The sequence below is a fragment of the Genypterus blacodes genome, unplaced genomic scaffold (genome assembly GCF_046128005.1).
Source record: "Genypterus blacodes isolate CSIRO-AG114 ecotype Tasmania unplaced genomic scaffold, CSIRO-AGI_Gbla_v1 ptg000017l_1, whole genome shotgun sequence".
Taxonomy (NCBI): Eukaryota; Metazoa; Chordata; class Actinopteri; order Ophidiiformes; family Ophidiidae; genus Genypterus; species Genypterus blacodes.
The window spans coordinates 4,921,415-5,043,317 of record NW_027466831.1 but is presented as its reverse complement, the minus strand read 5'-3'; the positions used below and the strand labels follow the sequence as shown (position 1 = coordinate 5,043,317).

Genomic DNA, 121,903 nt, shown 5'->3' with positions numbered 1-121,903 from the left:
ACCAAATTTGGAATATTTCGACCTAAAGCTGTTTGGAAAAGTTGTTCAAAATACCAAAGGATGACCCTGTATACACAACAATCCATCAGCCAAGAGTGAAAGGTTTAGTCACCTGCCAGCACAAATGAGACTCCACTGTTTTTGCTGCTGGAGGCTCTCCCAGCTTTTTAATGGGAGAGAGGCAGGTTATGGTAGTGCCAGTCTGCCAGTGTCAGATTTGGACTCTAACCTAAGCCCTTCTTACTGTTAGGAAACTGTTCTGATGCGGATCAGTATTTATAAATGACATTGCATCGATGGAAGAAAAACAGATTGAGGGAGGAAAATGGCACAAATTACAGAGATCCATCCATCCATCATCTCCTTTTGGATCTACATGCATAACTGTTAAACTAGCTGTACCTAAGCTAGACATTGGTGGTATTTACATGTTTCTGTTTCTATCAGTTAAAGTCCAGTGACTCCTGATCTGTTTCAATCTGCCAGATCTGGATCAAAATCTAAATTGTAGCTGTTGATTGTAAGATTGGTATCTTAATGTTTGAGATATAGGCAAGATAAAGTCCATCAATGGCCCATCTTGCAAAGTAAAAGTAGCCTGGATTCTGATCCGGTCTTGTCTATCCTCAATCATGCTCGTTTTTGAGATTTTGCAGTGAGTTATGAATTGAAGAATGTAGTTTACTGATACAATTAAATGTTTGTAAGGTACTCGTCAGCATGACATGTTCCTTCTTCTTGCATGATTTGCTATCAAAGCTGCAGGCATTGACTTGATTGCCTTAATTCTTCATGAAGGATTATGATCAGGTGTTTATGATGAACTGAGCTGTTGTCTGGGTTGTGGGTTATAGAGACTTCTTTGGACTTTGCCTCATGTCACAGTAGAAAAAAACTATTAGTATTGCCTGTTCTGATGCAACAAAGATTAAGCTTATAGGTGATTTCAAAACTACATTATAAGGGGGTTATATCACACAGGTATAGCAGCTTCATGTGTGTTATAACTGTAATTATTGCCCCTGTGAAACACATACACACACACACACACACACACACACACACACACAGACCTACAATGATGTATTCAAAGAGAATCCTGTATGAAACCCCATGGGTAGTAGTTACAGTGTAGGTGAAAGGATTTGCACATAATGTGAAACATATACAGCAGGTAAGGTTATATTTAACCAGCTTTTTATGCATTATGTCTTATACATCATTCTATGACCCTGGCACATTACAGTGGCAATGTCAGCTGTTCAAAAATGCTCTATTGTGATGCCGTTCTTCTAATGGAATTCACAGTAGGGAACAGAAGTGAGCCTCTCTACGGGCTTTGCCATTTGTTGAGCGATGAATAGAGGAGAGGGCAGGTCAATGACTCTAAGCACAATGTGGAGTTTTAAGAGCTCCATTGACATGAGAGATCTTTTTTTCAGACACAGCACTCCATCTGTGTTTCATCTAAATCAGAGTTATAAATAATTGAAGACTAAAATGAATGTCAGAAACGCCTTCAAGGGGTTTGCACTTAAAAAAAAAAGGAAAAGGGATTGTGCTCCCTTCAGCCACAGTCACTCATATTTGTCATGTGTTGCCTTTATGCTACATGGTCAACATCCAGTGGCAGGAGGTCAATAGAGGGCGCATGTGCAGCAGTAGTGTTCTCAGATGCATCACTTAAATGCATGTTTGTTATTTTCCAACAGACAACATACCATAAGAGTTGTAATTTAAAGTAAGTAGAGTGATGTGCAGTCTAATCACATTGTGTGTTTTGTGGACCAGGTCCCTGTATGTGTATGGAATCATTTCTTTGCCTTGTTCAGCTGCTCAGAGCAGACAAGGAAGCAGAGAAACAGAGAAATGTTTTTGATTGGTATTGGTGCAGATTTTCCCGGCTGGCAGACATCGATCTCATTGTACTTTAATGCATACTGTATAACTGGTCCCTGCTCGAAAATGCTAACATCCTGAGGTATTTGGCTGAAATGTGGAGTGGAGTGTGTGTTATTTGGTTTATTAACCTGAGCAATTATTGGTATGGAGTCAGTGCAGTCAGCACGTAGGCATTAATGAGCAAGACAATGAGCTATGTGGAGCTGTGGTGCCACGCCCCCATTCTATCTCCTCACCTCCACCCGCCCGAGAACATGAGGCATGACTGACAACTGAGGGAGTGATTTCTCCAGAGGTAAATTGTGGTATGTCTTGGGTTCAAGGGTCAAAGTAGGAGTAGCAGCAGAGAAATAATATTTTTCAGGGAACAGATAACTATCAGGATCAGGATGAGGATTTAAAAAAAACTCAAAAAATGTGTTTTCAAACTCTGTCCATTGGAAGATTGGTCCTGAGTGATTAAAGTTAAAAACAAAAAATATTTTGCTGGCGAACACATTCAGCTACAGGAATACTCAAAATATTACATTATTTTAAAATATTGATTTATTATTCCTGTCTATATGTTTTTTAGTATTTTTCATTATTTGTTAACCATTTCCACGGTAAGCCTAAGGCCTGTGTACTGATATTCTGTTACCTTGTAATAGTGAACTTCATATTTATGCTAAGGCAAGACCCATTTTATTGTGTTCCATTGGTACACAGACACTTAAATCCCCCCATTCAGGAGACAAGGCAATGGATGTGATTCATACAATATGTCAGCTAATGAGAACTGTTGGTGTTAGTGAGGCAGCGAGTGCTCTGCTCTATACAGGAATGATTCATTTGGAATGTTGCAGAATTTCCAGTGCCAGCTCACGACTGTGGCTCTTTCAATGAGCTCAGGCTTCCGGGACATCTGAGGGACCGATCTCAACATATCGCACTTGCGCTGCAAATGAATTGGTCTCCAGGTCTCCAGAGCTGTCAGCAATTCACATTGTATGAGAGCTTCATTCATCAACACATTTTTCCCTGTGAGCAGCAACTTCTGAAAAAGAGGAAGGAAATGCAGTAAAACTTTTTTTTTTTTTTTTGCCAAGATCCTTTTTTTGTTATGCTTCAAAACAGCAACCATTGTCCCTATTCCCTAGAAATCATGAGCATCCATCCCACCTACATGGCTGCTGTTCTCTGGCACTCGCCCCCATCGTCATGAAGTTCCTCCAGAGGATTCCTCCAGCACATCAAAACTGCATCCTAGCCTGCTTGGACCCAAACCACGTTTGATTCTTTTGCCAACAAAACTGCAGAGGATGCAGTCTCCACTATCCTCCACTCGGTCCTCATGCACCTTGAAAATAACACCTATGTCAGAATCTCTTTTTTTGACTTCAATGAAACGTCCCCGTGAGCTTAGAATACCACCCTCTGTAACTTGATCCTCACCAACAAACCACAGAGAACACAGGTGCTCCACAGGGCTGTGTGCTCAGGCCCCTGGTGTTTCCTCTGTGCACCCATGACTGCAGCCCCTGATAATTATGTTAAAAAAGCAAAGAGCCAATAAGTGACTTCAGAAAAGAGGAGATACAGAAACAAATGTTTTAAATCAGAAGTGGAAAAAGTGACAAATAAATGTTATTCTATCGTGATGTTTGTGTTTTCGATGAACATTTATAATAATGATTTCAAAATGTATGAGTCTGTCTGTTTTACAAGAAAGATGGCCGAGTTAGTCATCATTCCATAATCTATTATTTCATTTGGCTAAATGTGCAGATGGGATACATTAGATACTGTTCCATGTTTGCCTTTTTATCTATGTGTTTATTCTGAGGCCGTTTCAGCGCTCTGATCCATGGTTGCCTTTGCTGCAGATGAAAGACCTACTGATTGGCCGACTGTGCCAGGCCTGAGCTGGCAACACCCACAGACTGTGAAGCCCGACTCCTGCCAAACACTTGCTCACTAGCAACATGCTTTGTGCGTATGTCAATCAGGTGTGTAGGCGCATGTTACGTACATGATGACATAAATATATTACAGAAGTGATGAATTCATTATTAATGGAGCTTTCAGGGCAGTTCAGGACGTAGGAACTTCTTACTGAATGCATTTCTGTAGGCATGAGTTTTCAACACATACTCCCTTTAATATCACAGTATCAAAATGAGTGGGATAATCCTCACCCAATCCAGTAAGAAAACACAAACAGCAATAGTGAAGCAGCCTCTAGAGATTTTGGTATTTGCAGCTGAATGTTTCAGTCAAGCTGTTTTTTTCTTTCTGACAGCAATTTAAATGCAAAAGGGAACTTTGTCAGCTCAGAGCAGCTTTAACACTCAAAAACCACAAAACTGTATGATACTTCAGCACTGCCTTCCTTGTGACCCTGTTGAGGAGAGTTGCGAGGGTAATGATGATTACACAGCAGTGTCAACTGTCTGGGCCTGGCGCTCGATGATGTGTAATCTAAACTCTCTGGCAACAAAGCAACTTTTTCAGGGGAGGCGATAATTTATTGGAGAGGTGTGGGAAGCTCTGAGTGCACGAGTATCTTTACTGTGTGTATGTGGAGCGGCTGAGAGCTGGCCGGCACAGACTGACGTATTTGGCACAGACAGATGCTGAATGCAGGCTGGGCTGGCACAGATTTGGGAATGTAGGCTACGGGGGAACACATGGCAGGGCAAAGGTAGCAGGGAACCCATGGGAAGCAGGCAGATGGGCCTGTATTAAACATCTCACCGCTCAGGTTCTCCCTGGATGCTACCCAACACTGACAGGTCAGAAAGTAAAGCATCAACCCCTTCAGATTCAGGTGACCACCTGTCTGACCTCACTTCTCCACTCATCTCCAGCCATGTGTTCACACTTCATTCTGATCTTTGTTTTGATGGGGAAAAAAAACAGTTTAGCAGCAACGTGTGGAGAATTTGTAGAGAAAAGACACTTGCTTTTAATCCTTAGAATAAAGCTTGTTCATACATTTTTGCCCAGTGTATTAATTTGCCTACCTGGTGCATGGAGTAAACAAACCACATTGATCAGTCAAACCTTCACTGAATATGCAGCAAAAGCAAGCATATTTGTGAAATTCCAAACTGTCATTTTGATCCAACCTTGAGGTTCAACGACAAAAAAGCTAAAGACAAAGATTGCAGGGTGGAAGAAAGCCGCAGCATTGACAGGTAAGAAAAGGCACATTCAATATCTTCACAAAAGCTACCAATAATGAACCTCTCTAAAAGGTGATAGACATGGTATACTGTAGATAAGTCTGGGTTATGGCACTTATTACAGGTAATGGCCAGATTGGAAGATAACGAGAGAGAGAGTCAAAAGTTCAATTGATAATTAAATCCTGCAAAGATCTTTTGCAGTAAATACCTCCTATCTCTGTGTACTGTGAAATGATACACACAGGGTAATCTAGGAATCGCCAAGGGCATGCATTCAATATCAAACGCAATTTCTGAGCTGCTTGTATTATTTATTGGAGTGCTGTTAAGGGCACTGAACACATTTTCTACATTGTCCAAATGGCGCAGTGAAAATCCTGGCAAACAATGTGTAACTATTACTGTGTACCAGTGCACCGTCTTGACCAGGGGTAAAATGCAAATAGAACGTTATTCTGATAAGATTCTATCTTGTTCATTCACATTTTGCAGCCATTACTGTCAATGAGTGAATAATGTCTTGTCGTGTAGCTCAATAGAAAAAGCGACTTTACAAATTTAGACATCACATCATATTAGAATGGCACTGTTCAGTAATGTAAAATGCACAGAATTTGTCATGTTTGTGTTACAATTGGTTTTATTTTTCTGAACCTCTACTGGTCAATCTTACAATTTCATCTTTATAGGAAGTATACAAAGAAGCAACAGGGAACCTAGTAGAAGTGTTACTCTGTGGACTGATAGCCTATATTGTTAGATGGAAATGGAGCCATCGTCGAGCCTGTGAGAGCGACTGGGACTTGGCAAGAATATTTGCATTTGGCAAGATATAGGTTGGAACAGCAGATTGTGTATGAACACTGTCCGTAACATCAACTGCCATGAAATCTCGCTGGTGGCATGTCGACTAAATTCACTTTGTGAACAGCGGCTGAACTCCTGCTCTGCGCAAAACTTGGTAACTGTTGAAATCAGCCTCTCTCATTTGAATTTGAGTGCAGAGGTGATGGGGATTGGCTTTAATGAGGACATGGAGTAATGATACTGGAGAGTAGTATTCGAGAGTGGCCATGGCTTTTTCTGCATTGCTGTGCGTGTTATCTATCAGCTGAGTGCACTGGAGTAGAGGATTTTATGGCGACTCTTTCAGTATGAGTGCCCTGCTATGAATGTTGAGATTCAACATCCTTATACAGTTGCTATTTTGTGGTCCACAACTGCCACTCCAGCAAACGATCTCCTTCACTTGGGGGCGGTCTTCAACCACTCTCGCAAGAACTTTGAGGAACACGCTCACAATTTAATTTGCACTTCTCCCCTCGCCATTGATTCTGTTCAAACTGCATGCCGTCCGTTCCTTATTTATGAGAAGAGAAGAGTGTGTTGTAAGATAATAAAGGCTCAACTTTCTTTTGTTGAAGAAAAAAGAAAGATCATTTGTGAGTGTGGATTTTCCAGATGAAAATATCTTCTGCATTGTACTGTGCCGGGATTGGATTTGCAGGATGTCCTACAGTTCTGCTCTTGACACTTTTGTGTGGACTCTCTTTTAATGTCGTGACATGTTCTTTCCCGACACTTTCACTTTTTTGTTGGTGTCGCACTTTCCCGTGACATTTGATTATACGTTCTGTTCCTCCCCATTTTTGTTCTCGATTCTGTCATCATGACTTCTGAGTGTTGGTGTGACTATTCCACCCATGGATGTCTCTGCTTCACTCGGTTCCCCGCCTGCTTGTCTGTGTCTCACCCCTGTTAGTCTCTGCCTTTTCCCTGGTTGTCCCTGCTTGAATGAAACTTGTCCATGTTTCATCCACAGCAAAGCAAATTTGCCCGCTAATATACAGTATACAGCATATTTACATTTACATCTACTGCTATTTGCTTGTCTCTGCCATGTCCGACCTCTCTTTCAGACCTGAATGTCGTGTTTTGCTGCCTGTTCCATAATAGAAAGGCTCAACCTCACTAGTTGTCTGACACACACTCACACACAGAAGTTTACTACTCATTTTTATGACCAAAATGCTAGATAGAACCTTATGCTACTGAGGTCTCGAAATGTATTTTTCAGTTAAAACAATGTCTAAGTGTGTGCTTATACAAACTGTACGGCCATATACCCTGTAGGCCTATGTTGTTATAAGCTTTTAGAGTTTTAACGGCTCTATTTATAGGCCAGCTGGGATCTCAAAATGAGAATATGTGAATGTTTCATGCATACGTTACAACCCTGTTTCAAATAAAGTTTCATTACACTGCAGCACAGAACGCTGGCAGTAATGCTTCCTCCAATAATATTCCACCTGGAGTGGATTTTTATTTTCACTGCAGAACAGGAGGGGAAACTGAGTGATGTATGAAATGTGCTGTTTAGGCAATGCTGTCAGTCCTATTTGTCTGTACGTCTGATGAGTGAAAAGATGAAGATGGGTGCACTGTGCATCTCCCGACGTATCATGTGACACCGACCTCCCAGCCGACAGCAAAGTCAGCAGAGACGATGAGGACAGTGGGGGGCGTAGGAATGAGGCATTCTGTAGAGCTATGCTGGAGGTATACACTGCTTTGTGTTTGGTTTGGTTTATAACAAATGACCTTCTTTCTTCTCTTTGTGGTCGGCTGTGAGAGGTTATCAATCCAGCAGCTTGCTGGCCAGCATACCTACAGCGTAGCAAGTTTTGTCCCCATCAAATTAATATAGGTTATAGAATTGTCCTCTTAATTTTAGTGAAAGTGTGTTATAGTGAGAAAACTATTGTAGTATAATAAATCAGAAGAAGCCTCTTTCTGACATTCTGCTATATAAGGAGCAATGTTTTCCCCTGGGCCCCGGTCTTGGCCCAGGGTAAGACTAATGACTTGCTGGCTTGAGTGGCCTGAGCTTCGTTTAGGCCCTTCCTTCCCTCTGGTTTACAGCTGCTGCAGTGCCGCCTGGAAGGCTTCTCTGCTCTGATCCAATCAGGTGACGACTCGTGTTATCTGCTGTGTGTTCTGCTTTGCTGCCAACCACCTGCATGGGCTGCCTCAGCAGGGGGGGCCGTGGTCCGCGGATGCAGGGGCAGGCCTTTCAGAGATTGGGTCCACATTTTTCACACTCGGGCACTGCAGGATAAGCTCTGAGCCAAGCTTCTAACATGGCTTTTTGAAATAGCCACCTACTCTGAGAGGATCATCCTAGGTGCTCTACAACCGTGGCAATTTTGGGTTTGTTGCTTTGACCTTCAGCCGGAATAGAAAGTAGATGAAATAAAGAAATAAAACAGTTTCATTTTAAGTGCCGGAGAACGAAATGACTGAAATGAATGCAATATATCGGCACTATTGATGGATTTGAGGGGATTTTGATCAACACCTTACCAGTGATTTAAAAATAACCCAAGGTGGTTCTGTCCTTCACTCTCTGTGTCTCAGAACACAACGTCCTCACCTACTGGCATCCATCTCACATTAACATGCAGCTCATATCCAGATTGCACATTGATGTGACTGGATTATATTTACACCTGCTTGTATAGAACATGTCTGGCATGCACATTAACCTCCAATTCCTCTTCCTCTCACCCAAAATTGTCATGCACATCACCCTCCTCAAATCCCTGCCAGACCTACCAGCGGGTCCATCAATACAAATGCATGCCGTGCATAAAAACATTGTGAAAACCTACATCAATTCATATTCAAGTCAAGTCAAGATTTGCAAATGTGCCAAATGTTTCAAGCTGAAAGCCTTACAAAACATTTAAGATATTTAAGTTTGATGGAATGGTATAGCTATAAAAGGCTATAAAGGGCTCCCTCTAGTCCTTATGAAGCTGGTTTAGGCTCAACCAGGATGCTTCTCTGAGGTGTAAGAGCTTCACACTGATACTTTTGTCTCTGCAGTCCCCTGACTCTTATATCTCGATGTTGGGTTTTCAAAGGCAGCACAAATAGACCAACAGTGCAGGAGGGAGTATTTTTAAGAACGGTGACCTCGTTGACATTGATTTGTTTTACATGAGAGGAGACAAAACAAGCAAACAGGTGATGTTTATCTGATGTTTGAGCAGATTATCTGATTTCATTGTGTAAGTGACCGGAATCCTGCTGCTTCTCTTTTGCTACCCAGGAGCTCATATATCTTCACTTGATCTCTTTTGTCTATAAATCAATTTGAGGCTTTGTGTTTATTTTTGTGTTTCGAGAATATTAAAGGAAATGTAAAATGATGAATCAGTCAAAATATATAGCAGTAGCCAAAACATATAGGATAGATAAGCTGCTGTGTGTGCGTGTGTGCGTGTGTGTGTGTGTGTGTGTGTGTGTGTGTGTGTGTGTGTGTGTGTGTGTGTGTGTGCGTGTGCATGCAGAACCCAGCTGATGAATCTGTCTCTACTGTCAGCTTTGTTCAGTGACATTTTGCGATATGCATTGTCATATTGTTACAAATAATTATTGCTTGTGTGTTGAATGAGCTTATTTTTGTTTTATTAATCTGTCTGCATTGGGGTCTTTCATTTATTCTTGAGGATTCTTTCAATCTGTTATCTAAAAGGAAAGCCCTTAACTCCAAGTTATATCAAATTATTCGAATAATTCAATGAAAGTGTAATTTCCTTTCACGAATCACAAGTGAAGCATCAGATCTCCAGATTTTGCACCATTTTAAAGATTTTCTGTCACTTTAACTTTATTTCTATCAATATAAACAATCAAGTGTCATTTGACCATTGGTTTCTGTGATTGATGAGTTGAATAATGTCTGTTGTGGATGCAGGCGTTAATGATATCCCCGGTTTTCATTTTATAGTTGCATTATCCCCAGCTAATGTCAGAAGATTTTATATAAACTCAGTTATGGGAAAAATCTAAACTTGTACCCCTGTATCACAAATATCTTATTATTATTCAGGTATTTGAAGCAGCATGGTATCGTTGAACAGCTGAGACTGCTGAGACTGCTGAGACTGCTGTGCCAGCGGTGACGCGTGCGTTAATCAATTATATGAGTCTTCACTGCCACTCAACCGGTAAATGAATAATTATTCACTTACCTTAGCACAATAATGGATTAACAATAGCTGACTGTCTAAGGTTTGTCTGCTGACAGCTATGTAAAACTGGATTCACGTAACAGTAAAGAAGGTGTGTATCGAAGGGGGGTCTATCTAAGGAAGTGAGATACAGACTCCAAACCAACCACCACCATCCACTAATGACTTTATTAATGATTGATGTTATCCATTGCAACATATTCCAACTGTTTTCTTTTTTCGGTGGATATGAAATGTACACTTATTGTATGTAATTGCGGGATGTTAAATACCAGGTTGTACGTGTAGAAGTGGTAAAAAATGACTACATACAACTACTTCTTCTTCTACTTCTGCTACCACTGCTTAAAAAAAAATTATGATAATAATACAATGACTTCTGTGTTGTGGAATTCAAATAAAACACTTTCTCTGAGAAAGATGAAGTTACATCTCATTGGTAAGGTAATGATGTATGGCATGGGTCAGACAGGGAGTGAGGATAATGACGATAGTCATTTAACATATTTACTGGCGTACACTGGATTACCATCTGCAATTTTACGGTTGATCTAAAATCACTTTATCCTCTCTTTTATAGCAGACGTTTCAAAATCAAATATGCATCAGCCATCCTTTCATCATCTGCTGTTTGCTGATCCAGCGAGTCTCAGTTTATTGCTACATATCAATACATTTTCTCTTTAATTTAAGTCTATTTTCAAAGGACAGCATCCATCTTCTCCTGGCTTCTTGGTCATATCTTATTGGTTTGATGGATGATAGATTGAAGTTTAAGTTTTTTAGAGTCTTGGGTGCTTTAAAGGGGAAATATTACACAGATTTCCACGTTTGTGTTCCCAATAGGGGTTGAGTTGGAAACATTTGCCATGATTTATAATATGCAATAAACAAATTGATTCACTTCTACTCTTCCTTGCTGCAGCACCGCTGTGCAAAAGCAGTGAAAATCTTTAGGTCTTTCTTTATGGCCCCGCATCCAGAAAGTTGAGGAGCTATGGTTTTGCTTACTGTTACATACTTTGGAGGACTGCATTAGAATATACTAGAATTAGACTATAATATTGATGCGATTAAACAAAAAGTATAATATCACCTTTGTTTAATGTCAGTCTGAGGGTTTTATTGTTTACACTGTCATATATCTGAAATACTCAAAGGAGCAAATATTATTCAGGGAAATTTAATTTATATGGCGTGAATACAAAAAAAAAAAAAAAAAATTCTTATATGTATATGTGTTCAGAAGAAATGAAAAATGTGTTAAAAGAACATTTATATAAGTGAAGTTATTTTAAGACTAAGATTTAATTTATAATTTTCCTTTGACAGAAATCCTGCTTGTTAACGCGTGCGTTTTCTCTCCAGTAGTTTACTGCACAACATCCACTAAACTGGCAGTGATGTATGGCACACTGCCAGCCTCACACCTTTCCCACCTGTGAACATACTTGTTTTTTTATTTTTATTTTTAAACTGTGGGAAAAAAAACATATCTGAGCGCACAGATGGGAAGCACAAACCGTATTTACCCAGATGGCAATCAAACTGACAGAACAAAAGCCTTTAGCTTAAGTCTAATGCTATGTTTGCTCTGTGGGAAATAATTTTGCCCTGAATCCAGCAGGATTTATTTATCCTCATATTTATGCAGTAGCATAATCCAATCGTTTAAAACCATGTAATGTCAGGCCATAATTAAGATGCCAAATTGTATTAAAGACTTAAGACAAAGCTGAAAAGGCGACGCCAACACAGTCACGGCAACATGTCTGCAATGCAAACACAATATGCCCACAACAGTGTGCACCTTCCCCACAAACAAACAGCTTTCTCCTCTGTTTGTATCAGATAACTCCAGACACATGCTGCGGGTTTATGAACACAAGTTTAAGTTTTGTAGTGATATTTGAAACATTCCCTGTCCATCTATGTATTCCTTATAAGGGCTTGATATAATGCTACAAACTATATATATATATTACAGTATGAAAGCACAGTAGACATTGTGCTTTGATGAACAAGGTCCTGTCCGATCTAAGGTGAAAATAAATGGTTATGGACAGTTGCACTTGAAAAATATCTGAACATAACGACCCCAGCTGACCACAGCTGGTCACTTCTGCACCCTTGGCATAAACTGATGCACCATCATGACACTGGCACCTCATGGACACCAAATCACCATGACTATCCCGACACTTGGCAAAAACATCTCATCCAAACACACATAAAATTCCCAAAATGATGGAATGTAGAATAGAAATGAGACCTCCACCTCCAAATAGATGTGAGAGCAAAGAATCCCATTGCAGATATCATGTAAGTCTCTAGTCTGGGTGTTATAGCCTTGACTTGTGATGTCATCGGGAGCTTTTGCAAATACTTGAAACTCGGTTCAAACTCTAGCAGCATGGATCTGCAGAACTCAATGCGTCTCATAGATGGTCAAATAACACCCAAATCCCTCCTGATAAAACAGCTCGAGCACATAACCAATGTGATTGACATTTATGTTAAATCAAATCATACATTGAGGTAAATCAGTCAGTGTTCTGTAGATCCAGGTTGCATGTCATCTCAGCGGTACAGTCCAAGTCTAATAAATCTGCTCTGCTTTGCTGCTTGTTTTATTTGCCCACGGAGGGAATTTCCCCACAGACGTCTCAATGTGGAGCATTTTAATTTAGGTAGAATATTAAACTCACCAAATTCCATCACCCGCCGCTCTCCTCCAGTTGTATTAAAAGGTAGTGAAAACATGAGTGTGATCTGGAGGTGACTGCTAACAAATCAGAAATGTCCATGTTGCCATGGTGAGGAGCATGAACCATGAGAACCCACTCCACTCACGAGGCTTCTATGCAGCAGGGCAATCAATATAGAAGTTGGTGTCTAACATATGCAGCAGCTCATGAACATTCTGATTTCAGTGGCTCCTGCCCCCTTATAGACCCTTAACACCTGTCTGTGATGTTGCTGATTAATGCATCGGAAGCTTTATGACTGAGCTCAAATTAGCATAGTGCTTATGTGATGAGCGGCTGTGTAGTTAACATCATTGTTTTTAGAATGAACCATCCGAACGTCAAGCACTGCTGCTACTTTTATGCTCGCTTTAGACACCAAAACTTTGAAAAAGGTGAAAAATGACAGTGGAGGATCAATCGAAACGGTTTCAAGTGACAACTAAGTGTCAAAGAAGAAGATGTTTGAGAGACCTTCCACGCTTATGCTGTAAATGCAGATCTCTCTCTCTCCTTGTCTCTCTCTCTCTCTCTCTCTCTCTCTCTCGCTCTCTCTCTCTCACACTCTCTCTCACACTCTCTCTCTCCCCGTCTTGTTCGCTTGCTCCAGTTTTGCATTTTCTCATTAAACTCAGTTTGTCTTTTTGTTGCAGGTGACAAACGGCAGAATTTCAGAGGGTAAGTAGGGCAAATCTAAATAGTTATTTATATGCCCTTCTGGACCTATTTTTACACTCTCCTGTAAACTTTGACTTTTTTGACTTGCTCTTGTGTGCATTGTTTGTTACTCATTAGTGTCGTTATGTAGCCCTCCTGCTGCAACACACCCGTTCCCTTTCTGGGATTATTGGGGGTGTGCTGTCCTGCCCTGTCCTGTCCTGTCCTGTCCTACAACTTTTGGCCGTTTGCAGTCCAATTTGGTCATTTAGGCTGATACAACGTGCATATTTTTGTATTGTAATCTTTTTTATTGTAGCTCTAACATAGGCAATGGCTGTTTCTTCTCTGTCTTACTCAGCAAGAGGTTGAAAAATCAGGGCGTGCAGTTTTACCAAAGTTCTGACTTTATATAATGATTACGATTTTTATGTAAGTGTTCATGCAAACTTAACTACTGTATATGGACAAAGGTCATGTGAGAATAGGAGGTAAACATACAAAGTATTGGTGGCAATCTGGATTTGCAAACCACCATCCAAAATATAGCATATCACAGCTGAATGACACAAGTTAAAAGTTGTGTGTCTGTTAAACTCTAACTTTCAATAGCAATATGCAACCCAAGCTATAATGTTACAGGTATGAGATGCACACTTGGTGATGAAATGATGTGATTTACTTTGTGGTTGTAGCCTGTTTCTGTCAGGCTATGCCATTATATACAGCAGCTTCCTCCATTTCAGACCACATGAGACAAGATGACTTGGACTTGTACCGAGCGTGTATATAAATCTAAATGAGGGTGTTGCAGAGGAGGATATTTTTCCCAGCTCACCATTGAGTTGGCAGGTCGCTGACATTATGGAACACCATTAGAAAGTTTGCTGGATTTGCCCAGCGGGTCAATTATTTTCACTTCAGGAAGATCACTGCCTGGTAATTATAATGTATAGAGAGACAAACACAATAACAGTGCCACACCTGATAACCTTCCTAACCTGATTAATTAGCAAAATTCCAGGACTTAACAATACATGGCTGAGAATACAGCTTTTATTGATTGTATCACAAGGTATAAATGTGACAGTGAGGACATTCTTTTACCTCCACTTTCAATACTTAAGAATTATCATTAAAAAAAATAGCTTGACACTGAAAACATGAACATTTGCAGCAAAATGACTTAACTTAAGACTGTTTTTCTTTTGCTAAGTTTTGACAGAAACAAAATAATCTTTGAAGGCGATATCTCTCTACTCTTACTCAGGCATGGCTTAGGGCGACTTCATCCACCACTGGTAGATGTAGAAATAGTGGTATTTGTTTGTTTCTGTTTTGTTTGTTTTTTTGATGTAATATATTTTCTCAAATACCTCAACAACTGAATGCTGTCTCAAATTATACAATTAAATAATTATTACGATTTTATGCCTGACACACTTGAAGTAAATGGCAATGTTACAAATAAGTAACAACTTCTCATTTAAATGGTAATTTTGTACCATTGTGTACTTTTCTGCGGCTGACAGCAATGTGGGCCATTTTACAATTAAGCATTTTAACGACACAAACACTGGGACAATGCAGCACAACAGCTCTGTTCTGTTTTGTCTTATTTAAGTCAAGTCTTTCATCGGCTTTGCGTTTGATGGATGAGAGAGCAGCTCGGGCGGTGTGCTTTGCTGTATGGTGATGCACCAGTAGTGTGACAAATGGCTACGGGCCCAGTGACTCCCAAACACAGCAAACAGAGTCGGAGCTTTCTACAGGGTTTACTCACACATCATTCATCTCCTTCACGGCTTGATCAAACTGTAGAGATCTCGCAACCAGGACGGTGCAATAGTTCATACTCCACACTGTAAGAACGAGCAGACGATGTCCACATTTTTCCTGCCTTTTCTCTAAAATATGGCTCTCTTGCATAACAGCTCATAAACTCAAGTACTTTTTATGAACAAATGGGTATTTTTGCTTGTTAAATGTGATTATTGCCTTGAAAATCATTGCTTTGCTTTGATTTGGATCTGGGGTTTTTTGCCATATTTGGGAAACGTTTGATCTTCGAAGGCAGTAATGTAGCACACCAACACGGTTTTGATTGTTAAATGTTGTTTAAATGTGCCATTTGTGACAGTCTACCTCACCTGGGAGAAGTGCTGTATTGATAATCATTGTCCGTCAAGCTACAATATTCATTTGTAGTTTTTCAAAGTTAAATTTAAAGTTATTTTCACCAGTAGGTGTCAGTAGTGTGCCCAATCAAAACCTGGGAAAAGAAGTATTGAGTGCATTGTTAAAGTGTTGATGTAACCTGAAAAGAGGAACAATTCAACAGTTCAAGGAAAATACTCTTCTTATCTTATTACCTGTGGAAAGAGAAAATAGGAATAATAGGGTGATCAGTGAGAAATAAAATAAGCAAAATCATAGCACACAAAAAGAAGCAGACAACGACTTCTTTGGGCAGCAATCAGATGCTCAAGATAATGTGTTTGTCTTCCATTGTGTTTGTTTGTTTACACTGGAAGGCAAAAACTGGAGGACCTCTATTTCCCCCACCAGCTCACCGAATTATACACTTGGAAGGAGCATGAAGACGCCTCATATGGCAGCGCTGATGCTCTCCATTCCCCTCAACACAGGGACCTGACCTGGAAACACCAAACCCTATGTGAAGCCAGTTTCCAAATGGGGAAGTATGTTTTCAGCTCAGGCTCCTGCTTGATGGGAAATATGCTCCTGTTGTTTCCTCTTGTAAACAAAGCTTTTATCCTTTCCATTTCCTTTATTTTCTAGTTCCTTCTTAGAAGAGCTGCAACCCCAAAATGCAATTCATCAAGTCTAATGACGCATAGAATATCTGTGAGAACAACACATAATTGTAAGCATAATTGCCCCAAGAAGAAGCATCAAACACAATAATACTTTTGTAAAAAGCTTATCAAACGGGTGCACTCACCAGATAATCACTGCCCGCAGGTTAAATTAAATGAGGTTAATTAGAGGGCAACTCAAGAATAGGAATATAATAACATAAATTAATTTGAGAAAAGTAAGGAAGTCCTGGGTAAGTTTGGAATAACACAAAGTTATCAACAGTGAGCAAATCCATGAAGAAGACATTGTAACAATTATGTTTTTGTAATCTGAATTGTGATAACTCTAAAATATACTACAGTTAAACATCTACTGTTAAGTTGTAGTCGCTCTGCGGGACACATTTACTAAACCCAGCAGCTGTGACACTATATTTTTTGCAACACTGCAGTTCTTCTGTTTAACGAGCACATGCTCATATTCAAATAAACAAAATAAGGATCACAGCTGAATGACAAAAGTAAAAAGTTGCCTGTGCGTCTCTTTACAGACTGTCCGGAGAAATATTGATGAACTATCACTCCCGACAGATCAAAAAACACTGCTGTGGATAGATTTGAACAAATCAATCAGAGTTTTCTCAGTACTGATAAATAAGATCAAATCAGTCCTTTTGATAGAATCTCTATTCCCGCCTCTGATATTTCTAGGGTCCTACAAAAAGACCTTCATGGCTTTCAGCAGTGCTGCTTTTGTGTCATTTGCAGGCACAAAGTCTCATTGTACCGCTTGTACATGAGGACCGACACAAATTCATTTAAATTTCCTGGGAAACAAAGTCTTAGTAAATTGGTTGGGGTTGAGGAAAAAGGGTTGTCACCATCACAAGTAAGCCTGAGGTTTATGCGTTCAAGATAAATGTCAAGTCCTGACAGGAAAGTCTAAAGTCCTAAACTTTGATGTTTGAGTTAAATAAATCATAATGTGCAGGAGTCCAAATTCAATGCCAATGTAATGACTTACATATTGGATTGAGACATAATGTGAATCTTCTTATATTAAAGATAAATGAAGTAATGTGATATTTAATTGCATGCCATTTTCTTCCATTCTTGATGAATCGTCAGGTGTATAAAGGAGACAGACCTCTAAACAAACGTTGCTTTGGAGAAAAGGTGTCTGGTTTTTCAGAACAAAAACATTCGGCTTCCCCACAGAGTCATTTTTCATTTTTCTTATCTTCTGCACCTTGAAGCCTGCTACAGAGGAGAAGGCTGCAGTGTTGCTTACCAGGAAGGCCTCAGTGGTCTCCTGAGAACAGAAGTCTTTTTTAGTTTAGTATTGAACAGTCCGGTAACGATGTCTTTGAGTTATGTCTGAGGCCACTGCCTCCTCTGAAACTTTTGTTTCCCTATTGTGTAGCTGTATACAACTTTTTCCTGAATCTCCTTTGATGTCAATGCTCAGCAGTAGGTGTCTACGCTTTGAATCGATTGCCCACATATGTCGTAAAACTGAAATTCTCAAGGATCTGCTGTTGATAGTTGATTTGTGAAAATATAAAAAAAGATGACTTTGAGAAATCTTTGCCAGGGCTATTCCCTGTTTTTATGTAACTGACACTGGGGGAATAGGAAAAGCCTTATTCGCTGTGGGCTGGGATTGTGCTTTTGCTGATACATTTCCTCAGTTTTGAGTTCTACACATCTAAGAAAGTCTGCACCACTTGATAAAAGCCTGAAAAAGCCATTTGCACTGTCATCTGCAAAATGGGATTTATGTTGCACAGGCAGCTATTTCTCACACTGTATCTCTGAATGTATGTCTAACATCATACAAGGAGTATGAACGCAAACCAGCCCGATACCCATAAGGGCCTCTATAAAAGCTGTTCTTCCAAATCATCTTTGACTAGTTCTATTTTTCTTTTACTTTTCAAATGTGCTTTATAAAAAAGTCCCAGTGGATTATGACATTTTAAAGGTTTCCTCTCTCACCTGTTCTTCAGGGTTGACGGGCAAAGTGCCACAGAGAAAAACAAAGATGAGATTTTGCAGTATGTATACAGTATGTATATCTCTCACTAGCAATGAAGCCATGGCACAGATTGTGATTAATACTTTTATTCCATTTGACTAACTTCTGCTAACTCTGCAGTTTATTTGCAGTGTGAAATTTCTCAAATGTCCAATTTGTCCAAAATTCATGTCACAACATCCAGTTTAGCTGTCAGAGAGTATTGTGATCATATTTAAGCATAAACAAACATGAATGTATGGTCTGCTTAAACTTTTATAAATCACGACTATTAGTCATATGGTTTATAATGAATGTATTGCTGTTGTAGATGCTGAAGATTGCAGTGTTTCCATGACACTCAGTGCTGTGGCTGGCTTTGGGCCCCATAATCACTGTAAATTGTAGCCTTTGGCTAGGGGCCTCAGGCAGGTCTGAGCTGTTGTGAGATGTGCTGGATGTAGACACAGAGCTCTGAATCTTCTGGGAACCCCAAGGCGTGTTTTCAGTATTCTCTGTCAATACACCAGGAACAACTTCTATGCTGTATAGTAGAAAATATTACACATTATAAAGTAAAGTGAGCAAGCCACAGAGTGGATCTGGCAGGTGTTAAAGACTGTGCGTTGATAAGAAGCAAACAAGCCTTTTTATAATGAATGTAACATGGGCACTAATTTGTCACATCATTAAAAAGTATATCAATAGGAAAGTTATTTGTGAATTGTTTTGTATCCTTACCGTCTGGCCAGAATATGGTTTTAATCAGCCCCAGATTTGGACCTCTGTCTGTCTCATCTCTGTGTGCGGGTTTATAAAAGGCAGCGTCAAATGCCAGGTGGGCATGTTTGGGGTTCAGGTGTTTGGTGGATGCGGAGCAGCCTGCAGGGGCCGCAGCCACGGCTCCACTGCAATCATTTGTTGCGCTGCAGGGCTGCCAACACCGACAGAAAAAAAATATTGCCTTTGAGAAAATGTTTTAGCGGTAATTGGGTTTGTAATTACGCCACTCTTGTTGTAGTCCACAGGTCCCACTGTACTTTCTTTACAAACCAACACAACAGACACAAGTAGAGAAAGAAAGAGAAGCGCAACACCTCAGACAGCGTGAGTGGCTGTAATCATTTCTGTTTTTCATCTTTCTTTCATATAGTTTCATGAGGAAGGTTTATTATATAACTAACCAAACCAGTTTGATATTTTTATATAATTGCCGTGAACACTTTTTACTTACCATGACAGAGATAATTGGCGTTGGCGTGTCTTATTCAAACCAATGATGTTATCAGATCAGTTTCTATCATCACAACAAAGGTGCTTTTTTTCTGAGGCTACCTCTCATCTCTGCCAGTCCACTGATTATTATTTTTAAACAATTTATAGCCGCCGTTTTTGTATCATTATCTTGAAACCTCATTGTACAGCAGTAGAATTGCAGACATCATTCTAGCTCTACATGTATAAGTGTTATGAGTTTTATATCAGCATCGTCGCTGCTACACACTGGTGATAGTTGCATGTTTCTCGCTGTATTTGTTAACGTAGAGGGAGGCCACAAATATATCCCATTTTCTCAGATATTTAACTTTAGGATATACATAGCTGAAAACTTTCTTAAAGTTTGGTATATTCATTTTAGAGAAATCGACAAAAACTTTTCCCACTTGCCAATGTTCAGGAGAGTAAAACATTTCGGTATATTGATATGCCTTAAAATCTAATCAACTCTTCCCTAATCAAAATCCCTCCTATCTGCAAAATTTCCTCTCAATATTTCAGTTATTGCTAAAAATGAATGTGATAATGATTAATCAATGTTCAACTTCTCAGACAGCGACTGACCATTCAATATAAATGCATTGCAGAATATAGACACATTAAATCTACACTCGCTGCGACTGAAACTCAACATATTTATGCAAAGCATTAAAGTTTGTTTCCGTCACTGTCTTTCTATATTTGCATGCAAATTAGATCCTCAGCTGTATTTCCTTATTCACAGGATGCCAACTGTTCAAATTAATTGGTTTGGATGTCTGTAAGGCTGTGAAAGAAAAGAAATGAAATATCACTTCAACAACAAAGACAAAGCCGCTATTGTCTGTACATCAACCGGACATTTTAATGGGTGTTAAACAACTATTTGAGATGTGCATTAATTTCAGCAACCAGGTGATTATTTAAAGCGATCAAATGATAAAATATAAAGGTAAATGACAAAGTAATTATTCCATTCTTTAGAACAACAAAACTTCAAATAGAAACTATTCTTGGCCGAAAAAAGAGCTTTGAGGTAAAGGAATCAAATTTTTAAGTGACTCCAGCTAATGTCTGACACAAGGGTCCAGAAGGGTCCAAAACTTGTAAACAAACGCTGCGCGCTTGCAAACTGTTTGGTGATTGGTGAGATTTTACCCTTACCTGAAAAAAGTTTCCTTCTCCGCCCTGGACCAAATGGCGCATCAGTACCATGTGTGCACAACTGCTTTAGTTGCTATTGTCTCATTGATTTAGGTACTTAGACAATACATTCATTTTGAGCAAGCATCTACAAATCGAAAGATATGTGCTGAAATTTTCAAGTCACCTCCGTAGAAAAAGATACACTCTGATGGATGCAAACAACCAAATATTCACAAACTATTTCACTTCTGAAGACGCATCAGCTCAGCTTGGTTAGATATTTATAATGTTTATGAGCCTTTACACATCTTCACCACTCTCTCCGGGCGGTCTGGGATCAGTTGATTTGGTTCGAACCCGAGTACGATTGCAGTGTTCAAACACGCCCAAACAAACCAATCTGGGGGGGGGGGATGCTCCGGGAACTCCAACCGAGCAAGGTCTGAATATAGCTTAAGGCATGTTTCACTTGTGCAATCCTACTTCTGATCTTAGTTCTTCTCAGGTGATCGAAACTCTTCCTATGAAACCCTGCAGACATCTCTGTGAGCCCCTGGTCACCTCTCTTATATGGAATGGATTCTAATCTACGCTCATCCAGTTATCTTATTCATTAAGTCATCGGATCATCCAGGCTTCAGTCATCTATTTGGCCTTGCGTTTTACGATTTCAGTGCAACCCATATAAACAAATGCCTCATGGGCTTTGTGGCAGCACATTGGGTTGCGCTGAGAGCTTGTTGAAACTGTCACATCCACCTTTTCACTGGATGATACAACAGTCTGGTCACCAGGGACACAATTTTGAAATTTCTGTTTCCAGCTTCTGTGAGTGTGTACTGGGACTGGATGTCAAAACTTTAGTCTTTACCATCACGTCATGGAAACTCAACTTTTGCATGAGAAAAAACATTTTCATAAAAAAAATGCATGAGAAAGAGGAGGTGTGATGATGATTTCAAATTAATTTACCATGGAATGCAAATGGTATCACACGTCATTATAAAAGTAGAATGTCTCTGCTTGGTTTAGTGTGGTTTAATAGTTTTCTCTTCTTCTGTTACCAAGCTTTCACGCTTTAGGTGATGTATTTGTTACATCCATGAAGTTATGTTCCTCTATAGACCTTTTTATTATGGTGTACCAAACACAAAATGCTAAGACTTTTCATAAACACTGAACTGACATGCCAATTAATGAGAGAACTTGCTCTTGCATTGTCGTAAACAGCACTGTAAGTGTAGATTAGGATGTAAAGTACTATTAACAAGGTGATGGGAAGTATAAAGATTAAATTTAGACTTTCCATTAAAAACATGAAAGCACAAGAATATCACAAAAGGCTGTTGTACAACTTTATGACGTTCACATATGCACAGTCTCTGAAGATAAAACTTTGATGTAAATGACAAAATCAATCAATGAATTGGACAGAAAACGAATCGCACAACATAACCTGCAAAAATTCATATTCGTGTTTCTGAAAGGTGATGAAATCCATCAAATGTGTCATTCTACCATATAGTTCCGTATATAGTGTGTGTGCCTTTGCCTGTTTAATGCTACATTTACACCACAAGGAAAAAGTGACCCATTTCATACTTTGTTTCTCTCATATGTGGCACATATCATATATGTGTGGTTACCATGTAAACAGTAAAACAGCCTGAAGCCTGATTTTACTTGCTGCAATAGCTTGTCATAAATGGTGCCTCTCCTCGACTTCCACATATTAATGACATCCAGTGATAATAGTCAGAGCTTTTAGCCAGTTGATCCGACCAATCATGAGTAATGAGATCATTGCCGCACAAGCCGCAACAATTCTTCCGTTTCCACTTCCACAAAAATAAAAGAGTGACTGTGGACCTTCAAATATGTATACTGCTTATAAAACCATTTCTGTCTCATTTGCTTCCATTGTGCGGGTTTTTATTGTCATCTGAGACACTGAACACTTGCCTGTGTGGCTTGTTTCAGTTCTAAACCTTTTACACACAGGTATCAGATATGATCACTTATAGAGGAAGAGGCTTTTAAAAAAAATTTGATATAGGCATGAAACAATCCAAATTAGATGTCTAATGTAGCCTAAAATATCCTATATATATTATTTTTCGTGCGTGCTTCGCTGGCCTGACTGAGCTACTGTTCTTTTTTTTGCTGTTCATTCATCAGGGAGCACAACAGCCAGGGCTACAAGAAGTCAACCCCAAGGTGAGCTCTCACAGTTTCAGTCTCACCCTCATCAATGATTTGTGGCTGCACTCCTGCTCCATCCACTGCTTTATGTAGATGCCCTGGGCTGGTGTGTTGTGGCGGTAGGATCTTACGAGGTGGTGACAGAGGCAGCAGCAGTGTGCCACTCGGCCATGACGAGAATTAATGAGACATGCATGGGTAATGAGATTACAAAGTTGTAGCAGGGAAGCCAGTAAGGGAGATTACCAGGTACACGCTGTCACACTCGTCACGTCCACAGAGCAGAGGAGGGACGCACCTGTGTGTGCGCCCTGACTAACATTCACAACAACGCCAGCGTGGATGGAGACATGGCAGCTGTGTGATCTCATTTGTGCCGTCTCGGCCCCCCTCCTACTCGTGGTGACATCAGGTTCAAGGCAAGAAAAGACATTTACCACAGCTGTCTCTTCATCTCCCGCTGCTTTTCACAGAGAAGACGAGCGTTACACCATACCCAAGAAACAAAATTATTGTCACAGATTACCTATTAGTGAGGGAGATTATGCAGAGCTTTGTTTCTTAATCTTGCATTTATCCAGTCAGACAAAAGTCGTTGTAAATATGAACTCCTGCTAAGTGACTTGAATGTAAAGGTGACACCAGTATGATGCATGTATCCCTGTGCAGAAGGACGTATGATAAATGACTTCATGGTGAGACAATGGCCATGACCTTTACTTATTGCATCACTAATGCATTAATAATGCATTCTGCAGCACTTTGCACAGTGCCATTACTATGTCTCATATTGTGAGTCAAAAAACAACAACAGTTCGTTCCCCTGCTTCGCTTGCCAACTTTGTCTGTCAACCAGACCTTAAGGGCCTGTTTAAAAATTAATGAGCAGTGCTTACGCTGTAAATAACTGCTGGTAATGCACCGTGGGTTATTTGAAATGTAAAACCTACTGTCATGCTTTGATTATCTATGTATCTGCCCTAAGCACAGATCCGAGCCCGGATGCAGCGTTCTGTGCAATCTGGTTGCTGGCTGACTTATTACGGCTCAGTGTCACTCGTGAACATGTTGAACAGTGCCAGAGTTGAGGAGGTTACGGCAAACGGCACTGAGAGAGCAATCCATCTACACCACATGCAGGAAGTGATGCAATACTGAAGAAAGATCATAATATTTCAAGTTTTATTCAATCTGTCCTTTAGAGCTGAAATATTGCAGAGGGTAAATTGTTGGAAAGCAGACAAACAGCACAGCGCCAATGACATATTTTATTTTTTGACAACCATAACAAAGTCTGGTTACATTCAGTCATTCATCCTTCGCAGCCCATACTAGAAAAGTATAATCCTGTGTCTAATCCGCAGTACGAGACAACCAGGCAAACAAATTGCTTCAGGATCCTGTCATCAATCAGCATGCCCGTCCTCATTAGTTTTGTTCCTGATACACCCTTAAACAAGCCCACCTCTTGTCTTTGTAATTGTGTGTCTAGGTGCTGATTTCAGACTCCTGCCTGGTGAATAATTAATGGGCTCCTAAATTGTAAATTGTGCTGCTATAATTTGGATCCTGACTAGTCATCTGGTCAGCCTTGCTTCTTACTGGAAGTCTATTTTCTGCCCTGTATCAATTTTTCATAGGCGGCCATTTATCCTTAGGCAACAAATGTCATCTCCAGTGAATTCCTGGACCCCCCCCCCCTCCCACTCCAAAGCTTTCCATTGACATTTCCAAGACACCAGACCGTGTAAGGACAAAGACTTGTTTACATTGTTGTCTCACTTAAAACTTGACCACCTTTAGTCGTTAGTTCTTTTGCTTTCAATAACTGTTCTACTTTGAGTTCATAGGAATAATTCAAGCTAGCTGGGAATTTCAACACTTAAAAATATCGTTCATTTTATTATTTTTCCTCTATTGGCAACATTTCACTGGCAGCAATGACCCCGAATGGACCAATATGGATGAGTTTCAGTGGCACCTGATTATCAAACAGCTTGATAAGTCTGGGCTCAGCCACTCACTTATACGCAGATTACAAAAAATGAGTGAGGCTGGCTCCAGATGGTCATGGCCTTTAGAAGATGGTCTCTTCACAGTAATGGAGCGGGTTGGCTCTTACTCCCCAGACTGCGTACTGGGATCATTCCAGGCAGTTTCTGTTAATGAGCCTCGGCGTTCCCTCCTCTGTCATGGCAGGCAGTTTCTGGCACCGCTTTGCTTCCATTTCATCCTCTCACGTCTCTGCGTGGAAGCAGACAAAAGGAACTGGAACGCAGGTTTTCCCCCCTGAAACTAGCAGCATCAGATTGTCCTGTGAACACCATGGCAACTGCTGACATGCTAACCCAATTGTGCCTCTAGACAGCACTATTAGGACGCATTAAGGATCATTTGTAAAGCAGCCAGTCTGCTAATTACACAGCGCAAAATACTCATACCGAAGCAGTTTTCATGGGCTTTTTCAGCGGTGGCACAGTGGCTTGTTGGTTAGCACTGTCACCTCACAGCAAGATGGTGCTGGGTGCGCCCTGCTTCTCACCCAATTACCCCAGGATAGGATCTCATTATTTCTATTCTCCCAACAAGAGGGCAGGCAGTCCAGAAGTCTGTACCTTGAAGAAATGCATACAAATACTCACAGTTTATACATTTGTTAGGGTTATGGTTAAGTGTAGGGGTAAGGTTTTGTTTACTGAGTGTTAAACTATATAGCACTATATTGCACAGACAAGAGTGAAGAACAGGATTGATTGGTTGATCGGCACATCCTTGTTATGAGACCACGGGTCCCTCCCTGTCACTTTAATATACAGTATATTGTGCAAAGTGTAATTTTTGCTTTTGAATTAGTTGAGATGTAGGTCATTTAGTCTGACTGATGATTTAAAGAATTCATTAAATTAGTTTTACTGACACACACTAAAACTAAGACCTCTACCACTGCTGCTGATTTAATGTTATTGGCATCATCAACATAATTGGAATTTAATTTTCCCTTTAAACGTTTTTCCTTTACATTTCCTGCACTGTAAAATGAAAGCCTAAGCAAGCCCAGCATGTGTCATAATGAGCTGTTCTATCTCACAAAGCCTTTGCCTGGATGTGGAGCTTTGCTTCCTCTCTGTGGTATCAAATTTACATATACATGTTTAGTCCTCCAATTCCACAGTGCCAGTCATACCAGACAAGTTGTCAGAACTGGAATTGATGCAGTAGTAGGCTTGTCTCTGTGTGTGTGTGTGTGTGTGTGTGTGTGTGTGTGTGTGTGTGTGTGTGTGTGTGTGTGTGTGTGTGTGTGTGTGTGCGCACATTGAGTTCAGGCTTTGCTCAGTGACCGTTTCCTCTCTCCACCCGCAGATTGTTTCTCTGTGCCCTGAGCTCCTGCTGAGTGTATGATTTTTGTAGCTCTGCTCTATTGGCCTCTGTTTAACAACCCTCCATGCCTCCCTTTGGTTAGCAACAGTCTGAGGTAGTCGAGACATTTATCTACCATTTTCTTGATCTACAATCTCTCCCATCTCCCCGTGCTCATATATTGTTTCCATTAGGTTTGTTCAGTAACGGCACCGGAGTCAAATGTGATTGGCAGTCTGCTTTCTGCAGTATGTTGTTGGGAGGGTAAACAAATCGCCACAAGCAGGATGTTTGGTTTATAGGTTTATAGATATCTTTGGCCAACTCTTATTTGTCTGCTCAGGGAGAAGTGTTTGATGCTGCTGTTGGCTTCAGTCTCATCACGTTTGGCTCACTATCAGCATTATCTGTGAGGATGCTAATGCTGCACACTGGTCAGATAAGAACTCCCTATTTTTTCTTTTTACATTTTACTGGAGCAGCATCCCGTGACATTCTGTCTATACAGGCACCACCTGCTTAGACAAGAAGGATTTACGTCCAATGCACATTTTGCAGTAGCACCCTCCCATCAAGAGTCACTTCATTTTGTCTTTAAGGGAATATCATTCAAATTCAGCAGACTTGTAGTTCAGCTGTTTGCTAACCTTGTGCATTTTCTCCAAAATTGTGGATGCAGCACTTAATTGCTTGTCAGTTGCAATGTAACAGATACATATCTGGTCTTCTTTTGGTTAGCAGAGCTGTTTCCTTGTGGCAGAAGACCCAAAATAACCTGTAGTTCTTTATGAATAACCGTCATGATCCACCTTTGTTGACAAATATATGCCAGCGCTTCTCAATCCGGCTCCTGGAGACATGCAGCATTGCATATTTTGACAAGAAAGTGTCCTAATGTGTTTCCTTCACCACATCTGTTTTCAAAGTCAATATTACACACATTGTTTTTTACATTTAGGGGTCTCAGTTTGAGGTGTATGACAACAAGCCAGATGCCAATTAGTTTCCCCTAAAGTCGCTGTACCCTTTTGCAGTGCAGGTGATCCATGTGCCTCATACCACATCAGTGCCTCTAAGTCAAACTTGCCATTAATAAAAGACAGGCTGGATGTGTCACCATGTCCAGGATGGGTCAGGAAAGGTGGATCTCACAGTGCAGTTATCACCATAATACTCTGCAATCAGCTTCAGTATGACCGGTACAGTGTAACACCGACTGACCATTTTCAGAAAATATCTGCCAAAAATTGTGACAGCACTCCTGATGGTGCGGGTGGATGTGTGTATGGGGTGCTGCTGTTTAGGTTCTCCCTATGTGAGGTATTTGTGGTCACTTCCATTCTTGTGTCCTGCTGATGCTACTTCTTGGATTTTGATTCCATGGATCCATGTATGACTTCTGATTGGGTAATCAAGAGTAAACACTTCATAATAAAGACTGCATTGTGCTGATCTTCAGTTGTTAATCCCTATTACCGGACTGTAAAGCTACAATGATCAATCATCCGTTCCAAATGTGCAAAACTTATTGCAAAACTCAAAATTGATATTACGACTTTAAATACAATGTTCTCATAAATACAATCACGATAGGATTTAAAATCCACTTAACAGTAAGGGGAAGAAATGCTGAGAACACTGTCAAATTGGGGCCAAAAGGACAATTGATGCTGCTGGCAAATGTAACAGCCCACTCAGTAAAAAATTTGAAATTACACTATTCATCAAGAAATCAGCAGAAATATTATTGCACACTGAGAGCAATAATATTCTGTCAACTCAATTCAAGGTTGTAAAAATTGTTTCAAGTAGTGACTAATCATTTTTTCCTCAAGGCAATTTTTTTTGCCAGGTCCAATCAGTAACTTTCCGTCACCTGTTATCTTTTGTATAATGAAAAGGAGAATTTATCTGTGGATGTGCCGCTGTACTTCAAAAGACACATTAAGGGGAACTCTCTCAGTTCCGGGGTACTTTCTTCCCTGCTAAAGATGTCTCACAGATACTCTGGGGGTGGTAAGTCAGACACGGTAGCAGAGACTCTGTCCCCGAGAATAGCAGTTCATGAAAAAATGATGCATTATCCATCACCTTTGAATCTGGAACACAATCCCACCAAGCAAGGGACTGCATATGTGTCCCTCTTGACATTACCTCCTTCAGCTCAGCACTGTTAATAAAAAGAATATATATGTAGGTAGTACCCTGCATGTGTAGTAATAGAAAATGGGAATCAAGTCAAATCCATTTCTTCCACACTGGTTAACACCGTTCTGATCTGTGTGTTTAGGTGAGGGTCACATATGCAGGCATTCAATATATATGGAATTTATTTATGGCCCAAAATGTAGGTGCAACTGTAGCCTTGGTAATAGTGTGATTAGTGTGACAACCTACTTAGGGTAAGTTATGGATATTTTCCATATTTCTGTTCCAAGAAAATCAGATGACAACACATTGCTGCAGCTGGAATTCATTAGGCCGTTTATGTGGTCAGATACAAAGTGAGTTGAAACAAACCCATGTATGTTGTTTTCCTTCACAAGTGGAGACCTTTGTCCCCAAAGAGACAATTAGAGGGGAAAAAACATGTTGCCTCAGCAAGCAAATACAGATTCCAGGATATAATAAGACAGAAGTGTGACTTAAGGCAATAGCAGAAACCATCACAGACCCATTATCAAGTAGTTTTCTGATTAAAGCTACAAAAGCCCTTATAACATGACAAATGGTGGTGGGATTCCATACATTCATTATGCCGCTTTGGGTTTGCATGGCTATTTAGAAATAACAAATTCATGTTGTCTTTCTCAGCTTTTATATGTGGAAGAGGTGCAGTAAAGGCTGTGAAATAAGGGATGTTAGTGGTGTAAGGGGAGGGTGTCTCCATGGGTTTCATCTAGAAGAAAAGGAAAGGTTCTCCTGTGCTCCCCTGTGAGGTAATTTGTTGAGGTAGGACATAAATTACAGAGCCAGACTTGGATGTCACTTATTAGAGACAGGCCGGGTCTTGATTGAAAGGTCTAAATATAAGAAGGATCACAGATTTGTCTCCATTCTGTGAAACAGGTGGGAGGAACTGCTATGAATCTTTATTAACGGAACAACGTGCAGAACACACGACTCTGCAGAGGCATTAGCGCCTCATCAGTGATTGCAGAATGAGAGAGTCCAGCAAAGGCAGGCAGCACAGAAATCCTTTGCCAGTGCTGCCAAATCCGTCTGAGCACGGAAATGAATGTGTGACATGAGGAGTGTGTGATTTATACTGTTAGGTCCTTTTTACTGAAGGTGAAGTGTAAATCAACGCACATGTATGACAGTAAATGTTGACTTCATAATGTACAGACTGCTTGAATAGAAAACTAGGCTGTAATATTTAACAGGTTGCATTTCATGTATGGCTTGATTGATAAGTTCTGCGCTTCACAGAGCAGTCAAGGTGTAATTTTATGGGGCAGCGACAGAATGTATTAGGTCAGCTTCACTCATGTTCCAGAGGACGTTATTGGAGTCTTGTTCGATTGTGCCGTGATTTTATACTTGCTGCTACCCATGATTGTAGCCTTGATTGTGAATGTGTCCAGCATCATCTGAACTATTTGACCCCCTCCAAATTTAACCTCTTAAATCATGAAACGGGCTTCCGCTGAAACCTATTTGGCCTCAGATGACGCCGCCGTATCGGCTGTGAAGGAAGCTTTTGGAGAGGAAGTCTGTGAAATGAGATGAAAACCCTCCAAGCATCCATGGCAGATGTGTGTCAAGTTACAAAGAGATTATGTGGTAAATTAAATTACTGTAACTCTAATGAGTTCAATCTCATTACTTATCAATCTTTTTAAGTATTAGCAGTAGAATATATTCAGTATGAAGAATAGAACCTGAAAGAATGTTAAATCATTATCTTTGTTATATTCAATACTTAAAATAACTTCTTATTTCTGATTTTGGACACATTTAGATAAAAAAATAAGTCAATTCATGAATTAAATCATCAAAATCCTACTAATTAGACATATGAAGTAAATTATCTGACCTCTTTTTTTTTCCAAAACTCTTAGTAAACAAACATTCCATGGACATTTGAACCGACTGACACTGAAGGGTTTCATATTAATATTTTGTTTCATCTTAGAGAGCTGAGATAAAATCTAAATTAGAAACAAAGTATCTAATAATTACAAAGATTGATTTAAAAAGTACAATTTCCCTGAAATGCAACAGAGTAGAGTAGAATGCATCACATGAAATGGAAATGATTCAAGTAAGCTCAGAAGACAGGGAGGCTCAGAGGATTTCAATCAATACCCTACAACTGTGGTTTTGATACACATTACCTTCTAAAAAGTTCTTTCAGCTGATTGAGATCACTGTGTTTTTCAACCTCTTACCATTAAAGTGTGTAATCATTTTTCATGGATCCATACAAAGAATATTATCAGCTTCTCCCTTTACATTACTTTGGTAATTGCTCTATTTCAATTTTGAAAAAATAGAATTGAAATGAGAAAATATCTGAGTCATGATCACATTATGGAATATGTCACTTTGATGTATCATTGTGCAGAGACCAAACACACACACACACACACACACACACACACACACCTACACAGTCTAAAACAGGCCTTAATTAAGCAATAGTTGAAATTCAAAAGTATCATTACACAGATAGCAGGGGATCTGATTATAACAAATTGCATGATTCTTTGTGACACGCCTCTCTACATGAGTCGGGAATGAAACCACAATAAAACAAAAGTATGATGCTGGCTCAAATATGGTGGTTATGGAAATGAAAACAGGACTCCCAGTAGCATCGGTGTCTCATTTTCCCTTTACAACTTAAAGAGATTTCATTTAAATTCAAAGCCAAACTGCCCTCCATATCGTAAAGCCCGGCACTCAATATACAAGCTATATCGCTGCTTGGAATGTTTAAGGCCTCTGCTGCTGCTTAAGAGTAAAAGCTGACTGAATGGTGCTGCGTTCATTTACACACAAGCTGTTCTCACTACAGACACAGATACACACACACACACACACCCACACACACACTGTGACATCAGCTGTATAGCAGATAGTATCAGAGCCTGTGGAGACATACTGTTAGTGCTCTGCTCATTGGACTGAAATAGTATGTTGCATCAAAGGCACAAAGGCTGTTAGAAGGAGTCGTGTGTTGGAACTTCACTCCTTTCAATGCATTTTGCCACAATCACAGTGCCAGATAATCCCACTGAGGGAGCAGTTTTGCTCTTAATAATGGTAAAAATGGAAAAGATCAAGTTAAAAAAGCAACAACTAGACAATTTATGGTCTTGTGGCCAATATTCAGACTTTTACTATAGCATCACTTTTAGATCAGATTCGTTTGAGCATATATTTGAATCCATCAGGTTCAGATCAACATTTAGATTTGACTTTTTATACGTTTTCATTGAGATTGGTGTCTTAGTTTTGTTGTTAACAAATGCCTCATCTTGCACTGTTAAAGAAAGTGGGAATTGCAATCCTGTGTCAAATATTCTGTGAATCCAGTCCTACCTATTGATATTTTCCTTGAAATCTTTCTAAAATACAGACAGACAGATAGACAGACAGATAAACAGACCAAACGTCCTGAGAGGACTTTGAAATGCAGCAAAATTAACTTTTCAACAATGATTTGAACCAAAGAAACAAACAGATTGATTGCACCAACAGTCAAGTAACCTTGGATGTCAGATATCTGACAGTGCTGGGAGCAGAATTGCATTTTTTGTAATGAAATGTTTTGTTATTTTCAATAACAACACAGGGAAATTCCATTCATAAGAGCTGTACAGAGTGAAGCCTCAATGTACGGAGCCTCAACCCCCTCCCCCCTCCTTGCACAACAGCCATCCCATAGAAGTAAGACACCATCCTCACATCTACCCAGAACCCTTGCACATCTGGGCACTTTCATTAGATATGCATCAGAATGCCCCAACTCCCTGACCTCAGAATGTACAGTATGGGTGAGAGGCCAAATCCATAATGTGTCTCTAATTAAGTATGTTCTGTGGCAGATCTTATAATGGATTAACTGCTGATTTGGATTTTAAGATGCTCCAGAGACATGATCCCATACAGCTTCCCAGTCTCTTACCACCACCCTGTGAGGCAAACCATTCTCCCATAGCCAGGGCCCAGATAGTTCTGCCAAGGATTGTGCCAAGAGGAAGTAATAAATGTAAGAAACTGTCCCCCTTTGTGGAGCTTTCCCCATCGAAGACACTATAAGGTGGCGTGTTAAGTCAGATCCCCAGGGAACCTTGTGTGACCTCAGAGCTGATCTCAGCCTAAAGTAGAAATATAATGAGTTTCTTGGTGTACAAAAGCAGGACATTAATACTGGGAAATCTTGAATTGATTGTTGGCTTCATTCCCCAATATCCATGTGCTTCTTTGAGTTCTTGATTGCAAAGTGAAGGGTTTGCCACCTAACAGCAAATGTAAATTATGCCAGTTAGAGGAATGCCAAGATATTTCTCCACATTTGCCATAGTTTGCATTGTGTATGAGATTAATGGTCCATTTTGTGAGACACATTTCCTATGCTTTAGCCCTGGGGATTCCTCAGTCAATACTGGTCATACTGGTCAAATCAGTACATTAAGGAGTACAGCACCAGGTGTAGGAAAGACTGAGATAAGCACAGAGTTGAGATCTCTGTGGAAACACCCCTTCTCTAAGGCAGACTTAATAGTGGTCAGCCAAATCGGTCCCAGACAGCTCCATAGTTCTAAATATAATTTGTCTGGATGGCCATCTATGTCTGGGGAGTGTCCCTTATTAGTCAGTTTTACTGCTTTATGCAATTCCTCTAATGATATAGGGGCTTCTAGAGCCACAGAATCCTCAGCTGAAAAAGTAGGAACATTCAAAGCGTCAAAGAAGGAGAATCGGTCCTATGGGGAGTATAAATTAGCAAAAATGTACCATTTATGTCAACTGTTTTCGAAAACCCTTCGTTTTACTGGGCAGTGTATCATTGGACTGCCCCACTGTCTCATATCACTTGGTGTTCATGCTCTCTCCTGTGCTCGGACTAACCATCTCCACAGGCTGGAGGGATGGGGAGCGATTGGGCCCTTGGACTGGCTGTTTTCCAGTTCTCCGTGCTGCTGTGCTGTCTCTATGCCAGAAGGCTCCCCGCCCCAGCAGGTCACGGAGTGTGTCGACCCACAGGGCTCCCAGAATCCCATCTGCCATCCTGCTACACTGCCCCCGGCTTCTCCCCACCATCACCCCTAACTAGCTATCTGGACTACTGCACCAGGATCAGGTCTCTCCGAAAGGACTCTCCTCTTTTTTGTTCTCAGGACTGAGGTTATCTCATCTTTTGCTGTAATATTGTATTTTCCCACCTGTGGTTCCTATAGGAATCTCTGTTTGAGTTGCATCTCCCAACTTGTCATCCTTTTCCTTGTTCATTAAGGTTTTTGGGAGTTCTGGGCTGAGACTGGAGCCATCTCCCTGATGCTGTACAGGGCTGGGGCTTGTTAAGCACTTTAAGAGATTGCATGCAATCTTGATTTGTTTTGATTTGACTCTGGACATTTTGAGTGACACATATGATCTCAGTTAACTGTTGGTGTTATTTTTGTATTATTTAAACCAATTAGTCTTGGGAGCTCTCCTCTGCACGTCTACTCTACTTATTTTGACAGTATCGCCATACATTCTTGAGCTTGGTAATTCGGCAGTCATTCAAATGCCTCCTCACCACTGAAAGCCTCACATGGAGAGGCTCTAACCACACACGCCCACACACACACACGCCACAAACATATCATTTCTCCTCCACAGATTTGAAGACGGCAAGCTGAAGCTGCGACGTGGTAAACCATATCTGACAGACAACGACAAAGAGTGAGTTTTAAAGTCACTCTCTCACCTTAATGATTGAAACCATCTAATATTACTCAGCCTCGCAACATTTGCTCAGGTTGTTCAATATCAGGAAGTGCATAATGTAACACTTGGTGTCCCACTGGATTAGGCAGTAATTACATGAAATTAATACTTTAATTATGTAGGCGCTTCTGATAACTGCGTATTTGCCCTTGGTGTAGTTTGTATTCCTGGATACTGAGCACATTCTTCACAGATCATGAAAATGAAATCTACCCTTGCCACTTCCTTTCTATTTCAGTTTGTGGAATTTCACAGGGGAGTTGAATGTATTGATAATGATGTGCATACTCCAGGCATACCTTTCTGAGGGAGTTGTCCTTACAAGAATGGCCCCTATTATCTGTAATGATAATGAGTCTTCTATCTTCCTGCCGCCGTACTGACCAAGGTCCTCAGAACGAGGCCGGGAAGCACATTTTGCCTCAATTGTCTGGATAAAAAGAAAGCTGCCGCAAAAGTGTGTCACCTCTCTGTCTTTATCTTTGCTGCTTCAGGACTGTACGATCCCACCTTTATCAAATATACCATTTGAGAAGACTGCTGAGTTGTTCTCATGCATACTCATTTAGTTGGACAGAAATTCAAAGCTTGCCCTACATACAAAGCAACACACATTAGGACACTGTTTAGTCCGTGTGACTGCCAGGGGGGCAACTGCTGTTTTTATGTTTGTGTCTTTAATAAGAAACGAAATGTAAGAAAAAGAACAACAGCCAGTGCAACCACCACTGGTATTTTTCAACATACAGCATAAAAAATAGCAAAATATTACATTGGGGTTATTCAGATTTCAGATTAGTCTTTTTGTACACAATGAAGCTTGAATGCATGCGAGAAATGCCTCTAGATAGACGGATAGATAGATAGATAGATAGATAGATAGATAGATAGATAGATAGATAGATAGATAGATAGATAGATAGATAGATAGATAGATAGATAGATAGATAGATAGATAGATACTTTATTGATTCCAAACTGGGAAATTGTTCAAATCTATGACACAGATCATTGTGGATGGATAGATTTATATGCAAAAGAGCCAAAGTAAGAAACATGTCAAATTTTATATCAATGCCCCTTCAGGTTGCCAAAACAATCTGAGATCCCTCCATGTTCAATATGTGCTATTTTCTCTCATGTTCCCATTTCCAGGGCTTAATTTCAATTTCAAATGCATTTAATACATCAATAAAAGCAACACTGCAACTACAGCAATGACTACTAACAATCCAATTCGTCTTTTTAATCGTCTTTTAGCGCTGTTACTTTTGTCTTTGTTTGTACGTCACGTTACTTTTGGGAGGATGAAGTGAAAAATAAAGTCGCACAGCCCACCTTTAATGTCATCTCATCAGACTTTGTGTTAATGTGCCCCTGACTTTGATTCCCCCGAAGGTGCAGAAGAAAAAAGGCACAAGTAAAGTGACCAAGCAGCAGAACAGCCAAAACGCTACACATGAATAATAGATGACGATAGAATCTGATGCTGTGATTATACATGATGAGGGTTCGGGGGTGTTTGGTGGCTGGAGGGGGGGGAGAGAGAGAGCGAGAGAGTTGGAAATAGTTTGATACAAGGGGGGAGTGGTTTGAATCTGGCTGCCCTTGAGTGGTGTGAAGAAATAAAGACGGACGCACTTTGGAGTTAACTGTGGGACGCGGAGCTGCTTTCATCCATTGAACGGCGGCGCTCTGGTTCTTACACACGACACCCGATCCTCTCCGCTCTCTGCACACATCAACCTTCTCTCCTGCACAGGTAAGGAAGACAATCCGTCGAACTTATCCCGACACGCCGTAGCTATTCAACGGTCACATAAAGAAGAGCTCCGACCGGTGAATTACTGCCATGTGTGTGTGTTCGTCTGTACCGGTTAACTGTGTTAAATAAGCGATCCGAGGCTGCTTTTGGATGCGTTCTGCACCTCCGCGCATCTCATCTTTTCTGCATTTTACTATAAAGTTGATGCCTATCCGGCTTTTTTTTGTAGCGCATTCCTTTAGTCATTCTCTCACTGCAAACCAGAATGTTGCGTTTAGGTAACCTGGGTCGTCTGGAGATCAGGCTTGATGAGCGTAAGTGTAGCAGGTGCACTGGTGAAGGGGAGCGCAGGGATGTTGGTGACAGATGTATGAGGGTCTGTGGTGAACGGAGTGCGCCTTCGTTCTTGCTGCGTTCCTTGGATTAAGTGATTTGGTAGATGAGATCAGTGATCATCTCACGTGATGACAGATGTAGAGGAGAAATGCCATAAAACAGAGCGTGGTTCCGGTTGTGGTGAAATGACATGAGAATATATTAAATGTATGTCAAGATAAGGGGGAAAAACCTACATTCACCTGTATTTCAGTCATCGTGTGTGTGTGTGTGTGTGTGTGTGTGTGTGTGTGTGTGTGTGTGTGTGTGTGTGTGTGTGTGTGTTGCACATGCATGAAGAGCTGATGGTAGTTACAGTATCTCACCAGACTTGATGCACACGATAATACACAAGGATCATTAACATGCAGCCCCCTTTCACACAAGCTCCCTCTCTCTCGCTCTCTCACACACACAAACACAGAGATGCACCCAGACCCAACCTCACACCCATCCCATCCAGGAAGACACTATGGCATCATAACTATCCCATTAGCCATTTTTACACATATGCAATCGCTCTAAATTGTACTCAATGATCAGCCTCTTCTGTCACTTAGTCCGGTGAAATGATGATTAATATGCCACTTTGTGGCTTAATTTCTAAGCACTGACTTAATAAACCTGCCACGTTCTTATATCCCCAGCGATTATTCTCAGCAGGGTCATCTAGAGAATACATATGGGCCCCTTCAGATCTTCAGTACCTCATCATAGCAGAGCCAGACTTGGGCCACCATGCTCCTTTCATTGAGAAAAATGTGATAACACCATAACTTAGTCATAAAAGAACAACACTTCTTGTTCTACCAGCGAAAGTGCAAAGTGTGCAAAGCAGTGTAGTGCAGGCTAACATATAATTTCACTCTTTTCATGAAGACCGAGGTCTCTGCAATGTATTTACATGTAGACATAAATCATTTAAACGTTCAATTGTGCAGCAAGTAAACTGCCAGCACACTGACATTATTTTAACTATTAATCTACTTTTTCCAAGAATGTTATAAGAAGGAGTGTGTGCGCCTGAAAACAGAATGAACAGATGTATTGTAAAAATAAGGACTACACTTGGTTTGACAAGATTTATGAAAAAACACAACACATTTATTTTAGAAGTGAGATAAAAATAGTTTGATTCCAGTGGCAGCTTTTTTTAAATTGTTCCATGAAAAATACAAAACATATTTGGACAAAAATGGATTGATAATGTTTTTTTGCTTTCCAGGAGTGATTGAGAAATGTTGTGTGTTTGTGTTGCCTTAGTATCAGGCTACCAATACATGCACTTCCACTAGGTTATCACTCCACTGCATGACTTCTCTGGGTTTTGCTCAGCAGTGGTAGTGTGAACTTGCGGGTAGCAGCCTGGAGCCTAATCTCCAACATTGAGGTACTGATAACGGTGATGTATGGTACGGATGGGGTGGTTTAACACCCAGAGCTGACTGTTGTCTAGTGGGGTCAGGTCTGTGATACTGAGCACTGCTGCAGCCAGCCCCGCTCAGCTCCACTCATGGCTGGATTTGGCACTTTTAATAGCTGCAGGTGGATCCCAGCCTCTGAAATCACAGCCACAGATGCCTTGATGAATGCTGTGTTGGTGCTCAGGCATCTGTCAGTCGCTCCAGCAGAGTACTTCCTTGGCCATTAGCCAGACAGCTTTGCCGTTGATTCTGTGACACGGCTGTGTTCCATTGTAGTTTTTAACAGGAAAGTGATGTCTGTGTTATTCATACAGGAAAAGCAACACTCCAAAATAGTTTTAGTGGCACTCTCACAGCAGTTAAAACCCATTAAAGGTTATATGACATGTCTTGTTAGTACATAATTAGTGTTCTTGTGTGAAAGCATTTTCTCAGTACTGAACTCACTGACAGTGGTTAACTTCATCATTTGTGGATAATTAACAAGATTCTCCAAATCATTTTGAGGCCACTTAAAAAAATCATGAACTGTTTATCACTTTCGTGTACTTTGCACTTTTGTGACTTTTTCTGTATTACACCTTTTTGAATAAACCAATCATTGCACACATTTACCCTATGATTGTCTGAAAGTGTGATGCCAATTAAGATCCAGATGCTTATCTTAATGCTTTCTATCATTAAAGTGTTTTTATTTTATATACAGCAGATAGTTTGTTGGATATTTCAAAGAATTCAATCTAGAGCACTAAATGATAATAACAAAATGTAAACCTGTATAATATCAACTCTTCCTTGACCCAACCTCCATCGATCTGCAAAATTCCATCAAAAATCTGTCCATTGCTGCAGCCATCAGACAAACACGTAAATAAACACAGACGGCAGAGAATGAACATATTTAGATAAGTGGCTTATTATCATTGGCCCATTATGTGTACATGAAGGTGCAGTGCATTGAGGTGATGAGGACGGTGAGGTGGTGGAAATTGGCAGATGTGGATGGGGGGGAAAAAAGCTGTTATTTTGGTTGGCCAGTAAAGGATTTACTGACATTCTCTTCATACTGAGGTTAATTCCCCCTTTCTGATCATCAGCCTCTGTAATCTGGTGTGGCTCAGGGAGCGTGAATGCACCGTGTGAGGACATGTGGTCAGGCTGCAGGAGGCCCTGGTAAGCAGGACAGAGCGGTGACCTTCACTCTCTGATAGCGACGGATAGAAGCCTGATGGAGGCTGTGCGGCAGGATCGTGTTGAATTATTACTGATGTAGAGCTGCAAATACAACTTTAAAGTGAAAGATGAGGGTTTCACACCAAGGTGTTAGGGAAAACATTTGTGTGTGTGCGCACGTAGCTTCCATTTACTTTAACTGACTTATCATCTGCTTGTGAAATCAATTGATTATGAATATTGATGATTGACTCCATACCAGTGGGACTGAAAATGCGTAAATTATGAATATCTTAGTGGACATGCAACAGTTGTTGAACTATTTAACACTTGAGGTGACCAGTTGCAGCGTGTTGTCACAGTTGATCCATATTCAAAAAAGGTTCACGCACTACAATGTGTTGATTTGTTTAGAAAGGTAATTTGCTTTCCTCAGCAGATTTTTTTTTGCTTCTCGTGATCTGCTTCTGTTTAATGCTGCTTGGCAGAAGAAGCCTGACTTATGAATAAATCACAACCTTCCCTGTCAGTGCTTTGAGGGATGGGGAATGGAATTACCATGTACTCTGCCATACTGAACTTGGAAGTACTTTCATCCTTTTTTCCCTCCTCTAATGCTAGAAATACAGTAGCCTGACCCCGGCAGAGTGCTGTATATACACTACACACTACATCTGTCAAATTCAAATTCATCAATAATTTCTGGGTAGGCTGTTGTTTTCTACAATAATAGTTTTTTTACAATCAATAATTTATCTGAACCCGGCTGTGAACTTTCAGCCCTTTTGCAGAAATACACTTTAATTGTTTATTTCTTATGTAAAACGGTATGGTTATGATCATTCATCCGTTAAGCCTAATCTTCTCCGTCACAGGCCTTATTCATCTTCAGAAAGCAACATGTTTTCTTTCATCCAATATTCCTGTCGGTCAAAAAGTGCTATTTTGATTAATACTCATGGGGATGCAGGTCGCGACTGCGGCAATCTTTGTGTTTGTATTTGGATTCAATGTAGTCGCTGCAATATCCCAGATTTAGATGCTCAGAGTAATATCTGAATTTGCAGCTGCAGACCAGCACAGTATTACCAAAGCAATATACAAAGTAAGCAATATATAAAGTAAACAACCGCATGCTCAGAAAATAATTCTTGGGGAAAGTTATATCCATTCCCACAGCCTAAATAAAGAAACAGATATTTGATTTAGGTGCAGCTTGTGCGCAATCCCCCACCATGCAGCCGAGGAGTGAGGCAATGTTCAAACGAGGTTTTCGTGCAGTGAGTCTGAGTGTAAATGAAAGATGGATAATACCTAGGAAATACGATGGAAGCAGGGCTTACTTTCCTCCACAAATTTGCTCACACATTAGTGGATAGAGCAGGTTTAGTTCAAGTCGTGCAACATCTGCACAGCCGTGATAGAAAGCCTGTCAGACAGGTATACTTTCTTTGCAAACTCTTGAATAGACGATATTCATAACAGGTGGAATATCAGCTAATGATTAGAAAAATATAGGCGAGAATTCCTGTCTCACCAAGTCTCCAAAAGCTCATCTCTTTTTCTTTTTTTTTGAGTGAAATGATGTGTGGATTTTCAGAAGGTACCTGACTTAGAAAGACTGACACTCGGTTCATCAGGGAAAACTTTGACTGCGTGAGATTCACTATAGAAAGCAATATTTAAAGCAGCTTTGTGCTTCAGAGCAATGTGCAGGTTATCCCCTTGCCTTCACTTTCTTTTCTTACAGCCATTTTATGAGCCATTGTTGAAAATCATTTCTTAGCAGTCACACAAAAAGAGTTTATTTTGGAGGGTGAAATATTTTGCTATAGTATTGCTTTGGTCTACATTGACAAAGCTCTCAACCATACGATCAGACCAATCCTGAGCCCTCATTTACGCCCAGACATCCCTGCGCACCCAAGTAGGAGCGATCCTTGCTGTATATTGCCCAAGTTGCAACAAGTCAAAATCCTTATTCCCTTCATTAAATTATAGTTACGGCATTGTAGATCTTTGAATGTGCTTCTAAATGTTGCATTTCATTCCCCAATTCAACATTCATCAATATTTGACGGTCCGGTTTGACTTGTTTTCTCATTGCTTTGCATTGTTGTTTCTCTACATTGTTCCTTCCTCCACTTTTTATAGCATGGAGTTTGTCCTCCTGCGTGTTTACTGTGCAGAGGCATATGTGCATGACAAGCCTTGGTCTCTCGCTTTAGTACAGCATCTACCTGTTTTCTACAAGCTGAAAAGCAGCTTTTCCTCAGGCTTCCAGTGGCTTTGCCTATTTCTATTCACTACAGGAAGGGTAAGTTAGTGGAAATTGCTTTCCCTATGGCAACCCCATCCATCAAATCCTGTCCACAGTCATATCTTATGTTCACAAAGTGAGTGTGATGTTTCATGAATCGTGCATGGCTCTTTTTTTGTTATTAATATGCATGATTTCAAACTGAACCTCCTCTTCCATGAATTTATTTGTTCAAATTATGAGACCCTCTGACACACAGTTGTCTTTATGAATGGCAAATAACATCTAAATCTATTATTCTTATATACCGTACACTGGAGCTTGTATGCATGCATGTGTGCGTGTGTGTGCACGTGTGCTGTGTGTATGTGCACGCATGCTATTTTTACATCAGGGTTAATTCATAGACCCTTTTTCTAATGCAATCGTATGTGTTAACATCACATTAGACGTGAATATAATGTCAGAACCCCACTCAGTGCAGCTTTGCAAGAAGAATGTAATTGAGACAGAGCTCATGGGAGTTTGGTGCAGAGATTGAGAATCTTATTATGATATCTATACGTACACCAAGCTATTTCCACAAATGGCCCAGTAATATACCTTTAAACATTGTAAATTCAATGCTTAGCTTGCACTGTGCTGTACAAAGAAGGCTGAATCTCATTCCTATTTGTAAGTGAGATTCAGCCTTCTTTGTACAACACAGCACCAGTATCAATCTGTGCACATATCAGCAAATCTCCATTTAAGCCATTTGCCTCTGTAGCAAAGCTGTTTGAGCACATGCCGGGGTGTAACACAACCTGGGGCAGAAAGAAACTGCTGCTGCAAGAAAAAAAAGTGAAATAAACCTGGATTTTAGTATTAATTACTCATATGCTCAAATGCGGTCTGATCTTCACCAGCATCATAAAGATAGACACACAAATTCTGTGTAAACAAATGAAATACACACTTTCCCTGCATTAATTTATCATAATGTTAAATCATTCACATTCTAAGATGGAAAAAGAATGTGAACCTTGAATTTAACAACCCCCAGAAAAACACTGTTGCTGCTGCTCAGACATTGAGAAGGCATCTTAGACCCATCCTCCCTGCCAAAGCGTGTAGTTCATGAATATTTCTGAGATTTCTTGCATGAGCAGCCCATCTTGCAGCTTTACTTGTGTGTTTTGGGTCATTGTCTTGTTGCATCATCCAACTTCTGTTCAGCAGAAGTGACACGCTCCTGTAAAATACCTAAAGCTTTCCAAGGCCCAAGGCAGCAGAGCAGCCACAAACCATGATGCTCCATTCACCATGCTTCACAAATTGGATGCGATGTATTGTGTTGGTGTACCATGCATCTCATTTGTCCACAGAACATCAACACAGATTACCATACCTGTTAGCAGGGCCTTGGCTGCTTTCTTGGATTCTTTTTCACCTCCTGTGTTTTTGTTGGGATCTTTTCAAGATGCCCTCCTACAGAAAACAGCAAAACCAGTAAATTGCTCCCTTTAGTTAAAAACATGGTGTACAACCTCAACATCTAAGTGTTTAGAGCTGCCTTTTGTCGTCGTATCCAGCTTCATGCATCCATACAAATCTTCTCACATCCTCTAGAAGTTGTTTTGATCAGGTGATTATTCACATAAACAGATTTTTCTTGTAAAGAGCCGAGTATGTAGAGCATCAGAAGACTGCACTGAGCAATTCATGCAGACATAATTTAATTAATTGCAAGAACATTTACCGTACTCGTAAATATTATGTAATTATAAAATATTAAGGTTCTTGTATTTGAACCCCGCTGAATTATACACAGTAGAATACAATAGTTGTTCTCTTGTCCACTGTCACAGCTGTAGTTAGTAGTTATTCACCCTTGTTTCAGCTTGATGACACAATGATTTTGGACCTTATAAGAAAGGGAAGGAGGTCACTGAACTCACCCTGCCTCTGTAAATAATTAGAGCATCTCTTGAAATGAGACATTCCTAAATATTTTGTTCCAGTTAGGGTATTGTAAGCATTATTTTTAAGCAATATTGAATGAGCATGTTTAAGATTTCTTTTATATTTATATTTTATACTTTGCTATAGGATTCTTTCTTGTGGTATTCCTGCTTTTACTGACATAAAAAATGTACTAAAAAGTAATTTTGTACACACAACAAAGAAACAACACAGTGACTTTAATGAGAGCGTCTTTGCTTGCAGAATTTTCCCGACACTCTGTTGTAATCCACAGAGTTGCATAAATGGTAAACCTTTGCAGTCTGCAGCATGATTAATGCAGTGCACACTAAATAGATCTGCAACGAACCCATGGCTTGATGAGCTGCTTACATGTGCAATAATCAGGTACTTCCTTTGTGGCCCTTTCTGCTTTTTGATCAGGGTGTTTGTGTGACCAATAGCCACGACAGGTTCCTTCATGTTATTATGTGTGGCCAGACTGAGCCATCCATCACAGATGCTGGTCTCGTTTGGTGTCTTCTGCCAGTGCTGAGGGCGCGTGGTTCAGGCTCTGGAGCAGCTCATCTGGTCAAAGCTGGACAGCACTTGTATGGTGTCTCTCTTGACTCTGGTGTGTTTGCCTCCTGTGTCAGTGTCAGTCAAGTAGCCGTGTGACCTGTGCCATGTCTCTCCGATGTGGCCGGGGGACTGTGCGCTCTGCCCCAGCAATTAGTCAGCTCAGCTCTATTCAGACCACACCAGATCATTGTTCCAAGATCACTAAGGTCCTCGCACGCTGAAAAACAACTACTGACATTTGTGATTGTTCCAAACCATGTTGACTATTTTTTCCCCATTCCCCATTCTGTGTTGTGATTCAGTTTTAACTTCAGGGCCACATTGCACCACATTGCTCCTTTTCTTTCTTTGCACTGGATTGTTGATGTTGTTTGTCTACAAAAACCTCTACTAGCAGGAATTCATCATTGTCCTAATATGGGCATGGCAGCATGAAAAACGTTTTAAGGCTGCAAGGTATTTTGGATTAAGTCTGCAGCCATCCTTCAACACCACCACCGATTGTGATTTCATTACCCACAGAAATGTTCTCATGCTTTTGTCTGAAAGCAAAATTGTGTTTAACTGAAATAACCATTCCCCTTAATAGAAAACATGTCCTGAAGATACCAAGGCATTATTGTGCATCTACTGTGCTGACATGCCTATATCAACAAACATAGATCGTTACCTGGCTGTACAATAACTGGACCTTAGCCGCAACAATTTCTGATCGAATTTAAGCCTCGAGAGACTTAACACCCAAGATGGAAAATATTTCTTATAGAAATGTTGTTAGTGGCTTTGACCTGTTGGGCCATGATTGGATTAGATGTGGGCTTCCTGTCAGGTGCTTTTGTGGGGGGTTGGGCTGCGGCTGTGATGAGTGAAGCTACTACTGTGTGTGGTGGAGGATGGATAGCCTCAGAGTACAAGGTCCAGGAGAAATGTGCCCACCATGCCATTGGGGGATAGAGAGGAGATGATTCATTTTCAGCATCACTTCACCCAGGATGATCTCATTACTTTGTGGAAGTGGACAGTCCCACAGATGAGAACTCCCCAGGTCTGCACTGTGCCGCTGCCCTGAGAGGCACGTGTTATGAAACACTACACGCTCCTCTGCTGTTTGTGTATTGATTATAGAATATAATAGAAATGTGGGAAAATGTATTCATGGAATCTTTTTTGATGATTTTATGGGGCTTTATTGGGGGTTGTGTAACCAAAAGGTAAAATAAGGTTTATCCCCGTTTCAGTTTTTTTATTTTCATTTTGTTTTATTCTCCTGATTTTGTAGTTTGTGTTTGCTGGATAACTAAAAAGTCACATTCATAAATACGATATTATGAAATGATGAATGCTTAAAATTTAAATGAAAAGACATTTGCCATTTTCAGTCAATCATTTAATACTGTGGCAGTTCATTCTTCCCAGTAAATACTTTTCCTTTGGATTCTCTAGTAGTTTTTACTGATCATTCTCACCATTTGATGAATCAAACCTCCTTTGTCTGATATGGTGTATTGCGCTTTAAGCAGCTACGATGTATGCACTAATTAAATGAGGCACACCTCATATCTCAGTAGTACAGTACAGTACCTCATGTTTTAACAATGTGCAGTGGGGCGAGCAACTCACTTGTTAAATAAAGTAACACTAAACAAAGATGTTGCTTGGAAATCCAATTTCTTTTTATGCATTATGCAGTACTTGCAGACAAATGTAGTCCAGAGAAGTGTGTGTGTGTGTGTGTGTGTGTGTGTGTGTGTGTGTGTGTGTGTGTGTGTGTGTGTGTGTGTGTGTGTGTGTGTGTGTGTGTGTGTGTGTGTGTGTGTGTGTGTGTGTGTGTGTGTGTGTGTGTGTGTGTGTGTGTGTGTGTGTGTGTGTGGTTTTTTACTGTGAGATTGACCGCAAGGGTGAAACGGGTCTTAATTTTTGTGTGATTTGCTTGTTGTTGCAAATGAAGTAATGCCTCTTTCAGCACAAACGCTAACTGAAGCTGTAATGGTCATTAATGGATGAGGCAATACGGTTGTGTGATGCTATTTGCAGTAACCAACACACGGAACTGTGTTTTCTGAGTGTCTTGTTTAAGTACATTGTCAGACATTAGTTTCCTTTCGAAATCTCTTACAGCTATTGTCACAGATGGGATCGCGTGCACATAAGTCGGAGATAATAACTAATTTGCGCGCCTCGGTATTCAGACTTCAGACCCGAGCTCCACTGAGGTTAGTTATGTGTACAGGATGGACTTCCACACAAACAGAGAAATGACTGCAGCCACCACGTTTCAGACTTAAGTCCATTTTCTTTGCCGTGTGTGGTCCTCTCCAGAAATGAGCTTCAGTAAGTCCCTTGGAACTGTCTGATGTGAAAACACTATTTTCTGCCTTCAAATCATGTTTGATCGCTGCATAACACAGACTTACACACCAGCAAGACCACTGCCTCTACAGAAAAATATTTAGTTAGGTCCTGAAGTCATTTTTTATATTTATTTTACCAGCGTGTCCTCCTGATGCGTCAACGCTGATTCTGCTAGGACATAAGCATTATTCACATCCTTACACCTCTGAATGCTTCATTGTTTTTATTTATGCATGGTTGTGTAGAACATGCCTGTACTTATGAACTTAATGTTGCCTTTTTATTCGTGGAAACTTTTTTTGCCATTTTTGCAAAGCTGAACATATTCTTGACCTTTATTGTTTTAAATGCTTAAGGTTTTATGTATTTCCAGTTAATAATTATCTTGCAAAAATGCAAAAGCTTGCAGCTCATGTTCCCAAAGACGAAAAAAAAATGAACATCAGAGCTGGTGCGGTATATTAGCTCTTAAAAGGTTGGACTGATTGTATTGTTCTTTTTATATGTAGACTCAGATGGCCGACTTTAGTGATTACTCTGTGTACTGAAATTAAACAGGGCGCTAAAGAAGTCTGGATGTGAAAAGTGACCTTGTTGGTTGGAGCAGCCAGATGGTTAACTGAAATAAACACCCAGGGTCAGAACAGTTTTAGGCCTTGACCACATAGTGCTCTTGGTGCTCCAACACATTAATGATCTAAAATGAGACAGAATTCTTATCCGGATGAAAACATAGAACGCGTTGACGTGGCTGTTAATTCGGAAGGGAAAAATGTGTTGGCTGTGTTAGACGCATCGTCAGTGATTTAGCTGCTGCAGAATTCACAAACAACTGACTGAAACAAGCGTTACAGGTTTTGCAATAATTCCCTTAGGATTTCAGTATGTGAATCTGCGCAATCTGGATTCATATCTAGATGCTTTTTAAATCCACCCATTCCCAATACCCAACTTTCCTGTGCAGAATCTCGGGGAGTCTCACTTGTCTCCCTACTATGCCAGTAAATCTGAAAGGTCCTAGTACATCAGTGTTTGTACAGCGAGCCCACCCAGACTGCTTCAAGTAATTTATACCAAAGTCTGTTCTGTCTATCGCCTTTGTCAGTTAAACATATAGTAGTGTAGAGAGAGTTTATTTATAATTAATTAGGGTTGCATTGCAGTCCCTGGCACTGGGTAGTTACTTTGATAAGGCAAAGAAGCAATAGAGTGGGTTATCTTGCTCCTTCTGAGACGTATTAAACTCAAAAATGAATCAGTACACAAAAAATAAATAAATCCTGGTAACGCTATTTTGCCTGACAGTGCTGGCTGGTATCCAACCCTGTTGATACGCAGCCAACAAGGCTGCCTGGCAACCACCACCACCTGGATAATAAAGACAGAGCCACCAGGAGAATGAAAGGTTGACCTGACTTGTAGTATTTGTGCTCCAGGTTGCCTACAGATGCCAACAGAAACCAACTGTGTATATCGTCATTCACCAAACGCTGTCAGTAGGCCAGCCAGTGCTGAGGCCGCATGTTCCAGTTTGTGCCAATGGTGGTTCGCTTTTGCTAGACCCCATTTATACAAACAATGCAAACTGGAACATTATTCAGTATGCATAATACCTTTTATTTGTGTGTGTTTGTAATGCATTATATGGACAGTTCATATGCAAACCTGTGTTATTTGCATATTTGTCAGGAAAGCATAACGAGTTGGTCCAACCTGACTCGGATGTTTTAGCTGTGGGCACGCACTTCCTAAGCACCATGATGTATGGAGTCTGAACACACAATGCATTGTTTGTAATGGAATCGGTGATGTTAATTTGCAAACACAGCTTGGCGTTAAGCAGAATAATTGCATTTTGCAGAGCCAATTAGGGTGCATTTTGCTTCTCTAGATACAAGTAATGTAACAGCTACAATAATTGTGGTATAATTTTCCTTGACGAGGCCACATATAAAGAACATCCGGTCAAGACAAAAGGTTAGGAAATGTAAAGGTCATTTTTAACAGCTGTAAAAATGTAATTTTTGTAGTGTGCCGGTTGGAGGGGGTTGGGGGTGTATGCAGGTAGTTGTCTTTGAAGTCACTGATGTTTGACGAAGCTTGAAAAGTAAAAGGATGACACTCTGAAGTGGTAAATCATTGTGAGACTCTTTCTGAGTGACACTGGCCTGCATTATCAACCTGCAGAGAGGGTAGAAGTTGGCCATTAGTTTGGCAATCATGGACTTGCTCAAGTATAAATTTGACGTTTGTTTCTCTTGCAGTTTAAGGCTGCGTAGACGAGACACACCGTCCCCTATTTTCTCTCAGTTGACTGGATTTGCCGGCTATCTTTTGATACAAACCTTTTAGCACCGAAGCCGACAGAGATCGTAATGTTCACCTGTCACAGCATGCTGTTGTGTTGTGGGTGTGTGTGTGTGTGTGTGTGTGTGTGTGTGTGTGTGTGTGTGTGGGCTCTGCTTGTGCTGCACACCTAAATCTATTGGTAAAAGTGGCTTTAGATTGTTTATATACTAATACATTATATTGCCTTTACTGCATATGATTTATACTGGACTACACGTTATTACATTGATAGGCAACAGAATCTTCTATCATTTATCATGATAATTATGAAGAAAATATTGATGTAGCATTTTTTCTACAAATACAACTGAGAGGCTTAGAATGCTATGCTTCTGTCATGCCGTCTATATAATGCAATACCACCCTAATGTCAAACTATCTTAACCTCATAATTAAAAAAAAAATCCATCTTCAGCCGAGAAAAGCTAACATCAAAGGTGGTGGGAAAGTGCACTAATGTAGTAAGCAGATTTAGTCCAAGGAAATGTCCAAGGGCCATATCATATTTGCATATCCACTTAATGGACTTCATGAGCCAGATGGGATGAGGCAGGATAACATCAGATGGGAAAGTGGTGAAGTGGCTTAGCTTTCCCACAACGTCGCTGTGCTCTCATCTCTGCAAGCCGCCACCAGTTCATCACATGGAGATTAAGATAAATCTTCCAAACATGTAGTTGTTTTTTCTTTTATCTTTGCACAACTGGAGAAAGACTGTGAATATGGCACATACAAATAACAATGAAAGCCAGTCTTGAAAATGAAGATCAGTTGAGATTTTGTTTGTTTTTGTTTTATTTTCTAAGATTAAGATAAAAGATTAAAGCGAGTTGTCTGAACTTCAAAACAAATATGACCCATATTTATTACTTAAACAACATTCTGTGTGTGCGGCGGAGACTTTATTACTCGAGGAATGAAGTCTCCGCTGCATATAGGCATTTGATTGTGTTCCTGTTTTTATACTCAACTAGATTACTTGAAGACATTTTTTTATGGGCCACATTTATGTCCACTACAGCTGAGCACACTGGCTTCTTCTAGAGCGTGAAAGCCACACAAGAGCTACTTGAAAGTAAATATGTTAGGTTTGAAGTGAGGAATGTTTGGTTGAAGTTTAACATGAGTACTATAAGAATGATAAGAGCAGCATTGTGAAGTTCCTCTCCTTGAATTGTGTGATGATTAAGTGTCAGTCACTGTTTTAATTTACCTCCTGCAAACATTCTAACCACCTGCATCACATCTTCTACCAATTTCAGTATTCCCTACAAAACAGTGCATAAACATAATCGGCTATCGGCTGAGGTATAGTGATGCCAAACTGCTGTCCGGCTGCAGATATGGTCTCTAAACCTGTACTTTGTGATGTTGGCTTAGTCAGAGCCCAGACATCTCCCCTCCTGAGCTTTGGGCACAAACAAGCAGAGACTGTGGGCTGTGATAGCACAGGGAACTTTGAGTGTTAGCCTATCAGGGGCAGACTGGCTGCAGGAGTTGGATGGGAATTTAAGACCTGGCCATCCATTAATCATATTCAAATCAGCATCCCACTGAATGCCTCCCCTAAGCTGCTCGCTTCTCATTTGTGCCCATGTTAATATGGACAGATGAAGTAACAGCGACGTGTTTGTCACTTGCATTGTCGCTGTAATCGTACGTCCATTGGTGCTAATTAATGATGTCAAAGTCTCCATCATTGCAGGACGCGTGCTTCAAATTTTAACCGCAGCTATTAATTCTGTACACGCATTTACATAATATATCATTGTCAGATCATAGTAGTAGTTTTGCTGAGTTTTGCGTTGTTTATAATCTTCATTAATAAGTGCTTAATTCTCGTAAAGAGGTTACAGGTCTTAAATTAGTTCATTAATTTTAAACTTCAGCGTGACATTTTGGATGTACTGCTGTTTCCACTTTGTTTCGGTATGGCTGGTCAAAGAAACAACAACTTTTAATTCTGCAGACATTTTAAAGAGATCACTGCATGATGTGCAAGATAGGAATTCCATTATGCTCTCCAGGACTATAGTATTCAAATGGGAGTTTGTCTCAAATGGTTTGTCTCTGTTTGCATCTCAATGATATTCAGCACAACAACAAGCTCTGAAACATCAATTCAAGTGTGTCTTCTTTTTTACACTGGTACTGAAAATATCTAAACCACGAATCAATCCTGATATTCAGTGTTTTGCTCAATCTAGCGTGAACGTTTCATATATTATACTTTATGATTTAAGGTGAAATTCAGCACAATGTGTTCCAATCCTGAAAAATATACTGCATTTATCTCGGGAAGGGGGCACAAGAACTGAATTGCTTTTCGCAATTCCGCAATTGCTGAATTTTATGCAACTTCAACAAACGCTGCATTTTTCTGCAATGCTGCATAATTTTCCATTTATCTCTATAATTACCACATAATTTGCAAAGATTATCAAAAAGACTGACACATCCACGTCGGCTCCCAAAGCCCATTCAGTGCATCTGTCAGCATTAAAGTTGAAGTAATGTGGAAGCAGTTATGTATATCAGAAATTGGGATTATGGTTATTTATCTAAACTAAGTCTTGTTCGGCCTTGGTGGAGGTATGTGCTCCAACATGTGCCTTCCGAATGAAACAAGAATGTAGAACCACATACAGTCATGTTATTTGACATTGTCTTGAAATTCCATTAATTATATTTGTATGCACACAATAATAGAGTCATTGTTTTGCCCTGAGCATAAAAATCATTTGATGAAGCTGTTTACATTTGCCTCAGAGAAGGAAAGTTGCAATAATATCCTATTTTTTCCATCCAATCCTTAATGTTCTAATTATTGACTCAAGACATTCATCTCGTACTCACCTTACAGGCTCAAAGAGAAATCCATTAATTCTCTCCTGCCTTTAACTGCAGCATTCTATCGCTGTGGTATTACTGCTGTTGCCTTTGTGTAATACTCTCACAAGTCATCAAATGCTGGTTGTAAAGAGATCCATCTGCAAATATTGGCAATATGCTGAATGTACTTGCAAAATGTGATGAATTATGAAACTGTAATGCAATGACTCGGCTCCAGGATTATGGTCAACATCTGCCCAACCAAATCAGAATTTGTCTTTGCCTTTTGCATTCCACGCTTTAATCCCAGTGTATTACATTACATAATCAGAGGTACAGAACCAGAAATGATGTACGGCTGCAGACAGCACACTCATTTCTCCTCCCAGTCTGTGAGGCTTTTTGTATCATAGGAACAAACAATGTAACATTTGGGAGCGACTCTTTTTCATTCGTCTTGTTTACTGCTGTTTTTGGATTTTGCTTTCCAGGCTTCCCAGGCTTCTAGGAGGGACTCTCCCTGACTTCTAAATATCAGGTCAAAATCGGTGAAAGTGCAGACTCTTTGATCTTTAGTGGGGTGGGGATGCTTCTGGTGATTCGATGAGTCGGTTTGTTTGGACATGAATGTTTTGCCTCGTGTGTCCTTGTAATGTGATTGTTACAATGTGAGCAACAGCAGGGATTGTTGAGTCGTCTTATAGGTAGGTATAGATATAGATAGGTATAAATGCACGAGTTGGTTGATTCCTGTGCTGCTGGCTCAAAAGATAGAATGGGGTTACAGAAGGTAGATTTTATTCAAATAATTTAATTTGATGTATTCAGCTATTGCAGGCGATGATGTGCTGACTTATTGATGTACTGAGTCGCTTCACTTGCTTTTTTGTTTGCCTCAAATAGACAGAACAACACGCTGCGACTCCAATGTGTGTGAACAGTGTGTGCCCGAGTTTCAGAAAGACCAATATCAAAAGTACATACCCTCTCATTTTTACTTCTGACTCCAGATGAGCACAGATTTTTTCAGGAAACACTGCAAGATTCTCCGATGTGCCACATAGAGTAAACCCACATTTGTTTGCATCCGTTTGTGTGCTTACATTGACTCTCACTGTTTCTAAAATGTGCTATCTGTTATAAAACAGTTGATCTTACAGTCGTGACACCTTTTTTCATTTGTTTCAGTTTACTTCAGTTTTTTAATTGTTTCCCAGGATGAAGGAGAATAGCGATTGCAGATCTTAGAGCTCAATGCTGAATTCTCCTTTGGATGAAAGTATGTATCCTGTTTATGTGTTGGCAAAAGTAAACTAAAAGGAGAATGTATCTGTGCAAAGACATTGATTTGTTTGGAATTAGCCACAACAGACATTCCCATCTGTTTACTTTATGAACTGTCTCTCAAATAAACTTCACCAAGGACAATGATGTTGATAATATATTAATATATTTATACAGTATATACTTTATCATGCCATATTCTCTCGATTGGTCTGAAGTGGTGAATACTAGAGCTGCGTTTAGTGCCAGACAAGGAAAACCTGTGGCGCTGCTTCAGGATCTCCAGTGCCCGGTGATGGCTGTCACACCGTGGGGTGAATAACCTTTACTAAAGGCTGCAGGGTACATAACCTTTCAAAACATTTAAACTTGAATGTGTTGGCCATTAACCCTGATGAATGTAAATCCTCTTGAGCTGTGAGAGGCTCGCTGGTTGAATTTGCAGTGACTGGAAAGACTTCAATAATTAATTTGGAAAGTTGCCCCAAACTTCCTCTTGAAATATTCAGCTTTTAATGCAGAAGCCCCTAGAGGTTCAAACTGTTTGATTTCTGATTTTTCTGTGTAATGAATTATGGTAAACGCACTCTCATCTTGCCTTCATTTCTGCTGTTGGTTAAGTTGTACTAGTTTGTAGGTTTGTGCAGTTATACAGTTGATATCCTTGGTTGATTTTAGTGTCCTGGATACCAGTGTTGCTTTTTATTGAAAGCTGGTTTTGTCTGTTGTTCATCTCTATGGAGATGACACTTCAGTTCATTAATCACCATTCCGCCCTCTCGGTGAGTCGGTGACTTAGCTGTCATTAGACTGTCTGAGGTGTGAATATGTCAGAGGTTACAAGATTTCCAGTTTAAACAAGCTGGTTCGCTATCACATCAAAGGTCACAGATGTCGCAGCGCCACCCTGTCCAATTACAGGACTCGACTAGAGCAGGAAAACCAACTTTGCCCCTGCTTCCAAAAACCAGTTCCGTCTGTTAAGTATAGCGTAACATGGTCTAGAATTTTTATATCATCAGAATGATTTGTGAATACTTTAATACAGACATATTTTTTTCCGACCCGTCTTTCTGATCTCTCAAGCTGTGAAAAAAAGATGTTCCATCATTGAAATAGCACCAAATTCATATAAGGGGACATTTTATGCATGTTGTTTTGCTTCATCTCTATACTGTTAGCAGGGAATGCTTTGAATGCCTGAATGCTTTGTCTTTGATTTATTCATCCTTTACATCTGAAAAGGTGTTAACTTCAACATCTGTGTTTCACAGTTTGAGTCTATTGCCACAGGCACCCAGCCAATCATAAAGGCTGTCTGTTTTCACTCCTTGTGCACAGTGGAGCTTCAGCAAGAGAAAGTGGATCAGTTTTTATGCAGGAAAGCGTTGTCAATCTTTCCAAATAGACCCCTAAAATGAAAAAATGAGAACATGGAAAACTGTATAATACTGTCTCAATGTCTAACTTTATATTTACTGAAGGAAACAAACTTTTTTAAATAGAATGGTAAAATATAATTAGCATTGTATAAGATCTGCTCTGAAAACAACCATTTTAATACTTTCTATTATCATATAAAAGATCGTTGGCGTGTCACGATTTGAATTCCTGTGACTTGACAGTAAATAACAAGCGAACGTCTACCCAGTGTCGACAACATCACCAGGAGACTGGGAAGAAGGGGAGCGTTTAACAGCGAGTGTCTGAGAAATACCAGGGTGGGCGAGGAAGCAGTGTGAATCAACCTTGTTTCATTTCTTCTTTGACATGTCTTTGATTGACATTCGTTTTTTCACCAGAAATGCTTTGGTTCTTGTTCTGCATCGCGCCTGTTCCATTTCAATAATTCCTGCCACCAAACTAATTGGCCTTAGTGTGAAACCTCAAATTGTTCAACAGGCACTGACAGGCAAGAAGAAACAGTGATCTGTACAGCTGCATGTGCTCTAATAAAAATGGGGAAGGAGTTATCGCAGTAGACTGTCAGATATGAAAAGAGATCTTCCTGTTCTTCCGTTGTCATTTTTGACATCTTTGAAACGACTGTTAACTTGCAGCTGTGTGTTTTCTCTCCTCTCACTATATAAAGCAAAGAAAACACTTCTTTTTGAAGGAAAGGATAGTGTTTCCTGCAACGTATCTGCACAAACCTACAACCACAGTACAGACCGTGCTGTACTGTGGTTGTAGTTTTGAGTGGGCATGCAGAGATAAACGTTGCTTCTCAATTATTTAATTTGAAAAATAAAAAAAATAAAAAATAGGACATCAATCCACTCCTACTCTCCCTTGCTGTGGCACCGCTGTGCAAACTGGTGGCTCGTTCCCATCAACATGGTGCTGGTGCCTGTGCTGAAAATATCAGATAGGTAATTACATGAAGATCTCCAGACTTCTGGCCTTTGGCGTTGCAGTTCCATCGTTCAAGACCAGCAACTTTTAGGGGGACTTAAAATCTGCATCACTGTTTTTTGCAGTGGAAACACTCTTAACACATCACAATGTGTCTCCAGGCCTGGCAGCAGCTGTAGGAGGGGAAACGTGGCTCTTTTTCTTCTTCTCTGCCTTTAAGCCTTTGTGCTGGGCAAACACTTGCTCGCTTGCCTTGTACTTTCTGTCCGTGACTAACTGGGTGTCGTGTTGAGCAAACCGCGTTATGGAGGCAGAGCAGTAATGTGTTACTGGATGATTTCTATAGGCGTCAACCTCAGTGTTTGCATATCTGGAGAGTTCAACGCATACTCCCAGCTATATAACACGATAAAAGTGAGGGAGAATAAAATAAGGTAATGTTTCCCTTGTAAATATTCCATCGTCTATCAGGGTTTGGCTCTGCAGTGGCAGTGTAGTTGAGTGTTAATGGGATGTCAGCTTTATAACATCAGGATTTGTGAAAATATGCCAACTGCTTGCATTTACACCTGCAGATATACAGTATATTGGAAAGATTACATGCGGTGCCATTGCACTTGCTACTACTTGATATAATATCTGTTTAATAGCCTCCCTCCCCAAGAGTGCTGCACCCAGTTTAATGCACCAAGCCACACAGAACCACTACAGAGCCCTTCATTCTCTCCCCCCTGTGTTAGCACAAAGGCCTTTATATTGTGGATCATATCTCGTTTTCGCTGCTGCGCAATTGATCTTGGACTGTGAAAAGGAAACCTGCCAGCTTTACATAATTGGATTGCGAAAGATTGCTCCTCTCTTTGAGGCTCACATCAATCTCTGTACCTATTAGAAGGAATGAAGTAAATCTTATTGTCATTTCAATTGTCCTTTATTGAAGGTATGCATCTGAGGTGTGCATCCCATATGTCATGTTTCCAAGTATTATGGCTTCTTCCTAAAAGAGCAACCAAATTCAACAGAATTGCGAAGGGTGACGGATTGTTCCTGGCTGCCTACAGTACAGCGGCAGGATTTACTCGCTGAACACTATTTATACTGTGTAACATTTGGCTTTTAACCTACAACACAGATTTCTTTAGACTTTACATTAGTGGCAAGAAATAAAATATCTGTAGCAGTAAATTGAAAAAGGATTTACAGGTGCTGCATGGGCACATATGTTGGTTTGTCGTCTCACTGTTCAGATTACACAAACAACAAATAATGCTTCCGCTATGCCAATCTTCCCCCCCAAAAAAACCTACCATAACTCCACTTCACTCTCTGCCACAGCAAGCTGTTGTGCCGTGATCAGTCCCAGTAACTGCAGGCTTGATAAGACACTGCTCATTATGGTCCATCACCGGCTGTAAAAGCCATGTTCAGAGGACAAAAGCTTTGCATACTGATTTCAGTGGCAGTTACATTTTTGAAGCAACAGCAGCCAGGTGTGGTCGTGTCCTCAAAGCCCTTCAAGTCTCAGCTTTCCTGAATATTTTATAACAGCAGCTATACCTGAGGCTAGATGTACAGTATGTTACAGATCCTCCCTAGTCAGATTTTGACTTTGCACTTGTTGCTTCTAAGGCATGTGCAGCAACAATGGCTATGTTAGTTATATATGGACATTTATTTATAGTCAGCAAGATTTGCAGATATTCAACACGTATAGTATTTGCCTTACTTCCACATTTGAATTTGCCCTATAAGAGATCCAACAAAATCTGTTTCCTTGCTCTCCTCCCTTTATGTTTCTCCCGAGGAAGCAAAAGCTCATCATTACCTGGCTGTTACGATCAAACAGAACGGCTTGAATTAAGCACAATAGCAGTGAGGTTATGGCCCATTTTCTGATCTTATCCCAATCCCATCAGGGCCAAAATCCGGGAGCCAAGAATGCAACAAAGCATATTTTTGCTATAGTGTATTAGGACGATATCCACAAAAATAGACTTTATTCTCAGGCACGGAAGCATTAGCCCATATGAGCAGAGAGGACAAGTGCTTTCACGGGACACTGGCTATACCAGAGTATGCAAAAGACAAAAGATTTACCCACCTGTCACTATCGCCTTTTCCCTGGTTCAGCTTATGCTTACTCATGTGTCTTTGTTTGCTTGAAAGTTGCATTTCCCACAGCTGGTGTTCCTGCTACATCTCTGGACACTCTGTTCATTTCATTAGAGTTTTACCTCTGGGTTTGGCGTGGTTTCCTGCTTTCGGAAAAAGTGCAATCTTGGAGAACGTGGCAGAGCATTTGTATTACCTCGTGTCGTGCTTACATAACGCCATCTTCGCGATACTCTGTCAGAGATTCGGGATGTTTGCTGACCTTTTACAGCGTTTGGATAGACGCCAACAGTGCTGCAAGTTGTATTAGAGATTGTGTTTTACAAAGACCATCCAAAGTCAAAAGGTAACTGGGATGGTGTATCAGTCTGAATGATGATTCTGTGCCATCCCTGCTTTCCTGTGGCGCTACATTATTAATACACCAACTGCACGTCAAAGAATCATATATTTTGTGTTAGTATTTGTCACTCCAAGCAAGTTCTAAAGCATGGACATAATCTTTAGATTGTCAATATTATTACTATTCTATTACAAAGTTTTTAGATATCACATCTCTTCTTCTTCTATGTGTTTAATTCTTAGTCAGTTTTGAAAAGTTACACCACTATTTTCTTTTATCTATGATGGAAAAGATTATTTTTCCCCTCTTATTCCTAATTTTTATTATTTTCCCTATTTGTGTAATTACATTTATCCATGCACGCACACATGCACCGATATTTCAATTAATGACATTTCAAGAAAATCTTGCATATATTACCATTAATTGAGGTAAGAGGATTGACCCAAATGGTAAGTCTCACTCAAAGACAAACGAGTTGAATCGCCTCCGCGCGGAGCCACCTGCAGTCAGAAGTTGTTAATGATCACCGGTGGAAATTCTGCCATCAATTAAAATGACAGGAGGATGTTAAAGGTGATCTCCACAAGAATGCTCCTTTCTACGGTGTTGGGGACGCAGACAGTGAAGTGAAAATTAACTTTGCTGACTGCAGTGTCGTCATTCCCCCTTGTATATGCCAGATAGTGCTGCTGCAATTAAGGAATGAGCTTGTCTAATGGGGCAGCAATGTGTAGAGAATGTGGAGGCCAGCGGTGTTATGTGCTCTGCAGATTGAGCTGTAACACCTCCTGCACCGCTTTGGGCTTCAAATAAACTCAGAACGAAGCTTATCTTAAATGATGACAAGCAGGACTTCAGCATGGATAAAGAGCTGAACTATTCAACTATTCAGGGGAGTAAAGGACAGACACATTGTGCTTTCAGACCATGGTGCTTTGCCGCCATGGTCAAAGCAGCCATTTCTCACCACGGCCATGTCCAACAGCAGCGGAGACCCAGAAGCTCCGCTGTTTTGTTCAGCCAATGAATTGAAAAACAGTAAAGGAAGTCGTTTTCATAGATTTCCATTTATTCATTTCATTCATAAGGCTATATTGTATCACCTCTTCACTCCTCGGTTCCTTGTCCACTGCCACAATGTCCGGTTTGTCGTATTCGTTTGTCTCCGCTTTCCTAAAGAGCCATATTATTGCCTACATTTTTCCTGCTTCTCTGGTCTTGTGTGGTATGATGCTGCACCCCTGTTTCTATTCACCTGGTGCTCAGTGCCAACTCCTGTGCTGCTATGATCAGTCCTGAAGTGCTGTCCTTCATCGCAGCCACTGGTAGGACCTCTGGTTGTCAGCCACCTCCGCTGTCTGCCGTTGGAGCATGGAGAAGCTTGTTTCTGAACTTTGTTTCTTATCTTCCCTCTCCTGACTATCATCCACCTACACTTCTCCCGTATGAAAGACATCCCAATGTCGTGACGTATCCTTGAGCGGTCTATGCAGAAAAGCAATGGCAACGGTACATCGCCCTGTTTTTGAGTGTGTGCTTTTGGCCTTGTATAATCCCAGACATTTCAGTATGTGGCATGGACTCGTACCCGTATTTCCTTTTAAAAACTTGTTTGCAGCCATTGTGTTATTTTAATAGCATTTGCCGAAACTTCAAAGACTCTACTTCCATAGATACAATGCAACAGCCCTTAAGTTGTTTTTTCATGTAGGAAATTGGAAGATTTCTTTAACAGCATTCACAAGCTGCAGTCATCTCAGTAATGCAAAACAGAGCCAATTAGAACCTGCCAATTTGATTCCTGGGCCCTCAACAGAGTAAACATGCAAAGAAAAACAGACTATTTTTACAGTTGCCTATGCTGTGCGTTATCTCAGGTTGATTTTTGGTAGATTCTGTGAAGTGGAGGACTTGTTGGATGTGCGTTACCTCATTCCAGCTTTTGAATGCGCCCCTTTTAAATGTGTGAAAAGCTGTGCCTTGCAAGTCTGTGGTTCCTTCCTCCTGCTGTTACATACAGAATGTCATACATTTCCATAAGCCAGCAACACTTGTTTTGTATGTCTAAAAGTGTGCAGTACATTTGGCAAAGATATTCTAGACTGTATTCTTTTGCCGTATAATGTCAAGTTGCACAGGTGTCACAAATCAATACATCTGTGCGGGTGCTTTAGAAGTTCAATGCTAATCTGCCTCATGTGTAATTTTTTGACTGAAACAGTGGCACAGCTTGACAGACTTGCACCATGTCTCTAGTTTAAATGACAGCTTGTCAGATTCTAATGAGTGATCCAGGTGGCTTGCTGACCAAATATAGACCAATCACAGACAAGTGCAAGGACACACATACACACAACCTTCAGCAAACCTACACTCTCATGCTTCACTTATTAATCCGTGCTGGAAAAAACACACCCGCCCACAACTTTGTGACAGGTTGTTTATGGCATGTCACACACTAATTTTTGTGTCAAATAACATGTGTCTTGGTACAACTTCAATAATGAATAAAAAATGACATACCACTCCACATGTACAGAATGGTATTATTATCCCTATAGTGTGAACGCATTCTCTCCTCAGCAACACTTTGAATGGAGTCAGAGACCTGATGGTAATGGGTGTCTTGTCCCTCGGGTTCCATGCTCTTCAATGTTCTCCTGCTGAGACTTCGTTGGAGCTAAATTAATGAACCACTGACACAGGTGCCATGTTAGTTTAGTAGAGACTTGGAATAGGTACTCTTCAGGGGATATACTGAGTAAAGCAAATGATTTTTGTGTGTGTGCTACTCTGATGTCAGATATGAGGGTTGGACAGAAAAATTGAGGTTGATGCCTTATAGAAATGCATCCTGCCATGCAACTGGAGGCCATCTTAAGGAACAGCACCCAAAATGGCCTGTTTTCACTCCATGTGCACAGTAAGGTAGAGTAGAAGTTGATTGTCATTAATAAAGACAGGAATGTATATACTTGAATCTGAAACACTGGAGATTGGACACCTTCTTTGTCCAGAAGATGTTTGCGACTAGATACACACTTATTATGAAAGACCTCAACGTTTCCACACATCTACCGAGCCTTACAACAGCACAGTTCACATTTCTCTCCGATTCACACAGCAAATACCAAGTATGATCTCATTTTTTTATTTTAAGCCCTTGATAATCTGTTTTAGGCGCTACAATGCACAGGTCAGGGAACACGACCATATTTAACAGGGAACACAATGCATCTCTTTCTCTCACTCTCTCTCTCTCTTTTTCTCTCTCTCTTCACACACACGCTGCCAGGCCTGTCTGGTGTTTAGGGAGAGTTAAAGCTTAATAATCAAACTAAAATATTTACAAAATGAATAACAATACAGATTCCTTCTTTCTAATTTGCTGAGTTCATGCTGCAAACATGATATATTATTTAAAAAACCTTTTGTGAAACATTTAATAAATGATATCCACATTTGAAGCACATTGTTGCTTAAGTGCCGCTATTGAGGCTAAATGAGCAACAGAGTTTCATTGATTTGATATTTAATTAACTGCAGAAAAAAAATCAAAGCACCACATGCAAGAGTGAAACATTGATGTGACGCGCATGAGAGTCTTTGCTGTGTTTGGGGAGAAAAGGCTCCCGGCTACTGTATAATCTGTACACAGCTCAGGAAAATGTCCTCCCAGCTGACCCCACATGGTAAGAAAATGCATTTGCCATGCGTTCACAAAATATACTTCAAGATTTGCTATTTCATGCATTTCAAAGTAACCATTTTCAACTGCTTTTCAGATGTCAGAATTCTGGCATATATTTTTGAGGTAGGTTACCTTTTGGAATGAAAAAGTGTTCCTCATTCAAATAAGATTGCGACGGGTATCTATTTGAAGTCCACCGTCGTCCAAAATTCTCTCTATGCACTTCACGACAAAAGTTAGAACAGATTAGATCAAACTTTGATATTGATCTAAGTGAGACATTAGGTAATGAAGTAAGGGAATGGTACACAGTGTTCTCTCTTTTCATTACTGTGCTGCTTAATGGCGGTGCAGAGCTTTTCCAATACATCTGAATTCTCAAATTCATTCAGATTAATAATGAAAGGCTCACAGATGCAATCTTGAGCTACTGTCTTTGATTTTCATCTTTGATAACAAAGGCTCATCCCAGGCAGATATTGATTTCAGGGATGGACATAACCTCACCTGTATGATTAAATTATACATACATCAGTGTATGTGGCCATGCACATATGGCCCAAATAATTAACCAAACTGGGATGGCTGTAACTGTAATATGTTTAGTGTTAATATTAGGATGGATATGATGTTTGTGCTTACAAAAGACTGCGCTCATCTGACAGCTACTCTAGATCTTGTGTTGTATATGAAAACCAAAATAACAACACTGGTCCGTCCCAAGGGTAATATTAGTCCCGTGTGTTTTGCACAACACTAGTATTACCTGGGGACAATAGGATTTAGGAATTCCAGCCAGTGTATGCGTTTCATGCTGGGCACATTTGCAAAAGTGGTTTTCCCATATGACAAGTATCAGCAGGACCTAATCATTTGCCTTGTCTGTATTTTCAAAACTAAAAATTCCTTTTTCAAGTTGCCTTCAATATTTCAATATATATCATAGATGAAGTTCCATTTTTGTATACTTAAATTTACAGTTTTTAACCTCTGAAACGACCGATGAATGAATTGAAAGCACTTCCAAACAACCTGTTGAAAACCACATTGTACACAAGCATGGAGCACAAACTGAGCACAGAGGGAACCAGTGGTTTCACGTGCCTCATTCTGAAGACCTGATTTATTGTGACCTTTTCCCAGCGTCCATTAAGGGTAATTAATGGTGTAGCAGTTTACTTAATCTGAATCACATGTATCCAGCCCTCTCCCGTTCTGGATCAATAAGTAAACCACCTTTTTGATTGGATTACAACTGGTTCTTATCAAAACCAAACCATTTTGCAGGTCACCTGTGACCACGTCCTCTAAGGAGTCTTGTCATGCAGCTGTTTTACAGTGCGATTGCTGTGTTTTCGAGCCTAAACACATAGGTGTATAAACGACTGACATATTAAACATCCCCACTGAGGAGACAGATCAGACTAAATTCTTCATCAAGCACGTTTGAAGCTGCCAACAATGTCACAAAATGTCTACATTGTGGCATTCTGACACTCCCATAATAATCATCAGATGTAGGAAACCTGTTTTTTTGTCCGACCCCAGGAAAAACAGTGAAATTTGCTCTGTGACCTATGGGAGAAAAGATGATAAAATCTCTTTCCCCAGGGTGAAATACCGCAGACATCTCCCACATTATTCAGGTGACTGACAGCTACAATTGCCCACTCGGCAGTAGAACCAGGCTGTGTCGACAGAACCCTGAGTAGCCATGATGATATTGTATGGTGTGATGATGTGGGTGTTACAGCATCAGCAATTTATGATTGAGTCTTTTTTCCACCAGCAAAATTTGTTTTGATGTTTTTTTATGTCACGTCGAGCTGTCATTGCATCACGTTGAAAACTGTAATTTTCAGTTAACCATTTCTTTTTCCCATGGCTTCCTCAGCTCTTTTCACTTATAAAATATGCCCAGATGCTCACCAAAACACCCCTCAGATATCCGTGTTCTTTAGTCAGAAAATAAAAGTTGGTCGGTAGTGGACTGTGTTCCTCTTATGCCATTTGAAAATACTAAATTTATGTATTTGTACTATTTAACTTGCATAACTGGTATAATTGTACTACTTAAAATATCCTATAAAATACACATCCTGTCGTTGTGTGATTTATTTCAAAAAACAAAGATTAAACTTGTCAGGCTTGGTCCAGACATGAAACGTCAAACTTGCAGTCTTCAGCACCAGCAGGATGTCATACAGGGTCAATTTGAACGATTTTGTACAACATCCTCAACACCCACAAAAGCCTTAAAATAACCGGTTAAGAACAACACATGTCTCAGAAGCAAAGAGCATTAGGTTCTTTCCAGAGGCAACTATCATTGCATATTGATGTTCAATAATTGTATAGGATGAACTTCGGCTGAGAAGGGCTGAGCTCCAACAACATCCATAAGCTGCTTAACAACAGCTAGATGTGCCATATGTTACTTCCCTCTTCCTGTCATCTAAAAACTCTCACCACTATTGCAGTCAGTATTACTCTCACTCTCTGCACCTGCAACAGAGTCACACCCGCATTCCTTCCATACAAAAGACATCACCGTTGTCGAGCAATTATAGATGTTATTCCTATAGTAAATCAAGTTTGTTTTTTCTTTGCACCTGGGTGCGTAAGATTCACAAACCTTTTATCGCATTTGTGCATGTAGTGTTTCTGCAAAATGTTATCTAATACGTATTTGAATGGACATCCAAATGGAATTTCTCAGTTTCTCAAACCATAACTGTTGCTATTTTGATTTCTATTTTGTTTGTATTGACAAGCACTGGTCTGACACACCCATAGCAAGCAGAGGACAGACCATAATTACAGTGCTGAACCAATTATAACAAGCATTGGTACATAATAATAATAAGGTGAATATAAATAGAATCGTATCCGCTAGCCAAATAATTAAATTTGGTGGCCTAAAGTTTTGTCTTTTTTGTGCGTGTGTGTGTTGTTTTCCAGTGTTTCCATAACCTTTAACATTCAGCAGCCATCAACTGCCTTGAATGCAAATGGGTGATTTAAATTCTGACATTTTAGAGAAACAAGCACAACTTATGCCAGGCTATAATTGTTGTGTTTGTGAATGGAAATGTGTTTTTCTTTCATTTCATGCATTTATCCAACCATTGACAAACATAACACATTAGCTCTCAGCACCAGTGATTTATTGATGCAATAAGTAAAAAATCTGAATATACAGGCCCTTAGGGACATTGGTGCTCTGCATGTCACATATGTGCAGACATGGACACAGGGTTAGGATGACAATTTTACTACTATTTCTTAAAACAGCTCAAGGTAAGACAGAACTGAATTGTTGTCTTATGAAGAAATGCATTTTGTACACATTAAAGATGAGCAACACTTTGAAATTGAGAAACGGACTGCTACCACTTCTGCACAGCAATGCAGTAGAAGAAAGCACAAGTGTATATTGCATTAAAGCACCACAGCACTTTCAAAACAGATTCCTAATTGAAAATAAGATTCTGGAATCAGCGTGGTATCTTTCCTTTGAAATTAGTACCAGTGGATTTATTTCAAATATTCAATTTAATAAAAAGCAAACATGAATATTTTCTAAAGATGAAGATACCGTTCTCCGGTGTATGTGCTCTTTCTTCACAAAGCTTTTCTATGACATGCTTGAAAAACTGGCTGCAATTCTCAGGCCGGCGAATACATCAGTGGACGCGGTCAATCAGGGAGAAAAGGCCTGATGCAACCCAGTTGAATATTTTGAAGTCTCTGTAATTTGAAACCATGAATTATTCATTTTGTGGCACTTTAATGAATGTATAAAGAGTTTCCCTATCATTCATAATCTCTACAGCGGCAGTAATGTGACTCTCTTGCTGTGGGCACTTACTGGGGTTTCCAACAGCCTATGTGATATGTGAGCACAAAGGAAAGGGGTTGAAATAAATGTTCACTAAACGCAAGGAAAGAGACAAAAAGTGAAATCTGGAATAAGAGCATCATGTCTGGGACTATTTTAGGATGATTCAAAAAGTTTGGTGTGCCCTTCCGGACTGTGGGCCATTAGCTACAAAGAGGGATTGCATGCGTCACCACACTTGCTTGCTTTCTCTTCTTGCTATAATCACAAAGCAAGCAAACATGGGTCAAACTTTCAGGAATATTGCGGCTTAGAATGTTTCTCACAAACAAGATCACTGAAAGTAGTTGTATACTTGGAATAGGCCACATGGCGTCACACAATACTGAATATGTCACCAGTAAAAGGCTACATGTAACCACTAAGTTGCAAAATCTGTTTCCATTGCTGTTTTGTGAGTCAAATCGTTAGGAATTTGTCACAAGAAAAGATATTTCTTTAAAAATTTTGATGTTTCCACTACACATTTTTCAAATCGCAACTTGGAAAGGCACAAGAGAAAAGTCAGTGGAAAGCCGGCTGACTTTGTTTTAAGAGTATAAAAAAGTAAAATGTTCCAACAGTAGTTCCTTGCCTCATGCTGTACATCAGGTACATCAGTCCTGCCTGTGCTCAGCCGGCTCTCTGCTAAGGTTCTTTTACAGAAACAAAACCTTAGCTGTGTGGAAACCATTGATACATCTGGAGACATGGCTCAATACTGTTCACAAAGTCGAATCAGGGCTTTGCAGTCTGTTGTGATCCATTTTCCAGATTAATGTCGCTCAGGAGCAGTTTACAGAACCGACCACTCGTGTCCTCAAGAAGCCTTGCAGAATAGTAAAATTTGATTTCCCCTTTAATTTGAATGTTTACTTTGCGATTTCTAATTTATATGAAAACGTCAATGAGGCTACGGCTTAGCCGTACCCTTACAGATTTAAAGAGATATTGGCACCCCTCCTTTGCTAAATGTGGAGCTTAACTGTGCTGTGTTGTCAAAGATGTTGAAGCAGGCCATTATTGGTTTAAGCATTCATTAATATAATATTGAATATGAAGCGGTGAAATGCAGCGGGCTGTAGTAGTATATGATACCTCTGGGTAGAACAAGGCTGCATCATACAATCAATACTGAGTCTATTATGCGTAGATTCAGAGCTCTGGGATCCATATTCCTGCACCTGTAGATTTTATTTCAAGTACTGTATGGCTGCCAGGAGGAAGAAAGTATTTACTAGAACGTATAAAAAGATGGAAGCAGTGTATACATTCCTTTATAACTTTGACCCATGACAGAAAGTCGTGGGTCAAGATTTAATTTTAAGGCAGGCGATATTCCCTCTGCAGTTTGGCTGAACTAGATATTATTTTATTGCACTGAATGTTTAGATACTGATCAAAGTGTTGGTATGAAAGTCGGATCTACTCCAGAATTGACATTTAAGTGCTTTGTACTGTTAAGTCTCCTGAAATTGTTCAGGGGAGAGAAAGATAAAGACCTGGAGGCAGATAAGTGTAAAACAAAAATTGTATTTTATTGACAAAATGAAAATACAGATCTCTGAACAAAAAGCACTGGTTTCACAAATATACAAAACAACTCAGTAGATTGATGAATTCATCATTGAACGTCCAAGTTTTCTCATTTTATGAGAAAAAGATCATAAAATGAAATTAATTAGGAATAAATAAAAAAAGTGGAAAATAAATAGGTTGTATGATTGGTGAAGGACTGGAGACGTGCCCAGGCCTGGAGCCCACCTCTTGCCTAATGACTGCTGGGATGGGCTCCAGCTCCCTGTGACCCTGCACAGGATAAGTGGCTGAGAGTGGACAGATGGAAGAGGATTGGTGAGTGATATTATTGGGCACCACCATCACTTAAAGACATGTAATGAAGTTGATGACTTTACAATTGCTTTCAAGCTGTTTCAGGGAATGAATGCAAAACGGCCTTGCATTCTTCACCAAAAGATAGAGATTTACTAACATTACTCTATTTGTTGCTGCTGAAAAAAGGAGCATCCGTTATTTGGATCAATAGAAAGGTTTGGTCGTGATCCAGATAAGTGTGAATGAGCCTGTAGAGCTCAAGGACTGGCTTTTAGAGAGCCAAAAGACACCTGGCGTGTGTCATATACCCAAAAAAATCAAGCTGCCTTCATTTAGTCTTGAAATTATACAAGAATTAATCCTGGTCTCGCAAAGGTGTCTGCTTTGGTTTCTTTGGTCATTTTTCAGTCATTTTGGAATTTCTTAGCTTTGAATCTCAGTCAATTTCATTCTTCAGAAACTTTCCACTCTCCCCAAACAAGTTCCCAAAGGAAGGCTGTGCAGTTCTCTTTTATATACACTATGGTTTTCTCAAGTGCAACCCTTGCATAATACCTGTTAGCTGTTTTTGTTCGAAACCAGGCATGATTTCCTTTGATGTTTATAGTGCAAATAATACAGTACAGTGTGTTTTTATGGCCTGTGCAAGCAGGGCTCTGTTTACCTGTACAAACAATCAATCTTGTGTGATAGCTCTGCTGGAGTCTGTCCTGCTAGAAACCAAATTACACTGAGTAAATGGCCTCTGTGGTGCCACTGCAGACATTCAGGTCATTATGATTAGTTTTGGTGTGTCTGCAAGTCCATGTTTGTGATATCCTGACTTTTTTCTCTTAATAAATGTCACCTCTCATCTTGTGCAAGTGCGGTTTCACATTCACCAAAGGAGCACTGCTTTTAGATCTTACAGCTCGCTCCATGACGACACAGCGGTACTGTTTGCAGTCACAAGCTGTGTTCTAAATTAGGCGCCGCCACAACGATGGATCCTTTGCAGCCAGATTAGTATTCCAGAAAACACTGGTGCAGGTAACCGGTTTAATGATACATTCAGATAAATACACTGGCACTGTGTATGGCACATTCATCTGGTCGGATTGGCCCTGCACCACATTTAGGGCTAACTGGAGGAGAAGGAGTTCTGGCTCTGACAGAACAAACCAGGTTCTGACCGGCTCAATGGGGTTTCCCTTTGTTGCTCCTTAGGTTGTGTTTGTCTCTTTGAGGATGGAGGTCTGGCAGCTCTGTATTCGTGGCTTTGTTTGCTACTTTAGGGCAGAGTTCTTAGTCCAACTGGCCCACTGTGTGGTTGGCTCTGACTTTCTACATCCTTTTTGTTTTGTTTGTCCAGGCCTCCAGACTCTTCCATACCTATTTTCTTTTTTCTTGGGTTATCTTCAGTCAATTTGTTTTGGGTAAATAAACTTGGCACTGCCCAGCTAAATCTGATTCTACATTTCCAGCGACAACAGGTCGAAATATGTTGTTGTGTGAAAGGTCTTGATTGTGAAAAAGCTATTTCTGGAGACAGCATAAGACTAACATAACATTAACAGTACATGTATTTATTGAAAATGCGTAGCTTCCCTCCCCCCTATGGAAAAAAAAATTCTGTGTAAGGCAATTTGTTACACACATGGACCCTGCTAACAGAACTGTGACAATCACTCTGGTACAGAACACAATTATTCATCACCAACAACGCTATTATCCACCACCTATACAGCCTGACTGTATAAGTCATTAGCTCATGTCCCCATTTCTTCGTCTCTTTATGTATTTTGTCCACATCTGTATCACATTTCCTTGGCCCCATTCAATATTTCTTTCCTTTTTCTCTTTCTTTCTCGTTTCCTCACCTCTCTCTGTGTAAAATCATCTCAAAAATGTCTCATCACTGGATGCTCATTGCCATGTCAAATGCTTTCTTCAATGAAAATACGGAATGCAGAAAACGTTACTCTGTCGATTTCCTTGGTACTTTCTCTGCGGCACTCTCACACACGACACACGACACGCGACATTCTCATTCTGCTTGCAGCTTTTTGACTTATAGTCGTACAGAGAATAAAAAAATGAAGCGGTATCAATCAAAACTTCCTCAACAAGAGGTCAGTCCAACCTTTTCAATGAAGTTGTGGCTTGCTATTTTCTTGTTAAATTTCAGTCAGACTGAAATCTGCACATAGAGAATGAGGTGGGCTGTTTGTGGCAGGAAATGAATTCATCTTTCCTCCTTCAACTTTTGCTTTAAGCTTAATGCATGTGTATCCTGTGATTTCAGTGGCATTCTCTGAGAGTTCTCTTCTTCTCCTACCACAAACACATGCGTGTGAGGTATTGTGAGGTACGACCCTACATTGCCCTTACAAGAAGCTGTTGGCAGAATTGCTCCAATACGGTTAGGTTGGGTCAAATGCAGAGCACACATTTCCTTGAGGGGACAAATAAAGTAGAAGTAAGCATATTCAAACAATATAGAAAGATCACAGCAAATAATAGTGTAGTTATTCTTTAGTCTACATACAATGGGGACAAAAAAACAACTCTAAGCATCTTGCTTGCAAACAATGATTTTTTTTAAGCTCTACTTTTGCAAGCGAAGTGTTTCTGTCATTCTTGTCTTGTTAAAGGCAGGCAAACATGCTGTCACTGTGGGGTGTGTGTGTGTGTGTGTTTGTGTGTGTGTGTGTGTGTGTGTGTGTTGTGTGTGTGTGTGTTAAAGCACCAGGCCTCAGAGTCAGTTTGACCATTTAATGCTGATTCCATAATTCCATTTACAAATACTGACTTTCTCAACCTGTGAACTGTTGTACAACAATATTTTAATGAAATAGAATGTAATCTTGTCATACATTGTGAGTTCTCCGGCGCAGACATCTGTGACAGCATAACAAGCATACACCACAAAGACATGGCCGGTGGCTGCAAAAGGTTTCCAGTTGATTTTTCAATTGCAGTGTAGCTGTGTCACTGCTAAATTGCGTCCTAAAGCGTGTAAACATTAGGGGGGGGTTTAGTACCCAGAGTGCTTTGTTCATGTGTCACGGGTAGATTCAACATCTTCCAAACAGTGGTGCATTGTTGCGCTTTGTTGTATATAAACATTGATTTAAAGAAAAAGCTGAATTTTATTTATTTTTGGAATAATTTTGTTCTTTATTAATCATCATGATCACCAAGGTAAGAGATAGATAAGATAAGATACCTTATTTTGACAGATCACATGAAATACCAATACAATGTTACCACATGTAATATGAAATTCTTCTTGAGATTCTTTTTGCTAAAACTCGATATGTCGTATAATTCAATCGATAATCAATACTCAATAATTCATTGCAGGGCTTAGTCTAAATCATGCCTCACATGTGTGTTTTTTGAGTTTAGTTTTAAAATTACTACATTTTCCATAATCAACTCTCAACAACATTGTAGTTTTTGTAGATTATTCCCTTTGAGGCATTACATTTAAGGCCTCCCTCACCATTTCCACTCCTAAATTTCATGCATGGTGTGCTGAGGTTGAACCAAAACGATTTCAGCGTTCATTCTCCTCATAAATGTGCAACTAGCTCAGTGAGTGACATGTTTCCACCTGAGCTGCAGCGTTGCGTGTGCTCCCTCGCGGCTGGATGAGTCGGGATGGACAGTAATCTGAGATCAGGAGACATTTCGGAACATTCACAGCTGGCAACACTGACGATATAATAAAGCTACGAAGGGCGCAGACGAGATTTTAATATGTATGTTATGAATGTGTGCTTACACCAACTTGAAAGGTTATTCTAGGGGATTGACGCTCTGTGCCATGATAAAGGAGGTTGAGTCCCCCGTGCGGCACTTATATCACACTTACTTTATATGCAAAACAAAACTAAAAGTCTTAATTACCTCTCAGAAGGCTGCAGAAGTTAATTTCTCTCGTCACATGTTTAACCAATTACTCAGAACCTAATGAAGTGGAACGTGGCTCACCAGAGTTCACATGGCAACCCCAACCCCTCTTTTTTTCCAAGCCTAGTTCGTCAATTCCAGAGTGGGAAACTAATCATTGGCAAATGTTAAACCAGGCAATACTTCGGTTCAGATACAAACATTTATCTGTGTCAATATCCATACTTCATTTAATCATTCCTCCGCTGCTATCTCAATATCACAGCCTACTGAGAGAGGGGGAAGCACATTATCTATGCCAAGGTGTTTTAAGGATTATCCCTGACTGATAGTTTCCCTTGCAGGCACCATTAGCTTGGCTTCATCCCATTTGGTATTTCCAACACCTGCGACCACCATCCGCCGGGCACAAGAATTATTACCATTGTATTTTTTCTAGGGTATATAAATTAATCATGGGGATCACAAGCAACTACTTTAAATTTCTGGACTGTGACCAAGAAACACACCCTCCCTAAGGATGCCAAGGACCTATGCATCATTAAAACAGAGTTGTGCAGTGTGACAGCTCCCTCACTTATACACCTTATGGGATTGTGGCCTCTGCAGTTCCGCACGGTGCATAATAGCTACTGTCTATGGGTAAATGCCATCAGGGTCTACGAGTCTGACTTTGAATACCAAACGAAGAAAGGACACTGCTTTACCAGTGTGAGCAGACAAAATAAAGTTGATCGGCTTGAAAGTGAAACTGGACAGCTGACTATGGCGAACACAAATTAACATTGATCACTGAGCCAAGCACATACGCTAAAGACTTAAGGCTTCGGGGGCTGTTAGACAACCTCTGCAATAGACTTTAATTGTCCCCATAGCCGCACAATCCACTGAAGACCCATGGCTTCATTTGTCATTGAGTATCCTCGTATGTATTGGCGAACGTTCTCTCTGAAATTCAACATGAACATGAATTAATTATGTGGGTATTCATGAAAATGTTGCAGTGTTGTATAAAGGTTACTGTTCAAATGGTGTGATTAGATCTTGCAACTGTGTGGGGTAAAACCTTGCCCTGTAAGGAATAACGGCTCAAGTGCAGCAGCTTGATTATGACCATGAACTGTTTGCATATTTCTCTTTATCCCTGTGTGGGTTTGGTCCTACTGTCTGAAGACATAAAAGTATGAAGAATAAGAGACTCTGAAATAAGTGTTGATATGTTGGTTCGTCTCTCCCTCAGGTGTAAAACTACTCCAATTATGTAGATTGTCCTTGGTCTGAGTCGTCATCTGGTTAAAATGACTGATGTGTGTTCAGGATCAATTTGAATGATAGAATAACCATAAAACAATAAATGAACTCTTCTTATATTACCGCAACTTGTATTGATCTGTTTAATAAAACATTCTGAGTGGAACATTTACTGTTGAATGGCTGCAGATGATGATGAACATCATAGTTGAACTGTGTGAACGTTTGAATTACACTTGATTGGTGGCCTCATCTATACAATTTACAGCAAATTGTGGATCATATGTGGATGCCTGTCATTGTTATTAAATTAAGGGTTATAATAATAATCACAGGGGAATATTTCACATTTTTATTGTGATGTGGGAGATGAAAGCAACAGTAGAGAGCGTCCAACTGTGTCGCTGTAATCAGTAATTGACGTTGCTTCAGATGACGCTGGGTGAGTGTGCGAAGTCGCTCATGGTGTAAGTGTGTGTTTTTACCCTGTTAGTCTGTGAATTCTGGGATAGGCTGCAGCCCCCCCATCACCACCACCCACCACAAGATAAGCAGGCGTGAAGAAAAGATGGTCGAGCTCTGCAAGCTTGTCTGAATTTCTAACCTGATTTAGATTCACCTTTCAGGGTCTTCAGGGTTGATTATCGTTTGTTATTTGGACCCAAACATTTCATATTGATTTCAAGTTTCTTAGATGACTTTGCTTTTAATAACCATATGCAGGACTGTCTATCCTATCTGTATCACTTTCATTACCACTGACTCTATAGCAGATTTATGATAAGCATTAGGATAAGAAAATTATTAAAAGAGGTAAATACTCGTATCCCAGAGTTCTATTGTCAGATGGATAAAGTTTCATCATTGGTTTTCTCTGTTACGGGCAAATATATCAAGCCAGTGACTCTTATAAGCAAAGACATCAACCAAATCTCTGTATTGATCAAGTCTTCGATGAATGATCAAGACTTGTGACAGGGTTGTGGGCAGGATGACAAACAAAAAAGGCTGGAGGTTCAAAAAAATGGAAAACAAATCAATATCCATGACTGAAATGATGAAGCTCGGTTCGTCATCATTCTCTGCCTCTGAGAGTAGATAACAGGGACTAGAGCAAATCTACTTTGTTTGTGCTCCCCGCGCAACAAATGGTTTATCTCCCATATTCCTGTCCTGATTAGAGGTTCATCTTGTTCGCTTGCATCCAGCTGCTGTTGTCAGTTTAAAAATGAGATAGAAAAGGACAAAGATGAACTGCAAGACAAAATATTACAGCTCATACCAGGTGAAGGAGTGCACATGTGCACAATGTTAACATTTACTCAAATGCAATCACTAAAATGAAAATAAAACATTATGGTTAAATCTGAGAATGTGGAATGAAACCAGTAGATACACAGTATTTATAGAGAGAAAGGGCGAGTGTGAGGACTCTACTAACACTCTTTACATACTGCCATATTATGCTCTAACACTGTTTGGCAAACAGACACTTCTGTTTCTGTTAGTCAATCTGTTGCTATAGTTATTTGCTGGTATGATCCACGGAAGATGTTCTCTCTGCATCTGCGTTCAGCCTGTCTTCCCACATTGGTTACTACTCTCTCTGCTATAAACACTAAATACCTCGCATGTTTTCCCAGAGTAAATATGTTCAACCAACAGTTTTAGAGGAAGTTTTTGCTGGAAGCTGTTTTCGTCTGTTCCTACTGCAAATCTGGTAGTTTTTTTCTTCTCCCTTTTTTTGCTTGTGGGACTTTGTGTAGCTGCAGGATACACACACTAAATATCCCCGGTATCAGCTGCTAGCTGCCCCTCCAGCAATGGATTTGGCTCAGCTTATTTGGTTGAATGCATTATTAATGGCTCGCCGATTTTCAACAAGTTCCAGTCTGCTCTTCCTAAAGGTTTTTGATGTAGAATGCAGCTCCATGTAACCACGGTGCTCATCTGCCCTCTCTGTGTTCCAGAGCCAAAACTGGGAAAGTTTGCCTGGGAACTAATCGCAGCTTTTCTGGAACTGGATGGGAAGAAGGAGAATCTTTGACCTTGGAAAATGAAGATGTTGTTGCCATGGGAACTGTTAATCCTTCTGTCACTCAAAGCGTGCCTGGCCGGTAAGATGCCTCTCGAGCCATCTTTCATGACACACCTGATCTGCATACATCTCTCTCAGCGAGGCTTTGCTTCGTTTCATGCATGTTCATCTCCTGAAAGAGAACGGTAGCAGTCTCTAAAGGACTTATAATTTCAGTCGCTTTTGTATCTGAGCCCGAAAAAAACATTAGAGGTGGGCAAAATGTACCAAGTTCTCTAAAAAATAAATTTGAGCAAAACTCTTACAGTAGATTTACATCACCTCACTTTTACAATTTGCCATTTCGAGGTAAAGCAGAAATATATATTTCAATTTGAAAGTGCAATTTCTTTCTATTATTAAATGGGATGAAGTTGCTGAGTAATTTCATTCTAAAGTCATAAAAAAGGTCACATTGCCACCTCGCCTTATGCGCCACCTTCACTACATCATGGTCACACACGCCATTGGTTCCACCCTCATATGCCGAGCTCAGACTTCACAACTGCTGAAAATCCTAAATCACTGAACTGAAGAAGAAGTTCAAACATGGATCAAGTCGCTAGGATTTTGTCAACACGGATCCAAAAGAGTAGGAACTTCAGTATCTCTGATAAACAGGGCTCCATTTTGAAGATATAGTTTATGTGAGAATAAAGTACAGGAGCAGTTTCCTCCTTGCTCTTCTTATACTGTCCCGATTTATTATGCAATTTCTGTTCTTTATGTCCCACCATTTCCTCTTCCATTAAATGTGCCAACTACTGTAAAAATGTACACTATCTTAATTCTTTGCATTAATTTATTCTCCACTACCTTCCAAAAAACAAAGTGTGCCATGCTGCTAGATTTGATTCAACTTCCGAAACACACATCTTAAGAGTTAAATTCACAAAAAGCTGTTGTCTGAAGTCTGGAATGTTTTACCTCTGCAGACATCTAACATCCACAGTCCCAACAGAGAGATATAGACAGAACTCAAGGCAACAGTGTTCAAGTCGAACCAGTTTTGATTTAAATGTAGCGAGTGAGTCCAGTTTTTGTATCCACGCTTCCATTTCTATTGATTTAGCTTTGCATGTGAGTCAGTCAAATTTGAGCAGGGCCATATTGAATCTCCTCAGCCTGCAAGAGGAACTGAGGGTCATATACAATAGCTGTGTCCGTACATATGTAGTGTATACCCCTCATCAAGCTCACATATATATGCATTCCCATGGAGCCTCATTAAGTGTCATTTGCATATGCGCGTTAATGGCCTTCTAGTTGGTTTAGATTCACACAGCCGCCCTGTGCTCAAGCATACACGCAACCTCCTCCCGTCACTCCCCAGGTGAAAGAGCCCAGCTATTAAAGGTTCATTCATTTGTTTAATTTAAAGGACATAGCAGCCAGGGTAAAAATGAAGCACCTCCCTCTGAGGCTGCAAAATCAAGGCCTTTACCTGAGGCAAAGACTCCCACTCTCATTAGGATGGTGATGATGATGATGATGATGATCATGCAGGGGAGAGGGAACTTCTATTTGTCCTCGTCAAGGTTAGAGACTTGCAAAAAAAGCATCTCATCCTCTGAAGTGATGCAGAGGTTCATTTTGTAAGTGCATGGAGCTTGATGTGTGCCAGACAGACACACACGGGTACTTGTGTGTGTGTGTGTGTGTATGTGTGTATGTGTGTGTGTGTGTGTGGGTGTGTGTGTGTGTGTGTGTGTGTGTGTGTGTTTGTGTTGTAAACAGGAGTAATTAGTGCTGCGCTAGTTAATTACTGCTTTGTATTGATAGTTAGACTGCAGGAAACCAAAACAGAAAGCAGACGATCAAAAAGCAGCAGCCAGAGCGTCGGCATGCACTTTAATAATTCATTCATAACAAGAAAAAGGCAATACTCCTGATTATCTGAGCTGTCAGGTAAACACCTTAATCCAGTTATCATGTTTGCACTAGAGTCTTAATGGATTTGGGCATGACTCAATTACTTGTCAATCTTTATAATTAATCGGGACAACAATTCCAAAGACCAGACAGACAAACACAGAACATCAGGAGAAGACACGCCTGTCTGGATTTTCCTATTAATGTAAAATGTTATTATTATATGTTATATGATATGGAATATGTTACATTTGGATTAACAGTAATATGTCAGCATAATCTGGCTCGCCACGGTGATTCAATTCTGTTAATTATGTGAACCTTCTGACGACGTTAGTAGACAATTCCAGTTTGTTTAAATGCAAAATAGACTGTCAGCAGCTGATGGTATGAGCTGACATGTACAGTATGTACAGTTCCTGAGCAGTGAGTGATTTGTTTTTGTCTTTTTGCAATATTTGTTTCTTTTACCCCAGCTGAAAATACACGTCATGGTCCCGTCTTCACCCAGGAGCCGAGCGACAGCATTTTCCCACTGAGCACTGATGATAAGGAGGTGTTTATCAACTGCAAAGCAAAGGGAAACCCTCCTCCACATTACAGGTGAGATGAGGTCATAGTGTTGACAATGCCAGGCTATCAGTCCTACTGGATCATGTGGAGTGACAGACTTACGTAAATGATGATGATGATGATGATGGTGATGATGATTTTGTAGGTGGAAAGTGGATGGGAGAGAAATCAATACAGAGTCAGATCTGAACTACAGCCTGGTGGAGGGGAACCTGTTGATCAATAACCCTCACGTCTTTAACCATGGAGGAGTGTATCAGTGCATCGCCACCAACACGTTCGGGACCGTCGTAAGCCGAGAAGCAAAAGTCCAGTTTGCATGTGAGTCCATTCTTATGCTGATCCTTGAATTTTAATTTAGCCTTTTTTATTCTAAATACATTGAATTAAAAAGTAATTTGCTTGGATGTATGCACAAGTTTAAGGCCGAATTATATTTTCCATGAGCGTCCACACGTTGTTAATCAAGTCAGCTGCTTACGTCAGCAGCTGTTCACAACTTGTCCACACCTCATCGTGTTAATTGCACACGTGTTCTGCTTGAGGAAAGTCTCTCCTTGCACCTAAACTAATTGGCGATATGGTGTCAGTAGATTCCTCTTGGGCATACACACACACCTACAAAAACACACAAACAAATGGGAAAGCTGACAATCAATTGTACCCTCGCACACTGAAGTGTAGAACTGAAGGACCAAAGCCATTTTGGACACGTCCCTTCTTGTGATTGTGAATAAGTCACCAATTTGGGGTACAAGTGTGTGTGTGTTCAGGCTCCCTCTGTGTCATATTTACTGAACAAAATCACAATAAATTTAAATGCACACACAGAGGCAGCAGGTTTTTTGATATAAATGGACGACCTTCTCTGGATATGAAGGCCTTTTAATCATCTAATTTGAACACTGCTGATATTTGCCAAAATCCTCCTGGGATTAGTTTGAGACTCCCCAGGCGTCAGAATGATGTCTGAATTGATGTCTTGTTTTTGTTTTAAATTTTCCTCACTCAGCATGGCAGCGTTTTAATGAAAGGTGAAAGTAATCTCTCAAACTCGATTCGTGAACCCAATTTTTTTTGTCCGCCCTCCCTCCGATGCCTGCAAACATCCAACCAACATCCAACCAACTGTGGAATCAAGGATGTAACTTGTAAACAGTCCTAAAAGTTGTTCCTGTTGATTCTGTGTTCAACAGTTCTGCAGAACTTTACCGCCAAGTCGAGGAACACGGTGTCTGTGAGGGAGGGTCAAGCTGTGGTTCTGCTCTGCGGCCCTCCACCGCATTACGGAGGTACGGCGCTCCGTCCCGTCTCTCCTGCAGTCCCTGCTGTACTGCTTGCTTCAGCAATCTTTATTGTGCCTCACTGGTATCATCGCCCCTTAACACTGCAGAGTCTCTTTTGTTTTTTTTCTTTGCACCCGATCTTTCCCCAAGATCGACACTGTTTTCGTCTCACTTTCTCCTTATCTGTCAGGGGGGGAACTTTTATGATCAGCTGCTCCTCCACCTGCCCAGACGCGCGCCTTCACATCTACACTTCATAGCGTCACACTTCTTAACCTTGAGCTCGCTTTCTTTTTCGCTCATATGATCCGTGACCATGCTGTCATCTATAAAGTCTCCCGTGCTCCACTTCCCAACTGTCACTTTGCTGGATGTGGGCAGGTTATCTGTGGGTAATAAAGGCGGGTTGGTGGCTGCTGGTGGCTTGGGGGGAAGCGTTTATCCCGCGGCGCAGCTGTGAATCGGCTCGCGTGTCTGTGTGCTGCTGATTAGCAGACCCTCAAAGTGGTCTGTACTCCTGCAGCCATTCGGTGCCCACAAGCGCAATTTCACGCCAGCGCACCAGCCTTTCTCTGCTCTCTGTTTCCAGCTGAATCCTGCGGCCATATGGGATTCCACACTTAAGCAATTTGCCCTGCAGCTTTCCCCCCCCTGTGCCCCTTCACCCCATAAAAGCTCCCGTTCCTTTATTTTTCCCCTCTTAAATACAGAAATGTCACACACTTGATGGGATTGGCAGTGTATCAAAATGCTACCTCGAGGTGTATTTGGGAAATTGAAAAAACAGGAGAATGTTGTGGAGGTTTGCTATGAGGTTTAGATGATGTCGAAATTATTTGATGCCCATTGATGCAACAGCTGAGCAATCCAGTGGCGGACCTTATTTAATAGAGAATTCATCCCGTGCTTTTTTCTGTGTGCAATCAATAGGTAAGTGATGACAAAAAGGAGCCATGCTGAGAGTTGAATTCTGACAGAGGACATGAGATTATGTGCCTGCAAGTCCTCTGTTGCTGTGAGACTGCAGTTCTTAAACAGATCCACTCTCTGATAGTCCCTAATCGTGGAAGGTCTGTCAGTTTCTGCCCTGACTTTCTCTGTAATGATTTTAATTCCCTGTTTTCCCTCAAGGAAGCGAGTGGGACTTTTTCACTGTCTGCACAGTTAAAGGCGCTGACTGCTGGATGTCATGTGTCTGATACAGAACGCTCGCCTAATAACCAGGTTCATTCTGTCAGTCCCTACAGATATAGCACTCTCTCTCTCTCTCTCTCTCTCTCTCTCTCTCTCTCTCTCTCAATCAGTGTGTGTGTGGGGGTGTGTGACTCTCCCGTTCCATTCTTTATTTTGACACCATTTCCCCTTGGTTATCCGTGTGACCAGAAGGATAGGTCAATTAAATCGATATTTCCCGTAAAATCTACAGTATGATATCTTACACTGACGGGCCCTAATGAAGCTGAGGTGGGGACTGCAGGGTGATTAACATGTTTAACCTTACCATGTTGCATCTGTTGCCTGCCTTTGCTTGAATTACCAGCAGAGAAAAAGAATATGTCTGTCTTTATTTCTATTGATATCTCTTCCCATACATCTGTTTCTAGTCTTACTGTCCTGGTAGATATGGGAATGTCACTGGAAGGTGTATCTGTTTTATTTCTCAACAGTCATAATCCTTTGTGGTCATGACATATCCTTTTTTACAGAAATCAAATATTCATGGGTTTTCAACGGACAGCGCAGTTTCCTGCAACAGGACACTCGTCGCTTTATCTCTCAGAGGACGGGAAACTTGTACATTGCCAAAGTTGAACCCTCGGATGCGGGGAACTACACATGTGCAGTGAGAAATGTGATGACCAATGCCACAGTGTTCAGCTCTCCAACCCCTGTGGTGGTGCGACGGGATGGTAAGCAGCCTCAGTTTGCCTCTGCTGCCTCTGGTTATCTTGCTCACTGGGCTGATACACACCGTCGGAAGGAGGGCAAGTCTGGGAGATAAATCTGTTTTCTTGAGCATGAGACAGTTTGTTTTTCCTTTTTGATTGTAAGCACGGTTTTGCACCGTTCAAAGCTTCTGCGCGATGCAGTGCTACGTATGCCAAAAGCTCTCTATCTGCATGAGGACACGCATTTACATAACCAGAAATGCAGTCTGCTCCGACAAGAATGTGCACACAAATGCATAGAGCATAGAGCTTGTCACACATACTAAACCCCATCACAAGCGGTTATGTAGACCACTTAAGATTTGTGCTGAGACAGATATGTAATCCAAACTCATCCATCCGCTAAGCCCAATTCTGTTGTAAATGGTGCTAACACGCTTGCACATTCACTCTTTGCCAATGTCGTTCTCACCAGGGCTCGTGCGGCTTACAGGAAAATGCTTGTACGTTCTTTGTGTTTTGAATGGTGTGATTTGCTCTTATCCCTTATGCAGTGGTGATGGGTGAGTACGAGCCAAAGATTGAGGTTCAGTTTCCTGAAACGATCCGCGTCTCCAAAGGATCTTCGGTGAAGCTTGAGTGCTTTGCCTTGGGGAAGTAAGCGTGAGAAACATTAGCACGGTTCAACTTCTATCAGCTCTTCTCCCAGTCAGTGTGACCGGGAGCATGGGGCCACCGTGACCTTTTGTGTCTTCACCTCTGCAGTCCTGTCCCTTCCATCTCATGGAGAAGAGCAGATGGAAATCCACTCCCTGGCAAGATTAAAATCAACCATTCTAGCGGGGTTCTGGAAATCCCATATTTTCGCCCAGAGGATACGGGTGTGTACGAGTGTGTGGCCGAAAACAGCAGAGGACGAAATGTGGCCAGAGGGCAACTCATATTCCACAGTAAGAACAACGCCGTCTTTTGCTTCCTCTCTTACAGTGATATCTGCTATTGTCTTTCACCCTCATTAATACCCATCCATATCAAATCCTTTCTATCACACACAATAAATGAGAATAGAATAGGATAGATAGAATAGAGAATAATAGAATAGAATGGCAACTCATTTATTAATTATTCTTGCCGTCTTGTGATCATGAAGTTCACAATAATGAACCGAGGAAAGTAGGGCAGAGCTGTCAAACTTGAACATCTGAAATGAGGTGTTTGTGTCTCAAAAGAATGATCATACTTCACCATATATCCACAGCAGTGTTCTGCAGTAGCAGTGCTGAGTGAGAATCACACCTTCTCCTGTCTGCTGTACTTGTTGATAAGGAATTGGAAATGGATGTCATCCACTGGCAGAAATGAGGATTTGTGATTTGCTAGGGAGCTTATGTCAGTAGTGTTTTGATTGTGTTTTAGATTGTCTTTCATTTGCTGTGTGTGTACTCTCTGTGTGGACTCAGTTAAAAAAAAGACAAATCTCCCCATCACTGTCACCCCACAGGTGTGAATTCCAAGGCCATCAACCTAACCGGTCACTTGTGGAATATAATTATGACCATTTCTGTTGATTAATATTCAGGTATTCGTTGCTGTAATAATTTGAATCTTTTCCAGATGTCGAACATCTGCACTGGGCCCAAACCCTGAAAGATGCTCACATGGCAATTAATGCTAATCTGCAGTGGGAATGTAGAGCCGTTGGCAGGCCTCTGCCTACATACAGATGGCTGAAGAATGGTCAGCCACTAGCAGCAGAGGTAAGACTCACCAAGTAGAGAATGTTGTTTATATGCAGGAAATGCAGGATTTCAGTTCACCACTTGTTGATCATAAAAATTGATTGTAGAAAAAAGATTTTAGAAATAACACCGATCTCAAGCTCAGTTTATGACTATATGGCTTATAAAGCATTAACAAAATCCAACAATGTGCATTAAAAGTAATTCCCTGCAATGTAATTCAATCGATAAAACACGTTATCAATTATTAATCCAAATGACTTCCAGGGGAGGACCCATGTGGACGGTGGTAAACTCTCCATATCCAGCATTAGTCTCTTGGACTCTGGGATGTATCAGTGTGTGGCAGAGAATGAGCATGGAGCTGTCTACGCAAGCGCCGAGCTGAAGGTTCTGGGTAAGCCAGTTATTGATTACGAACTGAGCCGGACACATTGGCCTTCAGGTCGGCTGTGTCAGTGGCTGGGGCTGACTGTGTTTTCTATGTTGAAAGTGTGTAAATAAAATAGGTGATATACGCCTTAATATGCATATTTGCTGAGGCTGCACTTGAGATTGTCACGGTTGTTGCAACTCTGCAGTGGCCTTAACAATAATGTGTTCCTCAGTCTCCCCACCTGACTTCACCAGGCGCCCAGTGAAGAAGTCAAACGTCATCCAAAGAGGAGGTGAGGTGGTCTTGGAGTGTCGCCCTCACGCTTCTCCCAAGGCCACAATCTCCTGGTGGAGGGGGAACGAACTCCTGAAGGGCAGCAAGAGGTAGGATATCGTATATGCATGACCGCTCATGCAATTGATGGCATCTGTTAGAGGGTCTTCCTCATGTGGTCGTGTTCATCTCTAGGGCTCAATGTTATTTATGTCTCAGCTCAAGGGGACTTTGGAAGTCACTCTTGCAGAAACTGCTTTGCTTGGTCGACGTTAAAGAGGTGTTCTTGGACTCAGATCTTGTGCTTCATAGGGATATAAATGCTTTTCTGTTGACTTATAGAAATCACTTTTATTCTTCCATTATTGGATATCTTACCCAGACGTTGACCCCCTACTCCATGAGTCATGTCAGATAAGAGCAGAATTCGATTCAGCTTGTTGAAACATGAAACCGTTCAATGTCCCCCACATAGTCACAGGTCTTCGAGTCAGTCACTGTGCGAGGTGTAGAACAGTCTTAGTGTGAGTAGAGAAAAACAATCTGACATATCCTCCTGTGGAACTAACACTAAGGCTACATGACAGGCCACGGCATGTCAAGATTTAAGGTTTGAGGCTGCACCTACGTGCTAAAAGAAACTGCTGTTATGTGTGTATTGTTACACTCAGAAAGCAGACACAGACTTCAAGCTCGGTACAAATGCTACTTAAATGTCAATGGAAAGAGTGAGGGGTGTAAGTGAAGCTTGTGTTCAGAATACAGAGGTGGTGGTCTCGGCTGTATTGGTCCAATTAACATTCAACACTGCTCCAGTTTTGACCAATGAAGCCCTGTGATATGTTGTGGGACTTAAGGCGCACTTAGAAATTAAGACCTGCTTCAATCTCAGTTGTGAGAAATCTGACAGACTTCTCAAACTGCATAGTGGTCACGTATGTGTGTGATAAATATAAATGTCTGTTAAGCCCACTCAGTTGATTAATCATATTATTTAAATGAAAAGATTTGTTCTAACCTTGCACACGTTCTATTTGTTGTGCAACAACGTATTCAAAATAAATGAGGAGGAGGTTCAACATTTATTTTGAATACATTGTTGCACAGTCATGTACATTTCATGCATTTTTGTTCAGTTGCTCCCAAACGGGGATAAGCAAAAGTTTGAAATAGAAGGTATTTTTGGACATATTTCTCAATCTCTCTTACAGCCCTGCACCTTTTTTTTAGACAAAAGAAAGAAAGGAAGAGAGAAAGAGAAGTTATGGCGTTATGAAGGGAGAGAGACAGTTATGGGGGTGCTGGTTTATATATTCCATTAACACTTTGTCATATGCGGAATCTAAATGTCCCTTCTCCATTTGCATTGTAGCCACTTGTCAAATGAAGTGTAAACTGGATAGTTCCTGCTTTGTTGTTTCTCAGTCTCTGCCTTTTCAGACTCGGATCAATAAGCCTCGCCGTATTTCCACAGACTTTCCGTAACTCACTGGATCTGTCTCTACATGTGACCAGTGGGATTGATTAGTTATCATATTTTCCATTGCTTGGTCGTGAGGAAGAGGGAGGAAATTTACCCAGGCATTACCCAGCCGGCACATTTGGACAAGAATAGAAATCGCAGCGTGGAACAGCGTTTGTCTACAAAGCAGATAGTTCTTTACATTTCTATTTGTTGTGCAGCACATTGGCCCTCAGGTCATGTTCTCAGTGCGCCTCCCATCACTCAGCATTTGATATTTTTGTCAATAAATCAGCACAAAGCACACTGTGTCAGACATGCTCTCTGGGTCTCGGCTCAGGCTGGATACATACATAATTATAGTTGAGAGCCAATACGAAATTATTTGATTTTGAGCCGGCTCCTCGCAGCATTGCAGTTTGATTTATTGAAAGCAAACGGTCACAACAACAGAGCGTTATTTACTTTACTCGTGCATATGTTTACATGCTTTCCCACTTGTTTGTTTAGAGTCAACAATACAGAAATAATCATTCCCACAATATGGAGCAATTGTGAACTTTAAATGACATAGTTTCCTGTTTAAGTTGAGGGCATTTTGTATGGATTTCTATGTTCTCATTTTCATGTGGAAAAGCTCTTTTCTGAAATTTTGCAATGCTTTCATGTGCAAAATACACCATGATCCACTTCCATTTCCCCTTGCTGCAGCACCACTGAGCACACTGGATGACAACAGACCAGTTTAGGAACTGTCTGTTTCTCCTTCTGAAAAGCCTGCACTGTTGAGATGCTGGACAAATACTCTCTTGCTAGCCCTTGTGGGTGTGTTTGATGGGGTGTTTTACAACGTGATATAATCATGGTAGAGAAGTAAAGCCTCTACTTTTATAATACATTTATTATAGGCCTTGATTTCATTTGTGGGTATAGTTTGAAAGCTGGCAAAAGCCATAGACTGGCAAACACAGTTGCTGGCAAAACACTTTCTTAAAATCGATTTCCTTGAAGGCACCAGCCTCAATTTTCAATATCATGTACTCTACAATATCACACAATAAAAATGAGGGAACATTTAAATCATAATACATCCCTTTTATTTATCCACCCCTGCTCCTGCTGTTGGAATCAAATCCAGGACATGAAAGGAAGTCACAATCTATTCCGCACATAGATCAATAAACATGCCTCGCTGTAATTGTTTTAGTTTCCTTTCACTTTGCAGAAATTTGTTGTTTATTTCGTCTGCATATTTATTTATTTTTTTACGATTGATGGTCCCATGTTCATATTTACAGTTTATTGCTTTCCAGAAATGGCCTATAGTGTGTTGATTCCTGTGGTAGAATGATAAGACTGCAGGTAAAGATCCAATTCAAACTGCATCTCTGCAGTGTTGCTCCTCTCCTCCTATCGCTGCCCAGCCCGGCCTTGTTGGCTCGTTGTTTATTCATTTAATATGTGCGTTTAAGCTTTTGTGCTCGTCAATACTACGCTGACCCAACCGCACATCTGTTCTGCTTCAGCTAAGATAATTGTTATCTTCTGAGGCATGTACATAGAAACTTGGAATAGATTCTCAAGCTGCCGGTCAAATTGAAATAAAAAGAGCAAATGTTGCCTTGAAAAATTAGATTGTATCTCAGGAAGTGCTTTCATTTGATCCTTATCGTCACTTCTCCTTCAATTAAACAAAGAAGGAATTTGTAATCAATAACAACATGAATGGTGTGAAATCCTGACGGGCTATTTAATTTTTGTTCAATCTCTTCAGACGGATGATCATGGAGGACGGGACACTGCGAATCACCAATATCACCAAATTGGATGGAGGCAGGTACACGTGTGTGGCCAGGAACATGTTTGGAGTATCGAGCAGCACAGGAACGCTGCTGGTGAAAGGTACTTTTTTTTTTACCTGCTAGTTTTTATTACCTCTTTAAGCCGTGATTTGAAATTTTGCTAAGAAAAAATAAAAATAGTAGCTGAAGCATGAAATTACTAATGAAATATATAGCCGTTTTATGTTCCTGCCATTTTGACAGATGTAAAAGTCATGCATGGCTTTGTCAGCTGTGAGTTATTGTTCACACAGCGGTGTGGGGCACTGGCATTTATGGCAGTGAGTGAAGAATATTTTGTCACCAACATTTCATTTAAAAAGAGCTATTGTAGCATAGATTTGGATTTTTAAATAGCTGGTGATTATAGAGAGAGAGTTCTTTTTTATATCACAATCCGACATTATTATCGCAGTGTGCTTAATTATTCACTGTTGATTTATGGGAGGCATTTGCTCCCTAAGTGAAGTTATTTAAGGTTATGTAATTACACTGATGGAGCAGAATCTGTCTCACTATGCTGGGAAAATCACTTCTTGCATTTGGGTATTTTATAAGGCTGTAGCCGCACACGGAGTAACAAATGGCTCTCTTTGCCTCATGGTGTTTTAGAGCCCACCAAGATCACAGTTCCACCATTGAGTTTGGACGCCACCGTGGGACAGAGCATTGTGCTGCCATGTGAGGTATCCAGCGATTCCTCCCTGAGTCCCATCTTCAAGTGGTTTTTCAATGGAAAACCCGTTGATTTCAGCAGGCAGGACTACTTTGAGCTGATTGGAGGGGTATGTATGGAGATTTCAAACAGAAAGCCTCAGAACATTGGCATTATAGGGAACAATTTTTGGAATCGCCAAGCATATATTGTTGAAAGTTGATACTCAGGTTATACGCAACACGATCTGAACTGTTGCATGAAAAGCACCTGGCAGGTTGTGTTTTAGGACGGATTTTGCCTTTAAACCTGTAGTCCAGGATCAGGTAATCCAAAAGTGCCAGCAGATGCTACTGTGTGTGTGTGAGAGGTTCAAACCTGTAGAAAGTGATGACATTTCTCCAGCCCAGAGGTGATTTCACTGTGTGAGAAAATCAATCAATGGCTCCTTGAACAATGGAGCCAAAATCTTTGTGTTCACAAGATTTATGCTTCCTGGAGGATCACATAAGGCCCTGAGAAGAAGAAGCCTTCACCACACTGATATTTCCACAGTGTGCAAAAACACAACAGATGTTAAACTTCAAGATGTCATTTCGCCACAATGGGTTGTGTTTTGCCATCATTTATGTCTGCATGTGTAAATTTAATTTGTGTGTGTGTGTTTTCAATTATTATGTCACAGGGACAAAAACCTGCTTACACTGTCACTTATGATGGCTCGTCACCTGGCAACAGAGATCGTGACGGCAACAGAGATCGTGACTATAGACATGGTTCTGAGCTCATTTTTAGAATTAGGTTAGGTTAAGGTCAGGGTGAGGTGAAGTCAGGTTTATTACTATCAATACTTCTCGAATTTGTTCAAGCCCACACAGCAGCGTTCCCAAATTAGTCCAAGGCAAAACTCCCACAAAACCCTTGGTACATTACATTACGATCATTTTGGCAGACGCTTTTATCCAAAGCGACTTACATTACATTACATTACCACCATCCGCAGAGGGGGGAGCAATTGAGGGGAGCCTTGCTCAGGGGCACCTCGGCAGGGGCTCGAACCGGCGACCTTCCGGTTCCCAAGCGGAAGCTCTACCCACTGAGCTACTGCCTCCCTGGTAGATAAGGAAAACGAAAACACAAATTCAAAGTTGTATTTACACGACAGGGCTCGTTGTCAAAGGCAGAACTCTGATTTGTTCATAGCCTCCCCTGGTCCGAGTGGATACCTGACATCAATCATCTGAACAATCACTTCTTTGTGTCACGTGGCTGTAGATCCAAACGGATCCTGAAATGTTAGCGAGGTGTCTCTGTGATAGAATCTACTAAAAATGTACGATGAGTCTCACATACAAAAGTCCAGCCTTTCAGATCCTGCATAGTGGAGCCTCGTGGAGGATCCTGGAGGTCATGAGTACTTAAGGTACTTAAGGAGCAGTAAGATTCAGATTCTTCTTTGTGGTTGTGATTATGAGTAGCACAGGCTGGAATATAAGTCAAAATCATGTCCTCCCATTTTAGAAATACTAAACTTTATGCCAGTCTGTGCATGAGTAATTTACATAAGGCAACTCTGACAATTCCTCACTAAAGCTGTTTATCTGAGCCGCGTGTGTGAAGTTTACAGAGCCAGAAAAAAAGTAGAAGAAAAGCAACAAAAACAGTTTCAAAACAAATCATTTCCTCTCTATGTAAAGCTAAAGTATCTCGCTTTGCTTGACTGTCATCTGTTTTGTTTTTTCCAGTCCTGTGTTAAATTCTTCCAAGCTTCTCTTGCGGAGGATTTACAGAGTTCTGACTGAAAAGGGAAGATGTTGTGTTCAAAAGGATTTTGACTTATTTTGTTTTCTCCGGTGCAAGACTTTCTTGTGTGTGTGTGTTTGTTTGTGTGTCATTAGGGATTTGCTGGTGACCTGATGGTTAGAAACATTCAGCTGAAGCATTCTGGGAAATATGTGTGCATGGTACACACCGAAGTTGACACTGTCTCAGCAGCAGCAGACTTAATAGTCAGAGGTATGATTTGTCTCTATGTTTACAACACATTGCAAACATTTTGTCGCACTCGATTGCTTTCTTCCTTATTGTATTATAAGTGTTTATTAAGACTGTAACTCACACATCCTCCTCTTCTCAGATAAAAGCCTCATATTCAAAAAGTTTCAACTTTTCAGCACATTTAGCACACTTTCAGAGTGACAACCCCCTGGCCTTTTGAAATTGTGGAATATTTTGCTTTTATCTCACAAGCTCCTTAATCATTAAATACACTTTTGGAGTTACAGGTAAGTTATGCTGACAGCTTCGGGGATGATCCAAGAGATCTGAGGACAGCTTCAAGCAAAGAAAAGCAAAGTTTCAACATCTTCAGCACCATTTACTCTGATATGAGATATTTGCTGTTTAAATGCAAATAAATTCAGGCGCAGTACTCAGTGGAGACGTTTAAAAATGTTTTTCCTCACCTGCAATGTTTTGATATGTTGAATCTTACTTTGTTTGGATGATTTGGGAACTTGTGTGTGAACCAAGACAACTTTATACCAGTGTGAATATATTCCAATGCAATCTGTTCATTTGGACTCTTCTGGATTACCTGTGAAAAGGTCAAAATTTATCAACATCACCCCTTATGTCAGTAATAATTGTTAAGTGCGGTGTTGTAAGGTAAGTCAATCAAAAATCAGTGTAAGTAAGCTGTAAATAAGCATATTTATGGACCTGGATTTGTCCTGGTTCCTGTAGAGTCAAATTGGAACCTCAGGAAATCATTAAAATAAGGTGTTTTGTTTTCTGTCACACCTTTGCAACTGGCAATCACAGCCTCTCGGATACTCGGATACAAATAATTAGATTAACCTGGCTGTGTGTTGCAGCTATCATGACAGCTCTCATGATAGCTATCCAAGTCCCTGGCTGTTTCCATGAGAACATGGTTGCATCTTCTTTGTCATTTCAGCATCAATTCAATATAAAATCTAGTCTTCTCTTCCCATATCCCTTGTCATTAGTATTCTTGATATTCTCATCAGGGTTTGGCCCTTAAGTATAAATTCCACACTGCACCACTCAGACTGTGACTAGACGCTACTTTTAATTGCAACATCATCACCATGAAAGGCTGATTACACACAGGCATAAACTATATACATTGTTCGTAGTTGCATGTAACTACCTTTATAAGCTCCATGCCCCTGCCTGAACATACATTTTAGATATGAAATTTGCACCCGTTGATAGAACACACAGATACACATTTTAGTTTTCCTTGAAGATTCAAGAAGAGTTCAAGAAATAGCCATAAATGTCAACAAACACCTGATCTTGTGAAGTTAGAGGAAATCAAAAACCCTGGATACCGAGGCTCTAAAGCGCCCAACAGATTTTAATATAAGCTCATATATGTGTCTGTCCTTGTTTCTTGGTGTCACAGGACCTCCCGGAGCTCCAGAAGACTTGATTGTGAGTGACATTACCGATATCACGGTGCAACTGTCCTGGGGTTCTGGACCTGACAACCACAGCCCTGTGACCATGTACATGATGCAGGCCAGGACCCCCTTCTCCATAGGCTGGCAGACTGTACGAACAGGTAACACACAGCTGCACTGCATCTACACACATTCGTGCCAATACTGAGATCATGATCACTTTTGCTCCATTTACACACCTGCAACAGGGTCTTGTTCTGTCCTGGTATCCCCATAACATGAAGCGAACGGTACAAAATAAAGTTTGGGGAATTTTTAGTAGGGACATTATTCTGTTGGCTGGGCAAGGACACACCACCCAATTCTGATTTTAGTATAAGCAGCAATCTTTTCCTAACAACAAACAACAAACAAATTCTTCTTCAATTGCTTGTGTAATTAATTTTTGTCTGATCGGTGTCCATTGCAGCGTTTTGTTTACCTCCATCTCAGGAACTAAACGCTTGATTGATCATGTGAATTGTTTCACATCTTTAACTGTGCAAACGCAGGTGATTACATGAAAAGAAAAAAGCAATATGTGAAGAGGCCATCAAAAAATGGAAATTGTGCATCAAGCCCTGTCGTGTAAATGTAGCTTCAGTGACTTTTGTCTTCTTTTAATTTGCATCATCAGGAACAGAGAACAGCTGAAAGTATTTTGTTGTTTGTGGTACTGTGAAACACAAGTTTTCCTGGCAGATATGTGATCTGAAGTGGCTTGTGTGTAAAACAGAAATAGAAAAGAGGACAGATAGGGGTTTGCTCTTAAAGTAAGCAGGTAAGGATTCCTGTCTTACACAAGTAATTTATTTAGCTTAGCCATGGAACACTGAAATGCTGATCACAAAGAAGTATGGGAGGTTTATACAATTCAAACTGCTTGATGCATTCCATTATACTGACCAGAATGTTAGCTGTTTTCCTCTGACCCTAATCCATAACACCATTATGTAACCTGACATTTAGTTTAATGAACAGATTTTGTGCCAAAACTGAATGAAAAGTGTTTACAAATTGTACCACTGTGAGCTATTTTCTATATCTGTCTATTTCTATTTCTAAGAAACAAAAAACATATCTCAATTCTTTTAATCCTAGTTCCTGATTCTGTGCCTGGACAGATGATGCACGCCATGGTGACAGGTTTGAACCCCTGGGTGGATTACGAATTCAGGGTGGTAGCAATCAACAGTGTTGGCATTGGAGAACCCAGCACGCCATCCAAACAGATTCGAACCAAAGCAGCAGGTATCCTCTCACTTTGTTTGTCTCCGAATCGAATTAATCAGTCCCACATTGAAATGTAATTTAACTCTTTGATTAGTTTCACTTCTATTGAGCGCTGCAATGTTTCTCATTTGCAATCTGCTGTCAGCTTTCAAGCCAATACACTGACTAATGTAAGTTTCTAATCATTAGCAAACTTAAAGGAGATGACACATATGACTGATTTGCTCAACAAGGCCATCGTGACGGCACAGCTGCTTTAATCCCTCAGTCTATTTACGTAACAGGATCCAACTCTGTGGCATGCAAAGCGAGGGAAAGTGGAATTGAGGTTTTAAACATTTAAGTTTACTTAATCGACAAGAAGCGTGTGTGTCAGCACTCTGGAGCTGCCATGACTAATTAATGGTCACGTCAAGTGAAACTGTGAAGTGTCCACACATGCCACGAGGCGACGACATGAAAGTGTCTATTTAGAGTAGGTTAACTGAGTAATATCATCTGGCTGGTTCCTGTTGTGATTCATATGTGGAGGCGGTCACGCCACTGTTGACACAAACTGAAATCCTGTTCTGTGTAAATAAGTTCAAGATCAAAGTGGTTGTGATCATCTTATTAAAATCTGAGGTTAAGACTCTCCTATTGACTGCACGGCTGGTGGGTAGACTGCAGTTTTGCAACCAAATCGAGCCTGTGGCAGAATTCTGGATAAATAAACCAAAATCTCACAATGTAACTTCTGTGACGACGTACGTTTGTAAGCAAACCTGACAGGAAAACAGCATGAAATGAGCAGAATATCCTGGTTGAAATGTTTCTCTGTACAGTGTCAGTGCTCCGGCCAGAGCTTGTATATTCTGTTACGATTCACCGGACATTCATCGTATCAACCTTGATGTCACAGTTTGACACAGATTACGCCTTCAGCCCATCTCACACAGTGTGGCATGCAATGAACTTATAATTTATTGCTCGGTTTGCCAGAGACCTTAGACTTCCTTTTGTTCCCCCTTTAGTTCCCAAGGTTGCACCAGTCAAAGTGAGCGGCGGAGGAGGAACTCGGGGAGAACTCGTCATCGCCTGGGAGGTAAGAGGATCACAGGCATTTAGAGTGGACATTGACTGTGATGTTCTAAAGCATTTGACAAGAATCAGCTTTTTGGCAGAATTTATCTGCAGTGTTCTGGCTGCAGTTAAATGGGTCATAATTAAAACCAGATCTGTCCTGATTTGCTTCCTGCTGACTCCCTCTGTTGCGTAAATCAAAATGATGATACGGCGCTACTGCAACTTTCATGTGTGTAAATCAAGAATTATGTGACAATTTAACATTTTTTGGATATGGATCAACACCTACACGCCTGCTGCCATTTAGTCTCTGGATATAATTCTATTTCTGTACTATTCACGACTCTTTAACTCGAGCTCTGTGGATTCATCAATTGTGTGAGAAATTATAGTCTGTATTTGTCTCCCAGCCAGTTCCAGAGGAACAGCAGAATGGAGAGGATTTTGGCTATGTTGTGGCTTTCCGCCCACTTGGTAGCAGCACCTGGATCCAAACTGTGCTGGCATCACCCGACGCATCAAGATATATTTACAGAAATGACAGCATCGCTCCACTGTCCCACTTTGAAGTGAAAGTGGGAGTCTACAACGGCATTGGAGAGGGGCCATTCAGCCATGTTGCCAGAGTGTTCTCAGCAGAGGAAGGTGAGTATATGCAGTGCAAACACTGATCAAGTTGATAGTGTTAATCTAAGGAGACTATGCATAATTCATGTTTTATCCTATTTAGAGCCCTCTGAGGCCCCGCCGAAAGTGTGGGCCCGCACAGTTTCAGCCTCTGAGATCGAGGTGTACTGGGAACCCATTTCCCCAGGGGCCAGTAGTGAGAAGATCATTGCATATGAGGTAGGAAAAAGAAAACTTAAATAATGAAATAACCACATTTCAAGGAAAATCCAGAAGTAGACGTTAATCCCAGAATGAATGACAGTACAATAAACCGCACTCATTTAAATATGATGATGGCTACTGTGCACATTTTTCACAGGATAATCTAGGGGGATGAAGAGCTATGTTGGCAGTTGCACCAATCTCCAAACAGTTCAACACTCAAGCACAATCAGAGAGCTGCTGTAAAAATAAGAAATATAATCAAGTATGAACACACACATCGCTATCCTCCACAACAACGCTCTCCTGAGGTTTTGATGTGGAAAACACGGATAAAAATAACAATGACTGCCCCCCGCAAACCTAAGAGGGTCTGTATGTTGGTGTGAGCCCTCAGAGGCCTGACCGCTGCAGAGGACCTGTGGGGGGTCAGTGCCAGTGTTTGGCCCACACGTCGTTACAAGGCAAAGGTTTTTGAAGCACCTAGAGGGCATGTGTAACCCGAGAAAGTTAAGATGCACCAGTCCAGATGATTGAATGGGTTGTCATGGTCACACATTGACCACCACATGGGATAGTGTTGATTGATCTGTGCAATGTGATAGTGACTGTAAAAAATCTATTCGGAGATCTACTACTAACATTTGTTTGAAATTGATCTCATGAAAATTAATTTCCCATGATTATCTGAGCCTTGTTTGTTTTGTAGCACTTTGTTTTGTAGATGTTGGAAGTATTCCAAAATGAAAACAACACAAATATGTAACCGCTGTCACTCTAATGGGGCTAAAACATCATATCACAATCATATTAGTTTTGTCAATCAAGCCGTACGATAGTGTTTATACTAAAAACATCACAAATAGAAATCTGATCACATAAACCATCACCGTGTGGGTTGTGAGCTGAAAAGCACATTTTCTGTTCCACCTTTCCTTTCTCTCAGTTTATACCTGACCTTGTGGCATCGGGCAGAGCGAATGAATAGAGCAACAGTGATAAATTTGGTGAAAACTTTTTTATATTTTTTATATCTTGTCGTGAGGTGAATTCACTGCAAAGACAAATACCAAACAAAATAAAGCAAAACTAGCCTTCCTGTAGTTCAAGCAAAACGTAGACACTTTTTTGGTCCATGTCCTTTTATCTTTACAGTTGCATAGATCAATATGTGCTAACGCTGAAGCGCTCTCAATGGATGGAGAGAATGAAGTGATAAGTGGCTCTCTAATCTCCATAAAATGTTGCTCCTAATTTCTCAATTGTGAGACGTCTAAAAGCCTCGACATTAACTTAAGGAGGTTGATATTTGTGATCAAAATGATGATAATAATCAACATTCATGGCAACAGAAATTGTGATATAAACATCTACATCCAAGTCAATTTATATAACACTTTAACGCCCATTTAAATAGAGTTATACAGCTTTGCAAAATACCTCTTCAATAGTTCTTAGTGAAATGTTCCAGGCAGATGAAACTGACCACATCCTTGAGTGTGCCACCATGTGTTTTTGCTGCTGGAGGAAATTTGGTGGCATCTCTAGACTGTGATGCCAAAGGTTGTGAGAACTGGAACTTCAAGGAAAATGAAGACAAAGCCTTTATTTTCATTTTACAACAAGTACAGAGAAATCTGCTCTCTGCATTTAATCCAACCAACCTATGAGGAGCAGCCAGGCAGCCACAGTGCAGCGCCCGGGGACCATCTTCACATCTACAGCCTGCCGCCTTGGACAAGGGCAGTGGCAGGAGTAATTAACCTTAACGCACACGTTATAAATGTCCAATCCTCACTCGCGGGTACATGTTCAGGGTAGTGACCGTAAGAATGAGACTGCCGATGCAAGCAGCCAAAACGCATGGATGGATGGATGGAGATGGAGGTAGTTGTGTGTTGTCAGCAATATCAAGTGTTAACAGTCCAAAAAATTGAAAAATACTTCTGGAGTCTGCCAGGCATGTTCTCCTTCCTTTTCTGGAAGTTTTATTTGCTCCTCCTTTCAACACGCTGAACCACAAATTTTCCAAATCCTATTTCCGCACCTTGTCAAAGTCGTACACCGCACGCTTTAAAATAGCACTGTTAAATGTCAGCGCCAACACTTGGTTAGGCAGTAATAATTTAACTCTTCTTATTAAAACTGCATTCCAAAAGTGGAATTTCTTTCACATTAAAACTATTGGTAAGACAAAGGGTATCGTATACATTTCCCAACTTTGAAGTTTGAGAAAATAATGCTCAAAAAGTCACATTAATTAGATGAATGAGCATTTTTTTTGTGACACGCTAAGAAGATTTTCACACAGGCACATATGCATTTGACAAACACACAATGCACTGCACCACCGTAAGACTTTAAGGTGCAATAAGACAGCTTAAGTATACTACAGGTTCCACAGATCCCTGTTGAAAAATGTAAACCTCTGCTCTGCTATTTCCTCATGTGAGCTCAGAAAACTGCAATGATTAAATAACAGATTGTAAAACAGAACATCCTAGATCTGTGTGTTAGCAATTTCAGCAATTCCAGGTCCTGTCTCCCACCTGTCTTCCTTCCTAAACCTGAGAAGCCATTGTAGTGCTACATACGCTCACAAACCATCGCCAGACTCTTTTGTGGTTTGTTTTAAACTCCATCACAGAACAGATGGATAGATAGCATAGATACTGTTCCCTTTAGCGCCATAAAGCCTTTCTATGAATGCTGAACCAGGCTGGATCTGGATCTTTTAGTATCAGTGATCATGAGCTATGAGAACGGAAAAAAAGTATATAAAGTTTTTTTTCATTGACACAAACTTTGACATGTACACCATACAGCAGACTGTCATGATGTCTGGGGTATGAATTTGATAACAACTTTACAGCTTGGAAAATGTGTGTTTAAACTGTGATGTGGCCCAGCTAAGGGTGTGTGTGCTCACCCTCACATCTTTGGTCTGCAGATTCTCTTTCGGGAGCAAGGATTCTTGGAGAGCGATGCAGAAAGAGTGAGAGTAATGGACACCACAGCACTGCTCTCTGGCCTAAAGGGCAGCACAGTGTATCTGATCTCAGTCAGAGCTCAGAACAGTGCTGGATTTGGACCCTGTAGCCCCGCTTTTAACATCACCACCAAGAAACCACGTGAGTCCACTAAAACTGGCTTATTTATTTGGTCTATTTCTTCTCTTTACCTCAACCCACCTTTTTGTCAAAGTTGTGCCCTCTACTCAACCCGGCCATGATACCTGTTGGACAGAGGTTTGTGGGTTCGGATATGTCCAGTGCACTTTCGTTTTTTATTTACTTTTTTTGTTCAAGAGACATCAAGGTTAGGTTCAGACTGCAAAGTTTTAGCCTTGATTTTCTATTCAACACTAACAAAACACCTCAGATTGGAGGCATACCAGAACTCTCTGCTGTGAGCAGTGATCACTAAGTGTGAACAGCTCAGAGATGCAGTCTGAAAGATTTGTAGATTCGTCACAGACTCCTGACTCATAACTATCAGGCCAAATATCGCAACCTGGGGATCCAAATCCTGTAGTGTGAAATGCTTTGTGACTCATTTCAACCGACAGAAGTTTTGAAGAATAATTGGAACTCTTCTGCCGACTTTGAAATTTTGTCCCCCTCATCTGGTCAAACATGATGACAGGCCACATTATCATTGGATTTAAATACAAATTTTATCAGCCTCTCCCTCCAAAAACTATGACTTACATCTCTGCATCATGGCTGGTAAGCAGCTTCAACCCTTGATGCTGATTATTGCAAAATCTTAGTCAGACATGCATCAAATTCCAAATTGTTTGAAATACATATGGTTATTCCATGTAATATGTATATTAGGGATGACGAAGCTGGATGCTTTGAAGTAAATACTTTAGGCATTCATTATTTCTTTATAATTTTTTATTTCTAATGCCATTTTTTTAAATGGCTAAGCTACCATGGACTATGGAATAAGTAAGTTGCATCCCTAGCTTTTCCATACTGATTCCACACAAAGATCTATTGAAGAAAAAATGTTTCGAAACAGGATTATGAGCTATACAGATTATAAAACGAGCGGATGAATGGGTTGCCTGTGCGTGTGAGGTAGACATACCAGCTGCAAAGCCACTTGACTGAAGGTAAATGAAGTATGAAGCAGTGGAGACAATATAATGTGCTATATATGGAGCTTTGAGTCTGCTTGATGATTAACCTTTCATTTCAACCTTGTTCATCCAGCATTTTCACACATAAATGAACGCGTAATCAAAGGCAAAAGTCAAGCATTTTCTATTTCTGTTGACCTCAGTTTTTCAGCACTGCATTCCTGAAGGTGAAATGCTTTTGAATCAGGGCTGAACGCAGTGTTGCGTTATAGAATACTACTGATGGCATTAATTTAAGTATTCATTTGGGCAAACTATATAATGTCTGTGTGATTACATGTCTTGTAGCACCAAGTCAGCCTCCAGGAAATATTGAGTGGAACTTGACCAACTCCAAGATCTCTCTAAATTGGAAACATGTCAAGGCAATGGAAAACGAGTCCGAGGTGACAGGATACAAGGTGAGCTTGTCAGTAATGGCAGTAAAGAGTAATAGCAAAAAAGTCGAGAAGTGGGGAAACAAATAGAGCCTGAGCAGCTGTCATCCCAATAAATGGCTTTCTCATGTTAGTGGAAAGATGGACCTCAGCACTGCTGCCTTCGCTTTATGGATTGGCCTCATATGGCCTTTCAAAAATTAAAAGATCTGTTTCAGGTGATAAAATGGAACACGTCAAAGGGAGTTCAGATTTCTTCCAACAACAACAACAATGAATGATATTAGATCCACTTAGCATGTGTGTGTGGAGAACTACTGCTTTTATTGTGCTTTGCGTGTATTGTTATGCTTCTACATGTCATTCTCTCCAGAGATAACGCAGGCTGACTCATTTGGTTTGGACGTGTACAATGAAAAAGTCTCTGTCCTAAGGGAGTGTGCAGTGCATAATAATGAAAACATTTAATAATTTGGCACAGGCAATTCTATAAATTAAATATAAGTTTCCTTATTTGTGTTCTATGTTTTGAAATTATTTTAACGTTAATTTGTTTTGACTTTATGTGCCTCAATTTGGTTAGTTAAAGGAACTCACTGATTACATCCTGTTTTTGTATTAGAAGGAAATTTCATGATTAAAGCGATAAAAAATACATCTCGAGGTTCTTACATTCCTCTGTGTTGAGTTATTGGGACCTAACCTGCACCTGACAAGGCACTTATTACCTCCTCTGGAGATAGACTGCATAACTGTATAACCAAATTCCAGCTGCACACAGCACTTCAACATTGTGGGCATTTTTATCATAAATGTTTAATTTCTGAAAGTTACGGCAGGTGAATGAAATGTTCGCCCCCCTCCCCATGCAGCCAATGCAGTCAATTTCAACTTCCCCCCCTCCAGGTTTTGTATCGCCAGAACTGGCTTGGCAGGAGCGCCGTGCTGGAGACCAATAAGACCAGTGTGGAGCTGCAAATCCCTTTTGGAGAGGACTACCTCATTGAAATCAAAGCTCTGACTGATGGGGGCGATGGCACCAGCAGCGGCCCCATTCGGATCCCAAACATGTCCAGTAAGTTTGACACACTAACTCACTCAAAACTTTCTAACATGCCAATATTTAGCATTGGAATTAAGCTGAGATGGGAGCACTCTGTGTTACTAATCTTCTGAGTGAAATATCTGGAAAAAGGGGACATTTAAAAGTTTAACTTGTTTGAATTTTTTCCATTTCTTCCTAGGTCTTAATTCGAAAGGATGCGCCTATCCTGTTTCAATGAAGATCGGCTGTATGTTTTGTATATTTTCAATCTTGTTTTCATAGCTCATCATGCCTTTGTAGTCCGCTCTGGGTAATAGAAAGAACACCTATCTCTGCATGTAGAAGCAGCAGCTAATTAGAGGAGTGTTTGCAGCTGAAAAGTGGGTAATGGGACCATTCAGACATTAAGGCTGTTTTTCAGACCAATAGTTCATGTTTACACCACAAGCTGATCGTTTCCTTGGTACAGGACCCCCTCCTGGAAATTGTCTCTGTGCAGTTGTTTTTAGTTCTCAATTAAGTGATTCTGGTCTGTTGTGTTTAGACCAGAAAATTTAAAACGTGATCCTTATTTACGGGTAAAGTTTGATTTTTATCCTTAATATTGTTTTTCTCATTAATTAATTAACGTTTTTTTATTTAGCATTTAGCTTTGGTCATATGTTAATCTGTTGTTTGTAGTTAATATTCCATAGTTGGTGGTAGGACATACAGGAATGCACAAGTTGTACATTGACCGCTGTATGTTGAATCTGTAGAGCCTGGACTATATTCTCATATGCTTACACACAAGGTGTTGCTTTTATGCTCATTTGTGAACTCGACCTGGAGTATTGAATACTCGATCCATCATTGGGCAATGAAGGGGATGAAATGTAAATCGTCCCCGGTCAGCATCACCTTAAGAACAACTTCCGATTTCGCTTTCAATAGTGTAAAAAAAAATAAAACAAGTCTTAAATATCAGCATTTTTGTTACAAAGGTGAAAGGAACCACATCAGTGCCATTAAACAAATCTATTCTTGAAACCTTCAGCCATTAATAGGTATGTGAGCTTATACAACATATGGACTCTTACTGAGGTGGGCGTGGCAGCCAGTGTTTCATCGACCAGCTACTAATCATCCACACACTCAGCTTAGATTCTGTTTTCTTTGTTGATCTTTTGCAAGGGAATAGTTCATCTATTGCTGCTATTTAAACATTTGTTATGGAACACTTGATTGTGCAGCTTTAAATGGGATGTATATACAGTGCAAATGCAAAATCTATCTGGAATAAATCTCCAGAAGTTTCATTGCATTATGAAATGTCTTCTTCAGTCAGCACACAACCTGTCACACCCACATAACACAACCGTATATTGCATTGTTGGGGTAAGTGCAGGCAGAATGTAGAATTTGTCTTTATTTATAAACTTATATTTTATGTTTGATGTGCAAAAAAAAAGCTAAATGGCAAAATGACAGCAGAGGACAAACAAATTACGCTTAGAATAAAATTATAGGTAAATGACCAAAAGCTATTTAAACACTCTTTCTTGATTCCAACATGGTCAGCTTAATAGAGAATACTGAAGGGTGAAAGTGCAACAAACTGATCAATTATGAGGTAATCAAAGAAACATTTGCCTGAAATGATTGAGCAGTTTCCATAATACAACCAAATCTGGTTACATTTTTATCTGGACAGATAATACATTTTAAAATCAAAGTTACAAGGATTGTGAGTGTTTGACACATCAAAAGGCACGTAAAGAAAGTGTGTGAATTATTAATATTTCATGCTATAGACATAGAGGAGAAGATACTTTGAAAAGTGTGTTGAAATGAAATGACATCCAAGAATTGTTTGTCCCTGCTGCTTGTGTGCTTTCATGAATTATTCATGCAGTGATTTTTATATTCATTGTACTTCTAGAGTTTCATTTAGACGTGTGCGTGTGTTTGCGTGTGTGCGTGCCTGCGTGCGTGCGTGCCTTAGTGAGTGGGTGGGTGGGTGGGTGGGTGGGTGGGTGGGTGTGTGTGTGTGTGTGTGTGTGTGTGTGTCCTCTACATCATTACCCAAATCTTAAATCCCTGTTCATCCATCGTAATGGTTTTATGGCTGATGGTTTTGACTGTGACAATGTCTAAGAAAAAGTATTTTTGAACTCATATAAAGTAATTTCTTTTCATTTATGATCAATGTGCTTTGTGTAAATAATTCATCAATTTGTTCCTTTCGTACTGTAATACTGTTGTATTGATATACTAAATATCTCTGTGAGATGGCGAGAAGACTGAATAAAATTTCACATTGAAACCCTTTAACTAATGGTGTAGTGGTTTGTTTATATTTCTGAAGAAGTTCTTGTGCTTTGTTTTGTGCATTGTGCAGAGAAGAAGTAAACATGATATGGTTATGGCTCGCAGTTAGGCTCCATATCCTACAAATGGACAGAAAGAGCATATAAAGCGTATGTACACAACGCTATAATGCTCTCATGAACGAAGCCTTGAATCTCTACCTTTATAAATCTCTACTTTTGTTTTGCGGATCACCTATAACCTACCTGACTAAAGTGACGGTGAGGAAGATGACTTTCTCCTCCAGATATGTGGATGCAAAATGTGCAAACGCAAAACTAAATTCTCATGAATGACAAGATCTCAAAGGTTTGAGCTTTTTGTCTGAGATTCATACAGTATAATGCGCTTCCTGGAAAGTGGCAATATATGGACTGGACAATATAATTGTAATTTTTATGCTGTAATGTTCTCTTGTAGGCAGGATGTGAGGAACACAATCTTGCAAGTCTTGTGTTTCATGCCTGTAGAAACGCATCCAGTGAGACACCACCTATGGGCCTGTACTGCATTCTAAGCCTCTACTGTTTACTCCTATTTCTTCCATAACATGCTCACATAATCATGTAACACAAGTTAGAAACACCCACTAAGTATGAGATATTCTGACAAAACAACTTTAATGTATGTCAATAGATATATGTCACACTTGCAGCTTGTTTTCCCATTATTCCCACAGGACAAAATTGTCCAGGTATATGAGACATATTTAGTTGAAAAATAAGATTTAAGGTGGCTTATTTATACTAGTTGTAAAGGTTTGCACAGCAGGTCTGTAATGGGCAGTGGGACAGAATCAATGTGTTTTTTGCACAGTTAAGCACTCCAAAAGTTTCAAAATATACCCGAAAATGAAAATCAGAATGCAGAAATCTGTATTATATTGCCCCATTTAAAAGCAGTTAACAATCTTCACACTTCAGGGAACGCTGCTGACCTAAAATATGGAAATATCCTTCCACTAAGTGCCTGTGTCAGTGTCCTATCAGAGCCGCTTGAAATGGTTACTAAACGGCTTCATTTTCTCATATCGCTTAAATAGCTTAGAGACAAGGTATTAAACTTCCACATTATATACTATCTAGTCTATACTATTAATGCTATGGTTTGGTCCGAACACACTGAATAAAACAAACTGTGGTTGCATTGAATGACCTTTAGATTCAATTTAGACAAACCTTGCACAACTAGGCAACCAACATAATGGAGTTGGAGCTCTTAATCTGTCAGAAAGCACTTGATACTGTGAAACTGAACAAATAAACAGGGTTCTGTAGAAGTTAGACCCCGATTCTGAACTCTATTTGCCAGAAGGTTGGATAGATCAAACACAACACATTTTTAAACACGTTTATTCAACACAAAAAAATGTTACCGTATTGAAATCGTAAATAACGTAAAAGGTCGACGCGTCGCAATGACGTAAGACTGCTGCGCCAGGTACAAAACAACAACCGCGAAAAAAGTTGCGGCGGAAAACAGTCGCGCACGTAGAGAGAGAGTGAAAGAGTGTGGGAGTGCTTTGGATAAACACCGATTAATATAAAGCTCTGCAAAATAGAAATGACTTTTCACAGCAGTACAGCCCCTCTGCACGAACATCTGAAGCGAAAGCATCGTGGAGCGCGTTGTCCAGGCGGCAGCAAGACGGCAATGTAAGTCCTGGGAAGGGCGGAGGGTGGGGGAGAGAGCGTGTGTGTGTGTGTGTGTGCGTGCCTGGGTGTTTTAATTGAAATTTGATTCACATTGCAAGTTTTAGTTCTTCTTGTGTTACTCAAATTACTAATTATACAGAAAGCTGATTTTATATTGGGCTGCCAAACTTGAGGTTGCACAGTTATTTATTCCTAAAGTGACTTGAATATCATGTATTTTTGTTGTTGAATGCAGATTGCACTCTATCACTTTTACCTGAATTGAATAGGTGTGTACTTTGTTTTGTTACATTTGTTTGTTTTGAAGAGAATATGATTGAAGAAAATATATTTAAGATATTTATTTGGGGGGAAATAATTAATTGTGTAATACAAAATCATCTGTAGATTAATCGACTAATCGAAGAAATATTCTGTAGATTAACCATTAAAAGAATAATCGTTAGGTGCAGCCCGAGTGCACATATTTCAAGAGACTGTTGTCTTTTTGACTTTCAGTCGTATAATACGTTGCTATTTAGAGAGATGGAACCTTTAATCAAAGTTGTGTACATACACACTGCAAAGGTGATATCAGCAGGATCCTAGGCTGAGCCAATTAAATGTACGATGGATTAGGCAGTTTATCCCTGGCATTAGTGTTGGTAGATAAGATATGACGCAATGTGACTTTTCCTCTGTGCTCACTGGAACCTCTCATTTCAGCTCATAATCACTGTGTCAAAAAGAAACTGACTTAGTCTGAGTATGTCCACCATGGCAGCATAGGCAACACAGGCCTTTTGAACAGTGCAAATACACATTGCCAGTGTCACAGATTTACAAGGAGAAAGTCAAAGGCATGTTCTAAGTATCTATGTTAATTATAGCCTGGGAATGACCCAGTGTGTTCAAGCAAACAGGCCCAGTGTCCACATTTAGGATACAAGGTAAAGTTAAAGCAAAAATCACTCAAATTTCAAAATAATATAGCAGCGATATCCTGTGCGTTAGGGCTATCATATATACATCACAACATATTTTGTCTAAGGAGCACCTGGTAACTCTAATGACTTGCTATTTTTCTAATCTTTTTTTATTTCAAAAACTTGCATGAATCTACTCTTGCAGGAGTCATACCGGCAATCCCCTTTGACTTTAAGCTGGCTGTTCTGATCATGCAAAAACTCGGCATTGAATATGTAAAGCAATTGGAAGTAGCAGAGCTTGACTTCTAGCTTGTAGCTAATCCTTTATTCATGGAAATCTCCTGAGAACCACACCATTGAAGGAGCGACTTCTTTACCTTTGCTAGGCTGTGCATGTCATGTTGTCTGAATCCACCTCTGCTCATTACCAACATGTGACATCTCGTGTGGAGAAATCCCAAGAAACTGCCTGGGTCACCTGATAAGCACACAGTGATCTATCATGAACTAAACCCGGAGCCCTTGCTGCGGCTTCTTCCACATGCTACTCAGAAATGTCAAACCTACAGTGGGATGCTGTGGGGCAGTCTGCTCCTACTTCCACTTTGAAAATATAATTTGTTGTCCGTATTGAGAGCCAGTTGGGGTTGGGGGAATACGGGAGGCGGGCTGGAGCTGACAATACTTTCTGGTATTGCAGAGGTGTAGGCTGCTGTATATGTCAGAAAGTGACAGTGTGTGGACCTGAGCAGAGCTCTCAAGTAGGGGATAAAGTGGTATGATGGACATGAGATTGGCTGGGAATTAAAAAGACCACGAGCCCTCTGCAAGCATCATGGGACAGCTGACTGGCAGCCTGTGGTAGAGTTCCCCTCCCAGGTTCTCAGGGAGAAGGTTCTGTGTGGCGGGCTGTTGCCGTTGGCTTGGGCTGGCTCACAGAGCAGCCATCCTTTTCGCTCTTTGTGGATGCAAGTCCAATATTTCTTTCTAATTACCCCGGCTGTTGTGTTATTAAAAGTTTTACAACATTCTCTATGTAATTATCAAGAAATCGCTGGCAGCACTTGCCTGTTTGAACGTCTGCCACGTGTAAATTCTAAAACATCTTCTTGTGGAAAATGATTCAAGGAGAAACCAAGGTGAAGGTGTTTAAACCCCCTAGAAACACACGCAGAGAAACACAGTAAAGCTTGCAATTGTCCTAGACACCTTCACCATGAGATTCCACGTGTTGAAAGACATTTTTTTTCATTATAAATAACTTAAAATGTATTAATGAATTAATTATTCAGCCATCGAGACCCAGTGGATCTTATTTTACTGAACTTTTATAAAATGGTGGTCATTTTTTGTGAGTTGGTGGTGTATACTGTACAGGAAGGCTAAAATGGGGTTCATAAGTCACATATTTATGGAGACAGAGCTCAAAACCTTATATTGGAGATTCGTTTTGACAGGAGAAATGCTCGTAAGACTAAAATTGGACAACTTATCCTTGCTCACTTGACCGTATACTGGGAATATGGGCCAAAGCATCGAAGGGGCTATACTGCATGTTCTTATTTTCATTTCAGGGTCTATGTTTGAAACTTTGCAACCCTGTTTCATTATTTCTAAAATAAAATACTGTACGTTTACTAAATGTAAACAATGGACTGTTTGGGTCTTTTCTCGTGTAATTTGCTTAGGTCCAGTATAGTTTCCAAATGTGATTCAACCAAATTTCCATCTGATTTCCTGCTCTGTTTTCTTCCAGTATCTGTCATAAGATGCTGTGGCTCAGCGAGGCTTCTCCGTATCATGAGGGACAATAAAACACAACAAAGGAAAGGAAGTGAAACTGATAGGTAGACTGATAATTGATGAGATGCCAGACAGTCCAAACAGGAAGAAACATACCAAAACCAAAATATGTTCAAAACAAGCCAGAGAAATAGGGCATCTTTTTTATTGTTACTCTTCACACATCCTTTCATCTCTCAGTTCATATTGGTGTCAGACACAGGTTACAGCTTAGAATAGGTATGAAAAAAAGCACCCGAAACATCACATGTAAGCAGCAGCTCAGAACAGGATATGAAGGTCTGGCTTGTGATGTTCTGCACAACTGCGACATTGTGTAAGCAGGTAATAATGATGGCAATGTGTTTTAATTTGCCTATGACTGGAAATAGCGGAAGCAACAAATCCTGCATCAAACAGTGCGTTTTGATTTTGTTATAATCAAGTCAGTGTCACAATCTTTTTCTTTTTTTTGGGGGAGCTGAGCAATCCATCTTTCTCGTTGACCTCACCATATGCTGTAGATACACTCCTGCTCTGTCATTCAGTACAGAACAATAATGTCTTCTTATCTGTCATACCCTGTCAAGCGACCTTTAGCTTTACAGACCATTAATGCATGTAGGCCATTAACCTTGGAATCCCCTGGGATAGGGATGCTGCCTTGTCGATCAGGACCACTCCATTGTAAATTATTGATTGGCGAAACATGAGTTTGTATCCTGTCATTCGCTGCTTACATCTTGTGTCATCTGCTCACACAGGAGGTTTGAAAAGTGTTCATATTGTTCGCACTGATGTGAACAAGCAATCCAAGCCCAGTTTGGAATAAATTGGTGTACATAGATACATCTTTTCTGCCTTGGATTCAGTTGCTCCTTTTCTCAGGTTCTCAGGAAGCACTCTCACACACACATACACACACACACACACAGACTGCCAACATGTTCAGGGTGTGCACTGTCTCTCCCCTAATGCATGCTGGGATAGGCTCCATCCCCTTGTGACCCTGGAGAGGATTAACTGCAATAGAGTCTGAGGATGGGTAGATAATTGCATAATATAAAATCACTTATGGTAGTATGGTATCGTATTTTTAACACTGGAGATAAATTATTATCAGATAATGAACAATAATCAGGTCATTGAGAAATGTCCTGCATAAACCCCTTTACAACCTCTAAATTACTCATGTGGTTTCCCCATTTCACCTGAAAATATTACTTTCATAAATACCTGGATTTGTGCCAGTGATGTGAGGTGCAACTAACCCCATTCCCTGGTCCCTTTAGAGGAAGTTGCCACAGCCATATGGTGAACATAAACAAGTGAAATATCTGCCTAAACCTCTGGGAGTGTGTGGCCCTTACAAGCTGTCTTCATTAGCCCCAGAAGAACTTTGAAGGTGAAAGGAAACAGTGCAACAGAGATTATGTTTGGCACTCCAGCTTTACACAAACGCTTTGATTTGTGTGTTCCAGTACTGCAGCCATGATTATCACAGAATTGAATAATTGTTTTTCTAATTATGGATGTTGTGAAACCACAGTTAAGACCACAATCTGTTCGTTGCTCCTTGGAGAAAATGGAGTAATTGAGTGTAGCACTCTAACGGATTAATGTTGTTGTTTTTTGTAACTTGGCAACCTGTACTTATTGGAAAGAGAGGATTGGTGTGTAAATACCGTTGTAATTTGATGAAATGATGCCCGTTTTCCCAGCTCACTGGTTAGTCTCTGAAGACAAATGAGCTCATTTGTGTCAGCTTCTCCTCCTGTGCAGTGGGTAGACAACGCTGCAAAGAAAATTGCAATGAAAGGAGAGTCCCGCCTGGTGTGACCCCAATTAACGTTGTCATCAATTGCGTCTGAATAGTGTGCAACCTTTCGTGACCATAAACATCCCCAAAATCTGTTGTCTGCCTTGTCCCACCTTGCTTCAGGGGACACTTTCACTTGATTTTCCCTGCAGAAACTGTCTCTCTCTCTCTCTCTCTCTCTCTCTCTCTCTCTCTCTCTCTCTCTCTCTCTCTCTCTCTTTCAGCTGTCCACTTTTGACGTATTGATATTTCAAGGACTCCACCCGTCCATTTAGGTGAACAGCGCCAGCACGTTTTGATATTTTCTGCTAACGAGACTGCTTATGTTTGAGGTCTTTGTATTTTGATGAGGCATGTCATTGATTGGCCTTCAAAGCCACTCAAAAATGATCCTACTGTGACAGCGAGAACTGCTGGTTTTGCACCTACAAAGCACTTAAGAAGTTTTATTTGGGATTATTCAGTGAGTTATAGCTCAGCCTCACAAAACAGTGCAGATTGATAGAAAATGGTTTCATACCGTATTTTGTATGACTTTTCTTGCCTCTCCAACATACACAGGAAAGACAGGTAGACAGAAAGGTGTCAACTCTAGCTAGAATTCATGTTTACGCTGCTGTCTTTAAGACCCTCACTTCCAATTCCATAACTTGGCTACTGTAACAATGTTGGCTCAAAAATCACATCCGCGACTAGTATGTGGAATCTTTTCTGAGGATGACAGGCATGTCAAAAGGAGACATATGGGCTAGGAAGTGAATAAGCACAAGAGTGTGTGTTTGCATTCGGCCAATACGAACATCCAAATTGGTATACTGTATTTCACTGTATAAGATTCATGAGTTTCTTTATGGTTGATTGCAAATGGAAATGCAGCAAAGCCTCCCAGCTGCTGTGATTGACAGATGTTCCTTGGAGGCATCCGTCTCCTGGGAACAAACGCTCAGTGGTCAGGAGAGCCTGGTAGCTTGAATTGATGATGATAGATGATGCCAATGGGAGAAGCCGAGCTCATGGATCAAATATAAAGGAATGTGACACTGAGAAATAGCTTGAGTGAAAACTTTCATTTGACCAGAATGCTGCTGGATTAGTCTCATCATCTCTCTCATGGGAAAAGCCACGATAGTTACCATATGACAGAGATTCCTGACTTTGCTAGAAATAGCAAAGCATCGATCTGGACGGCTTAGCAGGAACCTCAAAAGGTTATGAGACTTAAGACACATAGATGCATTCACTCTTGTTGTAAAGCTTAAATTTCAAAATGTTTTGCAAACTCATTCCTAGTTGCAGGGGTTCATGAAATAGTTCTGCATACCTTTCTCCAGATATAGACTGTATGATATATATAATGGTAATACAGCTGCATCCGACTTACTGGGTTACACTTAAAAGCAGCTCAGACTTGACTACAGCATGTTCCTCCAGGTTATAGGAGAGCAGCCATCTGCGAGGGCAGTAAATGCTATTGAAGCATCACTGGGAAAATACAGTCGGCCAAGTCACGGCTATTTTATTCAAGGAAATACAGTGTACGCTCCACTGACAACCCAGAGGAATGGTCGGCTGAAATTGGATTTGTGATACTTCTATTATCTCTCAGTAGGAACGCAGGGCAATTTATTTTTATAGAAATTGTTTAAGGAAACGTGAGGCGACCTCTCACTGCTGTTAAGAGCTTGTTCAAAATGTAGGGAGAGCCTGTCACACTGCTTTGGTGTCTACCAACATGAACAAAAGTAAGGAATTAAGTGAAATAAAGTAGTAATATCAACACTAGCTATTTGAATACTGGATAATGCCGTCATTTGCTTATGGCTTTTGCCTTTACACGTGATAGATCTGTGAAAGTAATTTAGATTTCCTTCCAAGGATTTGATGTACTCATGTTACTCATGTTGATGCTTTAAGGTGACAAGAGCCATGACAGTTGATGCTTCTGCGTGGTCTTAAACTAAAGATACAGCAGTGAAGAAAAACATTTCATAAACATGTTGTTTGTAACTGCCTGTTCCCTTATGGAATGACGTTACTTGCTGAAAATGGAATTGACACTAGGCGGACTAGTGCATTGTAGTAATTGACGCACCTGTAGGTAAGAGCTGATAAATGACAGTGTGTTAAAATGATTCCCAACTGTTCATCATCAAGACAAAGAAAAAAAACAACCATCTAAATATAGCGTTCAGTGTGGCATCACAAGGAATGAGGAAGACTTGAGTGTGTCAAAATGGTGGCGTGAAGAGAAAAGAGTTATGCGGGAGAAGGCCTTCATACACCACAGGGAGTCTCAGTGTGTGCATGTGAGGCAAATTTGATTTCAAACATCAAAGAAAGGAAAAATTCCATCACCCAGATTTCATGAAATTTACTGTGTAATGGTGTGTTTGATGAAAAGCTCTTTCAATCGTGGTGATTTGCAATTCAGGGACATGACAGTGAAGAAGACAATTAAAGCAACGCATTAAAATCAAGACAGTTTGTGTCACATATAAACAGCTCATGCTCAAGTTTTATTCTTTAATTGTTCTAAATGTGAATGTTTCTAGCAGTTACATCAAACTCTCTTGTAGACTGATCAACATTTCTTGGTGTTTCAACAGTTGAGATGCTTAATTTGGACTCTTTTATATAAAAAACGTTTTCGTCACTCTACAATTCTACAACAAGGAACAAGGAAAGCAACATCTCATCCTCGTTAATTGAGGCTGCATGGGTTCGCTGTAACTACCTGGCAAAACAAACACCTTGGCAACACTCATGACACCTGAAAGTGTTTCTTCACTTCTGCAAAAACTTATTGATCAGTTTGAAAGTTGAGGTATGAGATGAATTAAGTTTACTGGCATTGCATTACTCCCATCTTGTAGCATTGGAGTCTCTGGAATGTTGGATGGAATGACTAAATATCTCCTCTAAGGAGCCATTCTGTTTATTGCCAAAAAGAGATTTAATCCACCATATCCACCATTCTATACAGCCGCTTCCTCTTTGTAGAGTTGCACGGTGGAGAGCTGGAGCTGATCCCAGTAAGAGGCATCAACACCCTGGAGACATTGCCAGTCGATCACAGGGCCAACACACACACACAAACAGACAAAATCATTCACACCTATGGGCAATTTAGATTCCATTTCACTTAACTTGCATGTCGTTAGACTGTGGGAGGAAAATGGAGGACCGCACCGAAAGGCGGATTTGAAGCGCCAACTACTGAACCACCACATTGTGCATTGTGATGATCACCAAACAGGGTCAAGTTCTCGCCTCTGTGTGTTTGTCTATTTGTCAGCAGTATGATCAGGAAATAGTTCAATCAAAAGTGGCTGGCATGTGGGATATAGGTCAGGGAAGAGTGAGTTTGGTAGATTGTAATTGTGGATGCAATCATAGATTTTGAGGCAGATCTGAAACAGGAGACCAAGCCAGTATTTTCTCCACACAATAGGACATTTTTCAACATTTCGTTTAACTGCTTGTGTTGTAGTCGTAACAAGCTAGATATGGAATGCATGTAACATTTCATGTTTGTGGACAAAAACTGGCCAATGGGAAAACCCATGGATCCGCTATATATGTACAGTGTGTATGGATGTAATGTCATCTCATGTAACAAAGCGTTTTTCTTTTTACTAAGTATACTCTATATAAGTACTCTTAAGTATCATACGCTCTGGTGCTGATGATGACAGACAAAGCATCTTGCAACACAGAGAAATCATCTGCAGCGGCCATGGTGACAAATATGTGAAATGCTGCACAGAACAATAAAATACATCAACTGCAGACTGAATATGTGGAAAACTTTGTGACTCCCTCTCCCAGCCCATTATTGATGATCTCTATGAAGCAGTCGCATGCATTTTGCAGTAGTAAAGGTATGAGCTGAAAGAGCCAAAGGTTTTGGTATATGGCAAGGTAAGAAATTGGCTTGGGGACTGCATTCGTTTAATCTGGCCATTATTCAGATACTTTTCTTGTTGCTGACCTAGTTGTTGAGGATAAAGCACAAGCTCTCAGTTTCTCTCTGCATGAGGAAGTTTTCTCCACCTAGACCTGATGTTGCAGTGGTTGCACACAAAGCGTCTTTTGTTGGTTTTCCAAATTGAGTAGGATGTAGTTCAGTGGGCTTGAGATGGTAAATAATCCCCCCAGTGAACACTGACTGAACACGTTTTCTTTTCAGTGTAGCACAGAGTCTGCAGCCTTTTCTCTCATAAACAGCTTTGCAATAAATCAAAGATTCTGATTCTTGAGGGTTATTTTAAAGGTTATATATGACACTGTCATAACCATGCGTGTCATGTATTTGTCAATAATGTCACCTCAGTCATCTCTAGAGGTGACGATTGTTCTTACACCACCTTGTGTCACATTACTTAAATGCAGTACTGTGATGTTAAGAAATAAGGATCTGGCATGAGAGGCAAAGCAAGTTCTGTCAGCAAAGTCTTCTCTGCTTGTTCTTCGCTTATGGTAGAACATGGAAGTTACAATTAATTGTTTTTGAACTGATTTAACATTGTGAAAATGCTATTCGAGTGCACATCTGGCAGCTGTCTTCTAATGTTGGTATAATAGAATGGTGTAACACATTATTAAGCTTCCATATTGAACATTTTCAAGTGTCATCCAGAGAAATTACGACTTTCTAAAAAAATCTATATTTGAAATGCTTCACTCTAAGTCCATGAGAGTATTTTTGTCACTACAATAAGAGCATGATCTACTACACTGTATTAAAGTGTAATAATATGCAGTATCTGAGCCCCTATGGCAAACAGGCCATTGGTGTTGGATAATGAAGCCTGCTTGACATGTTTATGACAGGACAAGTACCGCCACAGCAGAATGTCACCCATGTACTGACAATAAATCCTATTATTTACCAAATCCTACTTAATGACAAATGCCAAGACCTCATTTATACTCACAGAATTTTCATGTTGCTTATTTATCACATTGAAAGGCACTTATTAGAGCTCATACCTCCACCCAGGTGCTAGTTTGTATATTATCTTTGAAGAAAATCCTGATTTTGTAGCATAATAATTCTGTGTTTTTGCATTTTCATAACGCTTAAAATATACTCAACCCTCCCTAGCATCTTGTTACACTTTTCCCCCTGGAAGAGCCTCAAAGTCAAGATGGCTTGGAAGAAATAGAAATTGATTCTCTATTTTTTTATGATTGTTTTTTATCTGTTTATTAATGTTGTGACTTTTACTTAGATTCAATACAATCACAGCCTCCTCAGCTCATGTACAGCTTTTGCTGGTTTAATCAGAAGGCCTCATAGATGAGTACCATCACTGTGCAGATAACTGACTGTGTTACCTCAAAGAGAAGAAGCAAACTGAACAACCTATAAAGTGAAGCTACAAGTGATATTGTGCCTTTGCTTTACTGTGCCTGTGTTTATAAGGCTCATGGCTAAAATGTTGTCATTTCTGATACATTGTTTTTCTAATCTGAAGCACCCAACTCCATATAGTTGATCCCAATGATAGTGAAGCAACCCAGCTGGAAGATCAGACACTTCCGACACAATTTCTTACTTCTTCCACACTTTGTTTTTTGATAAATGTGACCTAATTCTTTGTTATGATTTCATCGGCCTAAATCTTAAAGGTTAAACAAAAACCTATGGAGATCCTCCTGCCACTCGGAGTATTCATCCAGGGCTTAGTGTAACATTTTGCTGAGATGAATCTTTTGACACGCAGGAAATGAGAGCAAAACAAGCAGAGTTCCAAAGGTAAAGAATAAATCACAGCTGGGAATTGTACAGTGGAAAACTTTGTTAAGAAACATCTAAAATGCAAATTAGTCCAACAAGATCCTCTGTGATGGCTATCTCTGTGGGGTGTCTATTTCAGTAAGAGTATCATACACTTGCATGTTAAATCTTCCCTCTTCTTGCATGAAATGAATGTGCAAATTAATATGAAATGCATGCAGCTGTCCTCATTATGTCAGAGGAATCCCACAGTTTGAGTTTTCCTCTGGCATTCTCCAGGGCATCTGTTTTATGCAGGGCCTTCTCTCTTCGCATTCGCACACAGGGGCCCATCATTTTGGATTTGTTAGTATCAGAGCTTGTTGACAGAGGGCCCCGGCTTACAACCGAGGAGTCGTCATGTCCTCGCAGCTTCACCGTCTGCTGCAAACAGCAGCTGAGGGAAACACGGGGTAATTTCTCGAATGTGGCTCTCTGAAGTAATACGTGCCGTGAAGTTGTGGGATGCAGTAAGATGTTTTTATTCACCTTAACACCTTGCAGCGTGTCGCGCCGCAATATTGCTGAGGCATGTGTTCTTTGCCCAGTGATTGTATTAAGTGCTGTTGTGAGCCATGTTTACCCTTTGCCTTTGAGGATGCCTTGCAGGAGGTGTATGCATCTCTCACAGCTGAGCATCCCTGAGCAGGATGGAGGGGTGCTGGTGCTCCTGTCTGAATGAATGAACAGGCTGGGGAGGTTTATAAATAAAACTGACAGCAGGCACCTTACTGAACCATGATTCCAATGCTTTAAGGGTGGCAGTATTTTTGTGGCGAGACGAGGGAAATCTATAGTTTAAAAGCACAGCCAGGTATGAAACACGGTTGTCCCTTTAGAGGGCGCGTCTCTGGAATTACATGAAGTTGTTTGTGTCAAAGGTGGGGTGGTTTGCTATGGGGGTGTGTGTGCACAGACATAATCTAGATCAATTTAGAGCCCAGTTGATTTGTTTGGAATTCAGGTAATCAAATCAACTCGGAATTCCACTTCAGCAAAGATGACCTAAAAAGGGCACTCAGAGGGCTTACACGCATGTTAAAGCGTTTATTACAGCCGGATGAAGGCAATAAATTGATTTTTTTCAAAGTTATGCAAACCGTAATTATATTGACGTGAGTACTGTGAGTAATAGACCTGGGTAATGCGATGTAAATTGATTTAGTCGAGCATGTAAACCTCTGCATGCTTTTTCCGCACCTCTCCGATCAAGCAACAATCGTATAAATTCCATCCCTGTGTGCCTCTCTCACATTTTGCATTAATCACTGTACAAACATAAATAGTGGTTACTATATATGTAAATGTACTGAGTGATGAGGGAGAACATGTGACTTCTGAGACTGACAAGAAGAGGGCATTTATGCATGAATCAACATGTAATGAATCTCAAATCCAGCTAAGGAATCCCTGTCAAAGGTCTTTTTAGTTTGTGGCGTCTTATGATGGATAACCTCACCTCAGATAAATAAGACTTTTCATTTACAGGAGGCTCCAAAATTACTTGGATAAATCAATACATATCAAATTCCTTTATCAATTTCAGACCCCTTATGAAATGTTTATATGTGTTTCATTAAATTCAGACTGGATCTGCTGTTGTTGCACATTTCAACACAGGGATTATATCTAGAGGACAGATGGAGTCGCCTGAGCTCAGCTACAGCACCTGAGGTTACCAGGTTACTGTAAGTATGGATCACTTTAGGTAGAAAATGCTCCACATTAGGAATTTACCTTTTAATTTGAACATGGATTTGTATGACACTCCGTGTGATTTGTGTCTTTATCAATCACAAATGTGGCAATATTCTGAAGACATAAACAAGATTGACAGTTTAAGTCCCCAAATGACAAATTAATGTTTGTGAATTTAATCAAAATCAAATTATTACATGTGAATATGCAGCAGTCTTGCTAAACTCTGCATTCAGCATTTGAAACTCCCTCCAGTGACAGTGTCTATGATTATTATGGTTGAGAAGAATCATAGATAATTCAATAAGCCAAGCACGTAGTAGAACATTATTAGACTCAGTTGCGTTAAAAATGCTTTCATTAAAAAACTCCACTGGTTTGATCATTTTGCAGATCTAATTCAATGTTTGATTAAATTGATTTGAAATAATACAAAATATAAAAACAAGTTGACTGTTATCTGTGGGATAATATTAATGTATAATGATTATGGGATGGAACACTTTTGTACAGGCCAGTATTTTTATAGGTGATCATAGGAAGGTAATCAGCAAACAGCTTCGATTATATTTTAGCGAGTGAATACTAAAAGGAGGCCTATACTACTTTTCATTTTTATTTTCTTGTGTAATACAGTAGGGAGCATGTGTTCAACATTGAAAAAGTTGCAGAACAAGTTTATGCCAAAAAAAGGCATCCAGTAACACAAATCCCTGTGGTCCTGAACTGCCTTGTGTTTGATTATTCCTTGACATCAAGATGTAACCCACCTGGTTAAACACACCCAGAGAAGATGAAGTGAGCAACCCAGCGTTTGGCTCTCATCCACCGTTTTGCAGTGTGCCAATTTAGAACACAGCAGGCTTTTTGAGAGGAGACCTAAAGGAGAGTCCCTGAAACAACCGATTTTGACTCAATGTGCACATCGGTGTTACAGCAAAGCATAATAGGTATAAGTCAACACAGTTTTAAAATTGATCCTTAAAGGAAATTAAGAATATGGAAATCTGTATGTGAGCCCTTTACCTGGATGGATGTTGGACTGGGTAGACTGGATAGGTTTTCATTATTTGGACCTGCATAATAATAGATGATAACTTAATGATAACTAAAAAGAATATTGAGTGATATCTTCAGTGATGAAGAGAGGTAATGAAGATCAGAAGAGATTGTTGATCTTCAATTTGCTCAGTCAGAAGGAATTACAATCTTATTAAGGTTTTCCGCTTCTGAGGCTCCTGCATCGCCTTTAAATGTCCCTGTTCCTGTAGTGCCCTGTGAATTACATTCTTCCTTCCTTCCTGTTATACATTCTCTGGAACAAATGTCTAGTACAATGTCCACATTTTTACCAGCAGTTCCTTAATTTATGTCTCCCAGCTCGCTGATATGGTCTTTATATGTGTCATCAGTACAGAGATGTTCACATTTAAGTGAAACCCCATGAGATGCCCTCTCCGTAAAAGATCGCAGGAGAAAATAGACCCACACGCCGCTTCTTTTCCACGGACACTCGAGGTCAAAGCAGTCTTGCCTGCAAAAATTTTCCCTGCTCCTATTTTTTTCTTTGATGCTGTCAGATGATTAGCACAAAATGTCCCAGCGTACTTAATACACTGCTGGTCTCAGGGATACGCTCCAATAATTCCTCAGCAGGATATGGGTGCGTCTTCTGCATTCTAACTGGCTCTGCTGAGCTTCTTAGCGTGCCTGTCTGTGTTTAAAAAAAGGACATGCTAATTTGGAAATAGGAGCTGCGTGCTTCCGTTTGGGATTCTGTATCAATGCAATTTAAAGCCCCCAAAAACGGATTTCACAACTTCGGGTCATTTATTTGATTGACGGCATACAGTGACACATATAGGATACTCTTTCAGCAAAAATGAAATTTCATCCATGGTCGTTCTAGGATATAGTTTTAGGGGACATAAGAGGAGGAAGAAAGCACTTTTATTAAAACACAGTCAATAACTTGCACAAGTGCTGTGGCACCTTAGGGTAATTTCACACCACATGAAAAACATAAATGGATATCTATTGAATTGCTGTCACTAGCTCCTATGTCTGTTCAAAATATAATGGGAAGAGTATTTAAAAAGCAACAGAAATGACCGGAGGATGCACCTGTGTCCAAAACTGACAGGTTGTTAATATTATTCACAAAAAGGGACAGACATTTGACGTTTGACCTTAAAATATATTTTTCAGAAGGGGAAAGGAAAAGCTCATTCATACCGTACATCAGCATCATCCTTTCAGGAACCTGATCTCTCCAGGGACCTGATTAGGTGAGAGTTGTGAGCAGAGTATCTCACCTGCCTCCGAGGTGTGTGTGTGTGGGGGGGGGCACTCACAGTGGCTCTAATGAACAGGACCAGACATGATATTAGAATATATATATTTCTCTCTCCTGAGATTCTCTCAATTTGTCTAATAATGATATCAGGACAGAGACGTCAACTTGCCGTTTGCATTTCTTCATTTCATTGTGTCAAAACAAACAATAGCCTAATATGGCTGAAATGTATCTCAGCGTCATGTAATGAGGCAAAACATGTCCTTACGTTCAAATGATTCATAGACTGTTCAATTCAAATACAAATAGCCAATGCTTTTGTGCTTTTTATTCAATTTCAGCCGAGGCTCACATGAGCACACAGACTCTGATCCTAGAGTGCTTAACACCCTCAGATGTGCATTATCAACCGAGGAACACAAGTTGAGCACCTGCGATGTGGTTCCTTTGGATGTGCCTCAGTGACAGGCAGGGGCTCATTGGCTGTCAGACAGTCTATTGTGGAGGATATCATTAGGAATCCTCTCTTTAGCCCTGACAAGTCCTCCATCATAGATTTCAGCCCTTGCTGCTGGAAGAACCTGGCCCTGTCACCTGAGGCGAATGTCCCAGCCAGTCTACATTTTAGTCCATGTCAGAGTGCAGCATTGACCTGTTAATAGCTTTGCTACACCTAAACACTGTAGCAAAGGAAGGGCGGTTAACAGTGTGACAGCGTGATGGATCAAACTTTTTTTCTGTTCTCTGAAAAAAAGATGTACTAACAGGTTATTAAAAGCACTGAAGTGACACTGTGGCAAAGTTCTGTGATATAAAAAAAGACGTACACGGATGATGTGCGTTGGTCTTCGCACATGCCAACACCCTCCACCCGCTGGATGACAGGTTGAGGCAGAATGATCTATAGTTACACAATCTAAAGGAAAGCTCTTGCAGGACCACAATAGTATCTTCTTCAGAGGAATGAAAATAAGTATTTTTTTATTCAGTGTGAGTGAATAATGTATTTGTCAAAGCTTGCAGGTAAGATAAATATATTCATTTTAGACACACAGATAAAAGAGAAGCAAAGGATTCCACTGCAGTGGACCGATAACCTCTGTAGCTCTAAGCACCACGCTGAACATGCACAATGTAGAGTATCATGGTTCCAGCGAGCGTGCAATCCATTTTCAATGTTATTGTAACATCTGCATACAAATTGCTGGAGAATCCGCTTCTAATTATGTATCAGTCAGCCTAAGAACTTACAGACAATGAGGATTTTCCTTATAAATCTTGTTCCAAGATTGTTTGAGATCATTACAATTCAGTCGCAACTTCATACTGGTGGGGATATACGACACTACTCCTGACATCGGTCCATGCCCAAATCTACGGCTCCTCTGAACACACTCTGATTTTCCTTGCCTTTCTTCAAACACTCTATTACTCAGGCTGCATATGAATTCGGAAAGAAAGAGCCTGTATAATTATTTCTCTTGCGTTTGCATCCGTTACAGTTATTTTCTTTACCTCCGTCGTACCGTTGTCTGAGCAGGGAGGTTGTTCCAGGTGTAAATCGGCGGGCAGATATGGGCCACTTCAATATAAATTTGATATAGCCGAAAAATTGGATTTGTGCATCAAGAGCTGTAGTGTAAATGAGGCCTGAGAGTGTAATTCCACATGGTTTATAGCAGCTAACACATTCATACTGTAACTGTAGTGACCTTGGCTCCTGTCTGCCTTCTACAGGATTCGCTCTGATGGACATGAATTCTTCTCGCTATTGCAAATGTGTCGGTGGTAGAAATGACACTATGCATATGGAAGAACACACAACAGCATAGAGCACATTACTGCCCAGCTGCTTATGTTTCGTCATATACATTACACAGTGGTATATTGGCTGTATTGTAAGATGCTGTCTGGGTCTATCACCTATTTCAGTCACGATTGGATTATAAATGCAATGATATCCTGTGTGTTAACATACATCCTCTAGTTTAATGGAGCGTCTGGTAGGGAGTCTATTTTAGTCTGAATGATAATGGAAAATCACACAAATGGTTGAATGTCAGATCTGCTTATTAGGAAAAGCTTCATATATTTTTTACTTTCGAACTTTCACTCTTGCATGTACTGCGATGAATTTACACTTGTCTGCTAGCTGTGAAATACATTCTCCTAAGGAGCAGCAGCAGTGTCAAGAACTACCTTAAATGAGATGTTAGCCACACCCAGATGAATTACTGAAAGCTGCCTTATAGAAATATTACATTTATGGTCAAATTGAATGAGTTAAATGTAAATTTCTGTTTGTGAGAGCAGTGTTGTTTTTCTTATGTCATTAAAAACGCACAATCGCCATACAACAAATCCAGGGGAAAAGTGCAAACAGAAAATAGACCTTCGTCATAATTGATGCCGTGACTTGTCAGGAGCAGGCTACAGGCCGACAGTAAATGGCCGCATTCCATTTACTGTAGGTGTGCCAGTGCTGGGGGCTCTGTTATTCAGCTGGCACACTGGCAAGCCCATATGTAACAGAACTGTAACTTGCACTTGTGAAAGTTAATATTCTACCCCAGGCCGGGGATTTTGCTTTGTCATGGCAGGAGGAGCTCAGGTGCAATTAATTATGAGTCAAGGGCAAGCAGACAATACATACCTCCACCAAGGCCAGACAGTCCTCTGAATTTAGCTTTGTCAATTCGCCCATATAAAGCCAGATCATATGTGGAGCAAGATTTATCGTTCTGATTTATCATCTTCTTCTGAACCTACAGTATATCAGTAACTGTAATAATATAGTATGTTGAATGGCTGATTGACACATTGGTGATATTTGCACTCTTTTAACATTATTTTGTTGTGATTTTGCAAAATGTACTGATTTTCAGGAAAATTCAGTGACATTGTTTTTATTTTTTCAAAGATGGTGCATCTTTGAGATATTTGTTGTTCACTTACCAATTCTGTACTGCTGAAAGGTTTAACGTTAGAATTCTTTCTTATTTCAAAGCACCAGTCAACAATAGCATATTTATCATTTCTTTGTTGATGCCACATTCATGTTCAGCATGAAAAGTAACAAAGCCGTAATTGCGGTTCAGTCGTGGGTAAACAATATTGCTTACAAAGTCTAACAAGTTCTGAGCAGAACTTCGCCTGCGCGTACGGCAAATATTGCCAGAGGAATTGTGAGAGATGCAGAGAGCAACTACCTTCAAGATATGCCACCCCATCAGATTCACCTCACAGACCATGCTGCTTCCTGTCAACATATTCAATATAAGATAAGAGCCTATCTCCACACAGCAGATACACAGGTAATTTAGCCTACGATGGAGGAGGTAAAGGAGATTTCTTGTCTACTGGATCACTGAAGTGGAAATGTGTGGATTTGGGTGATTGTTTCTTCATCGCCACAGGTTTTAAATGCGGATATGTGGTATGCATTCACAGCATCCATTAGCGAGACCCGTGCAGCCCAGCTCCTACGTGACCTTAAGCTCTGCATTCACTCAACACTGACACATAGCTTCCAGCATGAGAACACTATGACTAATGTAACCTACATTTGAACCTAATAAAAAAATGAGCGGGCTTCTATTGTCCCTATTCAGTTCTGGGTTCTAAGGATGTTTCTTTGCAGACCTTCAGCAGTTACACCGCAGCCTTCTGTTTGGGCAAAAGTGCTCACTCATTACTTTCTCTATGGTTTCAACCTTCATTATTTTTCCATTAGTCACTTTGCGATGAATGATTTATCTATAAATTTCGAAATGATTTGAATGATCATCATCATCTGCAGGACAAAGATAAGCATCTGCGATTTTGTGGCGATTTGTGCATATTTTTGCAAATAACATTTTGGGAAAGCTTACTTCGTGTAGCAGCGACGGAGGGTCTCAGGATACAGTTGCAGTTGTACAGGTCATCCCAGATTTATGATTAATGTCAATGGCTGAGAAATGGATGGACCGTGCTGTAACACATTCTTTGGTCAGCATTTACTTGCACCTGTCAAGTATGAACATAAAGAACTTCAACTAAAAATGCATGGCAAAACCTTGAAAAATGCCGAAAGAATAGAACGACCTTCCTTCACAGTTTCTACACATTGTCTTCGTGAAAGCTTTCTTGGTGGAAACTCAAGGTGAAAGTGTTTGTAGGGTGTATTTCTAGAGCAGGGAAATGATGAAATTATTATGAGACTGCAGGAAGAGGATCGGAGTTGTTTTTTGGGATGGATTTCTCTCTTCCCATTGGCTCTGGATGTGCCAAGCTGTCAGGAAAACAGCTGTCCACTCAGTTTGCTTGAGAGAGACGAAGGAGTCGCTGACAGCATGCTGTTTAGCTGAGGGAAGGAGAGAGTGCTGAGATCACTCCTGTTTGGATTTGACAAGCAAACAGTGGTGTGCAGGCATCAGCTGCAGCCATATCTATTTCTCATCAAAGACAACAAGTTGTTTGGCGGTGTGGAGTCTAAAAAGTTTTGATAAGTAGCTAAATTGACAGTAATAATAATATAAAAAAAAAAAAGGATCTGGGTTTAAGGGATCATACAGTTTTCTGTCAAAATGCAACAAATAGTAAGTTGACTCGATGTGTTAATACGTGTTCATAAGAGGCTCGTTTAAAGCAGAGAATGTGGAATACTGATTAAAAAGAGAAAACGTATAAAAAAGTAAACATTCATTGCATTAAATATACAACAATAACAAATCTAATATCTCAGGTTCTTTAAGAGTTAAATAAACAAATTACCTCAAAATCTTAAGTCCCAAGGAAACGCTGGCATCACATTATGTATTTTTATATATGATTGGGCAGTTTGTTATTAAAAAATACACTTCCTTCTACTGTAAACACTTTTGACTGGATTATGACTTCCTGTTAATTTATTGTGTGATCCCCGTTCATTACTCATTAATTCATAATGAACTCTGGCGGAATGAGCAGATATGTTGCAGGCGAACAATTAGTCAGGCACTCAAACAGAGACTGCACAGGTCAAAGTGCAGTACATTAATTACCTCTGTCATGTGTAAATGAAAAGGAAAATATCATGAGAATGTACAAATAATGCAAATGTGTTTACGGGTAAAATAGATGAAGAGTCCAACCATAGAGAGGGAAGACGGTAGCAGCCTGTGTTGAGTATCTTGTGATGATGCTCCAGTGAATGCAGAGATTTCTGCTTCAGATTGGTGGGAATCGTAAACAGCGGTGGAGAGTGGTAAGTGGTAGAGGGGGAAAGTGGAGTGTGTTAAAGCGCGCCACCCGAACACCCTCGAGTGACGTGCTGATCTTCATTTCCCTGCTCACTGTACCACATCTCATCTCATCACGCCTTTCCAGGTGTAGCCTTTTGAGCAGTTCCCTGGTGTCAGAGCTGCTGGAGGACGTGCTAACAAGGATACATGGAGGGTACGGCGGGC

General features: G+C 40.3%; 1 protein-coding gene across 1 annotated transcript; it reads left to right on the top strand.

Annotated features, from left to right (window-relative positions):
- The first annotated feature begins 74,027 nt into the window (after nt 1–74,027).
- cntn6 (contactin 6) lies at nt 74,028–98,467 on the top strand. The gene is made up of 22 exons (XM_076141368.1): nt 74,028–74,088; nt 76,397–76,523; nt 76,639–76,814; nt 77,690–77,785; nt 79,486–79,689; nt 80,223–80,325; nt 80,434–80,618; nt 81,283–81,425; nt 81,675–81,804; nt 82,016–82,166; nt 85,293–85,420; nt 85,972–86,144; nt 87,913–88,030; nt 89,448–89,606; nt 90,586–90,735; nt 91,731–91,801; nt 92,193–92,427; nt 92,513–92,628; nt 95,564–95,744; nt 97,052–97,164; nt 98,047–98,215; nt 98,385–98,467. Exons 1-22 carry the CDS (start codon nt 74,028–74,030, stop codon nt 98,465–98,467), a joined length of 3,072 nt encoding a protein of 1,023 aa, XP_075997483.1.
- The last annotated feature ends 23,436 nt before the right edge of the window (nt 98,468–121,903 follow it).

Coding starts and splice junctions, on each gene's coding strand:
- cntn6 (XM_076141368.1), top strand. CDS start 74,028: ATGAAGATGTTGTTGCCATGGGAACTGTTAATCCTTCTGTCACTCAAA. Junction 86,145..87,912: donor ACTTTGAGCTGATTGGAGGG/GTATGTATGGAG, acceptor GTGTGTCATTAG/GGATTTGCTGGTGACCTGAT. Junction 98,216..98,384: donor TCGGATCCCAAACATGTCCA/GTAAGTTTGACA, acceptor ATTTCTTCCTAG/GTCTTAATTCGAAAGGATGC.